Source organism: Pseudochaenichthys georgianus, chromosome 12, assembly GCF_902827115.2.
Source record: "Pseudochaenichthys georgianus chromosome 12, fPseGeo1.2, whole genome shotgun sequence".
Classification (NCBI taxonomy): Eukaryota; Metazoa; Chordata; class Actinopteri; order Perciformes; family Channichthyidae; genus Pseudochaenichthys; species Pseudochaenichthys georgianus.
Genome location: NC_047514.1, coordinates 17463061 through 17568842, shown reverse-complemented (window position 1 = coordinate 17568842; position 105782 = coordinate 17463061). Strand labels below are relative to the sequence as shown.

The 105782-nt window shown below is 40.8% G+C and overlaps 2 protein-coding genes across 6 annotated transcripts; both read left to right on the top strand.

The window, feature by feature from the left end:
• The first annotated feature begins 378 nt into the window (after positions 1-378).
• pdlim5b (PDZ and LIM domain 5b) lies at positions 379-44252 on the top strand. Of its 5 annotated transcripts, none has more exons than XM_034095793.2 (14): positions 379-521; positions 5845-5950; positions 19013-19164; positions 27033-27066; positions 27387-27901; positions 30043-30069; positions 30265-30425; positions 31280-31307; positions 39631-39785; positions 41908-42088; positions 42244-42424; positions 42948-43068; positions 43173-43288; positions 43381-44252. In XM_034095793.2, the coding sequence occupies exons 2-14, from the start codon at positions 5852-5854 to the stop codon at positions 43468-43470; spliced, it is 1860 nt and encodes a 619-aa protein (XP_033951684.1). In that variant the 5' UTR covers positions 379-521; positions 5845-5851; the 3' UTR covers positions 43471-44252. The 5 variants fall into 5 exon arrangements, with proteins under 5 accessions (XP_033951684.1, XP_033951683.1, XP_033951685.1 ...); XM_034095792.2 differs by having other exon boundaries at positions 383-526; XM_034095795.2 differs by lacking the exon at positions 27387-27901 and adding an exon at positions 28989-29011 and having other exon boundaries at positions 394-526.
• A 743-nt stretch (positions 44253-44995) lies between these two features.
• bmpr1bb (bone morphogenetic protein receptor, type IBb) lies at positions 44996-99685 on the top strand. Its single transcript, XM_034095797.2, has 14 exons — positions 44996-45187; positions 48355-48424; positions 50530-50670; positions 83498-83824; positions 93710-93869; positions 94218-94320; positions 94628-94730; positions 96056-96152; positions 96237-96381; positions 96884-97076; positions 97280-97577; positions 97677-97852; positions 97949-98079; positions 98662-99685. The coding sequence occupies exons 4-14, from the start codon at positions 83737-83739 to the stop codon at positions 98785-98787; spliced, it is 1620 nt and encodes a 539-aa protein (XP_033951688.1). The 5' UTR covers positions 44996-45187; positions 48355-48424; positions 50530-50670; positions 83498-83736; the 3' UTR covers positions 98788-99685.
• The last annotated feature ends 6097 nt before the right edge of the window (positions 99686-105782 follow it).

Below are 105782 nucleotides of genomic sequence, written 5' to 3'. Positions count from 1 at the left end.
GAGTAACTTTTTGAATGCAGGACTTTTACTTGTAACATAGGCTATTACTACACTCTGGTGGGCTACTTCTAATTTTACTCGAGTACAAAATCTGAGTACTTCTCCCAAGCTAATGTATTCAATCACAACAACTCATTTGTTTAAAAATGTTCACAAAGAGATCGAGATCTTTCGTAGTGATTTCGTCAGTTTTGCATTTTGTGGCCAGGTATGCCTCAGGAGGGCTTGCAGGCTAAGCTTCACCTGAGCCGTCAACAAAGGGACACTTTGGGAGTTCACTCTTCAGCCTCACCTTTTCTGTCCCACGGTCTGACATGCCCATGCCTGCCGCTGTGCGTTCACAGAGAAAGCTCACACACACTCACACACACCCACACACACGCTGCTGTGAGCCCTCCTACCAGCAGCCAGATGGGGCTGGCTTATATGCGGAAGCTTCAGTTCCGCCCAGTCCAGTTGACTCCGAGAACAGAGGGACTAAAGTCACGCTTCTCCCTCCGCACCAGACCCGGCTTCACAAGGCAAGGTGAGTCCGGTACATCTGACAACTTCTCACAGATAGCGGCCCAGGGGAAGCCACTGCTTGTGTTACCGTTATATTTAACTGCTTTATGTGCTACAAAGTTGCAATTAAATGAACATATGGCATACGAAATATTTAGGCATTAGTTAAAAAAACACGATTTATTACGCTGCTCCTAACACAGTAACAGGTTTGTTTTACTTACAAACAAGTTGGTTTAAAGTTTATAAGAAAAGTGCACTATTAATGTCAGACATGTGTTTTATGTCACACCCAATGTGAGGCAACCAAATACACATTAAATGTCAGCTTCCGTGAAAAAAAAAACAAGGAGTGCTGGACTGTGTGTTCCCTAAAGTAAACACACGACTGATGGTGACCTAGGGAGTTATCACTTTCTCTAAAGTCTACAACTAAAGCTAAATATTGTGTTAGAGTATTACGCCTAGAAGTTATAGTATATTTATTGGTCTAGACTGACACACTGAGGTAGCATACTTAAAGCCTGCCCTAGGCATTTAAAGAGTATATATTTTATGCATTCTGAATGTAAGAAAGTGTTAAACGGAATAAGAGTTGCTTTCAGACCAAACATGTATAATCAGCTGGTGTACAGAAAGTGTCCAATAAATTCAGGTTGGTGCAAGTTGTCCCAATGATGCAAGGATTATGACAAATGGGCCTTGATATGACTTTCAATCAGTTGTTTTTTAAGTTTTAATTTGTCGTAGTTTTACATTAGAAAATACTTTCACAGTAGGCCTATGTGCTACATTGACTAATTATCAGATATTTCTTGTCTTGTATTGACAAGTTAAAGTGGATGTCATCGACAGCCCACTAGTGAAGTCCAGTACATTGTGAAAACACTCAGTGAGTCAATGTCCTGCAATGATGTCACCTGGCAACACATCGTCTCCTGAAACATTGTGAAATGAGCATGACGTATAAAGAGGCCAGTCTACACTCTATCTGCACCATAACCAAGATAACTGTTTTCTTCCCAATACTTAATGATTACTTTAATGAAACATCTGTATTTGGTGCATGCAGTAGAAAGGGCATGGTGTTCAGGCTTTTAAATGGCAGTAAAACACAACCCTGTCGACCCCTGTTTGATTCCCAATTACTGTAATAGAGCTTTTCTCCTGTGAGGCAATATTTGTCTAATCCAACCATGACTAGAAAGCCACACTGAATTGCAATTTTAGAATATTTTGGTAATCTACTTACAAATTAGATCAAGCAAGTTAAACTAACATCTACACAGGATAACACAGTAGACAGGCCTCATGTATGCTGCGCTGAAAGCATTGTGTTGTTATCTTGTTTTTGGTGTGAATGTGCTGAAATATTGGGCATAAAAAAAAGTGCCATTATGACAGGAACTTATAAGATAAGGCCTTAGTGGAAAATACCCAGATGTGTACAGGCTTAGAGAAGTGTTGATGTGATTGCTGCTGATAAACTGCTTTTCCCTCGGTGAGGGTTGGGAACACTGAAAGGTGTGTCTGCTCATGTCTATGCCTGATATCATTATGGATTGCAAAACAAGCAGGGACGTGAGATGAGTTAATGTTTTTTTCTTCCTTATTAGGGAATGAAATGCAACTGAAATGTGGGTATGATGTGTGTGTGATCCACATTTTTCTATCAGCATTTTATGTAGCTTTTTTTCTGAAATGCCCCAGTTGGCTGGCTATGAAATGTAATACCGAAATAATCTCTAGGGAACAACTGACATAGTTAACAGAGCTATGCAATGCTTTGTATTCCTTAAGGGCTGTTTTGAACAATGACCTCAAGACATTGAGTCCTGAAGAAATTTGAATAAAACGTATAGTATATGTCTATAATAACTTTTGTACTATCACCCCTTAACATTAAATGAGCGTTAGCATTAGCAGTTAAGGGGTTAGGGCTGCTCGGTTATGGCAAAAATCATAATCTCGATTATTTGGGTAAATAATTGATATCACGATTTTTAAAAACGATTATCCATTTATTTAAAAAATATGTGAACAGTATGTTTTTAACAGTTGATTACCGTGAACTTTAAGTATAATTCAACTGAAAAACCTTTTTTTTTAATATGGTGTATACTTTAATGAAATTCTAAGCAAGGCCTGCAACAGTGTGAAAGGTGTCACTAAGTTCCTTATATTGAGGTTAGGACTCCACCTACATTTGCTTTCACATCTGAAATGTGTACTCTATCTCTGTTTTAACAGTTGTTCAAAGATGTGTCTCAAATAATGCAATATGATGAGTATAAACAGAGTAAGTGTAATTGATTGGTGATAATGGATGTGGGTTAGGTCTTGTCAATTCCCCAAAAATAAACGTCTTGGCTCACATCGACCCTCGATCACCTTGAAGAGGGAGACAGCAGTCTATAAGTAGTTTATTTCTTATTATAGACCTGCATATTCTCCATGTGGCCATGGTGTACTCTAGTTTGATTCTGAGAGTGTGTTGTATAAATAGTAGAGCTATGTGCTCTTTGTTTTCCAGGTGTTCAGCTCCTCACGATCACTTTCACACATGATTTTATTTTCCAACCGCCCTCATGCCTTCTGTGTGGCTTAGTAGCTGGCTTCTTTGAAGAGCCCGTTCCCCTCCCGGCGAGATGATGAGTCGGTTTGTTGGCCAACCTTCTGATCTGACGTGTGTCTCGTACAAGGACCAGGTGATGGTCTGCAGCAGGTGGTGCTGGGTCCCTGAGGGAATTTATGTGACAGCAGCATGACTTACAACCTGAGAATGGCATGCCTCTGGGATGACAAGGCATTATTATTCATGAAATACTGATCAGGAAAATGTGTTTTCTCTGCAGTGCAAACTGCAAAGTGCACAAAAGCAATAGTTGAATCTTGAATTGCTTTGTTTAAGGATGGACTATGTGAGGAAAACGTGACATCCTTTTTACTGAAGCTAGAAATAAAAGAGCAGTAGATATTCAAATTGTACAGCACCAAATGATAGCTATACTTTAATTCCTCTATTCACCCCTCTATTCATTCATAAGTTTAGCAGAAATGCCAGATGTTTAGTTCTTTACAACATAAATATTTGGTTCTCAGTTTCTTTCTAACATTTTATTTGATTGCCACTAACATTACATCAGTGTTAGACTTGGCTTTGATCCTACATTTCACTTTTTTCCAAGTGATTGCAGTTTACTGTTTTGTGACATACTGTACGACTTGTGGGTCAGCCTTTGATGTTATGTTTTTATGTCCACATTCACCCTTCCTGTTGTGCAGGGCAGAGGTGACATATTTCCACATGATCTGTTTCTTTCTGAACGTGGTTCACAGGCACACAGACAGATCCACTAGAGACTGTTGGCTGAATACTCCAGTAAATTAAAGTGCATTCTGCAAATATGGTACACCAATTTCCCCAATAATTAACCTAATCTAAAATCTAAGCATGTGACTGTACTTAACCTCAATTTAGCTTCTAATAAATAGCTTTCAGCTTCAAATTTTCAGTGGAAAAGAAATGCATGACAGGCAGGGCTTCAACCAGTGAAACTTAATAGTGCATGACATATTTTACTGCACCAAAGATTCTTCGCGTTGTCTCATTTTGGAACTGTCCATCTGATTTGAAGGCACACATGTATAATCAGGATATGGTATTGGTATCCATCCATGAGGTAATGTCGATGATGGTGCATTTGGCCGTTGAGACGTTGGCAAACCTTCTCTCCAATGAAACGTAGAGTTGGCAGCTGAGATGTATCAAGTCTATGACCATCTAGGGTGTGTCGAGCATTTATGCTGCATTCACAGAAAATCAGCAGGCTGAGCCAAAAATGCAAGACCTACATTCATTTTCAAGTGGGTAGTATGTTGATGTGCGGATTGCATTTGTTACCCACTGTGAAAAGTTAAAAACAGAGTGGTCTTTTGGAGAAATCACCCTGATGTCATGCTGTGGTAGCATGGCCAATCACGTAACCAGCTGTCCAGATCTGTACAACCCTGCCACGAGGGAGTACACACGCAGTAATCATTGTGAAATGAATTGGCATTCATTGTCTCACAAATGTACCATTTCATTGACACTCCCACATGCCGTTGCACAACCCTTAGCTGATTGACGCAACGCCTGATTTGGTGTGAATGCAGACAGACAGTTGCCTGAGGAAAGGTTAATGCTCACTCTGTTATATATTAGGGATAAACAGATATTTTTGCCGGATGTGCTTACCACATATTTTATATAACGTCTTTTTTTCTAAAGACCATTTCTCAACACCAGGAATCAATTTTAAGGATGACACAGGTACAGGACTGTTCACTAGGCTTTGCCTTATTGAAAAGATGAATACCAAAGGGAGTCTTTTGGAAAAAGGAGATACAATGCCTTTGCCTACCAATGCATCATTTAAAAAATGCTGAAGTTGCCACTAGTTTGATTGTTTTACCCCTTATGTATTGTAAGGACAATATGATCTATCTACAATAGGCTGACAGTACCTCCATAATGCCAGTTCATTTTTTAATATCGTTTGTTTACTCAGTCTGGCTACCTTTTGTCAGAAAATCATTTTCTCAAGCAGTGGGTTCAATGAGAGGACACTGAGATCATGGGTTCAAAGTGCAGCTCCAGAGTCACTGATGTGAGATTATTCTAGATAAACAAAGGGTAGTCAATGCTAACACTATAAATATCCCTGAGTTGTCCTTGTTTCTTTTTTTCAGACTACCTTTGTGTTGCTTATTACATGTCACACTCATTTGCTTGAGGATGTGCATTTTGATTAGCAACAGCAATGTGGCAACCCTTGTAGTCGAGCCCTGTGCTGTATATGCTATATGACAGACTCAGTAATCCCTATCGTAAATGGCATTGCCTAGGACAAAGCTTTAGAAAAGGACTATTCATCGACAGTTGTTCTTGAATCTAAATAGTTTCACTGTAATCAAATGTAAGCTAGTAGCCCCAACGTGTCTGGTGATATGTTATTGGATGACAAAAAGGAAATAATTATAACACACAGTGATGAAAAACATACCTGGCATGTCTTTGAATCTACACTCGTCATAGGAATGCTTTTCTTCACGTCAAATAGAACATCCATTTACAGTGCACTGACTTGAACACACTAAGTTGGCTGCACAACAACTATGAACTACGTCACACACAGTTTGTTTACATACTCATTTCCCGTTTTTCTCTTCCTTATTGTTGTGTTATCTCTGTCTGGGATTTTTTCAGTGTGGAGTTTGTGTCTTGGTGTTTTATATCCCTCTAAATATTGGTTCATGCACTATCAAATGTAAAAATATCTCTTCTTCTGTCTCTAGGTGAATCATGAGCAGCAGCTACAGCGTCTCCCTGGCTGGCCCCGCCCCCTGGGGCTTCAGACTGCAAGGAGGGAAGGACTTCTGTCTCCCCCTCACCATCTCACGGGTGAGTGGAACATGCACACAAAACACTCATGTACCCTTCACTCCATGACTGCCACCTCTGAGGCATGCAGTACAGGCTCGTGATGCCATTTGACCCGTCGGTGATGAATGTGCGTGTGCCATTCATCTCCTGTGTGACAGTCATTGCTGGATTTAGACACCTTCTCTAAAAGCTCATGGCCTCTGTCACTCAATCCCTCACAGTCATGACCTACCTCAGACTATTGTCATAATAATATTACATAACTGAACCGTAACCACAATATCCGTCAATTAAGAAAACTCCCTAGCATTTCCCAGACGGTCATTGAGGGTATATGTTGGAGATTAAGCTGATAGCTGTTAGCGGCTGCTGTCATTTTGGTCATCAGATGAGGGATGATGCAAAGTGTTCTGAAAATGAGCTGATAAGATTTTGGCCCATTTTTTTGGCTTGTGTGACCATTAGCCAATCACCAACCAAGGTACCCCCCCCACCTTATCACCTGAATCTCCTCCTAGAGCACCATGGTGTTCTTTTGAACCAAATCTCTCTCATACCTCATTCACACCAACGCAACTCCGGTTCAAGCTCCGTGCTAGAGCTTTTCAGGTTCAGAACCAGTTCTTCGGTTTAGCTCTGGCTCTTTTCACACCGCCCAGAGTCCGACTGGTAATGCGTCGTTGCGTCATCGTTTGCGTTATGACGTAACCGTTTGCGTGCCTGCTTCATAAAGCCAAACCGCGCGGATGAAATCAGTTGCATTCATTTCTTATGGCTCGATCTGCAGCTTTTCCGGAGTCATTTCTGTGGTTTAGTTATATTCTTATAAAAAAGTGTACTCGTGTCAATAAAGGTTTTTTTAAAACACAACTGCTTCCGAGGTCGGTCTTATTTCTTAAGGTGGACTGAACTATGAGTGTGGAGTAACGTTGTATCTTTCATTTCAATGAACTGTAACCTTCACCCAGGTATGTAACAGCTGTTCTCAAATGAACACGTGAAGTAAAGTTTAATATTATTTATAGATTTATAATGAGAGGTGATCAACGTGAATGCTCAGGTTCCACCTTAACACGCAGACACGTTGCTTCACCATGAGCAGAAACCTTTATATATACAGTCTATGGCAGAAACTCTGAAACTCTTGTTAAGTTTCTCCATCGTTGTGTACAAACTGGATAAAACGCGGGCTTTTTGTTGTTGTTCAGGAGTTGATCCCGCCCCTGCCCCCGCCTCAACGTAAGCGTGACGTATGTGGTGCTTTTGCTCTGGCCGGACAATTTCTTGGTGCTTGAAACGAACCGGATTCCGGAGCGAAGAGGCTGCTCCGCTGCGGTGTGAACAGGAAAACCCGGTGCTTTTCAAGCTCCAGCTCCAAACCGGCCCTGAAGCACCATTGGTGTGAATGAGGTATCAGAGGGGCGTGGGGAGTGGCTCCTTATTTTCATCTAAAGTAACAGACAGAGAATCAGCACTTTTGAAACAGGGCTGAAACAGAGGGGATCATGGGATGCTACAATGCACGATCTGTTTGGTATTTTGAGCCAAATACTTCAGAGACATGTTTTGTATATATCTGAGAACTATAATATATTGATGAAAAACAGTATAATAGGGGACCTTGAAACAGGAGTTGGGCCCCCAAAAACTCAACCTGGGATTTGGCTCCGGCTGACCTGTTGGGCACTCAGCTGGGAGGAGGGCTGCGCGGCTGTCCCACTGATTGTAAAACAGTACTATTTATGAGACATGCTCACACTGTTTATATTCATTGTGAAGGGCCTTCTATGCAAGATTGTTGTCCAAATTACACGACACTGTCAGTCTGATAAGTAGTAGTATTTTCAACCCGAGAGTATCAGAAGTGTCTAAGTTAAACTAACATTGCTTCTTGTCAAACATGATTAAAATGATGCAGATTGTGAAGTCTGTGCTTTGACAACAAATGTGGCTGCTGCAGTGTTATTCAGTTCATGCTACTTCCTGTTATGTAATTGTAATCTCCATGTCATGGCCAAGGTCAGCGACTCTGTTTATTTGTTGTTAGCAGGATCAGTTACGGAAGGTTGAACAAGAGGGGAAGTGACATACCTTTTGAATACGAAAAGGCCAGCATATCTCCTTTGACTATTTGTACGTCTTGTCACTATGATAGCAATGGAATGAAGGACATTGTGTTTTCATAGTGGCATGTAGCTGCCAGGAGACATCATGTCATCAGATCTCAAAAACAATACAAGAATAAAGCTTCATCCATGTCATTGTATTAGATGTTGGAGCACCTTGATATATGAACATAGAAAACCTAAACACTTTTTCAGAGGGCCAAGATCAGCGTAAATGTGGCCATTTTGACTCTTTTCCCTTTCATTTCCAATCAGCCATTTAAAGAAAAACAGGTTGAACATCATGTGGATTGATAGCAATGGTTTAATTAGTTGATATGTTGCATTATTCCCTCTATAATTCATAAATCTCACAGGAACAATTAAAAGCAAAGGACCTTCTGAACCCTTACTGTGATATTTGAAGTGATGTGCCATGTCATGTTTTTACCACAGAGAGAGAGTTAAACAGTAAGAAGACACTGTGAGTTGGTAAAGGTCTCAAACGTGCCTTACCGCTGTAACATTTATAAATATTTACCACTTAATGGACATCACAAGTGTTGAATACAACTCCTGTGTCCAACAGCAGTTTAGTGTTGAGTCCTCAGTGATGTACTCTGCATGCCACAGTTCTGCGCTGAACCAGACAACATGACTCCCAAAGCTTCTCATTCCATCACATTGTTGGTTAGTGTCATTCTGGGACATATTTTCATCCCAGCGCATGACCAGGGAATGGCTCCGTTAATGGCTCACATTTCTTGATAGGGTCCAGGCGCCAAGGCTCGCCTTTGTCTATTTATCTTCCATATCCTAATGTCACACAAGTCACAGCCAAGAGACTGAATGTGCAACATGTGGCCATATGTTGCAGTAATGCTGAAAAGGTTTATTTATCTATTATTATACATATTTTTCCTTAAACCTGTCATTTCTCCATTTAAGTAATTTGTAATGATTACTGTAATATTAGTTTAGGGAGTAACAGCATTTACTAAGGGAGGAGTACGTGGGATAATGTACATACCCATCCATGTATGTACATTATCCCACGTACTCCTCCCTTAGTAAATTCAACAACAGTTTAACCATTACTTAAATTCCTTTATCAGCTGGATGATGAGAAAATGGTGTCGTTCACAGCCTGTGTTTGGGTTCATTAGAGACCCACAATGCCTAATTGTCTGACATTTCAGTGAAGATTGTGCCTTGACTTTAAAGCCTCCTATTTATTTTTGCTTATATGGATGCGATTGCCATGGAATAATTATGTAATGACTCTACATATGCTTACCACATGTAACTGATCCTAAGATTATACACAGTACAGTGCCGGACATAAGCCTGGTTTCCTTTTTTAGAAATATTTGTCTCTGGTTTGGTAATGAGGCTACATCATAACATAAGGTGGAATATGAGTCATATGTATTGTGTGGTATTCAGTTGGGATGTTTGTCAAAAGTGAGACCACCCAATAATGTTGAATTATGGATGAAGGTCAAGGTATGTACATAATGGGTGTGGGTGTCTGTGTTTTTGTTCCCTCAGGGTGCGTTCACACCTGCCTTGTATAGTCCGGTTGAATCGAACCCTGGTGCGTTTAGCCGCTTGGTGCGGTTCATTTGGGTCGGTGTGAACGCAGTCCGAGACCTCTTAAGTGAACTAAACAACCGGACTCTGGTCCGCTAAAATAGGTGGTCTCGGAGTGCTTGCTTGCGAACTCTGGAGCGGTTCATTGCTGGTGTGAACGCAGTCCGCACCAAAACATAGGAAGCGTAGTATTTACGTGTCACAAGAACGCGGATATCTTCAAAAATCTTTAGAGAAAGAGTCTTTCAAGACATCCGCGGTTGTTTAGTTAAAGAGTAAAGCAGAATTAAGTGTTGAACAGTGTCGTGTAAAGTAAAAATTCTCCGTCAGCTACATAAAAGTAAGAACACCTGTCGTCGGTGAAACGCCCCTCCTCTGCAGAACGTCTCTCATGGATAAGCAGGAAAAGAACACCGGCAGGCTGATCAGGAGCCCGACGCGAAGCGGAGGTATCTAGATCGGCATGAAGGTGTTCTTTTCCCCATAATGACCGCTGCTGCACATTATCCCGCTTATTACATGGCCACATTCTCAACAAAGTAATGACATGACTCCCAATATTAATTGAAATGCTTTTGTGGATTTAGAAAATTATTTTATTGATTTAAAAAATAGTTGTATGTATTTACATTTACATGCATCCGCTAAGAAAATAGTCCGTTGTTACTGTTTGAACTAACGTAGCAATGGCAGGAACTGCTTCGATAGCGTTTTTGAGGAGCTTCATGATTACAGATTTGAAAAAATCGTTGCTTGCTTTAAAAGTAGCACAATTCATTATGTCAAACCTTGGGAAGTATCTAGATATCCCTGCCCTAATGCCAAAGTAACTGGCAACTGAATATGTGTCGCCGTCTGACCTATGTCTGGACCGCTGCGTAAAAAGGAGGGTTTCTGCCCGTTACTTCTCCGCTGTTTTCTTGTCGCTCTTGTCTTGTCAGTTAGTTTCAGCCAAACTGTATACAGTTAAATCGAACGAACTTCTTTGTGCAGATGTGAGCGTCCTTAACAACGGTTAATAAATCCTTGACAGCGGTCTGTCTGTTCTGGATTAAAAACGTGTCACGTGTTTTGACAATTGACCAATCAGAATCGAGTATTAAACAAAGCCATGTAATACAGTTTTTTAACGGACGTTGTCTGATTATATAATCATATGTCTGTTGATCTCCAGACTAACAGCAGCATGAGAATAACCTGCCGAAAGTGCCGATGCTCCATGGCGGAGGCTCCGCTAGAAATGGCCGGGATTTGCGTTTGTACCCCCGTAATGTCTGACCAATGGTTGAACAGCATTTCCGAGCACATGACTTGTGTTTAAAGTTTATAGTCCGTTTGAGTTTTGCCCGTGTGAACGCAAACCGAACCTTCTAAAAAATGAAACAATGTAACAAACTGTCGTCTGGTGCGCACCAGAGAGCGGACTATTAGGTGTGAATGCACCCTCAGACTCTTTCCGTTATCACCATCTGTGATTTATCCAGATCCTTTTTGGGCATTTATTGAAAGGTGTCTATATGGGAAAGAAATGTAGACTAATTTAGCATTCATTATGAAACAGGGGAATGTTTCTGTTTAAAGGATAGACCCTGGACCTGTGTTGAATACATTGGTTTTTAATCATTAGTATCTCTCAGCCACATAATGTCTGTTTATTGTACATTAGGTCAGTGACGGGTCCCCAAAGATAAATGTTTATTTTTTCCACCATTGTCCCCTCACTTCCCCCTCTGGTTCTTTGTCCGCTTTTAATTGTTGTTTCAGTGGCACGTGATACTTTGAGTGAACATTATACAATTATACAATCTACTTTTAGCTCTGTGTTCTGTGGGCCCTGCCCCTGAGTTTACAGATTAGTTTAAGCGCCACCATCATGTGTTAATATGGTGAGGCTACTCTCACTGTCATAGAAAAGCAGTGTGATGATGGAGTGTGTCTGGGCAACCAACAACAACATTAGGGGTAAGGTATTCTTTCTGTTTTCATTTTAAGAGAGAAGGATCACCTCACAGCCCCACATTGGGTAGCTTGCATCTTGAGTTATGTATTACATCTCATTGGACAAAAGCCTTTATAAGCTAAGGTCTGTAGGTTTCAAATGATAAACAGGAACATCTGTTGTTCTTTTTGAAAGTATTAATTCACTTTGAAACAACCTTGAGTGTACTCTTTGATCTGAATGTAAACATATCCTTCACTCACCAGTCATTTGCTACGTGCTGAATTTGAAAGGCTAACCAAAACCGCACACTCCGCACGGTAATTTAATAAGTGCAACCAAGTTTAATTTTCAGAGCCTAACGGTGAGCGACTTCCAGGGAGGTTCAGCTACTTAACATGTTTTAATTCAGTGTGATATAGTTACATTACATTACATTGCATTTAGCTGACGCTTTTATCCAAAGCGACTTACAATAAGTACATTCGATCAGGAAGACACAACCTTGAAGAAAACAGAATCATATAAGTACTTCAGGTTTCATAGAGCCAAACATTTCAAGTGCTACTCAACTGGCTTTAGATAAGCCAGCCCTTTATTAGTATATAAGTGCTCTGTTAGCAGTTCTTTGTTCGTAATTCTATCGCTCGAGGTGGAGTCGTTATGTTATGATCATCTTGTCATACAACATTTTCTATCTGTGCTTCAAATGATTTTTAAATAATAAATTGTTTAAACAATCCACATGCAATATCATGTGGATGTGCTTTGACTGAACTGGCTGTACTTTCAAGTTATTCTACACTAGAAAGGGATCATTTCGAGTATCAGATATCAGGACAGTATGTGATAGAAAGTGTTTAATACAATACTTCCATTAGAGGACATTTCTCTTCTATATTAAGTTAAAATAATACAGAGAAAAGGGTTATTATCTTGTGTACCTTTTTAGATAAAGAGTAATTTGTCCAACATTGAGCCATAACTTTCGGTTGAGCTCAGGTCCAAAAAAATCAAAATCAAACAATGGAAACCTCCTGGCCTTTCAGGAAACTATCTAGACAGATAACCTGGGCCTGTGCTACAAAGCTGTCAAACAGTTTTAATATCTGTCTCTTGTATTAAAAGCTCTTGAGAATTTTACATGGAAACTGACATTTTATAGAAATCCGTTAAATCCATCTCATATTTCATGAATATACATTTCACACGGCATATTAAATAATCTGTGATTCCACCCAGGGTCATAAACATGTGTTCAGGTTACACATGGGTTTAGTATAAAGCAGTTATCTGCAGTGGGTTTGATCTCTTTGGTGTCTGTCTAGAGGCATCTGCTTTTAATCTTCCTGATGCTATATGGCAGAGCTATAAAGAATGAGAAAGCTGTAACTCGATTTTGATTTAGATCACTCAGACTGTTTTATTTTTGTTTTGATGAAAGATATTTTTAGAAAGAATAAACTTTTTGTTTAAGAAGATAGATGAATTAGCCTAATTCAAATACACAATGGGCCACTGATGTCTCCGAATGGCTTCAGCTTGGACTACAACCTACGATTAACTCTTGGTTTTAAGGACAGTTGGATTAAAGACAGTGATAGTCGGTCTTGCTTGATAACAGGCATGCTACTTTATAAGCATTGTGAAGTGATCTGATTAGGATGCAATATAAATGCCATTTAAATCAATTTAACATTAACCAACTGTAGAGTGCGTGTTGTCTTGTGCAGTCATGCAACATATGTGTTAATATTCCAGTGGTTCTCCCATTTGTTATCAGCTGCCACAGCATGGCTGGTATTGTTTTCAGATTCTGAGCGTGCATATGTATCATCATAGCAAAATGTGTAACACCTTCTGTAGCGGGAACTTTCACAGAAGTCGCTTTGAGTACTTTGCCAGGTGTTTACGTTTCTCTCTGTCTGTGGACAGATATTACCACTGCGATAGTGACGCAACCGTGGATGTAGTCATGAAACAGGTGCTAAGTTGAGAAGATGGGTGTGGTCCAAGCAAGGGAGCCATAATAGTGGACTAGGAAGTGTAGAAGGGAGCATTTTCCCTCACCCCCTTCCACTTTATGCCCCTGGCCCAATTTGGCCTCGTGGCTGGTGTGATCACATCACAATATCGTTTTTTGCTGAACTTTTGCTGTCATGTACTGTGTACTCTGCTTTAGGGCACTGGTACAGTCTATTTGTGTCAGTTTTTATCATCAATAGATTAGTAAGCTACAACATGTTAAGACTTTACAATCCCTCTGCCCATTGACAGAATCCAGAAAAGCTCAGGAGAGTGGAATGAATCATGGAGGTTGAACTCAGCACTTGCACTTGGCTCAAGGCCCCACTGCAGTTAAAAGCCTTTTCATATCATCTGCCTCAGCAGCGTTAGTCAGCCTGGTTTGTTTCTGACCTGAGAAAAAAGCATTCAGTATTTAGCGAGGGGTTGGTACTGCTTTGTGTTGTTTTGTTTGCGTTGTCATAGCGATTTCACCAAGAGCTCATACGAAGGTCTGCTTGGCATCTTGTGTTTTCCAGCCGCCTGATTGATGTACTAAAATGTGGGGACCGGTCAAACCACGACAACCGCTGGTCTACCTCTGTTCAAGTGGTCTTAATTGAGATGTGTGGCTTGGAGGAAAATTAGTAATTGCCATTTGGTCCACTCCCAATGACTGGATTCCAATTAATTCTCATCTCTCTTCCTCTTTAATCTTCAAATAGTTTGTGTGAGGTGTTGCCAGTGTGCACACATCAAAGGGAAGACCACTCTTGACAATACAATAATAGATAATGTACTTTATGGCTTCTGCTTGTGCTAGCCCAGCAGGCTGTAGTGGACTGTACTGTCTATTGTTCTCCTTACAGATTCCTCCCATTCTGCCAGGTACAATGTGTATTTCTGATGAACTTTACTGGTTGAATGGGTGCATCCTTGTGTCTTTGTGATGTCATTGTGTGTGGTCCAAGTCTTTTCCATATACGGTCTTCTATCTTAAGTATGCCCTTCACAGCCATGACATGCATCTCAAAGGCCTTCAGTCTTCACCACAAGACACTTCCTGTAACATGACTTCTTAAAAGTGAAAAAACCACAGCCGTCTTCCTTACTCCATCATTTCACAGAAGGCAGGAAGTTATGCCAGCGTGGAACATGATTAGTATCCCACTCGTGCTTAGGTGTTATTTTAATAATGTTACCTTACCTAAAATGTGTTTTGTGTTCTCCTCCCATAAAGCGTTGTTCTCCTCCCATAAAGCGTTTTCTGTGAGATTTGAAAGTTTGACAAAACACTGTAAATCAGTGGCTTAAAAATACACCATTGATCTTTTGATGAGAAATTCCAGTTGAAGGAGTTTTGGCAGCAGCTTCCTCTGGAGAGTGTGTTATATATTTAGCTGTTCAACTATTTAACAATGCTGCTTTCTCTCCAAACAGAACCCGGTCTCTTATTCCCCCTATAATAACTTTCAAATAATCCCTTGTTTTTCTTTATTAATTTACTGCCATAATACAAATAAATTGATAACTGAGTAAACAGTCCTTGGAATAAACCAGATTGATTACCTCTGCCAAGGAGGTCATGTCTTCGGATAGGTTTGGGTTGTCGGTCTATTTTTTTTACAGAATTACAGCAAATCTACTTGCCAAGATGTCCTCAAACTTTGTATGGTTGAATCAAGGAAGAAACCACTACATTTGGGAGTAGATCCCAATCACAGGGCGGTTATATGCATGGAAATGGCTTTGGCGGAAGTCTGTGCCTTTCCAGTTGTATTTTCTTATTTGCTTTTATTTGATTATGGCTGTTAAACAGATGGATTGAAGACACATGGAAGCAATGTACCCTTAATTGTTTAGGCTTCTGATTTACCACTGTACAAAATCCCTCTGAATTTCTCTAATTCTCTTAAGAATTGGGTGAAGATAAAGTTATTCTACAAAGACATTTAAACAAGCAATACATTAAGAGGCTTTTTAGCAAGTAACATCACAATCTCCAGTGTACTCAAAGATTTGCTATAATCCCTCAGAGTGTTGTGAATATGTGTATTTATACTTAATTTGTAGGAGCTGAGGGACTTACATGTGTAGTTTGGTGTGTGTCTATTCATGAGGCGCAGTTGGAAAGACACTTCATTCATTTGAAAACATCCTTCTCCTCAGCCAATCTCACATACAATCCTTGAAATTCATGTTTATTTGATGTAGAAAGGTTACAAATATTTTTCTTCTCAAATTCTGATCAATTGCACAACTTATAATGTGTATTCGACCGAATCCTGTTGCTAAAACATCCAGTTCTCCTGAGAGAGCTGGAGTAGCACAGCCAAAGTTCCAGTTCATTACTTATCTGCTCTCCGTCACGAGTGCCTCAGACCTCACTTGATTTATATTTATAGACTGTGGATGCCAGGGATTCCTGCTGCAACATCTATTTGTTTTGTATGCATGTGAGAAAGACAGTGTTTGACTGAAAGACGTTGGGATTCATAAAGTGCCCTCTGTTCACCGCAGACGAAAGCATAAAACCTTGTCAACCACATATGAAAACACATTTTTCTTCTGAGAATTTTACAACAGTCTACTCCTCTCTCCATGTCTTGAAAATATTGTTTGAGGAATTACCATACATGGAGTTGTATAGTATTTTCTTTTCTCACATCCCTACAAGGAGAGAACTTCAAATCTCCCTTTTCCCTCTCTCTCTTCCTCTCTAAAGAACGCTCACAGGCCCACAGAGAGGGAGACATGACGTCTCAGGGACACGTTCATTCAGCAGATTTGGTTCTGCTATGACCTCAAGGGATGTCTAGTAGAGTATAACATGGCCAGCAGATGCCAGTGATCTCTGAAGAGTGCTTACTCTCTTTATTAGCTTCTGCCTTGAGGAGCAATGACTTATTGTATTTATAGCAAATGAGTCAAGACAGACTCATGTGGCAGGTGTGTGTGTGAGCCGGACTCTGAGTGAGTCAGTGGAAGCTGTGTTCGTGAAGTGAGAACGCTGCCCTTTGTGTGTAACACTTAGCATGTGGCTGCTCTATAGGCTGGTATGCATACATCAGCCTCAGCTATGCATTCTACACTTCCCGCTACTGATCTACTTGATAATGAAAAAAGGAAAGCGCTGCTCCAGAGAAAATGTGTTGCTCGCTGCCACTGTCACTTCCTCATTCTTTCTCCCCCCTCCCACCCACTCTCTCCCCCCTTGTTATAATGAGGGTAACACAATGGCACATTCTTTATGTCTCATTGGCTCCTTTTTTTAAATGCAAGGGGAAATCCTTTTGGAGTTACCTAACCTGAATGCATTCTTAAGCAGTGGGGAAAGGGAAGATCTTGTTTTTCGTTTATCAGCCTAATCAGGGCTGGCTGGCTCTTGTAAATAACCACTCCCAAGTGTGTGACTGAAAAATCGAAGGTCTTTTGCATTTATTTAAATGTAATTGGTTCACAGAAAGCACTTGGGGGGCATTAAACTAATTTCTGACATTTAAGTTTCAATTGTATGTTCAACACTCAATAGAGTTGATGGATAACATCCATTTCCAGCCATCATGCGTAACACCCTCTTCATTATTCTGTTCTGTCTCTCAGCACACTCACATCTCTCCTCAGCTCCATGGCCCTATTTCTAAGTGTTTTTTTCACACTGCTGAAAGATCACATACAGATATGCTCCTAACAAAGGCAGCATCATTTAATAAGTACACATAGTTCAGTCTTGTTCTTGCATGATTCCAGGTGTTGAGTGTGTGAGTGATTGATAGGATGCGCTCAGCCTTACGTAATCAGTGTTCCATCACCACACCTGGCAGATAGTCATCTTATCGTCATGGGATACTTCCTGTGTGTTGAATGCAAGTCTCAGCGAGGTGGAAAGAGAGAGTATAAAACCCGATACATTTCAACCTTATTCTACTCCCTTGTGGATATACCGTTGTACAGTAGAGCTTTAAAGGTGGGGTAGGGCTCGAGTGCGCTAGAATTTGAAAATACACAACCGGAAGAAATCTGCCACTTCCTTACAGAGCCCCTCCTTCAACACACACGAACTCGCACATGACCAATGAGGGCACGAGATAAGTTTGTGCACAGATGGAAGGCTGACAGCCAGGTAGGCCATCCAGTTACTTTAGCTGGGCCGGCTTAAATGATTGGTCGTGCTTTTTACAGTACTACGGCTTCCACAGATGACTATTTTTAATGGATTTATTGTCAAAGCACTTAAGATATTCATTGCTATCGGGATGTTAAGAGCATTCCATGGAATATAACAAAAAGTGTATCTCGAGCCGGTTTCTCAAACTTACCTATCCCACCTTTAAGGGGAGATAAACCAGGTCAATTGGTATATTTAAACTAACAGATACCATCATGACACTTCCTCAGTGAATTATTCCTGTAAGGCGATTGTTTTTTGTATTGTATTGTGTGTTCTACTTTACAAGGAAAACCTGCTTGAGAGAAAACATCCTGTTTTCTCACCAGCAAAATTCAATATTCGAGATTTCAAGGTTTTAATGTCATATGCACATAAGCTACAGTGTAGAAATGACAATGAAAGTCTTATGACCCAAGCTCCTCCAACGATGCAACATATTTAATAAAATACAGAAATACAAATATAAAATAGTGCAAGAAGTCTATATACACGTAAAAAGAATATGATGCAAGAACAGAATGTAAAATTAAATATTGTACAGTAAAATGAAAACCACCTCCCAGAAAACAAAAAAAAAGCAACTCCCAGAACCACAATCACAGATAAAGTACACAGCACAGAAAACCCTGAAGTAGTTTAAAATCTCTAAAGACACTTATTTCCATCTGACAGAGGTTGAAAGCTGCAAAACGGATAAAATACTTAAGCATCATCACCTGATGCTGTGATCATTGGCTGGGCTGTTCTTTCAAAGTATTCAACATGTCGTCTACATGTTCTTAAATGAAAAATGTCATGTTTTGAACAATCACAATTTCCTTTTAATTGAATAATACGTGAAACTAAAATATACTGCGCTTATTCAATCATTTGGTAAAATGAGTCAGCATTTAGTTTTTTTTTAATCTTGTGTCGGTGGATGTGTTATCCTGTCCGAGGCCGAGCGATGTTGTGATGTTTTGAAGGGAATAAGATGTGTATCTTATCTGAAGTTACATAAGACAGGAAACGGAAAGGACAGCACATTGCTTGGTGATTACAAGAAGTAAATAATGAAAATGTGCGTACACAGCCTTGTTTTCATCAAATGCCTTTTATTTATTTACTATTCATTCTCTCAAACTGTACATTCAAACCCTACAGTTTCCTACAATCTTAATAAAGAACAAGGGGTAGAGTTGATAAGTAAATGCTGTGGAAATAATCACATTTGTTTGGTCATGGGCTTCTTATTTAAATTAATCAAATGTATTGTTTTCTCATTACAGCTTAATGATGGAGGCAAGGCAGCGAAAGCCAACATGACGGTCGGAGACATCATCATGTCCATTAACGGCATTTCCACGGACCGCATGAATCACCTCGAGGCCCAGAACAAGATTAAGGCCTGCACGGGCAATCTCAGCCTCACACTGCAGAGGTAACAGTTGCACACATGAGCACACACTTTCTGCAGCATAATCTATGGATTTCCTCGCTCAGCAGTGGAATGCATACTTTATTGATTTTGCCCACCAGTGTGTATTTAAGCTTGTTTGAATAACTTATTGGAGTCAAGAGTTTCCATACTGTATGCATTTGAAGCTACTTTTAACAGGATAGTGAACAGACACAAAGACAACTTTAACTGGCCATCTGAAGATGAATTGCCATGTCTGGTTTATTTGTACTTTTTATTAATTAAAAGCAGATGACAGTTTCTACCACAACATATGCCATGTCCTGGAGTCCTTTCTGAGGTTTCAAATTGTTTAAAAGACTTAATTATGATTGATATTTCTTGCATGATATATGTAATAGTACATTGGCAAGAAAGCATGGTATTGACATTTCTGTGATTCCCATGTAAAGTAAATCTTAAGGCAAATCTATTGTACATTTTACAGTGTAAAATCACAGTTTAGAGGTATGCAAATCAAAATACTTGAGGTTTGCGTTCCAGTTAAATTGTTGGCCCAAAATCTCTTCCTTGGATCTCCACTTAGAGCGAGTACTCACAGCGAGAGATTCTTAATTAATAGTTTACACATGTTCTTTCTGGCAGTGTAGGTCATGGCAGAGAATCTGTAAAAGTCTTCAGTTTGAGTTTGATCGTGCTGAGTTCATCAACTGCCTTCTGCTTCTCTTAAGAGACAAAAGGAAGACCCTGGTATTCTGAGGCCCTTGAGTATATTAAACCTTAGCGCAGCGCTCGGAGCACTTTAAATGTAAGCCCCCTTATAATAGCGCTCTGTAAAGCCGTAATATATGCTTCAAAGAAAAGACAACACATAATTCAACTGAGGGTTTCATTTTATTTGTCCACCAAGGAACATTTTCTCTCCAAACAACTTTTATAGTCTATGTAGTGAAAGGTCAGGACGCCTTGAGTGAGTTCTGTAGACGAATAAATAGCTTATATTTACTTTTTAAGGACTGCACTGCCTATCCAAGATCAGTTCTCTCATCTCAGAGCTTCTTATATGGACGAGCAAAAGTAAAAAGGATTGTGATCCTTTTCATTGAAGTTTAGCGTATGTTCTGCAGCCAAGCGTAGAGAAGAGTAACTTTAGTGGCGGAAACAAACAAAGGCAAAGCATGCACACTCTCAGAGCTGTAACCATGTTGACAGAAAAACTCAAAGACTAGTTTGCATGTCCTGTCATTCCATCACCACATCAAAGGAGTGCTATTACTGTGTGCTGTAATCGTGGGAAAATATTCCTAAAATAACCCTGTCCCACAGCTGTATGTAATCTCCTGTGGGTAATGGCTTCACAATGAAACATCAAACATTGGGGTCTCACAGGACATGTAAACTACGAGAAAAAACACCCAATAAACAACAAAGGTTTCCTCGATGATACATGATTGAAGTTTGCTTCTTTTTTTGCCGGAATTCTTTAGATTGCAGGCTGTTGATATCGCATGTCTTCATTAAGCAGAGAGAAGCATTTTTCAAAAGAACTTTTCTGTGTTTGTTTAATTTTGGGATTGAAAAAAGGATACTTTATACTTGGGACTTGAAAACGTTATATTATAAGAAGTTTGAATATAATGGGATTGGACATTCACACGGACCACTTTGTTATTGTCTTCTAAACTAGTTAAAGCTCAGTATAATAAATGTTGTATTTGAGGTGTTTTACTAAAATATTTCTCTCTGACGTGTAACACTTTCTCGATCCACATTCTCACGTTTGATTTATGGTTTTCATGAGCACACTCTTCTTATCATAAAAGCTTTCAAAGAGTGCCAACAGATGATTCATGTCACTTCAGTTTAGTACCATTATGTCACTTTGTCATCGCTCACATTCTTTGGGCAGTTCCCTAAAATGACTGACGTATAGCAGGTGTTCAAAAAGACACTCCAGGCCTCACCTGTTATGCACAACATAACCCTAACCTAACAAAGCATGTAGTTTGCACTACTACTCTAATTAGCTCAGATTGTTGCACTAATTTTAATATAAGGGCTCGATAATTATGTAATTCAATCTAATCGGAATCACACAATAGACAACATTAAATGGAAAGATTCTGAACGAGAAAAAACCCACAGCTGCATTAACTACTGTGCAATAAATAGAAGTTATAAGTAACTGTCCCACAGCCATACCATTTCCATTATTTAAGTTATACATACCATACAGTCTTTCCAGGTGTTGTCCAGCCAAAAAGACACTCTCGGTGCTTGATGCCAATACGTCTCAAAGTGATTTCCTTGTTGCTAGGTAAGGGGAAATAGAGGAAATTGTATTGGGGTTTGAAAATATTCTCTTCATCCTGGCAATATGAGTCTGAATGCACAAAGAGCTGTTATGTATTTTGTGGCAGAGAGAGAAACCAGTTTTTCCATTTCCAAGATTGTGGTTACAGGAAAACATGTCAAAACAGCGCCTGACAGCTCCCACTAAGTTTCGCTGATACAGAATTCGTCATGAACTAAACACACCGTTTAACCAAAGTGTTCTGTTTATGACCACCACACACAGTCCTACATTTCTCACAATAAGACCTGCCTCAGTAGAACATGCTCCATGTATAGTAGGTCAGATATAGGCCTCTCTGCGTAAGTGGATTCATCAACAATCCTGTATCTTCCATCCATTGTAACCGTTGGTATGACTCGTGAATTGAATGGGTACTTTTTGTTCTGCCAACACGTACATCTTCTCGCTGATAGTCAGTCACGCCAGGAACCTGTGGGAAGTAGCCGCAGGACGGTATGATAATTGATGTTTATTTATTGTCATTGAAATATGCAGCACAGTGCAATATTCCCAGAGGTTGTGGCTGGCTGCACCTAGTTACAAAACCTCAAAGATAATACAAAACATATAAATACGGCTGGCCCTGCAATCTCACCATCTTCTGATGTTTTACATACGATTTTATGTCAGCTACCACAGCACAGCAGTCTTTCATTTAGATTTTGTATTTGTAACTTAAGATTTGATTCACTTCGTTTCAAATTAAGACAGAGCTGAAGCTCCCTTAAATAACAAGGTTTACCAACAGGTCAGCTGCGGGGCTGTGCTTTTAAGTCTACAGATATCTTCATACGGGGCCTATGTTCACCCAACGAGTCTTATGGAATGATTATGACCGGGTGAAGTAGAGGACAATCCAATGCAGCCCGAGCCCCCGCTGACTCCTGGCTGCCTGCGCCAGATGTGGTGTGGTGGTCGGAAGCAAAGTAAGAAAGGATGAGGGCTTGTTAATGCATCGCTTGGACCTGCATTACAAATATCCATTAACTGGAGTTGCAGTTTATTCTGCTGTGGTTTGCAGATCTGACCTCAAGGAGAACTCTCTTAATTTATCCGCTTTCTTTATTCAGCCATTGTGTCTCAATGCAAATTTGAATAGCTTTTGTCTAGTCCTCTGGTTGACCTTCATTACCCCACTTGCTTGCCAAGAAGAGCCCACATGACCAACGTTAAGAAGGGCTGTAGGACAAGGCACATTTAAATGAATGGTATGAATGCCCTTTGTCACTATGATGCATGTGACTGCTGATATGGACAAGTGCACAGAGTTCCTACTTGACACGTGTATCAGACACGGATAAGTATCCAGGCAACTGACAGCAACAGGCCGTCGAGCTGCATGTTAATAAGCTCTGAAAGGAGCAAATGCATTTCCTGTCGCAGTCTTACATCTCTCTTGCTTTCTTTTAAACCCATCTGTTCTGACTGTTTCTCATGAAATATCATCACGAGTTCCACTTGAAAGCCAAACACCCGTCTTCTACGATGCTCATTTGTGTTGAAATACTGAGGGAGCAGTGACAAAAGGGGGAGCAAGGAGAGGCGGTGCGCCAGAGTCACGCTGTGAGTTTTGCCACTGAGCGGACAGGCTGGCTGCACAGAAAAACATAAATACAGAATGAAAAGTTAGTTTCCACACCGCTTATTCCACATCCTTCTGTTTGAGTTTTTGGTTTGCTTTCCTATGTTTTTGTTTTTCTTCTTCTCCATGCTTTGGCTCAACATTTCATGCAGCGGTAAATCTGCGAAAACAGATAGTATATGCAAGGTCCCCTACAGAGTTTTAACATTCATCACACAAGTTGAATACAAGAGGGCAGGCCCTGTTCAGAGAGGTTATAATAATAATAATAATAATAATAATAATAACTGAGATTTCTATAGCGCCTTTCAAGGGACCCAAGGTCGCTTTACAGGAATAGGGCAAGCACAAACAAAACAAAACAAAACAAAGGTCAGACAGACAAAACAACAGATCGATTTAAGGGCCGAAAGCCTTGATGAACAGATGGGACTTGAGGGCCCTTTTGAAGGCGTCCAGTGTGGGGATGTTGCGAATCTCCGCAGGGAGAGCGTTCCAGAGGGTGGGGGCTGCCACACTGAAGGCTCTGTCCCCGAAGGTTCGCAGTTTGGTGCGGGGGGTGGTGAGCAGGCCAGAGTCTGAAGACCGCAGGTTCCGGGGTGGGGCATGCGGGTGGAGGATGTCCGATAGGTACTGGGGGGCAAGGGCATGGAGGGACTTGTAGGTCAGGAGGAGGACTTTATAAGTTATGCGGAACTTGACCGGCAACCAGTGGAGGTGGATGAGGGTGGGAGTGATGTGCTGCCACGGCTTTGTGTGTGTGAGGACCCGAGCTGCACAGTTTTGGACATACTGGAGCCTGTCCAGGGTTTTGTTGGGAACCCCGAACAGGACACCATTGCAGTAGTCCAAGCGGGTGGTGACAAACGCATGCACCAGGGTCTCGGCAACCGACTCCGAGAGTGACGGTCGGAGTCTGGCAATGTTCCGCAGGTGGTAGAAAGCCGATTTGGTCACTGATTTGACATGGGAATGGTAGGAAAGGGTGGAGTCGAGGATCACACCCAGGTTGCGGGCTTCAGGAGATGGGGAGATAGAGCAGCCGTTTGAGGACATCCATGTCTTGATGTCATGCAGGCAGTTGATGAGAGACTGAGGGGGGAGCTGGGAGGATGGAGTGGTGCTGAGATACAGTTGGGTATCATCAGCGTAGCAGTGGAAGTTGAGTCCATGATGTCGGATGATCTGGCCGAGGGGGAGCATGTAAATGGTTATGAAAAATATAACCCAGGCTTGACATGATATACATATATATATATATATATATACATATATACATGATATATGTACCAAGTTCTGACTCCAAGCCTGCTTCAATATGATGAAAGTGAACCAAACGTTGTATAGATCTTCGAACAAGAAAGAAAGAAAATCATTAAAGCTGTTTCTTTGGTACTTTCCCTAAATAAATGGTGTATGAAAACCACACGGGGAAAATGTAAAGGCTTTTATTTTAGCAGTTTTCCTTCAATATAAAACAATGAATGCTATTTGAGTGTGCTAGGTGGTACGATGTGTGTATGGTGAGAAAGCTGTGTCTATTAGCCGCTCCATCATTCAGTCAAATGCCATACACCAGACTATTTCTCTTGGCCCTCAAAGAGAAACGGGCAGGGTGGAAATGTGTCAGCCTGCTCTGCCCTCAGGGTTACTCCTCTGGTAAACCTCCTCCTTCTCAAACTCTTGAGGTGTGTGTGTGTGTGTGTGTGTGTGTGTGTGTGTGTGTGTGTGTGTGTGTGTGTGTGTGTGTGTGTGTGTGTGTGTGTGTGTGTGTGTGTGTGTGTGTGTGTGTGTGTGTGTGTGTGTGTGTGTGTGTGTGTGTCTGACAGAGTGGGTGTATTCACAAGCTCATGACATGTTGTTGAAATCTACACTTTAGCAACCTATTTGTTCTTCTAAATCCACTTTTGCTTTCAAGAAAATATTTATACCTTTCACCTATTTATTATCATTTCCTAAAAGTATATTGTCTTTAAGAAATGCTCCATAATGGATCTTGTAGATATCAGCCTCAGTAATCTAATAAAACAAAGCATCCTGATTAGATTAGGAGGAAACAACTGACGCGTGTTCTGGATTCAGCCGAGATTTGATAATGCCTACAACAGAGGCAGCATTTCTCTTTGTTATGAATACATACTGTGGTAACACGGAAAGCAGTTCTATTGTATGTATAACATTAGTTGGATTAACATTAGAAAAATAACGTCAAATGTGTGTGATGAACGCATATCCAGTGTAATACGGATAATGCAGTTAAGTGGTAAACATATTTAAATCTTATTTCATTTATGTACTTTGTTATGTAGATACTGCTATATCAGATCAGTGAAAAATACAAATGATCATAGATATGCTGTAAAATGAAGAGTAAATAATATGCATGTATTTTCCGTAAAAATGACATCCTAAATCTTATGCAGCTTTTCTCAATGAGCATTTAACCCTTTAAGTAACCTTGAGAATAATAGTAGGTGATACATGGAACATATTACTTCATCACACATTTCAAGGAGAACAATTACGGCATCCGGTATTATTTTTCTTTCCTTTTCATAATATATAAAATGTTTACGTAGGATGCCTTCCATCATAATTAGACCAGTTGGTGCCATGATTACATTACAGTGAGATTAACCATGTAAATGTACACTGACACCCAGAAGTAAATACTGCCTCTTTGTCATAGCAGAGCTAAAGCAGGTCCAACTGTGTAGGGAGCTGGACGGCACCGAGGGGCTGAGCTCAACAGATGTTCGCGGGACGACCTGAGCAATATTTGTTCAGTTTGCTCTGGGAAAAAAACAGATCGGGAGTGAATCTGCCCAGCTGCCGCTCACTGGGCCGCTGATGGCAGATGCACACTGCCTCATTGTAGACTGGGTCCACATTTGTAACAGAATGTGCTGTTTGATCTCTAGCCCTTTTAACTGTTTCCATTGGCACTGCCTGCTGCTTCTCCATAATCCAATAATATTACGGTACATTGGAAAATAAGCATATTTACTGGAAACTGTCAATGCAAGTATGGGCACGGATTTTGTCAACATCTGGTTCGAGGGTTGGGCACTTTAAGAACCTGATGCCAAGCTCATTTTCTGCAGACAGGAAATGCTTAAGAGTTTGTTGACTGTTTTCCTAACATGTCAGGGAGGAAGGACGCCAGCCGACATACCATAGCTTTTGGTCCGGATATTGACTTGCCGACTCACTGTCTGTTTTGGATGTTTTGTTTTAAAGACCAATAAGGGACACATTTTCAATATGTCCTGCCCAAATGTATGACACATTGTTAACAAAGGCATCTGTCTGAATTTGGGATGAAATGCTTCACTAATGGGAACAGTTAAATACACTTAAGTTACCTAACATGTGATGGTACATGCATGTTATGCATAGACAGCTCTTGCGAGTGTTAAGAATGGACGTTAGGTTTGTTGGACATTTGCCGGTTTCTAACGAAAGTATCTCTGGAGAACAACAGATAAACAGTCCTCCACATCTCCCAAAGGTGATACAACTGTGGCAGCTGCTTCAATCATGAGTGTAAATCAGATGTACACACGGACACGCAACCTAAAGTACTGTAGGTTCACATACTTGTAGTTCTGCTTGTTTAAGCCCCCTTTACTAAAAAGTACATATAATTGAACAAACTTCTAAAACAAACAATTTTGAACACTTCTCAAGGATGCTATTTGATTCTATGTATATCAGTGCACAATAAAAGTCCATTTTTGGAGCTTGTTTTAATTTATTTATTTTACATCAAACTCATTTTAACATAAAAATGCCATATCATTTGGAAACATCTCTCCAGTTTGGTGTTTTTCAGGATGCTCTGAAAAAAACCAGTGGTGCGATTGTCACAAGACTATATTGTAAAGTTATGAATTGCTGCTTTGAAGACGTGAGTGCAGTGTTTTCACAAGTTTCTTTCTGTCTTCACAGACCCAGCAGTGCCCCTCAAGATGGAGTCACTAAGGTATGAAGTTAAATATTCACATCAATTCTGTATTTTATGAAGGTCTTCTGAATTCCATTTCATTTCTAAAAACGATAGCAGTTTCTTAAAAGTGAGCATTCTCACTGTGCCCTTCTGAGATTATGTCAGAAAACAGACTGGCTTGGCATGCATCCCTGACCTTAGAGGCCACGCTTTATAGCACCTCTTAAAGTGGTATGGCACAGGCATGACTTGTGAAAACACCTTTGATTTGTTGTGCAGTGCTTTTTGAGAATGCTGTATTTACACGCATGGGTTTATTGTGGATGTGCATGCTGTGTGTCTCCACCTTGATCCAGGAAGAGCCTCGGGAAATCATAAAGCCTGTCCCAATCACTCACCCTGCCCCAAGCACGGCATACACCAAGCCCTCCAGTCAGCCCGGCCCTGCGTACAACAAGACCGCCCGGCCTTTTGGGGGCGACAGCAGCATTGTGGTCACAGCCCCCTCCCCGGCTGCCCCCTCCATCCCCTCACCATCATCTGCTTTCAAGCCAGCTGCTCCTTCTCAACTGCCACAGCCTCCATTTCTGCTGAAGTCCAGCCTGCCTGCCCCGGACTCAGCTCCAGCCAATTCGGTCACCAGGCCCAGCCCTGTTCGCTCCGCCTTCACCTCCCCATCTGCCTCTTCCTCCTCATCTAACTCCTCCTCTCCAGCCAGAGTGACAGCCCCCCCCTCCCATCCTAATGTCCCACAGCCCTCCGTCTATAACACTCCGATCCACCTCTACTCCAATACCAATGCATGTGAGGTGGCTGTTGGACAGAGACGCGGTCTTTTGGAGAGCCAGGGGCTGTCAGAGAACTTCAATGGGTGGGTACCATTCATCAAATCAGGTTTTTCTTCATGTTGGTGCAAGTGAAAAATATTAGAGAATTATTTAATCATATATGTACTGTGCGCTGTGTGCTTCGGTGAGCAGATCCAGAAGGCCTTGTGGTTCATAGAGGCCACAGATAAGTTGGCAGTTTTTCTTTGCCCAGAAGAAAGTAAAATATCCCATTCCACTCCTCCTAAACCTCATTCCCTATTTCACCCCTAAACATGTGTCTAATTTAAAAAGCTAACATTGAAATCTGATGCACGCTGCACATCTTGTTTAAATCTTCTACACGGCAACCGGAGAAGTAAGAAAGAGTCTAGACAACTTGCTAACTGATGCTACTGCCTGCCTATCTGTAATTGACAGTGTGGTTCGCAGCACTGCCAAACACACGGTCTGCCCAACAGGCTGCTGCAACACTTGTTTCTAATTAGACGTTTTCTGGCAGCGCTGAGCTAAGTTTGGCTGGACTGAGCCTCATCAGCAGGATTTCACTCACAGGTTGGGTTACAGAAGACTTTGCGAGGTTCAAGTGATTTGCCACTCTTTTTCAACTCTCTATTACCTGAAAAAATAGGTCGCAGAGATTTGTTTTTATTGGAGAGCAAGCGGCTCAACACTTAAGTATATCTGTGAAGCCTATATTTATGTATATTACAATGCTAATGAAATACAACCCGTCAGTTTGCTTTTTTTAGGAATGTTGAAAATCTGTTTTTGCAGATAACCTGTTCAAAAGTCAAACATTTAGGAATAGAAAACAAATATATTTATGTAAAAACTTAGTGTACATAAAAATACAAATTCATAATACACTAATAAGGCTCGAAATGTCTTATTTCTTCAACTTTGGACTGTCAGCTCACAGTTGAAGTGCATTTGTTTCAGCATGTGTGTTTGTGTCCTCACCCGCATGCTCTGTTTGTGACTTCCTTGGTGTTTCTTCATGCCCATTCTCTCAGAAGGGCCTTTTACCTAAAGGGCATGTGTTTCGGACTGTGATCCATCTCCAAAGCTTGTCTCTTCCTGCTCTTCCTGTGCTTCAATCCTTTTCCGTTTACCCCTTCTTTCCCACAGGAGGAAGAAGAGACAGACACCAAGTTAGTGCTGTGAATGATAATGCATCTGCTGCAGTTGCTTTCTAACCATGTGGAATGTGATTACAGCCTTCACATCTCTCTGGTTTATGATTACCAAAAGGCATGCTTGCACCTCTTTGAGCTAACCCTCACAAACCTCTCATTCGTGCCGCTCATCCACTTATAGTACATGCTCACTTCAAGGTCCAAACAAAGTGCAAAAACGCTGTAAACAATCAATCTCCCAGACACCACAGGACACTCAGTGGGGGTCAGCTCATACAATTCATTCTTTTTCTTAGCGGCGTCAGGCTGTGTTAGCTAATACTGTATTTACAAGCGGGCCTGTCAGCACACTCAGTTCCTCGTGTCACCCAGCTGTCTCGCTCCATCTGCTACTGTTTTCACAATGTTAACTCAAGGCCAGAGAAATCACTGCCAAGTTTATTCTGCTTTGACTGGGAACAGACTGTCTTTGATCATCCTTCACCTCCACTTGAATGACACACACGCACACTTACAGAATACAAAATTGCACACACTTTGACTTTTGACATTGAATTGACACTCAGTTTAGAAACAGCACTCAAACTAAACCGTGCATGTAAACACTTAACCTAAATATTATTGCATTCTAGAGAACCCTCAAATTATTTTAGGTAGAAAATATGATCCCTAATTTTCACAGCACATTACTGCCACCCTGTGGTGAGATGTGGTAACTGTCACGTTTATCTCGAAAACTCACTTGACAACCAGCTGTTGGTGTGTTTCATTTCACCATTTTAGTATAGTATATGTAATTGCTTAATAACCAAATATTATTTTTAATGGAATTGCAATATCTGGATGACTTATACTCTGTGGGTTTCCTTTCTAATAGTGAGCCTCAGACAAGTCTTGTGGAAGTATAAGTCAGAACAGTTTCTTGACTTATCCATATTAAGAGTGCAGACTCAAAGAGTTTATTCAGCACTTAATATGACTTTTAATCTTGTGATGATTTCTACCTTTGTGTGTTTCCTTTCTATCTTCTTATTGCTCGCCTGCAGACTTCCACCTCCAACTAAACCTAGGAGGTAATTGTGAATCTAACAGCATTTAGGTCTAAGTTTGAACATGTATCTACTGTATTGTTGGTCGTCACTAAAAGAGTGAGTTGTTTGTCAGCTTGTGTGTGTGGTATCTTGTTTTCAGTGATGTTCTCAATATTATATGTTTAATACATGTTGCCTTCCATGCCTGTAACATCATCATTGTTGATCTGATCTTAGGAAGGTTAATGTGGAGCCTGAGGACCATGCGCATGCGTCTCAGCTGAGTGATGCCAGCAGGAAGCGTCTGATGGAGGACACGGAGGACTGGCACCCCCGAAGCGGCACCTCCCAGTCCCGCTCCTTCCGCATCCTGGCCCAGCTCACCGGCACTGAAAATGGTGTGTACTAACCTTAGTGTGCTAGTATTTTTAAATGGGGCTTAACACTGAAGCGTCTTAATAAGGTGTCTTTCATGTTTTTGTGTTGAAAGTAGCTTCATATCATTTTAGGAATTAGTGTCACTTCATTTTAGACCTATTAAACCACTTAAAGCCGGATCACCTATCAGTTTTATCCAATTCATTTTAGGGGAGTCCATTTCAACATATTTCCTTGAATAGCTTATATAAGACTTTTAATAATGTCCCTTCTGCTAATCATATATATTTTACAAAACGTCATTGCCTCTTTAAATCACAGTGATATTACTGTTTCCTCACAATTTCATCGCCATATGATTTCAATGTATCTTTTTATATTGCTTTTTTTTTTTACTATAATTGACATTGATGGTTACATGATCAGGCTGTGGCTTTTGGACTCGCTCCACTCATAGGGCTTGTGGGAATGTGTGCGTGGATGTGTTTAACCAATGACAAATGTCATTTAAAGCAACCCCGGTTATAAAAGGAAGTTAGATGAGAGATTGGTCCGTCTCGTTCTCTCTTTCTGTCGAATTAAGTTACCAGACTGGTGTGGAATATGAGATGTGCTTTGAACAGTTGATGTATATTCAATGTGCGTGGTGCTTCTGCAGCTGTGAACAATTGGGGAATATGTCCAAAAAGGGTCTAGTTTGCATGGTTTACACTTGCTTATTCACTTCCTACTCTGACAAGATTAATCTAGAACATGTTAAAGCAGATATGAAGCAGCAGAATTGTTTTTCCATATTCTCACTGACCTTTTATTGTACTTTAATACTTTTACTTTGTACTTTTTTAATTGGTGTTATTTTTCTCCTCTGTTGCAGAGCAAGCTCCAGAGAACGGTGGAAAGAAGTAAGTGGTTGGTGGTTTGTAATGTAATCAAAGTTGGTATGTGGTTGTGAGTGTTCATTTGCTCTCTGTCTTTCGTCTGTGAGTACTTTTTGCATACACTGAATGTGAGGCATCCGTTTTATAATAGTAATAATAATAATGTATTGATAATTGAGGTTTCACATTCCGAATTGGCCCTGAGAGTACTCATGTAAGCATGTCTGGGACTCTGTGATTCAGAGTTAAGCCCCGATTTCCTGTTCTTGTGGTCCAACAGTATCATGCTTCATTTAAGGCTTAATTTTGAGAAACCGCTTTGAGAGCTCTCAGAGGAAGAGGTTGGAGCGGAGACAGCCGGAGACTCAGCAAAGGCCCTGATTGCTACTGCTGTTCTCCAACTTAAGTCGATTTAATCTGCAGTAAACACAGATATCCCTCCACACCGGGGTTTCAAGAAATCAGTGCGTCACTCACTGGAACCTGTGGGTAATTAAATGACCGTGCGGATAATAGCAGACCTGCCATGAAGAAGATCCTTCTCCTCTTCTATTAGTGTTCAGTGTACTCTTCTTAAAAAGAGAGCAAAGACGTCTACCTTGAATTATACTTCAAAAGAAAAAAGGGTCTTATATTTTGTATTGGTTGCGCTCTTGCTGTTTTCCCCTCATTCATACATACTCTTGTGTCTTGCTTTACTTTTCTTCTACCTTTATCTTAACCTTTCCAACTTTCCCCTTTTCTCCTTTTTTCGATTTTGATCCTGCTTCATGGGACAAATCAGAGGGAGCAAGTTGGACCCAGAAGTCATAGGACAAATGTACAACAAGCTGAGAGATTGGCATCATGATGTTTCAGCGCGTTTGCTAAATGTGTAGTACATGACATGTCTTTATTCATCATTATATTATTCAACATTATTTAACGTACAATGCCTCCAGTTTGCTTACCATCCAAGTTACAGCCATCATTTTGAACACTTAGTTTAAATAACTGAAGTAAAAAGTGAATTGAAAATGTTACTATGTAAGTCTGTAGTCATATTTTCAAATGTAAATTAAATGCATGCATGTAAGTAATTATGTGTGCTTAGAAATGCAATATTACAGTATATCACTGGGTACACGTGTTCTTCTCTTTCGTTACTGTCCAAGCCTCCACTCCTCTGCACTTTCTGTAATCTTGCACTTTATTTTTTCGAGCATTTCTGTTTCCTTTTTCTGCTATTTTCTATTCTAACCTATAGTTTAACTTTGCTTTTGATGATTTTACCCTCAATAAACTTTTGTCTCTCTTTCCTGCTGTTGCTTATTTCCTAATCGTTTCATTTCCTTTTCTGTTCTTATTGCTGGGGGAACAATAGACTTTTCATTTTTACATTTCCAGGAAGTTAAGTTTATGATTATGGAAAACTTGGTTTTGCTTGAAGAGAAAAAGGGTTCAAATGCATGTAGTTTATTTATTTGAAAAGTAAGACAATACATGACTTTCCTCAAAATAATCCAATATAAGTCAGATCCGTTCTTGCCAATAGTTATCATGAGAACCAGCTGATTTCTTTCCGCTGTGGTTTTTATCATCATTGCAATATCAATAGCCTCATACTGACTCTGTCACGCATCACTCAAGGTAATAAACATATGGTTAATGTGCTAAATTTAAACACTGTATGATCTGTTTGCCATTAGAAGAGCTCTGGTTTTGCATCACTACGATTTGAGGCCACAGGCACCAATGCAATCTGGTAAATCTACTCCCAAGTGAAATATAAAACCAGCTGCTGGTTGCATTGCATTTCCTTATCATAATCCTCCTGTCACTCAACCAGAAACACTTAACAGGCAGGATATGAGAAGGAAAACTATAAGACATAATGAAAACCATGACAAGAAATAAAACCATGAATCCTTCTTTGACAGTATGCCATGTTGTTGATAACATGCAGTCTTATGTTGCTGCAAACAAAAACAGCTTCAGGGTTAGAAATGCCTATCCTGCTGGTTCAAATCCTTTGCTCTTCTTTATACGAGCAGTCACTATAAGGATGCTTCTAATGGGCGGGAAGTTCAATATTTAAGATTCAATCAAATTTAAAGAAGCAGATCATGTGTATGAAACTTTATTGAAAGTTACATCTTTCTTCATTTTGAGTGCTTTGCTCCCAACAGGAGGTCCTCATCTTGAAATGAAATATCAAAAACTTCACAATTGGCAGGCAATAGAATTACAAGGGCTTCTCATTTTCAATATAATATATAATAATATAATATATTATACAAAAAAAGAAATGACCACTGCCTCAGAGTGTCTTCATCATTGCTGTTTCTGGAAAATAAAAGCAATATCCACTGCAGAAATGATCCCACTGGCTATCTCCGGTAATGATTGCAGGTTATGCTTCATGTACAGCAGACAGCATGGCATCACCACCTGTAATAGTTGCCTCATGTCAGTAATTGACAAACCATATGTACAGTGGGCGGCAGTGCATATCCTTATTTGAAGGCGCCCCATAATTGCCCTAATTGTTTGCATGTGTCACTGAGATTTCCTCTGATTGTAAACGTTTGTACCTTCAGTGAGACAACCAGCAGTTGCACTACTACAGTTGCACTACTACGATCACACTACGCATTATTTTGTGCAGGAAGCTCAGTTCAACCTGTGACACTTAGATGTCTTTCTTACTCAGGGATCAAAGGAACATGGTACAAAAAAGGCAAACAAAATAATGGGAAAAGCTGTTGCTGGTAGGGGGGGGGGGAAAGTGACAGGCATTACTTGCAGAGGTGGGAAGTAGTGGAGTACAAATACTTCGTTAAGTGCATTTTCCCGGTATCAGTACTTTATTCCAGTACTTCTTACACTTTCTGACGACTTTTTACTTTTACTTCTTACATTTTAAAAACAGACTGGTTACTTTATTTGTAATCTGTTTGGTTGCATGATCTTTATTATTTAGAATCATTGTGTGCCTGTTGATTTTAACAAGGTCCGTGTATCCATCACTTCCTGGGGCCTCCTTTATAACGCCGTGCGTAGGATTCACGTGGGAAGGTTGCTTACGTAGTAGAAATCCAAAAAATAGGTACAGAAATTTTCCGAAATTTTCCGATTCATTGCGCACTGGCGAGGAAAGTGCGTACAGCACTTCCTACGCCGCTTTCCCTTTATAAATCACAACCGACTCGAAATGCGGTGCAGCTTTTGCGGGCTTCACCTAACGCCCATATTTGCCTATAAATAGTCAAAGAAACGCCCATTCATTCATTCTGACTGACTTTATGAAGAAGATCGCAGGAAATGACGACAGAACAGCTAAAAAATACATCTCACATCGTGTCAGATTTGGGTTATTTTGGGGAGGTGAAGATAAATCATATTGTTTGGTGGATGCAGTTTGAACCAGAGTAGCAGCATGGAGGTCGGATCGTCACCAAAATAAATAAATAAATGGCCCGAAAAAGGTTAATGACAAAAAAGATACACATAGCCTTCCTCAGGCAGTGTGTTGGTACCGGGGACAGGAGACCCCCCATTGATGAGAGACTGTAAGAAGTGATCGGGGAATCCCTCCGGAGTGGAGTCATGACGACTGGATCTGAATTATGTTTTCGTATTTGGTGGTTTTTGTTCCAGCTGTCGATCAGCTGTGCGCAGCGTCTCCACTGCAGCCTGTGCGTCTCAACCAGTCTATGGTCTCAACCCCCCCCCCCCCCCCCCCCCCCCACGTTTTCCGTCAAGTTAGTATTTTATAAATCGCAAACATTGCGTAGAAACTGGCGTACGCCATTCTTTGAGCGTATATCCCTTTATAAATGAGGCCCCTGGTCTTCTCTAAGGAAGAGGGACCAATGAAAACGTTGTAATTTGCAGTTGTTCATCTGCAGCATCGAAACATTCATTAGCTAACAATCAATCAATCAATCAATCAATGTTTATTTATATAGCCCAATATCACAAATGTTACATTTGTCTCAGTGGTCTTCACAGTGTGTACAGAATATCAGTATGACAATACAACACCCTCTGTCCTTAGACCCTCACATCGTACAAGGAAAAACTTCCAAAGAAAACCCAGTTTAAAGGGAAAAATGGGAGAAACCTCAGGGAGAGCAACAGAGGAGGGATCCCTCTCCCAGGACGGACAGACGTGCAATAGATGCCGTGTGTAAATTGAAAAGATAATACATTTGCAACATAGGTAGTCCAAATGTTTGGAAATGCATGTGTGTATAATAGGAAGATGAATCCACGAGGATATCCATCCAGGACCTATGATCCAGGACCACAGCCACGACTCAAGATCCAGCGCTCGCGATCCAGGACACAGGACCGCAGGATCATCCATGACTCCGGATCCCAGCGTATATAGACACCAAAAAGAAAGACATTTGGGGAAGCTGGGTTAATCGGAACATGAGTGTACACGGGTATAGACAGAGAGAAGGAAGAAGTAAGATGTCCCCCGACAAACTAAGCCTATATCAGCAAAACTAGGGGCTGAATCTAATCAGCCCTAACTATAAGCTTTATCAAAAAGGAAGGTCTTAAGCGCACTCTTAAAAACGGATAGGGTGTCTGCCGCCCGAACACAAACTGGAAGCTGATTCCACAAATGTGGAGCTTGATAAGAAAAGGCTCTGGCTCCCATTGTACTTTTAAAGATTCTAGGAACAACCAACAACCCTGCATTCTTGGAACGCAATGCCCTAGTAGGACAGTAGGGTATAATGAGTTCTTTAAGGTAAGATGGCGCCTGCCCATTAAGGGCTTTGTAGGCGAGAAGAAGAATTTTAAATTCTATCCTGTGTTCTATAGGGAGCCAGTGTAAGGCAGCCAGAACAGGAGTAATGTGGTCCCTTTTCCTAACTCTGGTTAGTACACGAGCCGCAGCATTTTGAATCAGCTGAAGCGACTTGATTGACTTCTTAGTACTCCCTGATAATAAAGAGTTACAATAATCCAGCCTAGAAGTAACAAATGCATGGACTAGTTTCTCTGCATCGTTTTGAGGCAAGATATGCCTGATTTTTGCAATGTTACGTAGATGGAAGTAGGCGGTCCTTGAAATTGATTTTATGTGGGCGTTAAAGGATAAATCCTGATCAAATATAACACCAAGATTCCTTACAGTCTCACTGGAGGCCAAATTAATGCCATCCATAGTTAGTATGTCTTTAGATAATTTGTTTCGTAGATTCTTCGGGCCAAGTACAATAACTTCAGTTTTGGTCGTGTTTAACATCAAAAAGTTTAAGGTCATCCACGTTTTTAAATCCTTAAGGCAGTCTTGAATTTTATTTAGATGATTAATTTCATCAGGCTTGATTGATAAATATAGTTGAGTATCATCCGCATAACAATGAAAGTTTACAGAATGATTCCTTATAATATTGCCTAACGGAAGCATATATAATGTGAACAAAATAGGTCCGAGCACTGAGCCCTGTGGCACTCCATGGCTAACTTTGGTTTGCGTGGAAGATTCATCGTTAACACGTACAAACTGAGAGCGTTCAGATAGATAGGACCTAAACCAGCCTAAAGCAGTTCCCTGTATGCCAACTAAGTGCTCTAGTCTTTGCAATAGGATATCATGGTCGATAGTATCAAATGCAGCACTAAGATCGAGCAAAACAAGAATAGAGACAAGTCCCTTGTCTGAGGCTATTAGAATATCATTTGTGACTTTAACCAGAGCTGTCTCTGTGCTATGATGTGTTCTAAAGCCAGACTGAAAATCTTCAAATAAATCATTGTTTTTTAAGTAATCACACAACTGTTTTGCGACCGCTTTCTCAAGAATTTTTGAGAGGAACGGAAGATTAGAAATAGGTCTATAGTTGGCTAAAACCTCTGGATCGAGGTTGTGCTTTTTAAGAAGCGGTTTTATCACTGCTACTTTGAATGATTGTGGAACATAGCCTGATAATAAAGACATATTCATAATATTTAATAAAGAAGTGCTAATTAATGGAAAAACTTCCTTCAACAGCTTAGTTGGAATTGGGTCTAACATGCACGTTGATGGTTTAGAAGAGAGAATCATTGAATGTAATTGTTCAAGGTTAATGGCTGAAAAGCATTCTAGTTTACTATCTAGTGTAATATTAGAACTTACGATTCCGGGAGCTGTTGATAACACTATACTGGTCGAAGGCAAGAGGTCATTAATTTTGTTTCTAAGAGTAACAATTTTATCGTTAAAAAAGCACATAAAATCATTACTACTGAGTGCTAAGGGAATAGAAGGCTCAATGGAGCTGTGGCTCTCTGTCAGCCTGGCTACAGTGCTGAAAAGAAATCTTGCATTATTCTTATTCTCATCTATTAATGAAGAGTAGTAGGCTGCTCTCGCTTTACGCAGTGCTTTCTTATATTCATTGAGAGTAATATGCCAAATTAAACGAGATTCTTCAAGTTTAGTGGAACGCCATATCCTTTCAAGTTGTCTAGACTTTTGCTTTATTTTGCGGGTTTCGGCATTATGCCATGGAGATAATCTATGTTGTTTTATTTTCTTCTTTTTCAAAGGAGCAACAGAGTCTAATTGTATTCGCAGCGCATCTATAGCACTATCAACAACATGATCAATTTGGGGTGGTGTACATTTTGTATAAGTTTCCTCCCCTACATGCAGACATGCTATCGAGTTAAGTATTGGTTGAATCTCTTCCTTAAATGTGGCTATAGCACTAACAGATAGGTTTCTGCTGCAAGAGCTTTTGACTAATGCTTTGTAGTCTAGTAACAGTACTTCAAAAGTTACTAAGAAATGGTCGGATAAAGCAGGATTATGCGGTTCGACTAATAGTTGCTCAATTTCAATACCATAAGTCAGAACAAGGTCGAGAGTGTGATTATAACAGTGGGTTGGTTTATTTACACTCTGACAGAAACCAACAGAATCTAATATAGAGTTAAATGCAACAGTAAGGCTATTTTTATCATCGTCAACATGAATATTAAAGTCACCTACGATAATTACTTTGTCTGTTTTAAGAACCAAAGTTGATAAAAACTCAGAGAATTCTGATAAGAATTCTGAATAAGGACCTGGTGCACGATACACTGTAACAAATAAGATTGGCTGCAAAGTTTTCCAGGTCGGATGCGTAAGACTAAAAACGAGGCTTTCAAAAGAGGTATAATTACATTTTGGTTTAGTATTGATAAGTAAACTTGAGTCAAAGATTGCTGCAACTCCACCTCCTCGGCCCGTGCCTCGAGCAATATGAGTGTTGACATGGCTGGGTGGAGTGGCCTCATTTATGCTGACATATTCTTCATGTCTCAACCAAGTTTCAGTGAGACAGCATATATCAATATTATAATCTGATATTAAATCATTTACCAATATTGCTTTAGATGCTAGAGATCTTATGTTTAAGAGACCACATTTAATCTTCCTGTTTTGTTGCACTGTAGTAGTTGTTACATTTACTTTTATTAGGTTATTATGTATGACACCTCTATTAGGTTTTACCTTAAATTGTCCTTGGGCAGACACACACACCGCTAATATTGGGTATTTTATTGGGTTCGGGATTCCTATGGGTGACTGCCTAGGAGAGAGCGCAGAGAAGCGTGTAAGACTGCGACTCTGCCTCCTGGTCTCAACTCCAGTTTGTCATGGATTACGTCCACAAAGCCCTGAAATGTTTGCCGAAATGAGATCTGCACCTTTCAAAGTAGGGTGAATGCCGTCTCTCTTAATCAGACCAGGTTTTCCCCAGAAGGCTGTCCAATTATTTACGAAGCCCACATTGTTTGCTGGGCACCACCAAGACAACCAGAGCTGAAATGATGACATGCGGCTATACATGTCATCATTGATCAGATTGGGGAGGGGACCAGAGAAGATTACGGTGTCCGACATTGTTTTAGCATAACTACACACCGACTCCACATTAAGTTTTGTGCATTCTGATTGGCGTAAACGAACATCATTACCACCGACGTGAATAACAATCCTACTGTATTTACGTTTATCTTTAGCCAGCAGTTTAAGATGCGCCTCAACGTCGCCCGCTCTGGCATTAATGACATTATTGTTCTATTCATATAAAGTGAGGTCAGTTACTCTATAAAACAGTTGGTAGCTATGGGTACTTTTTACTTAAGTGCATTTCGAAGCCCATACTTCTTTACTTTTACTTGAGTAAAGAAGTTTAGTCAGTACTTCTACTTTTACCAGAGTATTTTTAAACACGAGTATCTGTACTTCTACTTGAGTAAAGGATTTGTTTACTTTTGCCATCTCTGATTATGTGTGTGTGTGTGTCAGTGTATCTTGTGTGTTTTGAGTTGTGATTTATAAGAAATATGTACATCTGTTCCCCAGTGAGGCAGTTGACAAAAGCACTCCCGCTGTGCACACCTTGCCTGCAGCCAAAACATTTTCCAAATCTGCAGCCTCACCCAGGAATGGCAACGGGGTCCCTGCTTCCACGTTCAAGAGCCCAGCCGCCCAGAACAAGCCTTCCTTCCAGCCTGGAGGTACAGAAAGCATTCCCTAGACTCTGTTGTTTACTGCCTCTGAAATGGATGTAGTTTTGTATAAGGTATTGTGTGCAGTTGCTACTTTCAGCCTGCAGAGGGCAGTCCCAGTCTGCTAAATCCCTGCTGCTCAGCCATGGCTTTTATTGGTGGTTTAATACCCATTTAAGATTACAGGTATGAGCTCTATACAAAAACAGAGGTATTTTGTTAATGAGCTCAGGTTATTGTATTTCCCCAAGATCCCTTTAGTTAAATATATTGTGAAAATGAGAATTATGTATCTAATTGTGTGCAAAGGCTGTCCTCAAATCTAGCATGGGACCGTCAAGGTGGTCAGGGTAAATATTTGCTGAAAGGAATCAGTCAGGGATCATTATTAGCAATACTTAGACACAAGTATGCAGTCATACATGAACAGATGCACTATGTGCCCTGAAGTATTTCGCTGGAGGCCTTTTTTTAGAAGCGGCTGCTGAAAGGTGCCACGGGCAGAGAGAGCTGGAGAGGGCACAGTTAGCTCTCTGTCAGCCGTGATATTTATCAGATTAGCACATACTTGAGTTCAAGTAAACAGGCACGTATGTTAGCCATGTGGAATGCAACCTTTACATTTATTTACATGAATTAGTAATTTGGGCACTTAAACAGCAAGGCTAAACAAATCTGTGGAATATTTACAACATACAATAAAGCATCAACATGTATAAGATGCTATAATGGCATTAAAATGTATACATATTTGAGTCACATACAGTTTGCCAGACTCGTCATTCTCTACATTCCTCTGTTTCTGAATTAAGTAAATATAACCGACGAAACAGAGATTTGCACTCCTGCTGAGTCAGTTTGGTCTTCTCATGCAGAATTTTTCCTCCTTATCTTCCTCATACAGAAAGACAGCACTGACAGACTCTGTTTCACTTTTCATATTATTAAATGTGGCTCAGCCCTCAATATTTGCTCTTGCCAAAGGGTTTGTTTAGAATATTTTGCCCCACTGACAGCTTGTCACCATCCACCTCGCTGTGCCAACTTCTCCACAGATAACAGTGAAATGCTGCCACTGAAAAATATTCTTCTGTGTCGGGAATCCCTACATTAATACTGCATTCAATTCAATAGGCTCCTTTTTAAAAATATATGTTCTGTTTTATAAAACAATTTAAATGTAATTTCTTCTCTATTCTCACAAGTACATTATAATGGAAAGTTGTTTAATTCTGAATCCTTCCCAGGTTGCTAAGGCCCTCAAATTTGCTTTTGGCTTCGACAAAAATACGTCAATGCTCAGGTAGTGTTTGGAAATGTGGATATTTTAGGCATTATTATGTTTGATGATAACTCTGGTGACAAGCTAATGGTGTTTAGAATAAGAGCAGCTCTTCAAATCAACCATACTGTACCAGAAGCATTATTTAACGCAATAATAATAAACGAATGAAATATCAGAGAGAATCTTCTTTGTATCCCTTTTTGTAGCCGATATTTTTTTCTAAATCACACACACTCTCTAGTATCTTTCTTTCTATGAAACCCACTCCCAGGCTTCTCACAACCCCGCTCTGTTTATTCAGTTTGTTTGCTCTCCATTACAAGGACATTTAGGGAGCCCTTGTCCTTTGACCTCGGAAGTCTTTGATAACGGTGCTCTCTTTCAATGGAGTCTCTGTCCCCAACGCCTTCACCCTGGAGCACTCCCTCTGAGGGCAGAAACACTGACCTCCGTTCAAGATGCGTGTTTGCACTGAGAGAGAGAAGGAAAAATCGTGCATCCTCTCCATATGTGTTGAGATAAGATGAGGGGGGTTATTTTTCCAGGTGTCTCCTCTGACACTGGGAATGTGTTGTTTCCCTTCAGTGGGAAAAATGGATCCGTTGTCTGGGCTGGGTTTGGTGGCTCTGTCCAACACAGCTGTCTCAGGCTCCAGGCAGCGAGGTTAGAGATCATCAAATCATTCACACAGCTAAACATAAGTAATGACTAAAACATACAAAATAGTGGATCAGTGGAAGAAGAACATTGTATGAAAAAGGTTTTGAAAGGAGTATTTGTCCAATAGCTTCTGTGTTATCAAAGTTTCTTTCCATTTGAAAACTGACCCATTATTTTGCCGTTTAGGTTTTCCTAAGGGTGGAGCAGCTCCTTCATTTGGCAAAGTTACCAACCCTACTCCCAAAGGTCCAGATCGCCCCATCCCTCAGCCACACCCACAGGACCTCAACTGTCTGGTGCAACGGGCCGAGCACATCCCAGCCGGGACACGCACTCCCATGTGCAACCAATGTAACACTGTCATCAGGTAAACAACATTTAAAAAAAAAAAGGCATTTACCATAAAACATTTTTTGTAACAATGACAAAGTTTCAGTGATTACATCATTCAATAAGAGTTACTCACTCTCCACAATGTACTACTATTATAATACTTGAGTACATTTCCCCCCCCTAAAACAGGGGCCCATTCCTCGTGGCAATGGGCATGTCATGGCACCCGGAGGAATTCAACTGTGCTCACTGCCACTCCTCTCTGGCAGTGGGGGGGTTTGTGGAGGAGAAGGGCCAGGTGTACTGCGAACGTTGCTACGAGCAGTTCCTCGCTCCCACCTGTGGCCACTGCCAACAGAAGATCCTGGGGGTGAGTTAGGAAACTGAAGAGATATTGATATTTTCTGTAGTCTTGCACTAAAAATGTATTCTCATTAGAAACATCCAACACTGTTCTTAACATGAAAAGATAATTCAGTCATTGTTATTAAAGAGTGAATGATGTAACCATTAAAACCAATGCGAGCCATGTATATTATCTGTTATCCAAAGGACAATAATTAAAAAATAATTTTATATTCAAACGTGAAACATTTTAGTGTTTGTTCCATAAACAAAAACAATTCTTACTGTCCTTAAGGTATTTGATTGCTCATATAAGGACTATTTTAAAAAAAATCAAAACCAACTACTGATTGTTAACACAAACAAAACAATACTACAGCATAATGAATCATAAGAAACCAAGTGCAGTACAAGCCATGCTTAGAACATATCAGGTTAAGCACCAAAACCCCAACAATTCTGTCTCCAGGTTTTTTCAAGAAATCAAATCATGTTGTTAACAACTGCAACTGTTCCTCATTTTTTTATTTCTTCTATTTTCTCCACAGGAAGTCATGAATGCCCTGAAACAGACCTGGCACGTGTCCTGTTTCGTCTGTGCCGCCTGCCAACAGCCAATCAGGGGCAACACATTTCACATGGAGGACGGGCAGCCATACTGTGAAAAAGGTTCATTATGAAGCCCACGCTAGTAAATTACCATGCTGTAAATAAAGCATAATAAAGCCATGTGTGCAAACAGAATAACATTTATCAACATGCTTTTCATTTAGACTACTATAACCTCTTTGGGTCAAACTGCCACGGATGTGACTTCCCCATCGAGGCGGGGGACAAGTTCCTGGAGGCTCTAGGATCCACCTGGCATGACACCTGCTTTGTGTGCGCGGTAGGTCCAGGAGACGGTTTCAAAAGCAACAAAAGGGTTAAAGTTAAATGTTTATATGTGAATAACAACACAGCTCTTCTCCCTCTCCACAGGTCTGCTCTGCTAGTCTGGAAGGTCAGGCGTTCTTCTCCAAAAAAGACAAGCCTTTGTGCAAGAAACACGCCCACACAGTCAACATCTGACCTGCCTCCCATGAATACATGTATGAGTTGGTTGGTGTCAGTTGAACCGCAATTTATATTTCAATCAGATGATAAATATTTTCAGAATTGTTTTCAGAACTAACATTGGGTCAGAGGTTCCTCTATAAACTTATTTTTGCTTTTACATTTTTATGTCAGTCAGTTTTATAGATGAATATGGAGTACATTTCACTGTTGGCCCCCTGCCAGTTCCATTTCTGTGCAAGTTTTCGGTAAGATTTTTATTTGTGCTTTTTTATTTGCTCTTGATGGGCATTTGTTTCACACAGAATAGGATATTTTACAGCAATGACCTACTGGGCCCCTCGGGGGTCACATATCGAAAAAAAGTATTGATGTGTAACAACATACTATCTGTTAAGCTAGTGAAAGGTTTAGAAATTATGATTATTTAACATTAAAGGGGGACATTATTTATTTGTGTGTGTTCTGGCAACAAAAAGACTAAACATGGGACATTTTAATATTATATTATTGTTTGTTTTATTGTTTTAAAGTAATGTGCTATGTAACAATTCCCAGTGGAAATAAGCACACACAGTAATGTGTACAGCAGTGAGGAAATTAGACACTGTGCAGGTCAAGTTTCATGCTTAAAAAACATATTTAAGAAAAAAGTCTGGTCATCAACACAAGGAAACCATAATAGATTGTGTTGTTTATGTATATTTTGTTATGCCGACAGTTCAGGGGAAAAGTATTCTTCCAGTAAATACCTCCATACAAGTCATTCCTTTTAATAAAATGCAATACATTTGAAATATTTGTCATTGTTTGTCTTAAACATTAAGGAACTGGACCCTCTGTTGTGGCAGTGCGGCAGGACCCTCTTATGTTGAATATGTCCTACTGTATGTTTGATGAAATTATTCAATTAACACAAAACGATATCTATTTCATTTTCCTTTGTCTTGCGCAAAGAACATTGCAGTCTATGTACTAAATTACATTGGACACAATGCATAAATATACACCTCTCTTTACTTTCAATAAAAGGGTTCAACACTGAATACCACAATCAAAGCTCTTGAGTATGTTATTACATTTGTTTACTCTACATTATCTAAACCTTTTCTTTGAAGCTGACTTGGACAATAACACATTTTAAAGCAACTCTTCCTCCTGCAGATATGTTGTTTATGATGTGTATGCTGCACTTTTAATGTGTGTAAGTGCATAGAAAGCATTGCAGCAAATAACTGATCCATCTTTAGTTCTTATGTGCATTATACATCTTTAGTTAGAGTAGTTTATTGGGCTGGCAGACAGGCACCATATGCTTTACCTGCAGTGAGAGGGAAATGTATCTCCACCGGGACAGGAGAAACACCCACCTGTCACACAGACTTGGATCATTATGCCAATATAGGAATTCACTCCAGGTTATTTATTCACGAGGGAGAACAGTAAACGCATACAGTGTTGAGTAAATTGAGTTATTTTACGAGTCTATGGAAGGAAAATGTACCTGGAGTGCAGAGCTGATTGGATATTACCTGCACTTCTCCAAGACGTCGGAGGTGGGAGCTGTCCGCAGGAAGACGCGCGACTGAAGCAGCCTCAAATAACGCGTGGTGCACTTGGAAAAGTCTACCACAAGACAGAGGCACACATGCAAACAAAACGGAGCACGGTAGAGATCAAATCGACACAAACTGGGATCTTGCCGAGCTGCGTTTGAAGCGAGAAGGACACGGTAAGCATACTTTAATTCACAATAAAAACAGGTTTGCGCCGCAGCTGCAGTCTCATGATAACCAAGCTTTTCCTCCCTGAAACCAGGGGTCCGTAATTTGTTTTCCGTGCTGCTGTCGATTCGAATTTAACCGAAGTGCTTATTGTTGCCTGTCCGGAGTTTGGTGCTGGCAGCAGCTGCGGGACCCCCGACCGTGTTATTGGTGGAGTCTGTGATGATGATGATGATGGGGATGATGATGCTTATCACTTATCGGTGTCAGGATCGCCACTCAGTACAATTTAACGTTTGACCCGAGAGAGATTATCGCTTCTAAACTGCGTTAGGATAGGATGGAGTTTGGTTTGTTTACAATAATAAGCACATACTTAGTGAGTCGAACAATTTCTGTGTAGGAACAATATGTATACGTTTTCTAGTGCCATTCTTGACTGTGAAACATAATATAATTAGTTAATTATTCTCAACATCTGTTGAGTGGCTTTTCTAGAGATGTTGATCCTATCACATGATCTTAATCACCAAATGAAGTTTTCCCAGTTGGTAGTGGATTGTAGATGTTCAGATTTCAATTGTCCAAATGTTTGTTATTCTAAACTGGGCCATTTAATCTAATTAGGACCATTTAATATTCATTTAAACTGCTATTGATCTTGCAGTGAGATTGTTTTCCCAACTGGTGCTTCCATGTTATGATTAACCCATACACTTAATGTTTATGTTATTATTTTATGATTCTTGGGCTGTCCTTGTCTAACACTCATAACATGTTGTTGACTAATTAAATAGTTGATATAATTGACAGATCTGTAAATTCTCCCTTGAAGAATCGTACTAAGCACGACTTCTAAATCTCGTGTTTACGAGAAGTGTTCTCAAACGTTTCTTGGAAATAAGTCATTAGCACAAAATGACTAATCAAATAAGTTTACTAATTGACTTATAGGAGGCAGGCCCTGTTGCTCACTGTCAATTACAACTCTGGTAATGATCATCAGTGTTCAGGGAGTTAAACACATTACAGGGAAAAACCTACTGTGTGTTCATGTTTGGCAGCAAGCGTACGAATTAAGGTGTATAGTGGCATGGTGTCAAAGGCAGCGTGTGACTGTTAAATGCATGGCATACAATTCTGTGCTCTGCAGTTTATCAGACTGTCAGTGAACCAGTTGATCTGTTACATCAATGAGTTCCTGACGTTTACATCAGCATCTGCGGACAGAGTGAGACAACATGCTGCACCTAATGCAGGTATGTGGTGTTGTCTTTAAGAGCAACAACCATCCTCTGACTTCACAGGACAGAGGAGCTCATTGAAGCAGAGCTGAGTGAGTGTCTTTGGGTAATATTAAACACAGAGTGAGTGATCAAACCACCACCCAGCCTTTGCCCTGGCTCTGCCCCTGGCAGGAGTAACGCCCGTCATTAGGCTCACACCCATGCTGGGCATGTCAAGTGAGGGTGCATGGAAAGGCAGCCATTTGTGGTCTACCACAGACTTGAGTGTTACAGCTTGTTGGACTCTAGTAATGATGGCTAATACAGAGTGTGTGTTGTGTGTGTGTGCATCTGTGAAACCTACCGATAGTGTTATGGTTGCAGCATGAAGGCAGGCCTGTAAGATAGAGTCCTGACAGAGCTCTGTATTCAGTACAATGTTGGACAATAGTATTCCTGAAAAACAAATCTCAAACATGTAAAGCTTATTGAATGGATTATGTTAAAATGCACTTTATACCAAAAAGTCAGATCAAACAAGGCATTTCCACTAATACATCAGAAGTACCATCACATATATGTAGCAAAAACATCTGTCCTTTTATAAACAGGAGCTAATTTGAGCATATACCTGCAGCTTCAGGCACACAAAGGCACCTACACACACACAGTTACACACACTCGGTTATTAACTCTCTAATGCACATAAACACATGGACAACACTTATGATATAGCTAGATACTGGTCTGGGTTTGTCCACAGGGCTAAGCATAGCAAGCTGCGACCCATCACCCCAGTTTCCTTCCTTATAATTACAGGAAATGAGTCCAGCCAATCAGAGCAAAGATATTTAGTGCATATTAACAAGCTCAATGGGAGTAGTATTTTCGGACCGGACAGGTAATGAGCGGGTATGTGAGGGCAGAGGGGGGGAGGTTTTTCCCAGAAAGTTTGAAAGATGTTAGATATTGAAGAGCACTGCCGGAAAGCAGAAGAAAAGTAATACTGGAGTTTTGAGTTTATCATCTCACAGCTCATTGCAGTCTGTCATGTAATATGAGCACAGTGACTGTCAGACGGATCAAATGGTGGAGTATTTCAACGGACAAACTGTCACAGTGGACTTTGTTCAATGTCTTTACCATCTGCCAGGATATTTCCTTTAGTTTCTTATTCTCCACTGATGGAGAAACGAACATTATATCAAGGCTTTCCGAAGGTATGTCTTTTCCATCTGATCTCCCATGCACACCCATACATACCAAAGGAAAGACACAGCCGTGTTTTCTTTGTAACTTTGGACAACAACACTGTCAACACAAATGCTGCCTGTGATTCAGGCCTGTGCTTGCATTTGCACTATAAAGTGTTGTGGTCTTTCTCTTGACCATAGTCAGGGAAATCCTTTTGTGGCAAAGTTAACTTAAGTTTGAATTTCAGCTTCGATTTAAACTGATCACTGAGAGTATTATCCTGTACCGCCTCTGGCTCCCATCAGCTCGGAAGTACAGACGTAATGCAACTGATCTTGTTCCACTTAGGAATAATCTTCTTCTTACCTGTAGGCTCTATGTCAATTCATTCAGAGCTAAGCACAGCAGCCCCGCTCTCTGTTTCATCTATAGTTGCTGATGAGAGACAAATGAAGGCAACAGGAATTACTTCAAGCTGCAAGCTGCTCTGCTCTTTGCCTGGAAGGTCAGCAGCCTTGTGAGAGAGAGCCGACATCCTGTTATTAGACACAGAGGCAGAAAAAAAGAAGGAGAGTTAAATGATGAGTGGGGTGATTGAAGATCGAAGAACAGAAGAGGATAAGGGGTACTTTGCAAGATTCGGTGAAAGTCAAAGTGGGGAAGTGACCTGAGCTTGAAATGTAGTCTCAGTCCTTTCAGCTATAGATGGCAGACATATGAGCTGCTTCTAATAACTCCACTTATTTTTCTTCCAGAGAAACAGAAGTACTGGAGCTTTGTCTGGGAACAGTGACAGCATGCTTTCCGATGTCCTATGTGTGGAGGGTGAGTCAGGCTCTCAGGCACTCGACTGTTGTTTTTCATCTTCAACATGCTTTTTGCAATTTCTTGAATGTAAAACTGAAACATATTGACAAATGTTCAATATAAACTCTCACATATATTTTGGAGTGGTTTCACTTGCCTAATGCACAATCCATTCACAAATAATATTGTGAAGAAAGTGAATCCAAAGCTAAAAGCTGTATTGATCAAGAGTGTTGATTCTCCTGCAGTTAAGGTTGTGTTTGGCAGTTCTGATCTGTGTGTGTTTGTATGTGTTCCTGATCGTACTGCTGTTGCGGCAGCAATTTGCCTCCAAAGTGGCGAGCTAATTGACTTTCTGCCGAGCATGTGGCTATGTAAAATAAGCCGCACCGACTATAATACAATCCTGTTTTCTCCTGTGAGGTATCAGGCTAGACACAGGCTCCGTATACCTACTGGAGTGCCGGAACTGAATGAGATCAACATCTGATAAGAGTGTAGTACATTTTAGAAACTCTCAGAAGCTTTGATTTCATATGAGTCAGTCACCAGAGAAGTACAGTGCTTGTCAATGTATCCTCATGTGTATGAAAGATTAGACATTTGTATCTAACAAAGTCCAACAAATAACCAGTTTTAAAATATTACAGATGGGACTTATATGTGTTTTATAGATGCTTAATTTGTTATAAACGCGAGGATATGATGGATAATACATTATGACTTCCTACGCTCATGTATACACCTCTACACCTCTACACAAAACGGTAGTAACAAATCATAGGATACTATTAGTCTTTTGTAAAACAGGGGTATGAGGACATTTTGGGAACATGCATTAAATGCAGCACAAAGAAATCATTGTTACTGTTAGTGGAGTGAACCCATATATTTGTGCCTTATCATTTCAACAGTGAGCACTGAGCAGGCGTGCTGCATCGTTTAATAAGCATTCCTTTTACATTAAGCAATGAACTTGCTGCTACAGGACCCATCATAAACAGCAGAATATGCTGACAAAGCTCCAACATAGCTGCATATTGTACAGTCAGGAGCCAAACCCATGCAGAGCTACTGTACGTAAGGAAGGACAATAGCAACTTGTATATGTTGGGAGAGGCTGGCTGGGACTCCTTGTGTGACAGTGACCTGCTGGCAGGAAAGCAAAGAGGGCCGAGGCCAAGCACCGCTTTGAGTCGGACAGTAACTCACACCCGTAAAGAATGTCAAGAATCCGCGTGTTACAGTTCACACTGCATCACCATCTGCGGCTGGATCCTGGCAAATAAAAGGCAGCTGTGTGTGCGAGGGTATGTGTGTGTGCATGCATGTGAACAACAGATGATAACAACAGTTCATGCAATTACTTTTGTTTGAAGGTTTGATTGAAGTTGATGCATATGTTTCAAGAACTGTGTTTTTAAAAAAAAAATGTATAGCAAATGTTACAATTCACAGTCTCGTTCATTGTCACACACGCACGCACGCACGCACGCGCACACACACACACACCTCTGACAAGCAGGTAGCAGGCTGGATGTCAGCACATAATTACACCCTAACTCAAAGGTTTATTAAGAAAAGACAGACCACCCAGAATAGCTCTGAAACTCACCTGTTTCAGCTGAAATGGAAAGTGGGAGAGTCGAAAGTCTTTGCTGTGTTATTTCAGTGCAGAACCCAGCTGTGACTCAGAGTGTTATTTTGCTGATACAATATTGGCTCAAGGTTACCGGAGAATGTTTTGTGACACTTGCTTAATGTTTATATTTCTTTATATCTGTGTGAAGAAGGGGTTCTGTGTGTTGCCGCACTCAAAACATATCAATGTGTTCTCCCTCGACAGTTTGATCTTTCAACAGATGGATCTGAAAAGCTTTGTTCTGAATTCTTTCACGTCTGCTCTACAGAAGACCTTACTCTGCACCGTATCTGATTCTGCAATTGAACTTGCGCTTGTCCGCTAAATAGCAAGTGACAGCAAGTGCCACTCAGACTGTGAGAGGAGAGGGAGAAACAGATGCAGTCAATTTCAGTCGTGTTCGTGTTTCTCCTGTTGCTTAGCCCTGTGTTTTTGATGACGGATTGTGAAATGGGTTTCATGTGTGCATTTTCCCCCATAGATGCGGGAGAGGGCAGAGGGCATTTAAAGAGGTACCTGTGAGGCCATCTGCAGGGAAATGCGCTGACGTCAGAGATTTGCATTTCAGGAGGAGGATGCAGTGAATATTCAAAAGAAGAGGGGTTTACATAGATCAGAGCAGGTGAGTCCGCCCTCTGGGTGACATATCTTATTAGCACCACTAATCCCTTAATTAAAGACGCTGGCACATTCTGGAACAACAGGACATAATTGAGTGTTAAGCTCCTTCCACACCAAACTGACACCAAAGAACATGTCCTGTCTGAACGTCGCCTCACGTCGCCTCACGTCGCCTCACGTCGCCTCACGCCGCCTCACGTCGCCTCACGTCGCCTCACGCCGCCTGCGTCTTGGCCATGTTTTGCACTGGAACACACCGCTGAGACTGCAGCCGACAGTCAAGTAGCACGTACGAACTGCGCATGCGTGAGTGGCAATAACTCTCCTTACCAGCAGGTGTCGGTAGTGTGTATTCGTCATCCAAAAGAGGCAACAACCGGAAGACAGACTGCGTTATACACCGAGAGAAGAAGAACAGACTGCGTGATATAAACAAACAACAAATAGCGTGTGCGTTCCATTTTCACTCTACAACGAGAAGCTCATGGGGCTTTCCCGAACCTGTGTCGAGAGCTGGAGTTAAATGAAATCTCAGATTTGCCTTCTTAATAATTTGTTTGAGTCCCTCACTTCCGTTTCGCTTCTCATGCACTGATTCGCTAAACTGAACAGCCAATCAGAGTGATTTCTTTGGCCGACAGCCTACCGATTCAACATGTCGAATCGGCGGCGGTACGTCTCGGCACGGCCGAAAAGACACAACGGTGCAGTACACACCAATCTGAGTAGGGCGACACGACGCTCATCGACGGCCCGACATCTATCGACGCCGAAAATCTGCTCGGTGTGTAAGGACCTTTTTAGGGGTAGTACAAACACTGTCACCTCAGCTGTGCAGTGTTTTTTGAGTTCATGAGTTTATTTTCAGCTTCTGTTGTGATGTTTGGCATCCAAGGGCGCACTGGTTATTCTAGAAACACACACACATTCACATCACAATCCTTGTCAGGTTTCCACATTGCTCGCAGGATTAGGAAACCAGCCAAAGCAAGTGACGGGTGACAAACTCATGTCAACGCTCCATGAAAAGGACTTAAACGTTGGGTTAACTAAATCACTATTGCAAAACAAAAGGTGCGTCATGTTACTGTAGCATGCGTGTCAGTTCAGCCAGTATTTGCTCTATATATGTTCGTCACATCCCTGGTGGATACTTTTGACGTGACAGCTGTTGTTCTTCACTGAAGCAGTATAGTATTTTGGCACGAATTGTCAGAATCTTCCAGACTTTCTCCAGTGACATTTTGAATGTTTTTTATTCTTATTTTTCACTAGATCTCCTGCAGTTTGACTGGCGATCATTTGTCCTTTTTGGAGATTTCTTGGGTGTCTTATGTTACTTTGAAAATATCAAAATGCAGATGGTTAAACTTAATTTTACAGCTATAAATATAGCTATAAAAGGAAAGCTAGAGTGATTGGCTTTCAGCCTCATATGACCTACCTCAGCAGTGTCTGTAATCGGGAGTCACTTCTTTTGTGGGCTTTGTTTGTTTAACAGTTGGCACCACTGAAGGATACAGAAACAGACTTTCTTAATTATCCATGCAGAAAAACAACACTTTCAGCAGCTTGATAAAAATCATTCTTATTTATAACGTTGAATTGATTTGCAACCTTGCAAATAGGTCTGTAACATTACAGTTCAAACAAAGACTTCATCCAGGTATTTTTCTGCTTTTCAAATCAACTCTCAGCAGGAAAACGGGTTATCCACACCGATCACTCATTCGTCCTTCATCTTTAGTTACGCTTTCTGTTCAGTCTGAGTAGCGAGCGGCCTCTCCCTGTCTTTCCAAGTCTGGCCCTTTTTCGGTGGCTCCTAGAGATTTACGTAGAGGAGAGGCTGTATCGGATTACAATCAAAAGAAAGAGAAAGAGCGTAGCAGCTAGCTAACCTGCGACAGCCTGGATTGTTATTGCAGGTGTAGAGCAAACAGCTGTTAATTACCTCTACATAGCCGCACATGGTGATCTGCTGTCACACATGAATGGCCTCGTACAAGTGCACGTTGGCATGCCAGAATACACAGATTAGGATTTAGGGATCAGAAGACAGTTTCAGGGGATAAAACACTTTCTTAGTTTATATAATGCACTGGTTGTATAGAGTATTTGCTCTGGTCGTTATTGCTACATGTATGTATGTATGTATGTATGTATGTATGTATGTATGTATGAGGAAGGCTTGTTCTGTTTTATTCCTGCAGTCAACCACATCTGACACAGAGCATCGGAAATGTGTCATCTGAAAAAAATCTATTCTTTTGAGTAATCAATTGATCTCTTCAGAAATATATAGACATTCTTTTCAGTAATAGGCTACAGTTGCTTGTATAAAGCCCTGTATTAAATCATATTGTAGAAACATTGACCTATTGAATACTGTCTGTGTCATTTTATCAGTATCAGACTAACAAACGACAAAGACTCAAGTGTTCGTTCTTGTTTAGCACATCTCTGGCTGCCTAAGTGCTGCACAAGCTCCTTCCTCTGCTTGTCAACACACATCAGTCACATCATCATATGCTGAAACGGCATAGAGCGGGTGATGAGTATTTTATGTCAGTCATTTCAATTTGAGTGACTAGCATGTAAGTAATACTTAAGATAACGAACTGATCATATTTGAGAAGTATTTTGTCCAATTAAATCATGTCAACATTATTTAAGATGAACAATCTGAAAGTCAACCAGAACAGTTTTCTAAACCACCCTTTATCACAGACACAAGCACGTCTCTGTTTGAGAGTTCGTGCTCACTCCCTAAAGTTTTACGAGGCGTGTTTGCGTGATGGTGCTCACATTTGTTTGAGCGAACAGCTGCTCCTCCTTTCCTCCACCTGTGTAATGCAGCTTTAAACAACACAACAGTAGTTCTCTTGTACTTCTTGTAAAGATCAAGTTTAATTAACAATTGCCCCGGTTCTGAGCACATGATTCTTAGTGGCACGAAATTGGAAGATAAGCGCCTTTTGTCTTGAGTGCCAACATCTGTGGCTTTATTGGTTTCCAGGTTCAAGTTTGAGCTGAAAAGGCTTGAATTGAACACATAGGCACAGTTTTTCTGCAATTACAATAACTGTTTTCTGCTTTTGTACACAAAGTGGTCAAGACGGTGGGTGTTCCCCACCTTTTAAAACCTATGTTTATTTTACTTTTTGAAAGTGGTCAAAATGAAGCTGTAGGTAACCTTGGGTGGACCATGGGAGTACACATGGGTGAAAGGAAAGGGAAGGGGAGACGGGAGAAAAACCTCAAATGTGAAAGGACTGGAACTCCGAGGGTTCTCAAAACAGAACCCAAGATTTCATTACACATACCTGGACAACTGAGGGCATGGAAAACCCCTCCCTGCGTGCACACACTCACACACATGCATGCACTCAACAGCTGGGTTGGTCAGAGAAATAATAAGAATAATGTAAACTAAATAAGGCAGAGACAAGTCCCAGCCAACAGAGCCAACATGTGTCGGCGGCTTCGATAATACGCCGAAACCCAGGTCATCAATCACAGACAGGAGGCCTTCAGTCGCGCTGACAGGCTCGGACAAAGAGGAGTTTTTTTGGGCCGCTCTCCGAGTGTGGATGGGCCGGTGGCGGCTGTTTTCCCAGACCTGACTACAGCTCCTTGAGTGAGGTTTGGTTGGGACTCATCCAAAGCGTACAGGACTGACTGCTGAGGCATCACATCTAACCAACGTCAACAACAGAGTTAAGCTAATGGTCATCACTTGTCAATAAGGACGGTTGGCAGCCATCACACAGGTCCTTCTCACTAGTTTTTTTTAAAAGTATTGGTGTAAGCTGCGGATCATAGAAACCATCGTTTTTTGTTGTTGTGGGAATATTCTCAGGGTGGCTTGACAGTTCACTGGTAACATTATAACTGCAGGCAGTAAATTGGCCTAAACAGAGCAAAGGGAGACAGACAGTCCTGAGGGGCCAAGCTGGAGTTAAGTCCCTAAAATGTAACCTTCACCGAGGTTCAGAAAGACGAGGAAGGATCCAGGGATAGAAGGGGGCTGGGAGAACCTCTGGCAAAGACAAAGCCCCCAGGATTTCTGCTCTGAGATTTAACTTTGTCTGCGTAAACATTGTTGAGTAGCAAGAATGTTGTTCAGTCTAGTGGCTCTCAACCTGTTGGTTGAGACCTCTCAAGGGGTTGTAGAGAACATGTTTTTCTTAAGTGTTCTGCCTCTTGTGTGGCAAAATGAATATATTCTCCCTCTTGGACACTTCATTAAAATAAACTAAAGGTTTTATAAATCAGATATTTAAAAGGATTGCTTGTTGCTCTCGCTTCATCTTTACAGTAAATACATTAACGTGATATTGATATACACAACTACCCCTTAGTAAGAAAATACAATATGGGTTTAAGTATTTCTTAAATAATATTATAATTAAATGTATGGGTGTGGATGAAAATGCTTTCACTGAATGTCTTTGAAACCATACATTTGAGTTTTTGGTAAGACTTTGAAGATGCAGTTTTTGAACTGCTCTCGATCTATTATTTCAGTTGTAAATGTATGTTACTTCAGAAACCCAAGCAGGCTGTAATTCTCCTGTCCACGGACACAAGTTAATACTATGAGCCCAGTACAAATAGAGTTCATCATCATCCCGATGTTCTCAACCCCCCGTGAGTTGAATGGATGTCTCACTGCGTCCAATCGTTTCTTCACCCACTGTCTGTCTATATTAGACACAGGCTGACAGGACAGCTGTCTCTGTGCTCCGTCTTGGTCCATGTTTGCATGCACAAGGATGCATGTGTGCCTTTGCAATAGATCTGGCATGACAAATTAATGTTATATGGCTTGTTTGACTGAGTACGCCGTCTCAGTGCTCCAGTCTCTGATCCTGATATCGGACCCTGAAGGGGAATCATCACCAAGGAATTTGGCAGGCTTTGATCAGAGAGCTGTCCAGTGATGTGCGTGGTGTATGCGCTGTGTGAAGAGGCAAACATGTCACACTCATCTTTTACAAAAGAATGGGTTGTGTGTGTCATCTAAACAGTGGAGTGTAAGATTGCCTTTCAAGTCAGACAACTGTATATAATTGTCTATCGAAGCCAAATTTCCTTCTGTGAAACAACCCAAAATGAACACAATTGACATATTGAAGGCCAAGAAGCCCAGATGACTAACAGAAACCATAAAAAGTGTATAATTGCCATGGCTGTTTACATTGTTTCGTCAGAGCCTTCAGATAGAAGTTTAACAGATCATAAGAAAGTAGAAACTGCTGATCGACTGTGCTAAAACATAATATAAGAACTGTAGAAGAGCATCCTGACATTTCAGCGACACTTAACCCAGTCAGCCTAAACATTTCAGAAAGTGGTCGGTATCCAAAACGCTCCTCTCTCAGCATCCTGGCATTAATTATAAACATATGTGAAGAGGGAATGCAGGGTCACATGGTTACATTTCAAAGCTCATTTTTAGTTGTCATGTCAAGCTTGCACGGCTATGGCTGCTCTTTAGTTCACTGTTTGATATTTTACGTTTTGGCTTTCAGTTAACTATTCAAAGCAACCAATAGCAAGGAAAACAACGCCAAAACCGCAGATGAAATATTCCTAAAATGCAAGATTGATCTTGAATTCTTTGACACATGATATACAAAGGTATATGTGACTTGGGAATAATGTTGCATCAATTCTTCCATTGGAGACAAGGAGCTGGAATGCCTATAGCTACCTCTGTGTTGGGTGGGTACTGCAGGGAGAGGGTCCTATATCAGCCCTATGTACCAGCCCCAAGATAAAGGAACAGAACTTTTCTATAAGAACCTTTAGTGTGGGAGGAAATGGCCATCCATCATGGATAGCATGTGATGACAAGTCTGACGGTCTGACCCCGTGTCCTCTCTTTCTTTCTCTCTTTCTTTCTCTATTTCTCCATGCACAAAATGCTGGTAGTCTGGCTGCCAGTGGTTCACATTGTTTCCTCATTTAGTGCCATTTATCACAACGGCTCAACATGCTATTAACTGCATTTTGTATTGATTTATAACCTTGAGAGAATTCTCAATTTTTCTATATATAGCTCAGTTACATACCACTGACTAAAAAAAGAAATACAATGGGGAGTTATGTTAATGTATGAAAGAAAGATGCATTGTGTTTTTATCTGAATACAAAACTCGATCATCTGGTTTATCTTAAATAAAATATATAATCTGTTCTGCATTGTGGTATTTGTTTCTGCAAGGCTTTATAACAAATCTACTGAGGCCACTCTGTACGTCTTAGAGGAGCACTCAATCTTCAGTGGTGGCGGCCTCGGAGTCCAGTCCTCCTCAGCAAACTGGCAAACCGTTTTCTCTCCCTTTTGAACCTAGCAATGTTAAAAGATAATACACCTATGCAATCAGTAATGCCTTGTTACAGTACACAGTAACATACACTTACAAACAGTTGGCATTAAGTAAGAAAACGTTGCTTATGAGGGGCAATCATGTGCCATGGAAAGCCAATAATGTGCTGGTTTTCCTTCCAACAAACCACCATCAGTTTATCCTCTGTGGTTGAAGCTGAGTTTATCAGTGAAAAAAAAGCCATGTCTTATTATAGGTTGGAATTGAAACCTGCAGATTCTCAGCCCATCACGGCACATTGATCCTTCTTTGTCTTCATCTCTCAAAACAGAAACATCAAGGAACAGTGTGGACGTTTTAGTCTGATCACGAATCATTTCACTCCTCTTCTCTCACCAACCTCCCCAGCAAGGACTCTTTGCTCTCCTTACACATACACCATACTTGATCAGCAAGTCCTTTAATCCACCACAGCTGCTCTACTGTAAATACAATTAACCCCAGTAATTGTGTGATGTTGACTTTAGGTTTGGTGCACTTTCTCACTGACTGCCGGTAGCCCGTGCTCTCTGCGGATGACATCATTGGGTTTCAGGTTGCCCGCTGTGGCTTCGTTTTCCCAGGGGGTCGGGGGGGCTGAGCGTAGACCTGGAGAGCAGATCCATGCTGTGTGAGTAGACACTCATTCTTTCTGCTCAGACACATACATACACAGTCGACTGACCTCTCTGCCACCTCGCTGTGAGCGGCGTTTGTTATTGGCTCAGTTATGATGTGTTGACAGATGAGGCAGATGTGTGTTCCCCTCTCACAGATAGTTTGCCGGTGTTGTTTTCAAAGTTGAAAAGCTCCGGAATTAGCAGAGCAAAGACAATAATTCGGCTTCACGGCAATCTGTTTTGTCAATTAGGAAATAGTTTTGGCTATGATGTTTCCTGATTGTGTGTGGGTGTATGGGCCTCCTTACATTTTTATTTCCCATTGTGTTTTGACGAGGATTATAAGAATTTCCTCTGGAAGTTGGATGTCATGCTATATGTACTTTTGCTTCATTCTCTATGATTTTGTGATGAAAATGCAGGCACCAAATCCATATTAAAAGTGCCTTCATCCCTGCAGAAACATTTTAGAAACTAAGGGAAGTAATTGAGTTGTTGGTGTCACTCAGTCAATCATCACTTTCAGTTATTTAAATTCCCTGGAACCCGCAAAATCAACCTTTTCCACTGCGATGTCAAATAAACAGTATGGGTCAGATTGCCCCTCTTTTATTTGTCTATTCCCTACATGGACACACCTGGGGATGGCAGATCATGGTCAGCAATGAGGCATCTTTAAGGAAGTGATCCCTTTCAAATCTTCATGGTTTTGTTGTTCTGCCTCGTTGTTTTATGTAAAAGATGTGATGGATAGAAGCACATGGTTCATGTATCTGACTGTCTGACAGGCAAGATGGAGATTCCTTAAATCACCTGGCTTCATGAGGGGAAACCTTTTAACACTTGAGGATCGTACACACTTAAAAACAAAGTCTGAAGTGAGGGATTTGTCCGTAATCCTGTATTGATCCTTCCTAGACGGGCTGTCTGGTGGACTGACACTCTGCCATACCTACATGCACACACTGGCTGCATGCCTCACCACATCTAACTATAGAATTGAATCCAAGTGGAGGCCAATTTGTGTCAGATTTAATGACTCATAAAAGAGTCGTTATGTTGGGTCGAGATTGGCAGAACTGCCCATTTTGTTTTCCAGTTTAAATGTCAGTCCCAGAATAGCTTGTATGTCAAGCCTGTGTAGACATTTCACTGCTGCTGACTCTCTCACTGTATTCATCCAACTAAACTGCACTAGAGGGAGATGTCAGCTACTCAATGCAGCCAGCCAGGAGTCTCTAAAATAGGTTAACATTTATGTTGTAGTCTGCTGTTTATTATGTTTTGTTAAGAAGGAATGCTTGGACATAATGCTCTGTTACCATCCATCATCAGCAGGCAAGTTATTAGTGCACATTTGATAAATCAGTTTAAATATGAATCGAATTGCATCCGTAATTGTTTTCCCTACTTTGCTTAGAAATACTACAGTATGGTTGAATATTTTAGGACAAAGAGATGTTACATTTACATCCCTGATTATCAATAAAGTTTCAAATATTAGTATTATTCTCTAACACAGAAAATATTTACAAAAAATAATTAAAATAAATATGGCTTATTGTATTTTCATGAAACAGGCTATCATTTTAAAGCAGGTGTCCCTTTTGATCAATACTACAGCTCTGAGCATAATATAAATGGCATTTGCCTAAAAAGACTAGGTAAAACAGGTGTCCAAGAGAATTTCAGAAATAAACACTACACTGTAACAATTTGCTTTGGTCGATACTTTTGAAACAAAGGACATTAGTACAATTTGCATTTAAGTAACTCTCTTACTAGGTGTGCTGTCCACGCCCATCGACGTCCACGCCTCATTGTGTCAAAGAGTATTGAATGATCTGTGAATGACAATTACAGTGAGTCAGTTTGAAGTAGATTTCTTTTTAGTTTCCCGCATCAAGACACAGACTGCACAAGCTTTGACTTACGGAATGAAAGGAATTTAACTGTGTAAGCCAGTGGATCAACTTAAGACACAGCAATGCTACTAATGATCAGTCTATAGCTATACATTTGTGCCTTTTTTTAATGCATGCTTACTGAACAGCTTGCACTCTAAGTAGAATTAATTCAAGCCATTTGATGTTTGAAGGAAAGCACTTGTGGTAAGTTGACTTGTAAAAAATCTCTAATCGTGGTATTATACAATTATTTAATGCATTTAAATAGTTTTCTATTCAGTATATATTAATCAAACAAATGATTTGTTTGTTTTAATTTGACTGGCAGATTGAAATATCATATTGTCGCAACGCTGCCCAATACCAGTTTTACTGTCAAATTCTTTCTCTTCTTGCATTTTGGAAAATGTAGGATTGCACATTATTGGGCCTGACCCATACCATGGACATAAAGGCAGTTTATATTGCCGTATGCTGCAAACATTAAACATGTGTATCACAAGCCCCCTAACTTAATCAAAGTGACCCTGTACATATGTGGAGTAAGATCAAAAGTATATCTGTAAACAGGTGGTATCAGTTTAATTGGTAGTTGCTGCCATTTTCCTCTCGCACACCTGTCAGTGGGACAGCAGTTACCAGAAAAACAAAACGTCAATCAGTCAGAACAACTCAAAAAGTGGCCTTGACCATTTACACCGGATTCATTTCTGCCATGGAAGTCTCACAATTCGGCAGAGTTAAAGAAAAAAAAATCAGAGCAATGACTAATGATGGATGAAAAAAGGTTACATGAATATCCTTCCCATGTTTATTGGTGTGTTTCAGCAGAAGAAGAAAAGATATAGCCAGAGTGTGTGTGCGGAACAGGACAATGGCTGGAGTGTGACTGAACACCCATGCGAAACGTGTGGTTGCATTCTCGCTTTGTTCCATGAGATCACAGTTGTGGCAGATGCAGGATAGACTGGGAGCAGCTGTTTTGCTTTCTGTTCTCCAGTTACAGACGCTGGCACTGCCTGCACTCTGGGGATGGGCAAAGGGGCACGCTGTTGAGTCTTAATAGTGTTTGTTCTCTGAGGGTGGGCACAAAGAGTCCTCAGACCCAGCAGTACCACACCAGTTTTCCTGGCATCGGAAGAGAGGGACGTGGCCGAAGGTGTCAAAGAGAGTGGGACTGGTGACAAGACATAACAAGCAGCTGGTCCCCCTCTCACAGGACCCCTGGCGCCATTAATTACACTGACTGTGGAGGCTATGGTGAACTCAAAATATTATTGGAAAGTGCTCTGATTTATTGTGCTTGTCAGTGGAAGTCAGATCAGGTAAGCATCAGGTAGAAATCATTTAAATTGACTACATTTAATAAAGGTGTGAATGTTATATGTATTTGTAGGAATTAAGACCTGAGAAGTCACCTGGCAAATGTGCTCTAAGAAAATCTTGTTTTATTGCAAAAGAGAGGAAAAACGGAAAACTCCTAATAAGAATTAAACCCAGTGCGCCCAGCTGCCAGACGCAATGCCAAGAAGTCTAATTTGTGCATAATAAGCAGTTTAGAAAAGCATAAAAAAGCACTTCCAGTATTTATACCATAAGCTGGCCTTACTGCTGTATTATTGAGTTTGGTTGTAGTCATTGTACGGCCTGAAGCAGCGCAACAGATGTCCATTGTAGCTTGGAGTAGGAGATACATTTATTTAGATCTGACATATGCAGTGGATTCAGGCACATTGGATGAAGTTTATTATTTTTTCTCTAAGCGTTAACAGAGCAGGCTAATTTGAATACAGACCAACAATAATGGGTTTTCTGTTGCAGCTCCAATGTGGTGTACTTGGCTTTTAAATTTGCTTCACACAAATGTAGTCCTGTTGCATTAATGTTACTTGTACCTGTAATAGTATTCAAGCTCAAATCTATAGCTGATATTTTATGATCGCAATAACCAAGTCTGGTTATTGCTGTTTGATATTACAAAAGACTCAAAGCAATATGCATAAAAGCATTCAGGACAAATTCAGTCTTTTTTTTTGGTTTTAATTGACTATTATATTATATTACTTTGTATTATGTTATGTCAAAGATTTTATTTAAATAGAATATTTATAAGATGTTGCTCCTGACATGAATGATCACTTTCAGCTGGTGTTAATCCGCCTACACCAGGGGCCTCATTTATAACGCCATGCGTAGGATTTACGTGGGAAGGTTGCTTACGTAGTAGAAATAAAAAAAAAAAAAAAAAAAAAAAAAAAATAGGTACAGAAATCTTTCGATTCACAAAACATTACGTTTCCCTTTATAAAACACAATCGACTCGAAATGCGGTGCAGCTTTTTGCGGGCTTCACGTAACGCCCATGTTTGCCTATAAATAGTCAAAGAAACGCCCATTCATTCATTCATTTTGACTGAGTGGGTGTTTCTCAATCGCGAGGATGCTAGCTTGGTAGTCGCGTACTTCCAAGTCACTTCCTTCAGAAATGAAGCAAGTATACTGTACTTTCCAAGCCACGGCTTCGGAAAACGAAGAAGAATGGAACAGGCTAACAAGTGTACCACTCTCTCTAATGGTTTCAACATAAACTGTACCGAAAATAAATACCTCACGATGTCTATCTAATTATGAACTTGCTTTACTTTCACGGAACACATTTTTTGGTGATAACAAATGTAACATATTTACCAACACGTGTTCTACGCCACTACATACTAACATTTAAATGTGTGCTGCATCGGTTCAGCCATTCTCCGCAAGGGTTTTTGAAATTGGTCCGTGCGCAAAGCATTGTGGGGATTTTAAGGACGCGAAGTTTACCCATGTGCAGCCTCGAAATTTCAACTAATGTGTTGTGTTGTATTAGCTGTACAATTGCCCACATGGTGTTCTTAGTTTCCATACTTCCTGTGTTTTCCGAGCGACTTAACAAGTCTTGGCAAACGGCATAAAACACGATTAAATGTGATAGTATATAAAATCATGCTCGTATATACAACCTATAGAAATGCAAAACGGCGTCAGTTTAGACGTAATTCTGTCCTCCTGCTTACCGAATCATTTATATGAGAACATTTCATAACATTAACACAACATATTCGAGGTGGTTTTAAATAACATATTCGTATTTATTTATTTCTCCAAGTTATATTTTTGTGTGCACTGAGGAGTCTCAAACAGGCGTTTTAAGATTCAGAGAGTCAGTTGCCCAGGAGTAATACTGTACATACCAAAATTGAAGCTGAGAGATGTTGCAGTTTTTAGACGATATGAGGAAGAACTTGCATTTTACTTCATCCTAAGGTCACTCATAAGGTCTGCTTTTTTAAAGTTATTATTAGAATGATTTGAAACGGCAGCTCATATTTTACAATCAAGCGCCCAATTCAGACACGCTGTCTGTTCGATGCAATTTTAGTAGTGAAAACTATGTCTGGTGATGCTCGGTCAGAGCTGGGCCGCCTGGTGTTGTCTTCCTCCCTGTCAGCAAATGGGGATAGTGCCCACAGTGATGCACACTTACAGTAAGTGAAGGAGTGATGTTTCGGAGATGGATAGCATTTCCAGTATTTATCGACTGCTGCGAGTCGGCCCTAGATGACTCTGCATTCAGATACATTAGCGGTAGAGGGAGACTTGACGGCCTGTTGGAGGGAAAGAGGGGGTGAGAAGTGAGGAGGGTAGCGTTAAGATATCACCTAGCTTACAGTCTGACACAGAGGCATCGATCGCAGGCCCATTGCTCTCAGCTGCTTCCTGTGTTTTCATTGTGCTATCATTGGATGAGAGCAAACGACAACGTCGGGGGGGAAAGGCGACTGATAGCTCCGTATCTAATGTGCTCGGATCTCCGGGGAAAGAGATTTGCATGGACTAGAATGCATAATAATGTATGTCTGGATGCCATTGAATAAACTATTTCTGATGGAATGAGAGCAATACACTTTCTCACAACACAATTTGCACAACCATAGTTACAAAAATGAATATTGGTTCAAATTTTAAAGTTATTTGTAAAGAAAAAGTAGTATCTGAGGATGCCTCTATCTATGTATGCATTTACTTAGTGTGTGGAATAGTTTGTGATTTAGATAATGTATTTATACCTACAGTTATCACATTCTAGATGAAATACAGTGTGTAGGACAACATATAATTAGTTTTTACCATATATCGTTAAATATTGAATTCAAGCCAACCAGACAAGAAGCCGCTGTGTGATGTTTCCTCTTGCGCATGGATTGCATGATTCCTCTGGTAATTCCCACACCACTGCTCAGGATTTACATCCAAAAGGCTCAGTAATTTTACACAGATGTGAACATTTCAGACAAAGTATTGTGCCACTCTACCCTCACAGACAGTCCATCACTTTCATCAAGCATGTCTATTGTGTTTCCCACACTGACAATACAAACATTTTAAATGATGCTAGATTTAAAGAATACATAATTTTACCTCAAAAACAAATGTGGAGCTTAACATAATAAATATTTAGTTACAGATACGTTTATTTTCATCTGCAGAAAGTCTTTTGTGCAGTTTAAATAAGCAATGCAGCATCAAAAGGTGGTGCAGGGTTAGATACATTAGAGGGAATACAGCCAGAGAAGCAGAAACCAACTTGTTTTTCCCACTGAATGACATGTTTCTGCTGAGGCTCAACACAAGCGGTTGGGCTGTTGCTCCTAATTAAAGGAAAGGGCGGCTGATTGACAAATGATCTCAGGGTCAGCCAACCAGAGACGGGGTTTCCTGGCCAAGACTGCAAGGCTCCTGGGTTTCCCTTCAGCCTGGGGAGCAGACTCTGGAGGAAAAGAAAGAGAAAGATAAAGCTTATCTCATCTGCTTTTGTTTGAGCTGAGGGATTAACATGAGCATTCCCAGTAGTGCAAGGAGGCAGAGCAACATGTTGGATTAATGAACAAAATATAGTGAATATCATCTGTTGTTTGCTGAGTGTTGTTATTGATTGATTCCCTCACACTTCACAGTTAACCTGCATTTGACTTCATACAAACTCCAGATAATTGATTTGTAAACTGTGAGCAATTATACACAATTGAAGTGTACTGTATCATTTTATAGATAGGTTGGTGTTTATTTGTATACTGTGTATTACTTTGACTCATCTAAAATCCATTTGCATGTAAGAAACAATCTGTAATGTCTTTAAAAGTCTATTCAACACAATTAAACAGCAGTTTATGCTTCCAAAATAAAACCTGGTCATGCAGGATTTAGATTTTCCCTGCTGGAAAACAGTGTTGCTGATAAGGACGGAAATGTTTAAGTTTTATGTTATTCCTTCATTCATATCTGTTGAAGTTCAGATTGGATATGGACAACCGTTACATTTTTATGGTGATTATCGTCATCACTGTTTATCTGTAATGAGCAGAGTAACAGCTTGTGGGTACCTCTGTTGCAAATCCATTATACATCCAATACATATTCCCCTTGGAGAAGACATTCTGCAATTTTGCAGCACCTTCAAATTGTGCCACACTTCCCTCAAAGCATTCAGTCGAAAAGTTGTTGTGGATAATTAATCGAAACATGTTGTTCATCATACACACAGTTTTTGCTGACAGATAACAATTATGTTTTTATGTAGCTCTGTTAAACGTTTTACTTGGATTTAAAAGAAACAAACATAAATCATGATCATAAAACAAATGCAAAATATCCTGCATCAGGTACAGTGCGGAGCTATCAGGATAAGTGTGTGGCGTTGTTCCCTCACTCTGGCCAGAGTTGGGGGTATCAGAGCCAGGGGTGGGAACGCGTACAGAAGGCCCGGAGGCCAAACGTGTGCGAGCGCGTCCACGCCTAACGGTGCGTTTAAATCGTGCATTGAAAAGAACAGCTGACATTGAGCATTTTCTTTTGATGCGAACAGATCTACCGCGGCTCTGCCGTAACGCACCCACAGCTGACTCACAATCCTTGGATGTAGAGTCCAGTCTGCATTGGTGCACCTCTGGACAGTAGCTCTGCCCCGAGGTTCATCACTCCTGGTACGTGTGTCGCTCTCAGAGAGAGGAGACGTCTGCCGCTCCATAAGATCAGTTTGCGTGCCAGCATGTGTAACTGGAGAGAACGCAAACCCCCTTGGCGGTTTATATACGATATTGTGGTCGTGTTGTCTGTCCTTACGAGGACATGATGTCCTCTGAGAAAAGGCAGAAAGCGTTTTAGGGTGAGGAACACCGCTAAAAGCTCCAGGTAATTTATGTGCGCCCGCTGGAGGTCTCTGCTCCAGAGACCCCTCACCGGACGACCTTCGTAAATACCTCCCCAGCCTGTCAGACATGCGTCCGGGGTGACCACCTTCCGTGAAAGGACAGCACCCATAGGCACGCCCCGTACTAGAAAAGTCGGGTGCAGCCAGTGGCGCAGTGCCATTACGCATTTCACAGTAACCATTACTCTCCCCGCGCCATGACGCGCAGGGTTTACTTTTAGAGCGGCTACCCAGCGCTGAAACTCCCTCATGTGTAAGCGTCCCAGTCGTACGACCAGGATGGCTGACGCCATGAGCCCCAGTAACCGCAGGCATGATCTCAAGAGAACATGTTTGCGCAGCTAGAAATGAGCGAGACAAGCTCTGAAAGCTTTCACTCTTTCCGCTGACAGGCGGGCTGTAAAGGGCACCAGGTTCAGGTGTAAACCCAGGAAGAGTACAGTCCGTGCTGGGCACAACATGCTCTTCTCTGTGTTTATTATGAAACCCAGGTTGAGCAGGTGCTTTACGAGGACATTTGTCTGCGTAATAGCCTCCTGCTCCGACTGTGCGAGAAGCAGCCAGTCGTCTAGGTAGGTCGCCAGGCGAATACCCTGCTGTCTTAACGGGGCTATCGCGGCTTCCGTACATCGTACAAACACTCTTGGACTGAGAGACAGACCGAAGGGAAGTACTCTGTATTCGTAACAGATCCCCTGAAAAGTGAACCTCAGATATTTCCTGTGTGGGTAATATACTGGGATGTGGAAATACGCATCTTTCAGGTCGACTGATGTAAACCAGTCGTTTTGTCGCACGAGACGCAGCAGAGATGTGTGAGTGAGCATTCTGAATTTGTATCTTTTTAGATATTTGTTCAGAACCCTCAAATCTAGCATTGGCCGAATCCCGTTCCCTCCCCGTTTGGGAACGAGGAAATACTTGGAATAAATGCCGCTCTGGCACTGCGCATGCACGTGACGGTGGTGCCTTCACAGACCCGTCTATTATCCGCCTTTTGAGAGAGCCCGTAGCTGCTCTCAGAAGGGGAACTGTCGACGGACTGTTTATTGTTTTTATTGTTTTTCTTTTCATTTTTTTTAGCTGCGCCCCTTGGCCTGAAGCCTGGATGCGTCAGCGGAAAATGGTTTGTGAGAAACAACAACAATATTGTGACATGTGTTTTTGCGAACTTGAGGATGGCGTTGAGGCAGCGGGAACACATCTAGAGCTGGGGAACCGTGGACTTCCAGCTCTGTCACAGAGGGGAGAAGGGGGGGCTGTCAGGCCGTCCGCTTCTTCTTCCTCGACTGCTGGCCGAAATTCTGGGTTGGCTGCGCCTGGGCTGCAGCCGGAACCGGAGATTTTCTAGGCCAACTCGCCCTCGTCTCCTGCTTGGGCTGGGGACTCGGGGCGGGCTGCAACCTCTGCTGTTTCGGTACTTTGAACCGAGCAGGGTTCGAGGCAGCTTGGGCGAAGGACTGCCGCTGTGAAGGCAGTGGCTGGACCCTTCGAGGGAGGCAGAGGTGGAGGGCCTCGTCCTCCTTCTTTTTCGACTCGCATCTCCTCTGCATGGAGGCGAGAGCGGAGCCGAAAATCCCCTCGGGAACGATGGGCATGTCTAGCACATCCTCCTGTTCCCGGTCTGGGAGGTTGGTGAGGTTGAGCCATCTAGCTCTTTCCTGCACCACCATGATCCCCATTGCCTTTCCCGTGGCCTGGACGGCACAGCGTTGAACACGCAGACAAATGTCTGTGATCGCGGCCATCTCGTCCAGAACGGCCGGTCCAGGATTGCTTGACAGATCCTCGCAGAGCTCCGCTTAGTATGCGGTTAGCAGCGAGGAAACGTTCGAAGCCCTGGCGGACAACGCTGCGGCTCTGTAGGACCGTTCAGTCATGGTCGACTGGAATCGGTCCGCCTTCGCTGGCAGCGTGGGGTTCCTGCTTGGTGACGGGACCAGCCTTGGTAGGAGGTGGGCTGCCACCAGCGGTTCCATAGGCGGTATGCGGAGTAGGCCGAGCCTCTCCATACCGTCACAGTCTAGGGAGGAGGCACCCTGGATTGGGGCCTTGTTGCTAAAGGGCCGGTCTCACGAGACCGACACCTAATCCAACATCTCCGGGAAGACCGGAAGGAGTTGCCTCTTTGTCCTCGTTGCTTGGGGAAAATGTTTCCCCTCGTAACGGGACCTGGAGGTCTCCTTGGCCATTTCGGTCCACGGGATGTCTAGCCTAGACGCGGCACGCTGAGACACGGCCTGCAGGTCCATGCTCAGACAGGGCGAAGCTGGTGTGCTATCGCCCGGGAGAGCAGCCATCGCTCCCGGCTTTGCAGCCTGAGCCGATGACACGAAGATATCGTCTTCTTGCTCATCCGAATCAGACAGGAGGAACTCAGAGGCACCCTCTTCGTCCTCCATATATTCCAATTCCAGGACATCCTCCGCGGGTGAAACCATGGTGAGGTGCAGCCGGGAGCCCCAGCTTGGTAAAGCGTGGGGCTTCGTTCTCGCGTCTCTTGCTGCCACCGGGTCACAGCCTGACACGGCGCGGGACTCCGGTTCCGCAACTGCCGCTGTTGATGAGCCCCAGACCGACACAGTGCGGGGCTCAATCTCTGCGGCGGACGCCCCCGCGTCTTGATTGCCAGCCGGCAAATCAGCGGACATGAGGGGGTCCTGTTCCGACAAGCTAGCTTGGCGTGCTAACCGTCGGCGGAGGCTCTTTAGTCTTTAGGTTGTCAATAGTCTCCTGGGCGTGTTCCAGCCCGAGGCAGGACGAGCAGACCTGGTGTGAGTCTGTGCCTGATATTTTCAACCCGCAGCCGCAGAGCCGAGCTTCCGAGTCCCTGACTCCTCTGGTGTGAGGGAGAGAGGCGTCCATCTTGTTCGCTGCGTGGAGAGGACCCGCTCGTAACAGGTACGTTGTCGAGAAAAAAAACAATTCTTCCAACCTGTCCTTAATCCGGAGAAAAAAGGACGGTGTAGATTTTTTAAAAACGTCCTCGCTACCGTGGTGTCGGTAGTGAGGGAAAGCAAGCTAGCAACAGGTGTGTTGTTAGCTTGAAAAAATCAAAACCTTACCTTAATTTCCGAGGAAAGAAACGGCGAGGTCGATTTTAATACTAACTGGTGTGTTAGCATTGACAGTCTTCTTGCGAAGCAGAAGAGTAGCTGGCGAGCGCCCGTCGACCGAAAGTTAGCTTTGGGTTCAGTCTGTGGACTGTTAAGCTAGCCCGGCTACCATCGAGATGTGCTCTGAAGCGAGAAGAGGTGTTTGAATGACGCATGCGACGTGGCGCAAGCTACTTATAGGGGGTGGATTCCCTGACGCTGACGTCAAGATCACCAGACAATCAGGATTGGCGTAATGAGATTGATGCTTCTGTTTGCTCCGCGATGAGGCGCATCCGATAGTGAGACATCGAACGGAGTGTTATGAATGAGAACTGTGTGGGACTTTCGGAAACAGTTCTAAATTGGTTTGAATCCTACTTAAAGTACAGAAAAAACTTTGTTTCTATAGGTAAATACATATCTGAGTAGGGGTGGGCGATATTGAAAAATATAATATCACGATATTTTTCAAGCAGTATCACGATAGACGATATTTATCACGATATTTTTTCATGTCGGTTATTATGGATATTTTTCAAGTTACTTAACACAGTACAACCACCTACAAGGTAACACAAACTAAAATAAAAAGGAGTAACAGACCAAAATACCATTTCAAGCTGGTTTTAATTCTGCAATGAATCCCTGAATGAACAATTCAACAGGAATGTTGATACTTTATGGCTTCCTCAGTGTTCAAGTGGGTAGGCCTACACCCTACAACAAACGTTAACACTGGTTTATTCGCCAAGTAAAGTGCACTCTCTTGCTAAATAAAATAAAATATTCAAGGCAGTTTCTCAGTATAAAAATTCACTTTCTGTTTTAGGTAGCACTAGCAGTGATGTAACATCAATAAACATGAAAAGGAGAGTAAAACATAACTAAGTAAAACATAAAACATCAATGAGGAAAAGTCAGTGCCAAACAATTAAAATGTAAACTTTAGACTTGAAGTGCAATCAAAGACTTTAGCATTACTGAACATCTGTTTCAAAAGGGAAAAACAAGATACCTTATTGATAAAATAAAATATAAGCCAACAGAATCAACCAAGACAATACATGAAGTGCAATACTGTCTGAATCCTGACTAGACAGCTTTAGGTCATGTCTTTCACATCAGTTGTTTTTTTTAATAGTTTTTTTAAACCTTTGTTTTCCACGCTCTTTATTGGATGCATATCCTTGGCCACATAAAACGCCACCGCGTCAGTTATGTCTTTCCACCGTTTGCTAGTCTTTTCATAAGGAGCCCCTTTATCAAATGCCTGCGTTATGGTGGTTTGTTTTGGTCGTACTTGTGCAGTCGCTGCGGTAGATTGTGCATTCACACGCGGGGGACCTTGCACTCTTACAGACTCTGCATACTCTTTCTGGTGCTTGTGTTTTGAGGTGGCCTCGTAAACCCGACGTGTTGCCATCTGTTGCTTTCACATTTTCATTTTTTGCAAATTACGTTTGTTTGGTCTGTGTCTGTTGTGTAAAATCCAAAATAGTTCCATACCACATACCACAGTTCTTTTTGGGGACTAATTATTCTACATCTGAATCTCCGTCCATTATTGTTGTGTGTGCAGACCGTCGTTTCCCTCGCTGCCAAGAAGAAAGGGGGCAGGGACTTTGGGAGCGTGTGATCAACACAACAGACCTTCAAGCAAGCAATGAGGTCATTGCGGTGCGGTCGAGACGCGTTGTTAGCTTGTAGATCTGTTATTTTTTGACAAACAAAACCGTCGTACTACAGAAGTATAAATTAAGGTATAGAACTGCAAATCATAGAATGTGCACTCGCAGCACTCACAATGAGTGCACATTCTATGACTGAGTGACTCTCTGTATCACGATATATATGATATCTCTGAAAAGGCATATCGTGGAGACCTAATATCGTCTCGACGATATATATCGTCATATCGCCCACCCCTATATCTGAGTTGACAAATATGACTTGTGGGGTACCTCAAGGCTCCATCTTGGGGCCTCTTCTCTTTAACATCTACATCAGGGGTGCCCAACCTTTTTTGAACCGAGAGCTACTTTTAAAGTAGCCAGTCTGCCCAGATCTACCAGTCCAAATAGAGAGGCGTAGCCATTACTGACAGCCTACTACCAGGTAAATACACACTTCAACTTGTATAAAACTGACCTTCGTACGATGAATACTTCATAAAATACTGCAGATCCTTTATCTTACCTCTTTCTAATCTACACACATACAAGTATTTAACTGAAGTTACACAACAGTGTTGTTGAAACAGAGTTGGAGTTTATTCACACGTCACATACTACAGTGGGTAATGTTTTCAAGAAACATTGAACAGTGCTGCCACATATGACACAGGGAAAAAAGAAAAGACTCTGAACCCTTTCTTTGCCATTATATAAAAATAGTGTTGCTACAAAAGTATAAATTAGGCTTACCAATAAGACAACTCAGATCTGAAGCTACACAGGAATCTGCTGCCAAAATGCAATAAAAAAGACAAAATTAATAGAATCAAACCCTTTTTTTTTTTTGCATTTTAGTAGAGTATACAAATAAATGCCTTTTTTTAAAAATAGGATGCAAGCAACACTAGTTTATTAACCTGAATGAATTGATAATAGACTATAATCAATTTAAACAGAACAGATCTTAATGTTTGCATTCTTATACCATTTTGTACAATAATTATAATGAATAAGTTCAAACAAACTAAAACTTACAGCTGATTAATAACGATATCTAACTTGAGTTTGTATTATATCAAAAACCTGTTGAAATGCTACTGTTATTTTTACTGTCCCCCAAAAGCACGTCAGCAGCCTCCAGGAATGCTTCTTTCACAACTTCGCCGTCTTTGAAAGACTTCATGTGTTTCGCAAGAATGTGACTGACACGATAAGATGCTATGGTAGCAGCCTTGCTCTTGTTGTTGAGCCTGGTGAAAATGGACTGCTGTGCATTTAGCTGTCCTTTCAGGTCCCTCACCTTTTGGGAGCGTAGGGCAGAATTAGGAGGGAATTCCGTCTCGTAGCGTTTGTGCACTGTTTTGAAATGCCGCTCCTAAATTACCCTTCTTCGATAAAGCCACGCTCGCATTGCAGATGAGACAGATGGACTTTGAATTGGAATAGATACAAAAATAATCATCCTCCCACTCGGAGTGAAAATGATATATTTGGGGCTTTTTTGCTTCTGCCATTGCGGTCTTGTGTGTGTGCGGACTGTCACTCCTGTTGACACGGACAACGTCAGCGAACTAGTGCCCATTGCCCACAAGTCACGCCCCGACACATGGGGTCACGCCGGCCAATCACAAAGCTTTGATGCGTTCAAGTGCATTATTCTGGCACAGGAAGATTATGTTATAGGACATTAACGATAAAACTGAATATCGTTGTTCTATTTTTAGACAAATTTCGCGATCGACTGGGAGGGCACCCCTGATCTACATGCTACCACTGGCTCAGTGAAAAACAACAAAATAAGTTACCATAGCTATGCGGATGACACACACATTTACGTAACAATTTCACCAGGAGACTATGCTCCAATTCAAACACTGAGTAAGTGCATTGAACAAATCAATGACTGGAGGATGTGTCAGAACTTTCTCCAATTAAACAAAGATAAAACTGAGGTAATGGTCTTTGGAGCCAAGGCAGAACGTATACAAGTTAGCGCTGAGCTTCAGTCTGCAATGTTCAAAACAACAGATAAAGCCAGAAATCTAGGTGTAGTCATGGACTCTGACCTGAGTTTCAACAGTCACATTAAAACAGTTACTAAATCAGCCTACTACCACCTAAAGAATATATCTAGGATTAAAAGACTAATGTCACAGCAGGATTTGGGAAAACTTGTCCATGCCTTTATCTTCAGTAGACTGGACTACTGTAATGGTGTCTTTTCAGGTCTCACTAAAAAATCTATTAGAAAACTGCAGCTAATTCAGAACGCTGCTGCTCGAGTCCTCACTAACACTAAGAAAGTGGATCACATCACTCCTGTTCTGAAGTCTTTACACTGGCTTCCTGTGTGTCAAAGAATATATTTCAAAATACTGCTGCTGGTTTATAAAGCTTTGAATGGTTTAGGCCCAAAATACATTTCTGACCTACTGCTAAATTATGAACCATCCAGATCTCTCAAGTCTTCAGGGACTGGTCAGCTTTCTGTCCCCAGAGTCAGAACTAAACATGGTAAAGCAGCGTTCAGTTATTATGCTCCAAATATCTGGAACAAACTCCCAGAAAACTGCAGGTCCGCTGCAACTCTGACTACTTTTAAATCCAGACTAAAGACTTTTCTTTTTGCCGCTGCTTTTAATTGAACTATTCACATCTTAAACTGCACTGCAACTTTTATCCATGTATTTTTTCTTGTATGTAATGTTTCTTTTATTATCTTTTATTTTTAACGACTGATTTTAAATGCCATTTTCTTAATGTCTTTCATTTTTTGTAAAGCACTTTGAATTGCCTTGTGTTGAAAGGTGCTATAAATAAACTTGCCTTGAGCTGAAGCATGTCCTTGCCTGAGTAAATATTCTGTTGGTCCTTGCTCATATTGGCAATAAAACATTACCCTGTTGAACATAAATTGTGCTTAAGTTTGCTAGCATAAAAACACATATAACTACTTATATATAAGTCACAGATAAAAAAACAATACATTTTGGCAAAAGGTCACGGCTTGATTGCCTCCAACATGGAAATGGGACCTTTAGTATCAAGAGCTGTAAAGACTACTGCGTATCCTTGTTAATACTGAAACCTAACACCTCATTTAATTTAGCCATTTAGGCACCATCTTAATTTAATAAGTGGCAGTCATGTGCTTGGTATGTGCATTTATAGTAATTGTATCTCTCTCTTGTTCCATTGTCTTTGACTGCTGTCTAAGTGAGTGCTTACTGCCTCTCAGTGAATCTCCACTTGAATTGAGATTGATCCTCAAGTGGGTATATTCAGAAAATCTTTATACCATCTGACTTTTTCTGAATTGACAAATCACCTTAAAGTTTCCTGGCAGTAATTAATCCCCTCTCTTAGTATAAATCTGCCATGGAAAGTTGCTTTTGACCATGCAGTCAGAGATCTGAAGTGTGTGCTGTATCACTGGAGCCTTCACACCACTCATAAACATACAAAAGAGCTTTGAGCATTACAGCCAAGGGAGGGGTGTGGGTGCACATGGAAAATGTGCACCCCCTCCTGCTCTCGCCCTCAATCCCACTCCAACAACACAGGGCAGGTAGTTTGACCAGAGGCAATGGACCGGCCACTTCTGTTAATTCCCTCTGAATTATAATGCTGTAAAACTAAATATATCCAAGCCCCATTAACCACAATTGCTAGGAGCGTCTGTCTTAATGAACAGAGTCTTTCTGGGGGCATCTATGGGTGGTTAGTTTGCCATTTAAACCACACCTGTCTGTGTCAACTAGTCCGTAGAGAGGTGCATTAATGAAGTCCAATAGCTGATCCCAGGGTTGGGCTGTGTCCATTTCTGCATGCATTGCTAAGGGCCAGGGAATGTTAAAAAGGCTCCAGTGTGGGAAAAGCCCTGATGAATAACATAAAGGGTTTTTATTTCTCAAGATGTGGTGTAAATGGAGTCAATTTACTTGTTTGCTGTACATCTGTGGACTTGAGCTAATATATGAATCAAATGCTAATGATTTAAAAGGCATTTATAATATTATGATTTTGTGTTTTAAAGACACTTTATTTACTCCCTAAACACTCCAACCAAATAGGCATGAATTAACTTGCAAAGTAAGAAGAACTCATTGACAATGTTTCTGTCAACCTGTATTTATCTGCATTGACAGCAATTGATGTTATTGGTTCTGCTTATTGTGAAATCTAAAGTGGTGAAAGTGACATACAAATGATAATTTATGTGAAAAACTCCTTTTTTTTTTACTTGTGTGTTCTCATTTTCGATCTTCCTTTTTTTGAGAAATAAAATCTGAATACAATTTATTAGACATTCAAATGTATTTTTACTAACCCACCGACTAGAACTCTTTCAAAATATTTTCATAGCTCTCGTGACAAAAACAAGTATTAAAAGCTGACCATTTAGTGAGCACCCTCTTCCCCTTCTCAGTCTGTCCCAGTCACCTCAGGTTCACACTTTCCGGTTTATATTGTTTTTGACAGATTTGACACAAACCATGTCGTCCAAGCTGCTCTCTTCATTAAACATTTCCTGCAGCTTTGGTACAACATTCCTACACGCGCTGAGTGCACACACGCACACACACACACACACACACACACACACACACACACACACACACACACACACAATTAGTGCTTGTTAAAGAGCGTGTGATATAGTAAATACACGACCAGTTTCCCATAATTACAGCCTCCTGTGAACCTTAGAGGAAGCGAGCGCTCTGGGTGACTTGCTTCATACTGAAAGGTCTAAAGTGGGACATCTTAACTTCCCCCTTATGATTTCTCCTCTGTTCCTTTAGATATGCTGTCTTTTAAACTGGAACCTATAGAGAACCTAAACAAGTGTCTCGGCTCATCCTCCATTGTTCCATATCTTTGACCCTATTGCTGACCTGTCGCTTCCCTCCCTGCTGGTTATTTAGCACTTCAGTGGCTTGCAGGACTAATTGGAGCAGGAGACAGGTGGAGCAACTCTGTAGAAATCCGTCTTGTAATAGTGGCAGGGCAATAGCTCACACTGGGTGATCTCCTTGTTTTTGCAGGGTAAACAGTAGAGGGAGGGCATGAACCTTTGACACACTCATACATGGGGCCCCTAAGCAGCCTGCCAGCTTTATTTTGTGGTTTAATGTCAAGGTTTACATGGAACGCCAGTAACTAAGTCAAAACACCATGAACATGCTTAGTTAAGTTGTTTTAACAAAAGGAGTCATGTGATCATAGTTACCAGCTCAATTAACAATATTAATATTAATATTGTTTCAAAGGTTGACCCCTACACTTCCATACCAAGATATGTAAGGATGTAAAATTAGCAATACGTTGATTATAGATTGCAGGCGTTGGTACTGACTTGGGAATTCTACCTTGAACATTTTCAGTAAGTTGTCTAAATGTTCACACATTTTTTCTCAAAAAGAAATTCAATTTCATGTCACAATTTGTATTCCCCATCCATGTTTAAAACTACTTTTACTTTGAAAAAGAGATACAAATTAATTTCAACTTTTGTGATGCTTCAGATTAATATTTTTTTATTCAGATTTTACGACAAAAGATGATACTGCTCTGCACTCCACACCCCAGCATGATTCACCTGTAGGTATTTTTCCGTCTCGTTTCTGCAATTCTGTTTCAGTGTGTGTGGTAAAGTTGCAGTTCAGTAACGATGTGTCGGTGTGAGCGTGTCTGCTGTGCACCGACATGTAGCAGTGTAATGTAACCAGGCAGGTGTGAGGGTCACAGCCAGTTTGTGGGCCAGCGTCTTGACCCCTGCTGTCTACTTCGTCTGACCGTCAGAGGAACCCCTTAATTAAACCCTTTGGTTCGCGGTGTCTGCCCGACGCAGCCCAGCGGACACTCTGCAACAATCCCTTCATTAAATGCTCCTGGTTGACTTGGCAAGAAGAGCCTCAGTTTCCCAATTCCTGCTTAATAAAGTTTCTTTGGGAGGTCTGATTTTATGGGTGTCTAAATAGATTTTCTGTCATGTTATGTCAATCAATGCAACCAGCTTAACTGTTATTAAATGCTAAGAAGAAGTGTATTGCTGAACTGAAACTTACCGTATGGTTAAATATATTTACGTTATGTGGCCAAAATTGTAAGATAGTACTTGCATGCTTTTGCTTCACGAAACTGTCTTCGTCACCAAGCAGTTCAGAATGATTAATTATTGGCTTACACACTTCCACACAGTGTTATTTTAACACACCGTTTTATTTGTTTTGTGGATAATTGCAATGTGAGCACTATAACGTAAGAGCCAGAACACAGTGATCAATTGGCCAGAAAATAAATAGGAGCAGGGCTGTGGGGGAAATAACTGAAGCACAGTCCACATTCAGCCAGGCCTGCTGATAGAAGAAAAAAAAGTTAGATATCCAGCAAGACCTGGCCCAGTGACCTTCAGTGATCGAGAGAGGAAGTGAGAGAGAGTGGAAGGACTTCATTCTGCTGTTCTTGGCCGGTTCATGTGTTTGCCCCGGCTGCGGAAAATCACAGAGCACTTTCTTAACGCCACCTCCAGAGCCAGACAGACACTTCTTTACATGGAATCCATCTGTATGGTTGTGTGGCTGTTTTGTAACCACGGGTGCCCATGAGTGAAACCTGAGCCACAGGTGTTTCAGCTGCAGTCACCAGCAGGTCCACAGGAACGGCCTTGTGCTTTGTCGTAATCTCAGCCTTTCAGTTGGCTTCAGTAGTCAAATATTAAGAGATTAAAACATTGTTCCCTCCGAGTGATTTGATTAGCTTCTCATACTGAAGCTACATCACTGGGGATAAAGACAAGTATAGTGTGTGAGGACATTTGATCAGCTCATTTGCAGCTTAACTGATATTTGATCACTACTTGTTGTTTAATACAAGACAGTGGTATTTCACAAACGGAATACAATTATGTAGAGAAATTATACATTTGCATTTGTACAATGACAACTAGTATATCAATTCAAAAACAGTCCACATAACTTCTGTATAATGTTTACAATGTAATATAATGGGTTTTGTTGTGATTTGCAAGGCAATACGTCTGTCTGTTCTTGTTCTGCAAACAAAGCCTGTGTTATAGAATCGTTTCTGGAGATGTTATAAGTCTCAGCCACAGCAAAGCTGCTTTTGACAATTCATAAATGCAGGATTTGTCCACCCACACCATTTACACTGTAAACTGTAAGCCAATGACGGATGGATTTACTGACTTTCCCAAAAAGTTAACCAGTCCAAAAAAGTAACTTCAAGCTATAAATGGACGTAATTTCACTGCTTCAGAAGGGCTGGTTTGAACATTACAGATTCCTTGATTTTGATTTGATTTTAGGAAAGCCCATCAAAGAGCAGAGCTGTTTGCGTTTTTTAAGTGTCTTTGAAGTTAGTAAGCAGATACAGGTCCAGTGATTTGTCCTGGATAGTGGGGAACATTCTGAAGAGCAGAGTCTGCATGATGGATAAAGTCTTTGTTGGGTTATGAAGAGCTATGTGTGAATTGAGTCACTTGTGGAACATGAAAATATAGCTTGGGTGAGGATAAAGATGTGTCTACTGGCAGAGATGTATAAATATTATCCCTTTCCAAATCACAGATTACGTGCAGTCCTGTGAATGAATATGGTGGACTACTTTGTATTATTTGATTTACAGGATTTTTGTGTCAATGTCATGAAGCAAAATGTTGTCAGTTATTAAATATTATTATTGTGTTCACCAAAACATGAATCATCATTAATCATTTAATGTTTCTTAATGGGGTTTTAAAGACATTGTGATAAAGAATTACCTGTATCATGATTGCAGTGTTGCTTCATGTCCCATGCATTTACTGTGGGTGTGGAAATGTATGTGTTTATTATAGAATGCAAAGTGCAAAGCTGCTTTACATGCCATGTCAGGGTTCAGTTTTATTGACGGGCTAGACGCAATGTTTAACTGAATTGTTTATGGGGATCACAAAAGCTTTGACATTTACAACCTGACACAGACAATTGGCTTACAGAAACTGGGCTGTTGCAACAAACTTAATTACTACCTGCACACTGAGCATCTTTATGTATGTCTGAATGCTATAAATCCAAGTGTGCAGATACATCGTGTTCTCTCGCGTCTCTGGAACACAGAGTTTACAAGCATTTCTTTCTCCCGTCAGACAGGTCACATCCTGAATTAAACAGTGATACCATTTTATGGGAGTAGTTTCTGTTAATATTAGTTTTTGAGTAATGTGCAATCACTTTAATTATGCAAGACGGATATAACTCAAGCATTCCTACTTTCAAATAAGTTGTTATGGCTACAACAAGATTGTATTGGCAGAAACAAATTATTATTATTATAAATTAAGATGATGTTTCAACATCTCACTATGGTGTCACATCATGAAGGAAAGAGACGGAGTGAAAGAATGAGAGCGTGACAGACAGAGGGAGGTTGAATCTTGCTGTGACAGTCTTTTCACTCCTTGTGAATGACGTTTTTCTTCCCACTCAGCATTCTCTGACACTTCAAAGCGTCCATCTCAGCAGAGTGGTTTGGCCTTACTATTGTGTGAATCTTGAATATTCATCAGGGCGTTTCTTTTCCCCGAGGGCTGAGACTGTGCTGTGGGTGTGTGAGATCTCACAATATATATTGTCATTATATATATAACAGTGGATGAAATAGATTGTTTTAAATTCTTATGTGAATAAGGGTGTCTGTATTTAGATGGATACATACTCTTAATAAATAATTGAGTTACATGACTAAATGTTAATTAGGCATAATGCCTTCATAATGTTTATAGGAGTATTCCTATGAATTAAATACAAATAAGAGAATGATCAGATTGCTGCTGTCCCATGGCTAAAGCATCAAATAAATGATTAATGGGATATTACAAATAATTTATGGTCTGTAGGGAGTTGGCCTGGAACCGAAGTGTCGCTGGTTCACGTCCCGATCAGACCAAAAGAATAATAATACGGAGTGTGGGCTGGTAGCTGGAGAGATTTGACTCCTGGGCACTGCCGGGTAGCCCTTGAGCAAGGCACCAAACCCCGAACTGCTGGGTTAGGGTTAGGGTTTGCTCTGCCGCCTCTCCTGCATGTGTTTCTCTTTGTGCAGGTTTATCCATTAAGCCTTTGTGTCTGTAAGGTGTGTAAAAACACAACAGAGGGGACAAAGTAATTTACTTACACATTTGATTAATAAGTAAGTCTTCTTCGTCTTATTGTACTGTAAATAACTGAATATATTTGAGCTTTAACGCAGTTTGAAGGATAAAAACAAACAATCTGAAGATGTTGCATCAGACAAGTTAAGATTAATTTATTGGTCCTACAATGTTGAAACATACAGTGTTACAGCAGCTAAGGGACAGTGCAACAATAAAAGGAACTACAAACATATACAAAAAAGAATACACCTTATTAGACCGACTGACATTTGAAATGAAATCATTGCTTATGACAGTAATCCAAGAGAAGTTTGCCACACTAGTTCTCCATGGTACTACAGTGTGACATTGTTTTCAAAAACTCAGTAATAAGGGGAAGAACATCTTTGTCTAGCTGGATGATGAAGATGGTGTCACACGTTCTTAACTCTTGCATCCCCATTGGACCATCTGGGGCAGACAGCTGTGTTGCCACGGTAATAAACTGCTTTTCAGGATTCTATGACAGCAGTTTTAACTCTGAGCTGCTGAAAATCCCGCTAATTTCACAGAGCTGGGGGTCAGTTTGGTCCTGGCTGAAGCATCGCTCATGATACGCATTCCATCTCCGCTCAAAGTAATTTCATCATCTGTGTTCCGCCATGGCTTTTTGTTTCTCAGGTTATCGGTGATTTTTCACAGTCACCCATCGGGTTCCTCCTGCTGTATGATGAAAGGTGCGTTTGCTCCTGTAAAGTCCTCTTCTGAAATTAAAAACGTGGCTCATTTTCATGGTGCATTAAAACTCTACTGCTAGTATTATCGTAAGGTCTCAATTTCATAAGAAAACGTTTTCCTTATGAAATGGAGACAGATTATTACAAACAAGCACGCTGCATTAATTGATCTGTGACTGCTGGAGGGCTGAGTGTGGGGGATACAGAGTCTGCAAAACAAATTGAAAATAATCTCACAGCTAAACTTCACCCTATATCTCCCTCATAGTCTGTCTAACATCTTGATGTAATGCCCACTGTTCTAAAAGATTATGCCCGGAGTGTAACACCATAAAAAAAAAACACAGTGCCGGCAGAAATGTTATCTTTACATGTGCCACCATGACAAGTGAATAGGTGCTTTCAATACTGAAGTACAATGTGTGTCACAACTTCTCAGTGTTTATGTGAAGATTAAATATTTAGACAGAGAAGAAGCAATTAAGAAAACTGGACACGATGTATGTTTTGGCTCATTTAGCACGCTCATTCGAGTCCTTCTGTTTGCTGAGCAAGCTTGGTGACATCCTGATGACAAGTGGTTGGCTTTGCTGAAACAAGTTGGCTAGCATATATGTGGCAGACTTACAGGCTATCCTTCACATTGCAAAGAATCATTTTTTATGCACAGCTGCAAGAGAAAATAAGGAAGAGTGGTACAAATCAAAGCTGAAGAGGCTGAGATAACCTGACTTTCAGTCCGTTTATAGATCTAGTTTGGAAAAGTTGCTGGATAACCCATTTCACACAACTCAATAGCATATTTTGTTAGCCTTCCCCTGCCTGGTAACTGCCATTAACCTTTACATTGCATGACCCTGCTATTAGTAGCCTTTAAACCCAGCTCATCAGGCCATAAAATAAACCTGAAGGCAACTTGTAGAACGCAAACCGTTGCCATTTCCATAAGTAAAACATAATGTGTGTATCCGCCCTGGGATTCAGATGCATAACAACATTTATTGGTTTCCTCCATGGCCCATGCTACACCTTTCCACTGAATCTCATGAAACTCGGACCAGTAATATTTCTGTAATCCGTCTGAGAAATAAACAAAAAGAGCCGAAAACATAACCTCCTTAGCTGAGGTAATAAAATCTCCACTTTCACACCTTAAGTGGTCCTCCCCACACCTTCAAGAGTAAACTGAACCATAGTGTGTGGATTTGGTTCAGTTCCTCTTTAACACCACTTGCATGTCTAATGTGACTATTTCTCATTCCAGTTGCAACAAACATTGTGGTTTTATATAATGATCAAGGTGCTGACAGACATATTTCTCAGGCAGTATTACTCATCCTGTAACTATGTGTGTGATGACAGATGGGTCCTGCAGTAAAAATCTATATGAGAGAGGGAGGGGAAGGAAAAGCATGGAAAGTGAAGAATTAGCTTGTTTGAAAGCAAGTCCTCCAACCAGTCCGCTCCACTTTCTACCTCCTTTATGTGCCAGTGACCCCCACCTACAGTGCCGCTCACGCCCCTGGACCCCCCATCCCTGTGGGCTGAGTAGGCTGTCTGAGAATACAGGGAGGCTTCATGCTGGGCGTTTGATGGAGCGCAGAATGGTGTGTGAGGTGCACTGACCCATTCACATTGCTCCCCATGCACTCGTGCTCCAGAAAAGGCTGACTTATCACATGTAATACACAGTGCTGCACAAACCAGGAGTGACAGCTATAGGGCCAGTGGAGCTCTAGAGGGGAGAAGTGGCTTCTGGGAGCTGGTGGTCCTTCCCAGTCAGACTTTAAGAGGGGACAGGTGTGGGGTAGCCCATATGGCTGTTGTTGTTTCTCCCTCCTCCATCACTGCTTAACACCACCAGGTTTTTTTTCTTCTGTCATTGACCATTTGGAATGGATAAACACTTCAAGATGTTCAGTTTTTCTCACTCAAACACATCTTACATGTGTGAATTAGGCCATCTCTGAGATGTTTATGATTTATGTAGTTGCCATAGTAGACTTGATCTAATCTTCCTAATAGCTCAACTAATCCTCTTAACTTGTAACCCACATAAATCTTTCACCACTGGAATGTGTGTCCCTTTTGTTATGATTTGTTTGCCATGGTATTGCGTGTTTGCATGTGTGTGTTGGATTAGTTGCAAAGTGGCCTGGAGGTGTGAGCCCTAATCACCCCAAATCACCTGACGTGTGATGGCTTGATCTCTTTTGCAGCTCGACAAGTGTTTGTGTTTTCAGCCCCGTCACACAGACTCACATGAGGAACTGAACACACTTCAACCTGTGTCTGAACTTTAATACCAGACTCTTGGTTACAGATTAATGCCGGGCCAATGCCATTCACACATCACCTGTGTCTGCAGCTGTACTTCCACACACGTTATGCAAAGAACAAGCGGTCGAGAGCTTGGTTGCTTTTCATTGTGGGGTGAATTTCAAGGACTTCTATTTTAAATTGGTTTGTTATAATTAGTTCGATCTTTTATTCTTCTTGGACTTTCTGTAGTCGTTAAGGAGAGTGGTTGTTACTTGCAGCCTTACTTTTTGTTTTGTTTCTTGTCTCATTAATAAAGTTGTTGATTGATTGATTGATCATAGCCCTTGCAGGATTTGATACCAGATGTTTTCACCAAAGAACATGTAGATGTCTCGGTTGTAAGCCTATACTCATACATTTGACAGTGGTTTCTGTGTCTCTCTTTGCATGCTACGTGTAGCGTGCCTTTGGCAAAAGGTCATAATGCGTTCACACCTCATTCAGCCCCTGCTCACAGCCACGGCCTGTTACCCCCTTCATTTCGACTCTACTTTCTGAGTTTGAGTGATGTGAGAATCTGTAATGTGTCATGTCTGCGTGTGAAAGAGAGAGAGGCTGTATGTAGATTCAAATATACTCAGCTGTTCCCTCTGTAGTGAACCGGTCATAGAAAGGGCTGGACAAATAGCACAGTGAGAGAGCAACGAAGTAACACCCTCCTCCCCCCCTCTTTTCTCCCCCCTCTTCTTTCTCTGTGTCTGTCTCTCCCAGGCTGTCAGTGTGGAGTATTGCTGGAGGCTGCGGGGCTGCTGTGTGCTGTGGGAAGGTCTTGAGTGCAGAGTGGCAGTCAGTCACAGAGAAACTCTTGTACAGAAAGTGGACTGGCGCTCTTTCACGGAAAGGATATAAAAACGCAGCCTCACACATCCGCCTCTTTGCCCGGGTGTGTTCGTTGTGGCTGCGCCTCTGGGATTTGAAGGAGGAGGGCGTCTGGGGTCGGTGCTGGAGTGATGGTGGTGGTGTGGCCGCCTCAGGAGTGGGCCTGCCAGGCACTTATCCTGCTGACTGGACTGGCATCACTGAGCTGTGGGTCTGATGGTGAGTACTGTCTTAAACCTCATTCAATGAATTGTAAGGTGTCCTTGGGTGCTTTGAAAGACACCTCTAAATAGAATGAATTATTATTATTATTATTACTGCACTGGACACTTTATGTTTTTGATGCCATCATTTATTTTGCTGACTTTGTTTTAAATCACGTTTAAGCTGATGAGGCGTCTTGTGATTGCTTTACGTTTATTGACAACACTTTTATGTAAAGCTGCAAGAGGGAAGTTGAGACAATTTTGAACCTTTTATTTTTAGGCATCTATGTTTGTGTTTAGCGGTTTGAGAGGGTCAAATTTACTTAATTTCCTAAATTCTCACACATTGTATTGTGAGTGTTGTCAGGTTGTAGGCTGATGGTGCGAGCTGTGAGGTTATCTTTCTATTTTTTACCCTGCGGTATTTATGATGGGCAAAAGCTATAATGATCTCCACAGGGGTCTACCATGAGAACCTGGTGTGCATTTATCTGCCCTGTCCTCCCCCCCCCCCCCCCCCCCACCATCTCCACCACCCCCCCTGGTCATGTTTTGAATTGTTTGAAGATGGACAGCCAGTTGTCTTTTTACGATGAGTGCCAACAGTGTCACGATGCCCCGTAAGGTTGTGACAGGCGGGGAAGGTCGACAAGCTCCCAGCGTCAAGTAAATGACACTTGTGCATTTGTTCTGTTTCTGATCAAGCAGAGGGGAGAGACATTGTTGCTCCGTATGAGAATTAGCATGCATTTCCTGTTTTTATTGTTGACATATTTGAAAAGCTACGTTGATCAACCATCCATATTAACTCTTCCATTTAGGTTTCCCCATTAGATGTTTTATTAGAGCTAAAACAAATTATCAATCAGGCCAAAAGTGTTATTTATTTTTCTAATGTTAAGGCTTGGTGATCTGGCCGAAATCGGCTATCACAGTATCAGTCATTTAGTCTCCTGATAACGATATACAATAGTCAGGATATTGTATGATATGTTTATTAAATTAAATAAAAAAATATTATTGGTTTGGCAATACAAATACTCATATTACCTAGCTCTATTTTATATGCAAGTTAACTGAATATATTTAGGTATTGTGCTGTCAAATTTATAAAACAGGCCATTTAACGAGGTCAGTGCAATTTAGAAATTGTAAACAATTAATTTCTTCAAACAAAAAAATAACAATTTGAATCAAGTTACAAAAATAATATTAGTTGCAGCCTTACTTTTAATGTTTGGGGTAAACAAGCTTAACAATATAACTACTTAGTTGTTAAACACTTAAGAAGGAGAATAAATTGAGTGTCAGGATTTTTTGTCAACATAAAGATAAACATTCAGAAAAATAAAAATATATGGTAAGTATATGCATATAATCAACTTCTTATTGGATACAAAGGGCTTCTGGTTGAAATCCTGCGATAAAGCAATGCTTCACTAAGCAACCACATAAAGACCAGCTGTAAAATCCCAGACTGGACTGAGCGTTTCAGAGCTACTGTAAACTTTCGCAGTTGGTCACAAAATACTCAGCTGCTGATGAATGTTTCTTCTTGAGAATTTCCATCATTCATCCTGTATCTGTGCAGACTGAGCTAAGAGTTTAACTCCTCTTCTAATATTAGTCTAGGGTGTTTGACGTTCAGTAGCCAAACAGATAGAAAGGATGTGGAGAAGATGGAGTGAATTCAGACCGAAACGAATGTGAAGTACCATTGATTATTTCATAGGGGCCTTTATCCTGTCTCGTACTTCCTCCGTTTTTCTCCTCTATCCACTTTTTACCAATACTTGAGCCACCAGTTGCTTTTTCTCCGTTCCTCAGTGACCTGATCTTTTAAGGGTCTCCAAATGAGTATAACATGTGGGAGGTTGCCCATAAATCTAAGCAGCACGGTCAGTTTGCCACCTGTTTCCACAGGCTGGTGAGGTTCACTGAGAGTAATGATCCCTAGCTCCATTCTTCCGGTCGCAATGCGTGGAAATAGAAATACTTCGGTGAAGCTAAAGGGTGACAATACCTTTTATATGAGGGTTACATTCTTAAACATTTATATTGTTTTTGACTCATTTCCTCCATCAACATTTTGGTTTCGCTTTCCCATGTTTGTAACACAAAACCGCTGACTGACCATGAAAACTGGATGTTTCGGGGCCATTGCTGCTAATAAGACAATTCCCAGAAACACTCACCCAAGGCGGTCCCTTCACTGTTTACACTGATATCTACTTCAGACACACAAACCCCCTATAGGCTGTTAATGAATATTGCTGTTTTTAATCTCATCCAATGACCGAAAAAGTTCCCTCGACACCACTAAAGCAATCCACTGGCCTTCTGGACAATGTAGGGTTTTCATTCTCAGCGGTCATCGAATTTCTGGAAATGTCAGTGTGTCTTTGTAGGAGTGTTTCTCTGTAGGAGCATTTAGAGGAGGTATTATTTTATCTTTATCAGCAACCTTTTTTTTTACTGCAGCTCTGCTTCAGTTACTCAAGTGCAAAGGAGATTTGTTATAAATGGACTAATTCAAGTTACAAAACGTTCTAGTTCTAATTTTGGAGCGGGTAAAACAGGATCATCGTGATGTTCACTAAGGGCCGTTCAAATCGAAAGTATGTGATTTCAATGAGGGCTTGTTATTATATTGGATCCTCACAGACTCTGTTTACATGCATCACTGTGGATTCCAAGTGCAGGAAATCTATTTAACTACCTATATCAAATGTTTCTTCAAAAATGTAAAAAATAAAGCTGCAAGTACGATTCACTACACATACATCTTTGCAAGACATCTGTGTTGAATGTTGTGGAATAAGGTCAGAGTGTAGTTTGATGCAGTTGTCCAGAAGTACAAAACAGCAGCAGTTGGTCCTCGGCAGGACTAGGCCTCTCCAGCCTTCTGTGCGCTGCTTCCTGTCAGGATGTGGATACGGTTCCCCCACACAGAATTTGATCCCCAGGCAGATGTGCTGCTCCAGCAGTCAGCGTGTGTGTGGTGTGTGTGTGTTGTGTGTGTGTGTGTGTGTGTGTGTGTGTGTGTGTGTGTGTGTGTGTGTGTGTGGTGTGTGTGTGTGTGTGTGTGTGTGTGTGTGTGTGTGTTTGTGTGTGTGTGTGTGTGTGTGTGGGTGTGTGGTGTGTGTGTGTGTGTAGTGTGTTGTGTGTGTGTGTTGTGTGTGTGTGTGTGTGGGTGTTGGTGTGTTGTGGTGTGTGTGTGTGTGTGTTGTGTGTGTGTGTGAGTGTGTGTGGGTGTGTGTGGTGTGTGTGTGTGTGTGTGTGGTGTGTGGTGTCCCCTCTGCGTCTCATCTGCCTTGTGCGCTTTGCGGCTTCCGCCTCTTTTTTGTGCGTATTTCCCGGACTAACTACATTGAATATTTAGAATTGCAACTTCTGAATCCTGAATTTCACAAAATGCATGAACACAGAATATACTGTATTTTAGTTACAAGAAAAACTGTTTTTAAGTTTCATGATTATATCAACCGAAAACATACCTGGCTTTGCGTTACAACGCCCTTGACAACTCTGTGGAGAAAACACTGGCAGAGGAAATATTGTGGGGTAAAATGACATATTGTGGCTGAAGTCTCTCAGTATGTCTGTAATGGAGCCAACATTAGTCAGTGCTTGTGGCTTCTTCCAGTAAGTCCCGACCACATGGATAAATAGACGAGCAGTGAGATGAACTGATGACCTTTGTGGATAGACAATGTTAAAAAACATATCTCGAACTTCACAGGGCAGGAAAGATTGAGATAGTGTGTTGGGATGAGGGCCACACACAGACACCGCACTGTGGTCAATGCTAAGCCTTGGTTTCATAACATGCCAGCCTCCACTCTGCGTGTGTTTGAGTGAGCATGTGTGTTGTATATCATTTGACGCATTCTTGACTTTTCTTTTGTTGCTGTTAGGTTGAAAATATATATTATATTATAATATTATTTACAAGGGAACAGAAATATTCACAAAATGGCACAGAGACAAAAAGACATCGAAACAATTAGATATGATAGTGATAAGCTGAAAAATAAATATTGAAATATGGAGATTGTAATGTTTTTACAAAAATAATCTTTTCAATTCAGTTGTTTGAGAGAGACATGTTTATTTATGTTCCTCACAATATTGTTTAAATCATTTTCATACCAATTAATATTAAATCATTGCATTAATAACCCTATATATAGACTTATATTTTTCATTAAGTCTCAAAACCTCGCGCAATTCTCCTTTTTTTCTTTCATGATTCATGTGTGTGTCCTGTCCCTCTGTTCTTGGCATTTTTTGGAAAAAATCTGAAGACAGTGTGTCTGTGTATTCTGTTGTGGATATAGCAGCTCTCGGTTGTAGTTCACAAACGACCCACTGGGGAAGGTTCCTCGGGTGCAAACATTAGTGAATCCCTGACCGTTGAGCCTAGTTTTTCTTATGGTGGGATTGGGACATGACAATTGTAGCGGGGTCTGTGCCTAGAGCCGTTGCCCCCATCCATAAATGTGTTTGTGCTGGTGATTGCTGAATAGTATTAGGGGAGTAACAATCTCATTCCTCCACAAAATCAGCTTGGTCACGGCTGGTAAATGCAGAACAGGTTCCTGCAAACCGTGGAAAACGGATGACCTAATGGGGGGTGTAAAGCATCAGAGACGGATGGGATAGAGTTGTGAAATGTGTTGTGTGTGCGCGTGTGTGTGTGTGTGTGTGTGTGTGTGTGTGTGTGTGTGTGCACATGCACATGTGTGTGAGTGTCTCGTGTGGCAGAGTCCTTTGAAGCCTGTAGGGGGTTAAGAGGGAGGAGGGTAGGGTGGAGGAGGATGTATGGCCCCTCTGCAGGTTGGTTGTGACCCCCTCAGGGTCAGAGTACACTGGGGATGATGTCTCCTTTGAGGAGGTGATTTATAATGGCCACCTGGAGTAACTTATCTCCCGTTTCTCTCATGTCCTCCGCTCTGCTTGTGATGAACAGCCTGGTTGAAGGTCTCGGCCCACAGTCGAAGCGGCTGTTGTGCTGTGAGGTCGGCTTCTTGTAAGCTGTTTATTGGAACACTTAATGCAGAGATTACATTTTCCTGGACTTCAAATTCCTCAATCAACATCTCTCTTCTAACATATCACTTGTAATGGCAGTAATCCTATTATGCATTGATTTCCAGTCATCTCTTGATGGAAAAATAAAAAAACTAATATTTTAATTGTATATTCATTGATTCCCGGTGTCTGCCTTTGGTTGCATTTATTTCTATTTCTACTGCACGGAACAAATCCAGAGTGGCCGTGAACACTGAATATTTATCAGGAATTCAATTCAGTGATTTATAAAGGACAGTACACGTCTATACACACACAGATATTAAGCTACAAATTAAAGGAAAAAATTGGCTTCAAAGTCTCATTGAAAAAGTCAAGGTCTCATAGCATATTCTCATCATGAATCATCGCTGGCTCTTGTTCTAAAACAATCCCAATATCCTTCTTATTTGAATCATTTGACATCCTTAATTCAAGAAATGCCTTATTACACTGTATCTTTTCACTCTAGTTGCTTTTGTGTCATACTTCAACCATATCATCAAGGTATGTGTGCCTTGGTTTAAAACTGTTAAAGCCTTATAACCATGCACATGCTCATCTATAATCATGTATAGTTTGCAAATGTCATAGCCTCCTGTCTATTCTGCAAACTGCTTGTTGGAAATAAAGCAGGGCATAGGAAGGTCTGCATGATGATAGAAAGATGTACTGATAAAATATGGATGTCCATATTCCAGATGTTAATCATTCTGCTGTGCAAGTGACATCGATCTCTGTCAGCATTCCATATAATGTCCCCTTGGAAAACAAATATTTAGTAGAATATTAAACAAGGATATGTAAAAATTAGACTTTTCTAATAATGTAAGTTATATGAAAAAGGAAAGTGATAACTAGGAAAAACATATGGATCTGGTGTGGAAATTTCAATGTCAGTTTAGTTCCCATGTATCATTCATTTTATCATAGGAATGACACAGTCCACAGTCATGATACTTCTGTCACCACGGCAAACTTGACTGAATGTGAGTGAGGAGGAGGAAGGAAGTGTCACAGACTACAGTGATAATGTTTCTACAGAACTGAAAAGAGATTACAAACAAGGCCATGAAATGGCACATGAGCTGTCATCCCTGATTCAGAAACATTTGGAAAAGCTGAAGCCAGTGCGAAGTTGCAGGGCCACGGGTGACGAGCCGTGACTGAAGGTTCTCCAGCTGGAGTTATATGTAACTTTGTTCATGTATGTATGTATGTATGTATGTATGTATGTATGTATCTGTCTGTGTTTATGTTTGTGTGTGCTACACTGACTCTTAGTGTGTGTGTCTAGTTTGACAGCCTGTGTAATGTGTGGGGGACGTACTGTAGATCACATTTCGGGGTGACCTTGAGTGTGCCCTGTAGCTAACACATCAAGTGTATGTGTGTGTGCGTGCACTACGTTTGTAAGACGTAGACAAAAGAGAATGTGTGTAGCCAATTATGTGAGAAAAACAATGAAATATTTAAATCTAGAAATAAGGTATTTTTTCTAATATATCTAAATCTATAAAGTGCATTTACTTGCATGGTCATCTTTTTACTGTTACACATATACCTGTGTGATTTTCTCCCGTATCAATGTGCTGCTTTAGTTGAGGAAGAAAAGCCCTCTGTTAGCAGTGCTAAGCATAACAAAGATGGCCTCTCGCGTACTGTAAGACTCCTGCTGGCTTTACATCTTATAGCCTCTTTAATAGTCTGTGGAGCACACACTGGCTCTGTAGTAAACCTGCTGCTATATACCAAGCATGACAAACCCCCCCCCCCCCCCCCCCCCCACACACACAAAAAACTCTCTTTGGCAACAAGACAGTCCTGTGTTACCTAAAGTTCTAGAGTAATAACTTCATGCTGTAAATGTATAATATATCTGCTCTGCCTAATTTAAATGCTCAAACTTTAGACTTAGGCCCCCTTTGTCAATGCTTGGGGGACGTTGAGCTCTGAGAAAACGGGACAGTAAATGATAATCAAACTGTCATAAAGACCATTGTATGCATTTTATAGACAGAAACATTTAAACATATATCCCCAACTAACTTAATTATACATACAGTGAGGTTTTGTTATCGGAGAATATGTCCAAAAGGTGTGATTAGGGCTGAGGCGAGAGGGGTGAAAATGGATTTAGTGCTGTGTCAAGTCACACACTTTACTTTGAAATTAAATGCTTATTATGTGTAGGACTTGAACATAAATGTGGTGTGCTGTATACTGTGCAACCAGATAGTCTCACAACAAATGTACTAATTTTAGCCCTTGATCATCTAGTGTTGCCTCTTTAGATTTACACACATTTATTTTCCTTACCTTACATCCACTTTCCTGGAACATTGCTCTTGTCATTGCAATGCCCCTGTTTTCTTAACTCACTGAACTCATTTTTAATAGCTTTAAAAAAACAGAGCTGAGATGGGCAGAATTTATCTGAAAGCCAAACAATTTCATTTAACATTACATTCTTGTGTAGACAAACCAAGGCCACTGTGAGGGAGGACAGAACTGCTCCACAAACTTCCCTGCCGACAGAAACAATATCACCGATAGTGTTGGAAGGACACCGAGTACTAATAAAGTACAGCCTCTGTGTTTATACTATACCACATTCTGATTCAGCCTTTTCCTCACATAGTCCTGGAGAGGAATCCTCATGCTTATAAGGAGGCTATTCTTGGATTTTATGGATGCATTAATGGATCTTATGTTGGGATGTACACCTATATTTTTTACATAGGTTTCATAGTTTATAGTTGCTTGTGATTGTTTTTTTGCAATGCAAACTAACTCACGATTTCAAATCAGACGAATAATACATATTTTTTATCTTGATAACCCTATCTTAAAGTGTAATATACTGCAACATTTGCATGATATTTTTCTGCCATACTTACAGTATTTATGACTTTTTTGTACGATGACTTATTTACAACATTCTATTCTATAACCTTTGGTGATATGTTGCATGCTTAACTATGATCTTTTATTGATATTTTTATTATAAAACTTTACTATGACGTTTTAATATTTTTTATGCCAAACTATGCAACCTTTTTTATCACATTTTTAATAGATATGCTTCGTGCACAATTTTGTGGCATACTATATAATTATTTTTTTCGGACTTTTAATACGAGATAAACTCTATGATGACCTTTGTTTTACATTTTTAAGATATTTTGTGGCATGCCATGCTCAGATTTTCTTGAAATCTTCAGTTTTATGATACAAATATTCTAATAAAGAGAGCAGAAGAGGAAAGAGAGAGAGAGAGGAAGACATCCATCTGGTGCTGCACAACACATGTATCAGCTCTCTGACCACAGAGGTCTTCAGGGACCAGCTGCTGTCTGACCTGGTTTTATTCTCCACTGATAAATGTGTGCATCTTCAGTTACTTGATAGTAAAGATAAAGAAGGCTGCACAATCACTATGAATGCATAATAACAGTAGGCATCTTTTAATAAAATAGTTTACATTTTATGACGATTAACATTAATGAATGTTCTTCAAATGAACAGTGAATTCATCTTCTTCTTATATATAATAAGGATATTATCTTATCTGTTAATGTTTTACAATTCAAATTGGTTCCTTATTGGTTTTTCATTTTTCTTTCAAAATCAGCATTTCATAATGTCAGTGCTGTTTATAACTAAATAACCAAAGATGGCATTTTTATGGCACACAATACCTTGGAGTGATTTCAGTTCAGTGGCAGCAACAGTTAACACTTCAAGGCTGAGCAAGTTCAGAGCAATAATATTTATCCTCTCGGCATATGTGAATACATGTCTACTGTCTTACTGCACTTGGCTTGACTCTGTTTGGGTTCTGCGCTTCACTGCATCCATTGCCTGCTGGAAATGTTATTTCTCCTCTCAGAAGATAAACACTAAATCATCATGTCATATATCCAGTCATCTAAATACTTTAAGTAGTAGTACTATACTTTAGTAGTTTGACAAAAATAACCAATTCATGATACTGTATGTCAACTGTCCTATTTCGAGATTTATTTGGGATGTAAATGATTAGAATTATGCAAGAACAATTCATAAAAGGTGGTGTATGAGAAATAACAGGATTTTTTAATCTACATGTATGGGTTTTAAGTCATATTGATATTCAAATCTGTTGATTTTAAATTATTCCATTGGTCAGGAGTATTTCATTTATTAGAGGAAGAGATAACATAAACAAAACCATTAATTATATAGACATTCAGGCTCTATATTTTGGTATCACGCCAAAAATGGTAGATGGATTTTCTTTAATATAACAATGTCTTGCCGACCCACATTCAAAAGCACTATGAACACTTGCATACTCACACTTAATACACACACACACACACACACACACACACACACACACACACACACACACACACACACACACACACACACACACACACACACACACACACACACACACACACACACACACACACACACACACACACACACACACACACACACACACACACACACACACACTTCTTTCTGGTGAGTTGCGCTGTTCTGGTTCCAGACCTTATTCAGGTACATTAGGTCCATTCCAGAACAGTGTGACTGCTTTTAGCAGCACATATTCACACATCATGTGAATTGCCATGGTAACAGTGCAGAGAATGGCAGAACTATACAGTCTCTCTGGAAATGAGCAGAAATGTTGTTTGGATCCTTTGATTTATTCAGTTTTAAATATTCCTAAGGTCGCTGTAATGAAGTTTTACCTCTTTGACTTTCCTACAACCAGAATACTGTCCAGATGTTTTTGGCTGAGTCCAGTTTTTCTCTCCCTCTCTCTGTACAGCCAACATGTTGGACACCATGCTGCTGAAGAACGGATGGAAAGGGGGATCGGAGCGAAGGTTGGAGGAGAGCAGCAGCACAGCCCCGGTTCCACCTCAGAACATGCTTTGGTGTCACTGCTACCACCACTGCCCCGAAGACTCTGTCAACAACACATGCATGTACGGTGAAGCGCACACAATTCCATGCTCACTCTAACATGCACGCAGGATATACAAACGACTCTCTATTTAAGGTTAAAACAATAATGATTGATTATAAAAATCTTTTTTTTTTACTTAATCTAACATTTCTAGACCCAGTCTATCAACACTTTCATTAGTCAAACCACTTGCATTAATTCATTTTCGTTTAATGGCATCAGCTGTATGTAGCCTAAATGTAGGTGGTGCATATGATGTAATATAATTCAAAAGGAAGTTTCAATTCTGCATTTAGATTCAATAAATAACCTGTAATGATGGATATACAGTAATAATTAAAAGACTCCACTATCTCCATTTTGACAGGACTGATGGTTATTGCTTCACCATGGTTGAGGAGGAGGAGGGGGGTCATGCAGTCGTCACTGCAGGTTGTTTGGGTCTCGACGGCTTCGAGTTCCAGTGCAGGGTAAGTCAGCTGTGTGTGTGTGTGTGTGTGTGTGTGTGTGTGTGTGTGTGTGTGTGTGTGTGTGTGTGTGTGTGTGTGTGTGTGTGTGTGTGTGTCCTCCTCCATTAGCCGTTGTTAAGCCTTTAAGGGCTTTCCTTTACTCACCACAGCCCTTTATGAGACCTATTTAAATACAACTTGTCCAGCCCTCCATCAGTGGGAAAAAAACCTTTGGTGTTGTAAAACGTTCTTATTAGGAATATCTGCGGCTGTAAATACACACTACTCATTAGTGTTAACTGCGTGTGTGTGTTTTGGTGTTCGATAGGACACGTGGAATGCACGATCGAGGAGAACTCTCGAGTGTTGCACAGATCAGAATTACTGCAACAGAGACTTGCATCCTACTCTTCCTCCACTCATCACAACAGGTAAGACATACTTTTGTTCACGCAGGTTTTCACACACTGAAATCCTGCCCTACTTGAGGGCATTTTACAGCGGACTCATTCAGGCCATGCTGGGTGACGGGTAGTGACAGTTTAAACTGTTACAAACCACAGTATGGTGATGGAGTAAAGTGGCACATGCTGCTCCGGGGGGCAGCGAGGGAGAGAAAGAGAGAGGCAGGTGAAACAGAGCCTGCAGCCTCGGCTTGTTCTCTCACCCTCTAATGAAAAGGACAGCCTCTCCCCAGGGCCTGCTTGAGTTTCTTGCCTCGGGACGGATGTGAGATATCTGTCCATCTGTTACTCCGCAACACACCAACTCACACGCACACACATTCTTTCTCTTTCTCGCTCCCTGTCTCTGTCACACAAACTCACCCTTTCGCTCTCACACAGCCTCACACACATTTTGTCTTGACCTTCAAGCAAACAACAACAGACTGACATCGCCAGTCAGTTGGAGAGAAATAAATGACAATTATTATTTGGTCTTATTTTCATAATTTTGACTATCAATGTTTATCAGCTATGATAAGACGCTACTGCCAAATGATTATAACTGAGATTTGAGAAAAGGGCAATTTTTGCAACAACAAAGCAAGTAAATAGCTTCCAGGCAATCAGTGGTTATCCAATTCAAATAAACACTTGTATCGAAAATACTTTGGGGGTAAGCTTAGTTGCACCTTAATTGTTGATAATATTCCCTCATTGCAGAGAAAACTATTAAGAGCTTATATAGCTATATTTTTTACAATTTGCCTTTGCTTACCCATCCAACAAATCTTTGACTAAACCCAGAGCTATTATTTAACATGCAAGGTTTTCACAAGACACTTTGCTATCAATGCAGTTTTTTTCTTTCTTTTGTGTGTGTGTGTGTGGGTTCGTGCACACCATGGAGTCCCCCCGGGTTTCGAGCCTGTGTGTTTTTGTGTGTCTGATTGGCAGGAGCACGGCAGTAAGGCTAGAGTCCCAGAGCTGCTTTCGGCCTCTGGGGTTTCTGCAGCGATGTCAGAGTGACAGCTGATCTGTGGGATTCAGGAAGGGGATGTGATCGATCACACACTGAGAGAGAGGCGGGGGAGCAGAGCAGGGAAGGGTTAGGGGGAGGAAGAAGAAAAGGAGCTTGTCCCTGCCAGGGAAAATTAGAAAGATGTTAGAGCTGATAACAATGAACAAATGACTGTCACTACCTATTAATCACCTTACTCTCAGGACAGAATTATTCCCATTTAGTGTTGGTTAGATAATAAAAACTACATAACAAAATTGAAATAATATACATATTTCTTCCTATTTTTTAGATTACGTTGACAGCAGTATCCAGTACATGGCACTCTTCATATCAATCACCGTCTGCAGTATCATCCTTGGTCTCATCCTCCTCTTCTGCTACTTCAGGTAAGCATCCTGAAGACATCTAATGCATTTTCAACAACTTCCCAGATGTGTGTTGGTAAACATTTCATCACCTTCTTGTTGCAGATATAAGCGGCAGGAGTCAAGACCACGTTACAGTATTGACCTGGAGCAGGAGGAGACGTACATCCCCCCCGGGGAGTCCCTGAAGGACCTGATCGAGCATTCACGCAGCATCGGGTCAGGCTCTGGGTCAGGACTCCCTCTACTGGTAAGAGAATACAAGTGCACATCTGGCTCAACATCACAAGCTCAAATAACCTCAAATAACTATAATAAATGTCTGCATTATCCTTCAATTTTCACCTTGGGCTGGTTGGTATAAAAAAAATCCATTTCAATTCCTTTATTAGGAATTGTGTTTTTTATATTTTTTTATAAAATGGTCCAACTTTTACTGTTAGTGTGAAGGTCATAGAAAAGGCACATAAGTTGCCCATATGACATACATATATAATTATCAATATCATACCAATTATTCCCCTACTTTTCCACATTGAGACAAATGGACCACTTAACAGAAATTGTTTATTTTAAGTGCTTTTCATGGTGGTGCAACTAATTACAAAAGCAACAGGAAAGACATTTAATCATAAGGTAAGTGACTGTAATGATGGAAGTACAATTTTCAATATGAAGGTGTTTAATTAAATACTTTTCTAAAGAGAAATGTCATAATAAATAACACATGTTTTGCATTAATCTGTTACCAGGTGCAGCGCACTATCGCCAAGCAGATTCAGATGGTGAAGCAGATCGGAAAAGGGCGATACGGAGAAGTCTGGATGGGCAAGTGGAGAGGAGAGAGAGTTGCTGTTAAAGTGTTCTTCACCACAGAAGAAGACAGCTGGTTCAGAGAGACTGAAATATATCAGACGTTCCTAATGAGACATGACAATATATTAGGTAAGGTGACATAAATAGCGTGCAACATTTAATTAATCTAAGGACTGTCCCAAGTGTTGATGTGCCTGTGTGTCTGTTAAGATGAGCTTAAATAAAGGTAATATCTCAGGGTCATAAAATGTTTCTCATGTTGACCCAAATTGTTACTCTTATATATTTTACGTGTGCACACATTTCTTATTTCTGTCACGTCTATCCCCCAGGATTCATAGCTGCTGATATTAAAGGAACCGGCTCATGGACTCAGCTCTACCTTATCACAGACTACCATGAGAGTGGATCTTTATACGATTACCTCAAGTCCAACACCTTAGACGTCAAGGCTCTGCTCAAACTGGCCTACTCATCAATATCAGGCCTCTGTCACCTGCACACTGAGATATATGGCACACAGGGCAAACCGGCCATCGCACACAGAGACCTGAAGAGTAAAAACATCTTGGTAAAAAAAAATGGATTCTGTTGTATAGCAGACCTTGGACTAGCGGTCAAGTTTAATAGGTACAACAAACATTTTGTACTTTTAAATACTTTTACTATAGTTTAGGAAATTTTCCGACATATATCTCCATTTATTTGTGTTTCTCCTCCCTCTCTTAGTGACACCAATGAGGTGGATATCCCTCCTAACCTACGGGTTGGTACGAAGCGTTACATGCCACCTGAAGTGTTGGAAGAAACCCTGAACAGGACCTACTTCCAGTCTTTTATAATGGCTGACATGTATAGTTTTGGCCTCATCGTTTGGGAGATGGCCCGACGTTGCATCTCTGGAGGTCAGGAAAACATAAAACTTGTTTTAAACATGATATATTCGTAAATGTTTTCTTGATGATTTTACTAATTCCCACATAAATCTGTTTATCCTGAAGGCATTGTGGAGGAGTACCAGCTGCCCTATCATGACCTTGTGCCCACTGATCCGTCTTACGAGGACATGATAGAAGTTGCCTGCATTAAGAAACAAAGACCTTCATTTGCTAACCGCTGGACAAGTGATGAGGTATTCTAAATGTTTATCTTTATCACTTTCAAACATTTTAATTGTAATATGGTTAATTATATATATCTTTTTTATTTATTCAATTATTTAACAGGGACAGTGCACATTAATTAACATTTCTGTAAATGTACCAGAGTTAGCCAAGAGGCTATTTTTCATCTGTAGTCCCTGGACCGATTTTGTATGTCAACCTAAAACATAATTAATTTTAAACAAGTAAATACAATCAAATAAAAACATGCAATATAACAATATGCTTGTTTTATACAGAAGGAATACAACATTAAAAATAACACTTCTGTTTGCCAGGTTGTAACAAAATGTCTTTGTTTGGTTTATATTCTCCACATTCACAAATGTCGAGAAAGAGGTTCGTTAAATAGCTGTGATCGGTTTCTAACAAAAATACATTAGTTATAAATAGCAATAACCAATATGTGTTCAATAAAATCAGGAGTACATTTTTAAAGAAAAGCATTGGTCTTAAAAAATCCTTATAATTAATAATAAATCAGTAATGATCCATGAATTACAACCTTTTTAAAGGACTGATTTAAAAATGATGTCCATTTGTGTCTTTAGTGTCTAAGGCAGATGGGAAAACTGATGTCCGAGTGCTGGGCTCACAACCCGGCCTCTCGCCTCACAGCCCTGAGGGTGAAGAAGAGCCTGGCAAAGATGTTAGAGACCCAAGACATCAAACTGTGAGAGAGAGAGTGAGGATCTCATCACCAGAGACTTGTCACTGCCACTGGCACAGCGCCACTTACACTGGCCAATGAAGGAAGGAGGGGAGAGACTGTGAACGAAAGGACAAAAGAAACTGACAGCGAGGATAAGCAATGAGGATAACAGTCTGCTGGCAGCCCAAAAAATTAGGGGCAAAATATTTATTATGTCAGGGGAGATATGCCCTTCCATTGTCTGAGCCACCTCTGCCTCAGAACAAATGTTCAGGTGTTGCTTTCTGTGAAAGCTGAGTGGTTGTCACTTGCAAGAGAGGAGCACTAAATTCCCTGTGATTTGTTCTGAATTGAGGAAGCTCCTGCTCTGCTCTTCTAAAGCCATATAGCAGTATTCTATGTGCAGTTTTGTGTACTGTTACAGCTGCTTTCACACCGTCAATTCCATTCATGGTGACTGTCATCCATCTTAAGGAAGAAAAACATTGATCAAAGACTTAATTGTAAATTATATAATTTTGTGGAACAAAGCCGAGTAAGAAAAGTAAATGAATTATAAAACATATGTCCAGCAGAAACAGATTTTTTTTATAAATGTACAATGAATTTCAATATTAAAAAAAACCTCTGCCTAAACATTTGTCATTAAGGAATTTGGATTGTCTTTCAGCATTAGCTGAGGCCTTGCTCTTTCTCATCATCTATTCTTTCTGCTCACAATTCATTTGTACATAATCAAGCTGGAATCTATTGATAATTATTACATTGCTGGATGTCATGTGTTTTTGAGGATTTATCTGTGTAAAGAATATTTCCCGTCCACTCTACCACTATGGCATGTGCCTTATTTAATCTGTACATAATGTGATTAATGAGTGTATGAGTGGATCTGGATGACATTCCCCAATAAAAACTATTATGTGTATCAAAGGTTTGTCTATTTATGTTAAACGCTGCTCTAAGATTCTTGTTATTAATAACTTAATGCAAACAAATTAAATCCTCATGTTCAATATATAAATATGTTGTATATAAATAAGATGTATCATTACATTTAAATATACAGCAATAACATTTCGAATTAATGCGTAAATATACCAAAACATATCGTAGTGTGCTGAAATTATTGCAAGTTGCATAATCGAGTACAACCCAGTCTCACGGCATTTCGTGTAAATAGTCACAACATTTAATCTATTGATTCGTGTTCACCAACACGATTTACCCATTTTTTCGTGTCACACAGAACGATTTTAAAAGCAATGTATTTCTATTGGTAGTGTGTTTCGTGCCTGCAACACGTCTTTTTGTCTGGTCGGGTCTTGGAAGACCGGAAGCTGTGTGGTTCATAAAAACATCTTCTTACTCAATATCAAGCCACGATTATTGTTTTTATTTTAAATCGTATAATGTCAGACTTTCTTTGCCGTCCGTGAGGAAAAGAAATGGGCCTCAGAATACTGAAATCTGTATTTTTTAAATATGTTTTTCCTTCTAATTTGTTATTCTTTTCTAAATAACACACTGTTATCCTTGTTTTTGTTTAATTCCACAATCTCTGGCTTTTTTGGCCTCCGTCAGGAACTGAATTTCAAAATAAAAATAACCGGAAACAGACGTAGGCCTATATGGGACATTTTGAGCATCAGCTGATACACAGCCACTGAACTGATTACTCAAGATCCTCAGCTATGGTTTAAGCTTGGTGATTGAATGTTTTAGCCGCAATGCACGTTGGGATTTGGTGTTAATGCAATGGAACAAAACCACGGCTGACTATCCAAAACTGGATTATAATGGGACCAGCTTGTGTCCATAATCGATCAATGTTTATTTATATAGCCCAATATCACAAATGTTACATTTGTCTCAGTGGTCTTCAGAGTGTGTACAGCAGGGGTGGGGAACCTGCGGCCCCCGGGCCGTATACGGCCCTCGAGGTAATTTATAAACACATGCAAAAAAGAAAAAAATTAAAGAAATCTAGACCGCAAAAAGATTAAACAAGCGAGTGCCTGTTTTTCCTGGCCAAGGTCAGGGTCCTTGAACACAACACAAGCCTTAACGTGGCATCACGTGGTATATGTCTCGTCTGACAGGGGTGCAGTTCTGACGGAGAGCACCAGAACACCGCTCCACTCCTGCACTTCCAAAAATTGCAGTACCGATAAGGAGCCGTACACATGCCGCCGTTTTTGCGTGGCTGTGTCTTTAGTTGTAAGCCTAGTGTCGATCTGTTCATCTGTCATACTGATCATACAGTCAATAACTTTGTTGTTATTAGCATCTGGTTAGCTAGCTATGCTAACAAATATAAGAAGCTTTTTCTACAACCAGTGAGGTAAAGGCACATCTTTATATGATCATTATAGTTGAATAATAGAGAATAAAGTAAACAGGTATAAAATACTATATCACGGTAACAAAAAGTTGTTATTAATAAACAAGAATACAGTTTGCAAGGGGAGTGATTTGTAAAATATCCATAAAGAAAAATAAATCTGCTTCCAGTTCTGTTTCATATGGGTGTTGAGAAATGTATCCATAGATCTCTTCATGTTACTCTCAAAGTGCAAAAATCTTCATGTCCACATGAATAGGAAACTAAATTTACATTTGCACACATCTTGTGTCCATATCTTTCTGTGTTGGTGGTCATGCCACAACCGTGCACGTGCATGCATGTGCGAGTCATGGTAAAATATCTGGATTAAAATGTTGCTTTTTCTTTGTACAGCATGAAAGAAAGGTGAAATGAATGGGCTGTGATTAGTATTTTTAAGCAGAGGTCAATCATTTGTACGGCCCTCGGAGGATGTTGAAAACATTGAAATGGCCCTTGAGAGGAAAAAGGTTCCCCACCCCTGGTGTACAGAATATCAGTATGACAATACGACACCCTCTGTCCTTAGACCCTCACATCGTACAAGGAAAAACTTCCGGAGAAAACCCACAGTTTAAAGGGAAAAATGGGAGAAACCTCAGGGAGAGCAACAGAGGAGGGATCCCTCTCCCAGGACGGACAGATGTGCAATAGATGCCGTGTGTAAATTGAAAAGATAATACATTTGCAACATAGGTAGTCCAAATGTTTGGAAATGCATGTGTGTATAATAGGAAGATGAATCCACGAGGATATCCATCCAGGACCGATGATCCAGGACCACAGCCACGAGCCAGGGCTCGCGATCCAGGACCGCAGGATCATCCATGACTCCGGATCCCGGCGTATATAGACACCAAAAAGAAAGAAATTTGGGGAAGCTGGGTTAATCGGAACATGAGAGTACACAGGTATAGACAGAGAGAAGGAAGAAGTAAGATGTCCCCTGACAAACTAAGCCTATATCAGCAAAACTAGGGGCTGAATCTAATCAGCCCTAACGATAAGCTTCATCAAAAAGGAAGGTCTTAAGCGCACTCTTAAAAACGGATAGGGTGTCTGCCGCCCGAACACAAACTGGAAGCTGATTCCACAAATGTGGAGCTTGATAAGAAAAGGCTCTGGCTCCCATTGTACTTTTAGAGACTCTATGAACAACCAACAACCCTTTATTCTTGGAACGCAATGCCCTAGTAGGACAGTAGGGTATAATGAGTTCTTTAAGGTAAGATGGCGCCTGCCCATTAAGTGCTTTGTAAGCGAGAAGAAGAATTTTAAATTCTATCCTGTGTTCTATAGGGAGCCAGTGTAAGGCAGCCAGAACAGGAGTAATGTGGTCCCTTTTCCTAACTCTGGTTAGTACACCAGCTGCAGCATTTTGAATCAGCTGAAGCGACTTGACTGACTTCTTGGTACTCCCTGATAATAAAGAGTTACAATAATCCAGCCTCGAAGTAACAAATGCATGGACTAGTTTCTCTGCATCGTTTTGAGGCAAGATATGCCTGATTTTTGCAATGTTACGTAGATGGAAGTAGGCGGTCCTTGAAATTGATTTTATGTGGGCGTTAAAGGATAAATCCTGATCAAATATAACACCAAGATTCCTTACAGTCTCACTGGAGGCCAAATTAATGCCATCCATAGTTAGTATATCTTTAGATAATTTGTTTCGTAGATTCTTCGGACCAAGTACAATAACTTCAGTTTTGGTCGTGTTTAACATCAAAAAGTTTAAGGTCATCCACGTTTTTAAGTCCTTAAGGCAGTCTTGAATTTTATTTAGATGATTAATTTCATCAGGCTTGATTGATAAATATAGTTGAGTATCATCCGCATAACAATGAAAGTTTACAGAATGATTCCTTATAATATTGCCTAACGGAAGCATATATAATGTGAACAAAATAGGTCCGAGCACTGAGCCCTGTGGCACTCCATGGCTAACTTTGGTTTGCGTGGAAGATTAATCATTAACACGTACAAACTGAGAGTGTTCAGATAAATAGGACCTAAACCATCCTAAAGCAGTTCCCTGTATGCCAACTAAGTGATCTAGTCTTTGCAATAGGATATCATGGTCGATAGTATCAAATGCAGCACTGAGATCGAGCAAAACAAGAATAGAGACAAGTCCCTTGTCTGAGGCTATTAGAATGTCATTTGTGACTTTAACCAGAGCTGTCTCTGTGCTATGATGTGTTCTAAAGCCAGACTGAAAATCTTCAAATAAATCATTGTTTTTTAAGTAATCACACAGCTGTTTTGCTACCGCTTTCTCAAGAATTGTTGAGAGGAACGGAAGATTAGAAATAGGTCTATAGTTGGCTAAAACTTCTGGATCGAGGTTGTGCTTTTTAAGAAGCGGTTTTATCACTGCTACTTTGAATGATTGTGGAACATAGCCTGATAATACTGTTTTATTGTAGAGATCACTTATAGTAGCTTCTTGATTTTTTATATTCTATATTTCTATCATTGACCTTCTACTTTCCCCTACAGTATGAAAGTATGTACTCTTAATATTTTTTTCATCAAATATAACACATTAAAACAATAATTCAATAACGTGCTTTAAACACTAGGCGCTGCACATCAGGTACACACAGCCATAATAACTTTTTATTATTAGTGTAGGACACTTCTGTATGTACAACATCTGAAGATGTGTAGTTTTATTCATGTTTTCACATAATTTTACAGCATTTTGCTGTATTATTTCAGATTTAGTATTTACATTCTTATATTCAAAGAAAATCTGTAATATCTTTAAAAATTACAAGTCCTTTTATATCAGCTGTGCACCGTTATGGTGTAAATATAGCCTATCTACCAATTGGATCAAATATAAAAGTCAGCCGAATTAGTGTTGATACTGCAAGGTGACGTATTGTGTGAAGAGAAATTGAAGATCAATCAATCAATCAATGTTTATTTATATAGCCCAATATCACAAATGTTACATTTGTCTCAGTGGTCTTCACAGTGTGTACAGAATATCAGTATGACAATACGACACCCTCTGTCCTTAGACCCTCACATCGTACAAGGAGAAACTTCCAAAGAAAACCCAGTTTAAAGGGAAAAATGGGAGAAACCTCAGGGAGAGCAACAGAGGAGGGATCCCTCTCCCAGGACGGACAGACGTGCAATAGATGCCGTGTGTAAATTGAAAAGATAATACATTTGCAACATAGGTAGTCCAAATGTTTGGAAATGCATGTGTGTATAATAGGAAGATGAATCCACGAGGATATCCATCCAGGACCTATGATCCAGGACCACAGCCACGACTCAAGATCCAGCGCTCGCGATCCAGGACACAGGACCGCAGGATCATCCATGACTCCGGATCCCAGCGTATATAGACACCAAAAAGAAAGACATTTGGGGAAGCTGGGTTAATCGGAACATGAGTGTACACGGGTATAGACAGAGAGAAGGCAGAAGTAAGATGTCCCCCGACAAACTAAGCCTATATCAGCTAAACTAGGGGCTGAATCTAATCAGCCCTAACTATAAGATGTTGTTTAATTGCTGATATATTTATGATTGTTGTGCACCGACAGCAATGTTAGAGAGGTTCAGGTTCATGTTGTTTTATGCTTGTTTTCTCACTCACCAGTTCTCTCATTCCAGGCTTCCTGATTGTTTTCACCAGGCATCCTTCTGTGTCTCTTGTGCTCATCAGCGTCAGTCCCGCCCCTGATTGTTCACACCTGTTTCTCATTGTCATGTGGTTACATTTCCCTGTCTCCCACTGTTCCTCGTTAGTTCGTCTTCTCTCTTGCCATGGTCAGGTCTATGCTCTGGAAAAGTGTTTGTTCCTCACTACGTGAGCGTTTTCATTTGGTTCTCTATTTTTGTCATCTCAAACTTGAGATTTGATAGTGACCTTTTTTGTTGTTATTGCTGTATTTTGGAAAAATAAAGTATATTACAAATACTTTACCTCTGTCTCCCGGGTCGTGCAATTGGGTCCTACATCCTAAGTGTCTGAGTTCGTAACAGAACAAACTGACCATTATGGACCCAGCCGACCCAAGAACGCTTCACGCCGCCCTGTCAGCACAAGGCGTGAGGATTTATCACCATGAGGAACAGCTGGGCATAGCTGCCCAGGAAAGGAAAGAGCTGGAAGGACGCCAGGTAGATTATCAAGAAAACATTTCTACACAGATGCAACAACTGGTTGCCCAAATGAATCATTTTTTCACTGACCAACAGACTGTTCTTCCGGTGACATCATCCACAGCTGAGAGGCTGCCTGTCAATACTCCAGCTGACACAGTTTACCCAAATCAGGCTCTTTCTTCCCCTTTATGGCTGGCTCTTCCGGAGAGATTTTCCGGAGACTCCTCGAATTGCAGAGCCTTTCTGGTACAGTGCGATCTGCATTTTCAACACAACCCAGGAACTTTTTCATCTGACCATGGTAAAGTGGCGTTTATCGTGTCTCACTTAACGGGAAGAGCTGCAGCCTGGGCTACTGCAGAATGGTCTCGAGACACCGAACTATGTTACTCATTGGCTGATTTCATAGAGACTATGAGTTGCATTTTTGACCACTCACCTGCTACAGAGGCCAGCAGAAGACCGTTTTAAATACGTCAGCTCAACCGTCAGGTGGTTGATTA

What these genes read in the sequence shown, in the direction of transcription:
- pdlim5b (XM_034095793.2), top strand. Translation starts at nt 5,852, where the DNA reads ATGAGCAGCAGCTACAGCGTCTCCCTGGCTGGCCCCGCCCCCTGGGGC. An exon ending in GCTCACCGGCACTGAAAATG is followed by an intron (nt 30,426 to 31,279) that starts GTGTGTACTAAC and finishes CCTCTGTTGCAG; the next exon opens with AGCAAGCTCCAGAGAACGGT. An exon ending in GCCTTCCTTCCAGCCTGGAG is followed by an intron (nt 39,786 to 41,907) that starts GTACAGAAAGCA and finishes TTTGCCGTTTAG; the next exon opens with GTTTTCCTAAGGGTGGAGCA.
- bmpr1bb (XM_034095797.2), top strand. Translation starts at nt 83,737, where the DNA reads ATGGTGGTGGTGTGGCCGCCTCAGGAGTGGGCCTGCCAGGCACTTATC. An exon ending in ACTGAGCTGTGGGTCTGATG is followed by an intron (nt 83,825 to 93,709) that starts GTGAGTACTGTC and finishes CTCTCTGTACAG; the next exon opens with CCAACATGTTGGACACCATG. An exon ending in CTCCTCTTCTGCTACTTCAG is followed by an intron (nt 96,153 to 96,236) that starts GTAAGCATCCTG and finishes TTCTTGTTGCAG; the next exon opens with ATATAAGCGGCAGGAGTCAA.